The sequence below is a fragment of the Solanum lycopersicum genome, chromosome 7, assembly GCF_036512215.1.
Source record: "Solanum lycopersicum chromosome 7, SLM_r2.1".
Taxonomy (NCBI): Eukaryota; Viridiplantae; Streptophyta; class Magnoliopsida; order Solanales; family Solanaceae; genus Solanum; species Solanum lycopersicum.
Genome location: NC_090806.1, coordinates 60,524,145 through 60,635,520, shown reverse-complemented (window position 1 = coordinate 60,635,520; position 111,376 = coordinate 60,524,145). Strand labels below are relative to the sequence as shown.

Here is a 111,376-nt window from a genome sequence, read left to right as displayed (position 1 = left end):
GATACCAAATTATTAATTTAAATTAAATATTAATTATAATTTATTTTATTTGTAATTCATATTAACTATCTCTTTTTTTTTTTTGATATATAATAATTCATTTTCGATATATAATAACTCATTCAATATATTAATGTATAAAATTTATTTGTGTTTGTATAAAGTGAGAGAAAAGTGTATATACAAATAAAAATACATATTTTTATTTTATACGCTTATAATTAGATAAATATAAATCTTATTGTACAAATTATAACGTAGAAATGAATTTATACAAAATTGAAATATTTGTATAAAATTGAATGTATCTAGCATACAAATCAAAAGTTTCCTAACAAAGATAAAATTTCTTGGAGCATACAAATATAATTTTTACGCTTGCTATAAACAACTTTTTTTTTTTTATCGAGGGAGGTTCGTGTGAACCCCTCGGCGACATCTAGGCCTACCCCTGATTCGGGGCGCACGTCAAAACTACAATTTAATTTGAATAGTTCAATGCATGATTTATTTAGATATATAAATCCTAAATCTCTAGTTAAAACCGAAATAATTTATCACTATATAACAACTCATATTAATTAAAAATTCTTCTGTTTACTTATAACAGTAAGAAATTACAAAAATTATATATCTAGAGTATGGATTTGGAAAGAAAGATCAAAAATATATAATTACTAATTTACATGGTAAAAGAATAGTTCAAAACTTACCTTACAAATCTGTAGTCAAAACATAATTCGGTATAGAACTTTATATATTTAATATACAATAATATACATAAATTTGATATTTTAATTTTTTACAGAGACGTTTTCAAACTTGATATAAAGTAGTATACACATATACACAATGACATATGATATTATACATTTGTATACACACAAAAAAATAGACTTGCATGTGATCATTATTTCACTCCAACACAAGTAAAATAAATAATCATATATAGAAATTCAAAGATGAAGGGAGAATGAAATTCGTGAGAATATATATATATATATATATATATATAAATAAGAGAGAGAGAGAGAGAATGTGTGATTTGGGTGTGTAGAAAAAAGACAGGGAAATAGAGATATTAATGAGTTAGTGATGAAATTGATAAAGTTATTAAAAATAGAGAAAATTGTATATAATAGCAAACTAATAACCTCAAATAAATGGAGTAGCTAGAGTTTGATTTAATTGTGCTCCATAGCAAACATTGGCTAAAATTTGTCAGGCATCTCTCTCCTAAAAATCTCTCTCGCCACTCTCTGCTCGTCTCTCTCGCTTTATACACAGAAGTGTATAATTCTGTTTCTGTTTTGTAAAAAGCGAGAGAAAATTGTATATACACATGCAAAAACATATATCTTCGTGTTATACACTTAATTATACAATTTACAAACATTTTACTTCAATTCAATTGTAGACAAATGCAAATTTTATACAAATATTGCACAGAAAAAGGCCAACGAATTATACAATTGCAGTGAAATACAATTTTCTCTAGCTTTATACAACAGAAGTGTATATATTGTGTTTCTGTTTTTGTATAAAGCGGGAGAAAAACATATATCTTCTTGCTATACACTTATAATTATGTAATATACATACAATTGTGAATTATACAATTGCAGTGAAATACAATTTTCTCTAGCTTTATACAACAGAAGTGTATATATTGTGTTTCTGTTTTTGTATAAAGCGAGAGAAAAACATATATCTTCTTGCTATACGCTTATAATTATGTAATATACATACAATTGTGCATTATACAATTGCAGTGAAATAGGATAGCGAATTATACAATTGCAGCGAAATAGGCCAACGAATTATACAATTTAGGCCAGCGAATTATACACTTTATTTATTTTATTATAATAAAGTGGCAATTTAACCTATTTATTATTATTTTAATTGTGATAAGATATTTTAAAAAAAATAATTATTTTTTTAATGATAAATTTAGTTGAGTGATTTTATTGATATAAATGCTTAAGTTGAGTGATTTTATTGATATAAAGGTCTAAGTTAAGTGATTTTACTGATACAAGATAAAGTTGATTGATTTAACTAGATAAATTTTTAAAGTTCAGTGACCTTTCGAGATAATAACTCGGTTAATTGTTATATTGTAATAGTATTTCTTCTTATTGCACAATATTTCCACGTAGGACCTTCCTCTGAAAAAATAAAATAAAATGAAAAAATGATTAAAATGGTCCTTAATGTATTATAAAGGAGGATCAATGTGATCCTTTGACCTAAAACTAACAAATATATCAAAAAAATCAGGTTAACTTTAACGCCGGGTTCCACTTGCAAAAATAAACCGCGAAAACTTTCTCATCTCCTCATGAGTCATAACGCCAAAGGTGCCCTAATTTTCTCCATCTTCATGGTTTCATCATAGAATTATATATGCACTAAAAATACTTGCATTCTTCTATAATACCAAGGATGTTCATTAAAATAAGTGGTGAGAAAGAATCAACTCTATATTATGATAAGATTTTTGTTTTTAGATTTTATGATTTGCGTCTATTTTACTACTCTTTTTACTTTTTCTTTTATGATTTTCCATGTATCTTCTATGTAAAAGTATGGTCTTTTGTTAATTTTGAGTTTTTCTACAAAAGCATCGAGTGTTAGATAAGGGTCTAAAAACCTAAGCCTTTAATGTCGTATAAAATATTCACTAATGATCCCAAAAATATTATAGATAGGTGGTACTCATAATTTTTTTTTACAGATCGATGTTCGAGGCTGGATTTTTTAGTATTAAAATTAATCATATGGGCTGATGAAGCATTAACCAAGCAAGACATATGTTGGAGGAATGGTGGGCTATTTTGCTTATGTTGAAGCAAAAAATCTTAATTTAAAAGATTTGAAGCAGATGGTTGTTATATTAGGCTATATGAATGACTCGAAAATATTTTGGCATAAATTTGGAAAATTCGGTGATAGTTGGAGATTAGTATCTACTGAAGTAGAAGCTCTTTCAATTGAAAAATTAATCTCGAATGATAGAGTAGTTGAGTTGTATTTTAAACATTTGGACTCCTACATTAAAGTAGATTCAGGTGAGATTCCATGCTACATAAATTGCACATTAAATCAATAACATACAAAATGTGGTGACACATGCAATTCTGATGAGTTTGAAGATTCAGAAAATGAATTATCCGATGATAATGTCATCCTTGAAAGATATGGACAAAAAGAACAAAGCTTTGAGGATGGAAGAAAACTTATTAACGACGAAGTTCTGAGGAAATTGTCTAATGAAGATAAAGATTCAGATTGTGTGGAATCTGAAGATCAGAAGAGTTTGAATGGTGATTCTGATGATGAGTGCTTTCATTTTCCAAAGCATAACCCAAAAACTGAAGCAAAACAACCTACATTACCATTATAATATACATTTGTAAGCAGGGAGGAGTTCAAAAATATGGTATTAATTCAATAGGTTAAAGCTACGAAGAGTATTAGGTGGATCAAAAATGATGAAAAAAGAGTAAAAGCGAAGTGTAGAAATTCAAATTATAAATGGGTAATTATGGCATCGGTAATGCATCGAGACAAGACATTTCATATTAAAACTTATGATCCCAAGCATACCTACAAATGTTGAAACCATGCAACAAGACAATAACCTCTTCTTTCATTGCAAGAATGTATCTTGATGCTATCAGTCAAAACAAAGAGAGGAAGGTGTCTGACTTTAGAGACGGACTTAAAGCTCAAGTTACTTTAGGTCAAGCTAGAAAATCTAAAAAGAAGGCACTTACATTAATTAATGGAGATGTGAAAGAACAATTTTTCATCCTTTGGGACTATTGCCTTGAAATTGGAAGGTCAAATCCTGAAACTTCAATGTATATGAAGCTAACTCAAAACGAAATGTCAAACAAATCATATATATAGATTTCAAAGAATCTATGTTTGTTTTGTTGCTTGTAAGGAGGGGTTTAAGGTAGGATGTTGAAAATTATTGGGTGTGGATGGGTGTTGGTTGAAGGGTCAAATGTATGGATATAAGTTGTTGACTAGTTGGCTTGGATGCCAATAATAATATCTTTCAGTGGCCTATGCAGTTGTAGAAAAGGAAACTAGGGAGACATGGTCATGATTTTTGACTTACTTAATTGATGATTTGGAAATTAACGATCAAGTTGGTTGGACCTTTATGTCGGACAAACAAAAAAGGTCTCATTGAAGCATTTAATGAAGTTCTGTCATCCGTGAGTCATAGACTTTGCGTGAAACATCTTCATAATAATTTTAAGAGGCCTGATTTTAGTTGTTCTTCACTAAACTGTGCGCTTTGGGCTGCAACAAGTGCTTTAACTGTGAAATTTTTTAATGTTTGCATAAATGACATTGTTAAATTGAATGTCGAAACTGATGTATGGTTGAAAGAAAAGGAACCTACTGAATGGTCTAAATCACACTTTCTCCCAATACTAAGTGTGGTATTTTGTTGAATAATATGTGTGAATCGTTTAATAGTATGATACTTGATGCTTGAGACAAGCCAATCATCACTTTGCTGAAAAATTAAGATATCTTCTTATGGCTAGATTACAAGTTAACAGGGATAAAGCTGATAGATGGAATTCTGATGATATTTTCCCTCGAATCAAGAGTATTTTATACAAAAATGAAAAAGATTCTGTTGATTTTATGCCTAAAAAGTTGAATGAGTGAAACTTTGAAATTTTTGATGAAAGTGTGAGCGACATTTGGACCATTGCTGACAGAAAATGTAGCTGTAGAAAATGGACCATTACAAGAATCATTTGCAAGCATGTTATTTCAGTTTTGTGGCATAAAAATACGAGGCTATTAATTATGTGGATGACTGCTATAAGTTGAAAATATATAAGTGAATCTATGAACCAATTATTCTTCCAATAAATGGTTCACAGTTGTGGCCTAAATCATGCAAGATCCCTCCTTTGCCTCCATTTTTTCAAGACAAAATAAGTCAGGGAGAAAGCAAAAGTTGAGAAGGAAAGAACAAGATGAAGTAGGATCAAGTAGAACTAAGATGAAAAAGAAGCACATCAGTTAATTGTCATTGATGTCACAAGTCTGGCCATAATACAAGAACTTGCAAGTTTAACTATGTACAGCCAGAAGGAGGAGGAGTTGAGCCAGCTTGTTGGATGCCTTCTACTTCTTTTGCACCTGAAAAGTTGACGGTAAATATTTTTATACCTAAGTAAGTTAGTATGGAATCTTAAAGGAATCTGGGTTTTTTTTTCCCTTCTATAAGTTAGAAGAAATTTTTTTATCCCTGATGATAATGTTGCGTCGTCTGACATGAATATTTAATCTGGTATCTGTTTTATTTGGTTATACCTACTCTCTTTTTAGGTTTATATCTTGGGTTAATGGTGATTCTATATGTTTCGGATGGATAGTTATTTTGAAGTGACCATATTTTTGTTGATTATTTGATAGTTGATTGAAGTGAAGAAATTTTTGAGTTTTTGTCGCTAGCTGGTTGAAGTGAAGATATTTCGTTGGTTTCATGCTAGTATCTGGTTGAATTTAAGATATTACAAATTAACTTTAGTATTTTTTGTTGTTTTTATTCATATTTTTGAATCAACCCATGTAATGTGGTTTCTAAGTTGCGACGTTGAATCTAAAGTATCTATGTTCTTACTTATTGTCCCCTTATTTCAAATGCAAAAAAAAACCTTGATTGATATGAGAAAAATGTGATCATATATAAATTGAAATAATAATCTTGGAGTTAGACAAATGGTCCCAACCCTTGATAAGCACCAGAGCTACATAAATTATTTAGCAAGCAAACAGATCTTCAAAAGTTGCATCACTTCCCTGTTATCATAGACATTTCATTGGATGTATCTACTTTGAAGTAAATTTCTTAAAGCCTAGAGTCTATCAGAAATTATCTCTATCTTCACAAGGTAAGAATAAGATCTACATACATCATATTCATTCCAAACTTCACTAGACATGAGTGTGTTCATTAAAAGTGCACCAGATGTGCTAATAAAATGTTTCAATGCACCAAATTTTTTCATTGATTGTAAGCACATATATATGCTCAATTTACATTAGAATTCTCAGTGTTGATGCACCAGGTATTCTCAATAGAATATGACCAGATTCTACAATTACAAGGAATCAAATTTTTAATATAAAATCTGCACTTCAATTATAAGAGCTAAAGCATCATATTTTTTTAGAAAAGAAATTGTATATACAGATTACATACACTAAAGATTAAAGATCAACCTACAGAAACTGACTTGTAACATGATTCAAAAGATCAAATCGGAATTTAGACATCAAATTTAGAGTAGAGTCATACAAGATAATATACCAACACACATTCTCTCCATTTTTGACATTAATCAATTTGTTCTTCATTTTTTCACCTTTTCGTTCTCTTTTTTCAAGATCATTTCTAATTTAGAGATATCGATTCTGTCTCAATCTTCCTTTCAACTAATGTTATCGCACGGTGCTACTGTCCATTTTCAAATACTTTCAATATACTTTCAGTTTCACTCCGTTTCTTTACTAATTTCAAAATCAAAAACATTAATCGTGAATCAATTTCGTCACCTTCTAATAGAGCTTTGATTAGATCTTCTGTATTTATCTTAAAAAACAATTAATTTTTTAGACGACGACAATGAAAGACTTACATAATCTCTTTCTATTAAAAATCACTTATCATCTTTGAATTGAAGTAACAATTAGGGATTCATAGATGAACTAAAAAGAGAAAAACTTCATTTTTCTTGACATATTATAGTGAAATCTGTGTTAAATGAGAAGATGCAAGTTTACTTCAATGATTGAGGAGCAAAAGAATAATATCCACTAGCTCTTCTGAAACAGATCGAAAAAATGGAGAATGAAGGGGAAAGGGAAAACTTTGAGTGTTTTAAATTTTGCAAGTGGGATCCAATGTTAAAGTTAACCTGATTTTTTGATGTATTTGTTAGTTTTAGGTTAAAGGATCAAATTGATCCTCATTAAAGACCATTTATATTATGTGGAATATATTAACGATCAACATAAAGTAATCCTTATACATGAATGATCATTTTGATCATTTTCTTAAATAAAAGTATAGACATTGCTTAAAATTATAATTGACCTAAGCACACTTAAAATGGGCTAATTTATTTTAAGACTTTATCAAATGTACTAACCTATTGATATCTCTATTTCCTATCTTTTTCTCTACATATACACCTATCTTTTTACTTTATCACCATTTTTTAGTAGATAATCAAAAGGATATTCACGTATATATTTTAGTAGATAATCAAATGTTTTTTTTTACTTAATGAAAAATATACCATAAGTTATCGTTCGAAATAAAATAAATATATATTTAGGTTGAGGTGATATCACTTTTTTTAAAGAGAAAATTTCAAAAATAGCTAACATAATAAGGCTCTATAGTTATAGTTTTCATAATTGCGCTCTATAGCTATAGTTTCATTTGCTATGGAGGTTGCGTTTGATGTTTCGCTTGCAAATATACAAATAGGGTGTATACACAAATTTTGTATTTATACATTTTTAAATTTTTCAAAACCTGTTTATATATTCCGCTTGTAAATATAAAAATAAGGTAATTTATTGTTACTTTTTCATAATTCATACTATACAAATAGCTAGGACAATCATATACAAATTCTGAATCAATCAAAAACCGAATTATATCATTATAATTGTAAGATAACAATTATAGAGAGAAAAATAATAATACCATTCTTCACTTTATGCCTATTAATTATCATGCACTTAATACTCATAAAATAAACCTTTTTTTAATTATTATTATTATTATTATTATTATTATTATTATTATTATCAGTCATCCCTACTGATTATTTTTTATTTGTTTTAAAATATCCTTCCATTTGTTTGACTTATGACTAATGAGAATAGACATTTTTTGATTTTTCTCCACTTACGTAGTAACTTGTGTTAGTATAACCGCACCATTATAAAAAAAATTATTAATTTCTTTGTGCTTGTACAAGTCAAAGAAATTTTATTTGATTCATATGCACTAAGATGAGCCTACAAAAGCATATATTGATTACACAAAATATCTTATTCGGGATAAGGGACAAAATAATAGATACTATCGTCATTTTTTTAATTGTTGTAATTTTCTTTCTAGAGTTAAAAGAAAAAAAATTTAACTAATATTTTGCGATGTATTTTTTCATCACATTGATATGCAAAATATTATAATTTATAATACTTTTCTATAGTTTTTAAATATCTAAATTTTAGTTTAAAATATTGAATTAATATAATCTAATTTAATTTTAAAAATTAGTCAAATTAACTTTTGAAAGACACATTTTGACAACTAAAAGGAGATGGAGAGAGAAACATATTATGGAATAAATTTATTTCGCCAACCTATCGCAATATATATTTTATCCCTAACTTAATCGTGAAACGTTTCACCGTATCCAATATCAATCTATTCATAAGTGTATTACCAAGCACATTTAAATACAAAACAATAGAAAAAAAAACATAAAGTTTATTTAAGCACTTAAAATGCCAAAAACAAAATCAATAGATCAAATAATTTTTGTTTTCTTTAATTAGTTTAAAAATCAAATGTTATGTTATAATAGCATTATAGCAGCCCATTTGGACTAATTAAAGTCAACAAGGGCACCTCTAACTGGCTGTTGTAGGTTTGGCAGTGAGACATAACAATATTTTTGACATGTGAATTAAATAATATAAAACTATAGTTTATTTATATTATTTTCAAATTCCAACACCTTAATATAAATTATATTAAATGAGTATTTTAGCAGACATCTCCCTAGAGTGGTTGGTTCATCACTTACACATATTCGATGTTTTCTGTGTGAGACTAACTACACTCTTTTTTCCTCTTAAAAGTTTGATTATATTCAAAATTTATATATTATAAAATTTGTATTTTGAATTTATTAGATTTTTTTTTCAAATTAAAAATAGGAAAATCTCAATCATTCTGCTAAACTTTCTATAAGTTTGAGTTTACTTGAGCTCTTTTTCTTTCGATATTTAATTTTATATCAAAAATTGATTAGTTCTGAATTTACTGAAAAATTCTATATAAAGAATAAAATACTTTTTAATAAAAATAACTTCATATCTAAAGATATCTAAACTTTCGATAAGTTTGAGTTTACCTAAGCTTTTTTTCTCTCGATATTCAATTTTATATCAAAAATTGGTTAATTCTGAATTTATCGAAAAGTTTTATATAAAGAATAAAATACTTTTTAATAAAAATGACTTCATATTTAAAGATATAAATTCGAATTTACTTACTATAATAATTACTTCTCCCGTTTAAAAAAGAATGATCATATTTCTTTTTAGTCTGTTTAAAAAAAATGATCCCTTTCCTTTTTTGACAACACTTTAACTTTAACTTTCCACATGACATGTTTTAGACCACAAGATCTAAGGACATTTTGATAGATTTAACATAACTTTAATTTATACCATAAAAATTTTAAAAAAGTAATTTCTTTTTTTTAAAATTTCGTTTCAAGTTAAATTGGATCATCCTTATTAAAACGGAGAAAGTAATTAATATGAAACGAAAAGATTACCATTCGCTAACGTATTTTGTTAGGAGTATAATATTTTTTTTAGTCAATTATGGCAGAGTACCTTTCAAAGTTCACGTGCCACTGTAACATAATCTCTGTACTATGCACTTAAATTACACACACAAACTTAGAAAATATTTCTATCAGATTCCATCCCAAATAAAATTTAAGAAAAATATAAAATGAAAAAAAGGGAAAGAAATCTTCTATGTTGTTATAAAAGAGAAAAATATTATTATTGAAAAAACATTTTTTTTTTTGTTTTTTCTAGGAAATGAAATTTTTTAAGAAATAAATAAATAATATAATATGGGAAAAAAAATAAATTTTATAACTGACACTTCACCTTTAATACTTATTTTACATGTGTTCGCCTCTGCCGCCTCCTGTCACTAACCCAGGCCCACCAACCAATTCCCCAGAGTCTCAGTCGTTATCATTCATATTACCAAAGTAAAAATAATAAAAAAATGAAAAGAAAAAAAAAACTTTTTGAGTCTATAAAATTTTGTTAATATTCTTAAGAAATTTAATATATTGGAGATTAATTCCTCCTATAGTAAAATAGATTAATTATTAAAGAAATAGTGATTTTTTAAATTTTGATAATTTTAACGATCTCAAAATGACAACAATGAATCACATATACAGATACATTCAATTTTGTTTTGTAAAAAATGTATGCAAGAGAAGTGAAAAATTCGTATCAAAAAAAAGGAGAAAAAATCTCTCTATTTATAGTCAACAAAGGATAAATGATATAACTCTTTGAAAAAAAAAAGACAAGATTTCACAATTGTCACAATCCTTTAAAAATGCGTAACTATTTAGAAAAGACACAAGCTGTAATAAAGGTCATACATATTTTTAGCAAAATCACTATTCTTCAGAAAAGTCACAATCCTTTATTTCTTGTTTACACCTTCAAACTCAGTAATTTCTTAACTAAAATAACGTATATAATCAAGTTTTTAAAAATAAATGAACATGTACGAGCATTTTTCAAAATTTGATTATAATATTTATTATTTTAAAGATATTTTGATTAGTAACATGATCGAACTATAATTAACTACACGTTAAAGAAATAGTTTTATAAAATTAGAATTATACTAAAACAATATAACTAAACTAACTTTATATTAAAACCATAAATAAATTTTTTCCTAAAATTTAAACATATTGAAGGTTTTAATTTAATAAAAATTAATTAAAAAAATTATTATCAAATATAAAATAAATTTTGCCATCATTGTTATCCCACCAACCAAATAATCCCATAATATGAATTATCAAAATTCGTTTAATTGAAACAAGTTATCTTAAAATTAATTAGAATAGTAAATATTTTTTAAAAGTAAAATGAAATGGATAACCGTCTTTGTTAGGAACGTTATATCATAATATGAACATTTCGATGCAAAATTGAAATTTAATCGGACTCTAATATTAGTTATCGGACACCTAACAATAAAGCCGGTCTAGGAACAGAACAGACCGCCCGCTCACCGGGTCATCTATATATAGTCCTCTTCTTCTTCCCTGTAAAATGCACATTCAGCTTTCACTCACTTTGTTTGTGCTCTGCTCCATTGAAATCATCGAAATCTCTTTCAACTTCTGAGGTATTTCAATTCATAATCAGTCTCTACCGATCAGCATTTCTGTGTTTTCATCTCATTTTTATTTAATCTTGTATTTTATTTAACAAATTTATGTTAAATAATGCTAGAAATTTGAAATTCTTTTTTTTTTCTAGTTTGGATCTGCGAGCGAATCAGGTGAGGCGTATATAGTTCTATGTATTTACAGTATTTAGTGAATCATTTCATCATTTTCTAGATCGCATACTGTCACCCTTTTTGTTTCAATATTCATTTGCTTGATGAGCCTATTTTCAAGTCTCACTTATAGGGCGTGTTCCGTACGAAGGAATTTTCCATTAAAAATGTTTTTTAGGAAAATAGCTGGGTTTCTTAGTAAGTTGCTTGTGTAAAAAAATATATTTCTTGAAATAGTTTTATTTATGTAACGTAGACAAACATGTGAGGTGGGTTTAGGGTAGAGTTGTGGGATGGTGGGGAAAAAGATGAGTTGTGTAGAGGTCGGGGAGGACCCAATACAAGGTGACATGTTACTTGTGGAACTTTGTTTTTCTACTTTAATTTCGTTAGAGAAGTCATTTTCCTCGTTTATTATCTTCCAAAGGGAAAATTGAAAAATGTTTTCTTTCAGACCGATCACACCCTTGGTATCAAGGAATTAGAAAAAAAATATATTTTAAGACGAATTTCACATTTTTTGGCTTATAGTGCACTAGCTAATCTATGACTTGATGGTGCTGATTGATGTATGAAAATATCTTTGGGAAAGATAGTATAGTAGATGTGTTGTAGTTGAGGCTATGTTTTTCATTTGTCATGCTTTTTTCTTTGCTATGATTTGATATATAATATGAAATTTAGGTGATATTTGGGTCATACAATTTTTTTTCTATTGATGGTATTGTGATTCCTTTTGTTGATAGAAAGAGACCTGATTAGTTTTGGGTGAAACAGACATCCATTTTCATACATATTCACAATGGCTCCAGCAGCAGCAGATACCATCAAGCCTAGAGGTAACAACTTATGCTCTCTTAGTACCTAGCCTAGAATCTTTATTTGATGTGAAGATAGCCAGTTGATTGTTGATGCTTCGTGTATGAGCCAGCACTAAAATCTATGCAAATTTGATTTTCATGGTGACCATTTATTAGTAGCCAGGGGTGTTCTTTGGTCCCATGGCTATTCACATGGATGAACAATCTTCTATGCTTACACAAGAACTTAGTGTTTTGTCCATTTTTGTATTTGATTTTTTCATTAAAATTTTCAATCATTAAAAAGTAGTTTTCTATAGATAGTCATTAGGAAATAAACAGTTGCTTTCTATTTGGAGGATATTGTCTCTTTTACATAAAGAGGAAAAATAATCTGTTTTATCTGTCTCGTATTTTCCACATTCCTAACAAACTGAAAGTGTGAGCATTTCTATAAGTCAGTCTTACCATGAGACACTGTTGAATCTGACCTGGGTTTTTGCTAATATATGTGGATTTCATTAGGCAAGTCTTGATTTTGTATGGTCAGTTGGATATTTGTTCACGAAATGCAAAAGCTTCAAATGCACATTGCAAGGTTAACTTGTAGTTTCAGTTACTTAAAACATACCTTCTTTTTTTTAATAATCTCTAGTTGAAACCTTTAGAGTGGAATGCTCTTCTTACTGTTATTTTATGTAAAATGGAGAGTCCACAAACTGGTAGCACATTTTTCTACTTTTCAAAACCATAAATTTTCTGCTGATATTCCCGCTACAAAAGACTCAGACAGCCTACTGAGGCTCAGATGATTGATTGATATTGTCTACATTGTCAAAACAGTATTTCATCGAGTTCGGCGTCTCTCTTTCTTTTGATGTTCTTTTATCAGGTAAATTGGTGCATCATAGTTGTATTTTGTTTTTTCTAGATTTTGGTTTGCTATGTTGTGTAAAAGATTTTCCAAACTGTGTTTTCTGATAATTTCTCATTATTTGTGCTTTAATGTGAAATATGTTTGCATTGTTGGTGTTTGATAATTGCTCAGTATTTGTGCTTTAATGTGAACAGATGTTTGCATTGTTGGTGTTGCCCGTACTCCAATGGGGGGCTTCCTTGGTTCTCTTTCCTCGTTGCCAGCCACAAAACTTGGATCAATAGCCATTGAGGGTAGGACTCTAGCTATTTTCATAGTTATTTCATCATAGAAACCCAATTGACTGGCAATAATAATTTCTTTGAGTTTCAGTTAATCCCTTTGTTGGTTGAACTTTAGGTGCTCTTAAGAAAGCAAATGTTGATCCATCACTAGTAGAAGAAGTCTTCTTTGGAAATGTCCTCAGTGCAAACCTGGGACAGGCTCCTGCTAGGCAAGCTGCATTGGGTGCAGGACTACCCAATACGGTGGTTTGCACCACTGTGAACAAAGTTTGTGCATCTGGATTGAAAGGTATGCACCTTCCTGTTGTATTTATTTCCTGGAGACCTCTGTCCCCTTTAATAACTGTTATGAGAGTGAAAGAGGTATTTGTTTTTTTGACAATATATAATTTTATATGGCTTTGCAGCAACTATGCTTGCAGCTCAAAGTATTCAGTTGGGCATCAATGAGGTGGTTGTGGCTGGTGGAATGGAAAGCATGTCCAATGTTCCCAAATACATTGCAGAAGCAAGGTTTGCGTTCTTCAAAAGTTGAACCACTGTGATAGTACAATTTCTTTTAAGAAGCACCTCAGTCTCCCTTAGCAAAGAAGGATAGTGATACAAAATGATATGTTTTCGAGTCACACACTTTAGGAAGAGTGGTGCTGTTTTCTTACGACTTTCCCAAGGCACATTTTATAAATATGTCTACAACTTCGAACCTATCTTTTTGTGCTTCAACAGCATACATTTTATAAATATGTCTACAACTTCGAACCTATCTTAAGTTCTTCACATGCTTAATCAACAATTACAAAGCCAGCTCATATTCCTGTTAACCCGCTTTCATCACTTCTTATTATTCATGCTTGCACCTTGACCCATTTATGATCTGTTCCTCATCAGCCATACATTATTAGATCTCTCCCCGTTGAGTTTTATGATCTGTTCCCAGTCAGAAATAAATTTATAGATCTCTCCCCACTGAGTTTTATATGGTTAATGTATTGTTCGTAATACGGTAGACTTGTTGCGCTGGTCACTTCTATTTTTTTCCATTACAAAAGTTCTTATTAGTTAATATCGTTCTTCAATTCTGTTTTATCACTTCATTGATCAATGCCATAATCACAGGAAGGGATCTCGTCTTGGACATGATAGTCTGGTTGATGGAATGCTTAAAGATGGTTTGACTGATGTTTATAAGGATTGTGGTATGGGAGTTTGTGCAGAAACATGTGCTTCTAATCATAAAATTACAAGAGAGGAGCAGGTTTGTCTTTATATACATATTTGTTTTTCTATAATTTGCATCATGCTGCAAGATTGGCTCTGACTTTAATTCGATATACCAAAGATTTTTCTACTCTTGTTTTTTCTAATTTATACTTACACATCAATTCCACCTTATCTTTGTTTTTGGTTCTTTTGATGTTTGGTAATTGATACCACCATTTGTTGAAGCTTCTATGAGAAACAATAACTATTGTGGTACATGTGGTCTGCTCTTTCTAATGCTGTGTCATTATTTTTATGCAATGTTGAACCATTTTGATTTTCTATTCCCTGTTCCACTTGTTTGCCACACACACAACCAAAGTGGATCATCATTCTGTTTTCTCTTAGTTTTCAGCTATCCGCTAAGTAGATTTGCTGAAGTCTTTTATTTTCTGAAGCCTGAAGAAGTCAAGCACTTATATCTCTCTTATATTTGCAGGATGATTATGCAGTTCAAAGTTTCGAACGTGGAATTGCTGCTCAGGAAGCAGGTGCTTTCGCATGGGAGATTGTACCGGTAAAAGTTATTAGCACTTGGTCTCTAGATATTTCTTCATACTCAAATAAAGCAACTTCTTTGCAGTTCGTTTATTTTATGGTTCTAATGAATTCTGACAATGTTCAGGTTGAGGTGCCTGGAGGAAGAGGAAAGCCATCCATTATTGTTGACAAGGATGACGGTCTAGGAAAGGTGAGTACATTAATATGACATTTTATTAGTCAAAGAAAAACTAATACCATACATGTATGGGCTCCTCTACTTCTTCTCGTGAAGCGCTCTTGGAGAATTAATTTTGCCACTCTCAGACCTACTCCCCATAAGGGAAATAAAGTGGAATAGCTAGAAAATGAAGCTAAATGCAACTTCTAAATCACTGTAGTTTCTTATTGAAGGGGATGAAGCGAATATTCTGACCAGTTATTTTGACCTTCATATTTGTGCCTTCCAAGTACTAAAAGGATTAGATATATGAATTTACTTCTTTGGTACTTAAAAGATGTTATGATATAGGCACATGCATTTATACTGCCTACAGTCTCCTACCTTCATCACTCATAATTTCTGTGTTTTTCTTGCCAGTTTGATGGTGCAAAATTGAGAAAACTCCGACCAAGTTTTAAGGATAAAGATGGTACTGTTACTGCTGGTAACGCTTCTAGCATAAGGTTCGTGGATTTAATTTTCTACCATGTTCTGTTTTTCTTGTTCTCACATGTTTAACAATATTTTTGTTAACATAACCAATATTTCCTACTTCTAGAATCTTGGTTAACTACTCTGAAATTTACTTGCACTAACTCTCTCTCTTTAATTACTGCATCCCAAACAATGGCTGAAAAGATTTGTTGAATACAGTTACAATTATATCTTCACGTTTCTGGTTCATTTGTAAAAAGTAATTTCTTACACTTTGCGTCCATAGTGGGAGCTTAGTTAGTTAGGTCATCTACTATGCTGTTTAAGAACATCTTTCACCTGAAATGTGAATAGTTCAGTGAAACATGATAAGTACTGGCTGTTGAACCCTATTGAAAATTTGAAACTGGAAATCATAATATGATAACTTCAAGAGATTCTTCGTTTATCTTTTCCACTAAAATTTGTTGACAAGAGAAATCTTTCATTTTCAGTGATGGTGCTGCTGCATTGGTCTTAGTAAGTGGAGAGAAGGCTATAAAACTAGGATTAAATGTTATTGGAAAGATCTCAGGCTACGCGGATGCTGCTCAGGTACTTCATATCTATGAATTTGAGAATAGAGTTTAGGCACTCCTTGTGTAAGATTTTGGAGTACCAATGGTTATTACCTTTTTACTTTCCTTATCTGGTGGTTAAACTTACGCTCTTGATGTTCTCATCTAAATTTAATCTTGCAGGAACCTGAATTATTCACAACTGCACCTGCTCTAGCAATTCCCAAAGCTATCAAAAGTGCTAGCTTAGAGGCTTCTCAAATTGATTACTATGAAATAAATGAAGCCTTTGCTGTATGCACTCTTACCTACTTCTTTTAAACTAGCCTGTTTCATTTGTGTGAGCATCCTCCTTAACAGACCTTACTTGCAGGTGGTATCTCTTGCAAATCAAAAGCTGCTTGGTCTTAATCCAGTGAGTGCTGCATCTATCCTATATGCTTATTAAATCTTGAGATACAAAATTTGTTAATCTCTTTAACTTCGACACTCTCAGTCGGGATGTATTATCTAAGAAAACTGTTTTTGGATTATATGCTTTTATACGAAAATGGAACAAGGATAAGATCACATTAAGTCTTAACTTTTACTTGGTCTGGTGGTATTTTATATAGTGTGGAACAAGCACAGAATGATAGTAACCTTTTGTTTGTTCACTCAGGAAAAAGTTAATGTACACGGTGGGGCTGTATCTTTGGGGCATCCTCTTGGATGCAGTGGAGCTCGTATATTAGTTACACTTCTCGGGGTACGTGTCACTACTGCAACATTTTGGTGTTTTAAGTTCAAATGATTGTTTCTTTTAATGTCCTCTTTTCTTCTGACATGAATATTGAGAAATCTATTGTCCGTTGACGGTTGCTTCAAATCTATTTTCTCAATACAATGTTTGCAGGTGTTGAGACAGAAAAATGGCAAATATGGAGCTGCTGGTGTTTGCAATGGAGGAGGAGGTGCCTCCGCCCTTGTCCTAGAGCTTGTGTAATCCTTTTTTTTTGTTTTTGGTAAGTCCGAAGATTGGAAACTCATTGAGAATTTTGTCTACCAATGTGATATTGCCTGTATAGAATTCAGAGATGCTCTTGATAGATCATTTAACTGGACAACAATGGTAAATATTGGAACAGTATGTGAGGGTTGTTCAATGAGATGACCTCAAAAGATGATAATTCCATTAAAATTTCGTTTCGGACTGTACCTTTCATCCTAGTGTTGTATAAGCTCATATGATTCATCAACTGTAATGGAACACTGTACATTTCTTTACTTGGACTTATTAGATCATTTCTGGTTACCTTGGTGTATATATTTGTTTTTGTTTTGCAGGTTAGTGTTTCAGACTATTTATGATAGACAGTGCTTGCAACGGATTAGATCTAGCAGGGCGTCTTCAACCAGAGAGATGACTCTGTAACTTCTACTTCTTCGTTTTCTTTTTCTTCTTTCCTTTGTAATGTTAATTTAAGACGCTTTTTATTCTTCAAAAATAAATGAAAGGTTCTTCACGAAGTAAATGACCCTCGATTTCAAACATTTTCATGTGTCCAGAGGGCATAGGAGATTGAGTTAGTAACTTCGACATACTTCCCAGTGCACTAAAGGTAGCGACTGCAGGTTTTCCTGAATGATTCTTAATAAATTAAAAAAAAAACACTTCAGAGATATAGCCTTGTGTACTAAATCCACTTCAAATGGACAAATCCAATCTAGTCCCCATTTGTTTCCTAAGCCAATCTAGAGTTCTCCTTGGTCAATGACACAAGTATTTTAAGAAATATGGCACGTGAAAAGTCAGAATTTAGAAGTTCATAAAAAAAAACGCAGGAGATTTTTCTTTAATTAAAGCAGAGACAAGAGTTAGCTAAGATTTTTGAATTTGAACATGTTGTGCACTTGTATTCATATAGAGCTGATTTAACTTATTTGAGTCAGAAGTTTTCAAAGAAACTCAAATATGAACAAACCTCTACAAACTACTATATATACATAAAATTTAATTTTAATCATATACGAATAACGTAATTTTTCATCAATCAAAGAAAATTTCAAATAAACCATCTCTAAGTCTACCGCCCCTTCGACCAGGCCTTAAACAACTTATTTCAATGTTCAAATAAACAATATTGTAACGACCCTTTGTACACTATTTTGGAATCATCGATGAAAATAGCGGCTAGTGTATGGAAACATAGGTATAAAAACCATAATTTTAGCCAGCTAAGTATGAGATGTCCATAGAAAAACACAAGCATCATCATCATCATCATATATATATATAGTGTATGACACAGAATTACAGATTTAAATAACAAATTTCTATGTCATTGTTTTTTTTGAAGTTATAAATCAAAGTGTTAAATTACTCCAAGAAAGTGGTAACCAAAAAACAAGAGGATCCAGTTGTAAAGAGATCAATTAATTCCATAAAACTATTATGGCCTATGATCAACTTGTACTATATATATTTTGAGCCACACTATAATCACTAGCTTGGCCTAAACTATTGTTTTCCAGCTATGCAATCTTTCTGGGGTTTCCAACACAAATTTTTAGTTTTTGTACGTCACCAACCGAGTTTTAAAGTAACGACAAAATTATTTTTATATATTTGTAAGTGATGAATTCAAACTACATAGTAACTAGTGATGTATGTGTTAAAGAGTAAATTACCTATATTATACGATCTTCTAAAGTGAAATCCTTTCATGAACTCTGTATAAATACATATATTTTATATATTAAACTATCCTTTTTTTTTATTATGAAAATCTTAGAGAAATTCACGATCATTTTTTAGACGCATTTCTTTTTAAATTTTTTTATTTATATGACTCGAAATCGTTACATAAGATTTTAAGTGAGAGAAGACTCTAGCTATACTTTTTGCCACAATGTCATTCATATTAATGGTCTTCATTGTCTCATAATTTAATTTTGAAACGTGTATATATATATATATATATACAAATTTAGACAATACTTGTTGTCAATTAATTAAGTGAAAAGAACTTAAATAAGTAGGAGATTGTTGCCAAAAAGAACTTTTTAAACAAGTACCATTACACACATATATATATAGTCTTTCAAACATTATCTATGAATTATGTCAAATTAAGATAAGTGAAGTTTGCTTTTATCGTTCGAGCAACTCCCCTATTAATAAATTAATTAATGTTTGAGTCACAAATCAATAAATAAAGAGAAAAAGGATAAATATATTTTAAACTATCGTAAATCGTGTATAAATATCTTTCATCATATTTTTGGAAATTAGTGTTCTTTTCGTTCAAAAACTTGAACATATATGTCCTTCACTCTAACAGAAGACTAAACAGGGACACGTGGAGCAATTTTATCTGTCAATAAATATTGAATCGGTAGATAAAATTATGACACATGTATATATGTTAGTATAAAGAGTATGTATGCTCTAATTTTTTTACGACAGAGGCAAGTGTACCAAAAGTTTGACGGAGGGTATTTGCATACCATTTACGATAGTTTGGGGTATATTTATCATTTTTTCTATAAATAAATACATCAAATGCAATATGAGTTAGTAGATAATCTGAAATGTCGTAAATGATACAAATACCCTTCATCATATTTTTGAAACATTGATGTCCCTGCCGTTCAAAAACGATATATACCATTTATACTGACGAATAAATACCTGTCATAATCTTATCCATCGATTCGACATTTATTAAATATCGAATCAACAAATAAGATTATGTCACTTGTTTTTATTTAGTCTTTTGTTAGGGGGATGATGAATACTTTAGCCTTACACATAAAATTTAATCCACAACTGAATAAACATGAGTAAAAGTAGTTAGAATGAGAAACGTTTGTGCCAAATTCTTTAGGCATAATACATATATTGGACCCTAAACTTGGTTTCAAATTTTAACTTTAACCTCCAACTTTCATAATGCACAAATAGACATTTTAACTATTCAATTTTTATATAAATAAACACATGAATCCTACATGACATAATACACATGGTACACTACGTAGGACCAAAAAGACATCTAGAATATGTGTGTCTATTTGTTTAACTTTATACAGGTTTAAGTGTCTATTTATGCATATTCAAAATTAAAGAGCATAAATGTAATTTAAAATTAAGTTAAATGACATATTTAGTTATTATGTCAATTTTTTAAATTAAATTTGATTATGATAGAGAAAACTAAAAAAAAAAAAAAAAAACATAACCTGAAAGTGGGCCTACACTGAAAACAATGGGCCCACAGTGAAGCCAGCTGTACGTCTATCTATCTACCTTTTCGAGTCTGTTTCCCTTTTTTCATATTCTTCTTCCCTCTCTCTCTACCATTTCCGTTTCCATTTTGCAGAGACAGAAAGAAGAAAAAGGAGAGAATTTCTCTTTCCTTTTTTTTTTTTTTTATTTATACACCAAAAAAAGATTCACAAAAAATCAAGAAAAGGGTCATAAACAATTTTGTTTTTCGAAAGGTTTTTCTCTCTGTTTCTGTCTAAAAGAATTCATGGCGGTAAGATTCTTATTTTGTTTCTCTCTTTTAAATAATCTTCTTTGGTTTGTTTTGTTTTAGAGAAAAATACCCTTTTTTAAAGACTCAATTTTGAGCTTGTTTTTTGTTCCCCTGCAAAAAAGAAAAGGTTGGGGTGATGGGATAGATAAAAGGAAAAAATAAATATAGTAGTTCTTGATTATTTTGATTTTGGTTGATTTTTTCTTTTTTTTGGTATAATTTTCTTAAGGATTTCTATGTATTTTATGTCTGTTATATATGTTGATGAAAGAAAGTAGTCATTTCCAAGGTGATTTTTTTGTTTGTGGGGTGTGGGGTGATAGGTTTATTCCTTGGAACCTCATGTGAAAAGATCAATTTTTTTTGTTCTGAAAGTTAAATTCTTGAAACCAATAATGGAGTAGAAATTCAAATGGTATTATCTTAGGGATTAGAGGTGTACCCTTATTTGTTTTGGGGTTTAGTATATAGACAGTTAAAGAAAACCCCTTCTGTTATTGTGTGTGTATTAAAGTTTTGTTTTCTAAAAGTTAATTCTTGAAAACTAATAATGGAGTGGAAGCAAAGGGTACTATCTTATGGATTATAGGTGTTATTTTTTTTTGTCTGTGTGTTTTTGGGGGTCTTGAAGCCTCTTGTCCTTTATATTTGGTTTTTTAAAAGTTAAATGCTTGAAACTGATAATAGACTGGAAACTCAAATGGTATGGTCTTAGGGATGAGATGTGTACATGTTCAGCCTTACTGTTATCTTCCTATTTGGTTGTTATAGTTTCCTAGCAATCCTTCTTTCATTATATTCCTTTTGAGTCTAGGGTCTCTTGAAAACAACCTCTCTACCCAGCAAAGGTAGGGTGCGGTCTTTGTACATCTTATTCTCCACAGACTTCACTTGTGGGGTTACATTGGGTATGTTGTTGTTGTTCGAAAAATTTGGAGCGACATATTCTAGCATGTACCCAATGTACATGAGTGGTCTTGGAGTACATGAGTGGCCTGAGAGATTCTTTCTTTTGAACGCATTGTAGAAAGTAGAAATTAAGAGCATTGGAGGGAATGCACATTTATGTGGACTTTTAGGAGTTCACAGAAGTTGCATCAGATAATGATTTTGCACTTGCAAATCAAATTATAAAAGAGCATAGATGTTTTGGACTTCTCAAGTGCCATTTCTTTTGTCACATTCAGTGAGACTTTTCAATGATTTGTTCACACACATTATCCTTTTCATAATATTTGTATTTATTATTAACATTGCAATTCTCTCTGTTTTTAGTAGAAGTGTGATTTTTGAGTTCTTAGTTTTTTTAAGTATAGAGTATAAAACAATATGCTACTACTTTTTGCATTAATTCGCATGTGAATGGTAGCTTTCACCTGTTTGCTTCTACGAATTTACTTTATCATTTTGATATAAGCTTATTCCTACAGTAATTACTTTAGCAAGCTGAGGTGCCATCTGCTGTCAAAACTGATTTTGGTCCATTCCTAGTTTTCCTCACCTAAATGCATTTGTCTATATTGAATAGTTAACAAAACCCATGAGAAAATTATGTAGCACACCCAATTCTTTTGTAATGGTAGACCCAGGTGTACTGAAACTCATGTTCTGGTTCAGATTCCTAGTTCTTTTTTTTGGGGGTGGGGGAATTGGAAGATTTGTGTTAAACAGATCTTTGTGTGCCCTTCTGTATCTCCTTTCCGGTGGTCTTTTGTGCACTTGAGCACCTTATGTTCTTGCATCTTTTTACTACTCGACTTACTTTGTAATACTGAAGCATTTTTAGTACAAGCAATATCTTAAATGTTCCCTTTTAACAGTAAAATACCATTTCATGATCCTAAACTAATGTGTTTTTCCATTTTCCAATGTTTAATATGCATTTGTTTCTTTCCTGCACAAGTGTGATGATTTGCAGCCTTCTAAATTTGCCTTACAGTTGAATATCTCAAACAATCAGAATCTAGCCCACTGAATTTATTTTTGTGGGAGGGAGTTTTTTCTGCAATATGTGATAGTTATTTTTAATCTCTGCAGGAAAAAGGCCAGCCTCTTCCTAAGTTCGGCGAATGGGATGTCAATGACCCATCGTCAGCTGAAGGATTCACAGTGATCTTTAATAAAGCTCGAAATGAGAAGAAGACAGGTGGCAAGGTAGACTCACCACCAAAGGGTGACTCTGCATACAAAAATAAAGCAACGCTTGGAAAACCTCAATCAGTAAGTCGTGGCCCATATAATGGCTGTTAGTTCTTTTACTACTTGTATTATGCAGATTGTCATTTCTGTCTTAGATTTGATAGTTTGAGGAAAAAGGTACATGAAGCTCGTAAATGTACTAATTTATATTGTTCTAAAATGTTGTTTGAACTGATGTTCTAACCTCATCTCCCATAAGTAACTTCTAGAATCAAGAACATCTGTAGTGAAGCATCTAATATCATTTCCCAAAACAATAATAGATACTCCATCTCTCGTAATTTATAGGACAATGATCTGCTTTCCTTGGAGCCCCACCTTGTGGTCAGGGGGTTCGGAAACCCATGCAGCAGAAAATTATACTATTAACACCGGGTTAAAGTAATTTTGATGTATGTATAGTAGATATCGACCCCCCTTCAACTAGTTCGTGTGTCTACTTCTTCAGATTCCTAAGGAATGACTTCTTTCTATAAGTGGAAACTATTCAACTTTAACCCCTTCTCTCAATGAGATGATTTATAGTCACACAAGTATCTATTGCTTGTTTAGACCACATGTTTCAAAAGTTAATCCTTCTTTCTTAAATTTTGTGCCCAGTCAAACAGTTCTATGTGGCGGAGTGAGAAACATTTCGTCATAATATTTCATGTACTGTTTACAAGGATATTTCATATACTCTTGCACCCAATGGTGTGTCTTGGTGGTGAATGAAGTAGGTTGAGAACCATGAGGTTTCGGGTTCACAAATCCTAACCTGACACAAAAAGATACTAGGTGATTTCTTCGCATGTGTCCTAGCCTTGGTGGACAAAGTTACTTCGTACCCGTTATTGGTGGGAGGTGGTAGATATGCTGTGCAATTAGTTGAGGTATGGGCAAGCTGGCCCGGATTCTTGTTGGAAGTTACTACTAACCAACTGTAAACTATCTTCTGTCTTTTTACTACAACCTGAATCCTAATGTTATGCATATATCATCTTAGTTCTCTATCTATGATCAATGCATATGCTCAGTTTTACAAATTACAAGTAAATAACATATAAGTTGAGGACTTATTGAGGAATTTCTCATTAGTGAGTAAACAAGATCCTATTCCCATTGTACTTGTGGGTGAACCCAAAGGATCCCACATAATGCCCAAGAACAAAGAAAATATGTTGTTTCGTCGTCTGTTTTTCTGTACTATTACGTCTTTATTTATTCCTAACTTCCAGACTATGACTTTTCTGGTTGCACTGCGTTTCAGAAAAAATGGTTCTGCTGTATGCAGTCTACTGCTGCTGAATCATGAACTTCTCTTAGCTTCTACAACCTGAACTGGGAAATGATGTTAGTTTGGAACCAGACGCGACAAGTGTACTAGAACACTGGAGCTGTAGTCAAGATGTGACAAGTAATTTTTGCTGTTGTATTTTGGATTATTTACTCATAAAATGCTGGCTTTTGCTACCAAAAGATATTTATGATATATATATTTGTTTATTTTTTTTGACTGCATCATTGTTTCTATTATGTTGTACCTTCCCCATTTTCTTGCCAAGGTTAGGGATGGATTTTGTTAGTGTTGGTTCTTGATTGACAATACTTGAGCCAAGGGTCCTCCGAAGACAGCCTCTTTACCTCTATGAGGTAAAGGTATGGATGGTCTGCGTACACCCTACCCTCCCTCGATTCTACTTATGAGATTTCGTTTTTTTAGCCATAAGCCCAGAAGGTATGGAGTGAAAAAAGACAATATATGACGTTGATAATGACATTTGAACATCAATTCACATGAGATACACCTCAACTTATTTGTACATCATAGTAAGACACTTTTGTCTACCTTCCCATACCCCTCAATCGATGTTTGAATCCAAAATTTTGTTTGGCCGGACATGGACCGACCCAACCCAACCCAATTGAAAGGCTATGGCTCAAGTACTTAAATGAAACCCATGGAATTGGGTGGCCAAGATGACATATGTTAAGTTCAAATATAATTGTCTATTAGGTTAATTGTTATTCAACCAATTTTAACAAGTTTTCTTTAAGTGAATTTGGGTTACAATATGCTACCCAAATTTTCTTTTAACTTCATATGAATAAATTTGGGTTATGCCCAAGCTAGCCTCAATGAACATATGCTAGCTCAACCAACTCACATGAGTTGGATGAATTATATTTTTATCGACTTAACTTGACAACCGTAAATTCAATCTCTAGCATCGAAGAGCTCAAAGTTTTTGAGATGTATGTCGGATATCCTGTGATAACAAGAAAGCATATGCCAAAAAAATGTCCATGGAATCTCCCCTTTTATGATTGGACGAATGTCACATAAATTAGAACATCGAAAAGACATATTTTAAGTGTGAAAGAAGGTGCTAAAATTTTGCAACATTATTCCTTTGGTGTCCTTGCACAGAGAATAAGCATTGAAATATACTCCAAATAAGGCATACTACCTTTTCCTCTTTTGCTATAAAGGAGTTTCATATGATATATCTACACGAGTCATTTTATAAAAATTAAGCGATTTTCTTTTCATGAATATTTTGATGATATGATTTTTAGATGTATTTTTGCGAAAATTTTACAGAACCATTCGTAGGAGTTCTATAACACACGAAATAAAAAATCGCTATTTCTAGTTTTGGGCCTCATTTGAACTAAAAAATACCGATGTTTGCCCCTCCGAACCAATACACACCATTAAATCGGTTGCCACAAAAAAAATTGATCAAAAAGCCGCCAAACACGCATATCACCCAAAATTCATGGGCTATAGCACATAAAAATAGAAAAATTTCTATTTTTCGTTCCAAATCTCGTTTAAACTAGAAAAAATACCGACGTTTGCCCCTACTAACTAAACACGCTACTAAATAGGTTGTTGTGAACATACAATTTTTTTTTTGGCAAAACAACTGCTAGGCGCTTATATCCCCCAAAATTTATTGACTATAGCACAAGAAAAATGAAAAAAAAATTAATACCGAACTTTGCCCTTTGAACTAACATGCCATTAAATTGGTAGTCATGGATGCCCACAAAAAAAATTCTGAAAATACTTTAGGAGGATCTCCATAATGAGTTGGCAGAATTTTATGTATAGTCACATCATTTTTAGTGTATATTTTTGCATTTATAAGCTAATTTTTAAAATTACGTGACTCTCTTAATTTTTCATGTGTATTAAACTATAAAGTCATTTATTTATTTTTCTTTTCAAAGTAAGAGTTAGATGACTTAAATACTTATGATTATGAAAGAAAGGAGTTGATGTTTGTATGATCACAAAAGTAGTTTATCTTTTTTTTTGTTTAAATTATGATTTAGGTGGCTTTAAATGATAATGACATGTAATTTATCTATCTTCTTGGCATAATTTGGAGAAAAGAGAGATGATATGAAATACTCTCTAATTTCTATAGCTGGGAAAGTTATTTATCCTCTTTCTTTTAAAATTATGATTAGTAAGAGACTTAAATGATAATGACAAATAATTTTGTTATATAATTGTAAAGATAATGAGAAGTGACGTGAAAGTCTCTATGACTAAGAAAACAATATGTAATTTTAAAATATTGACTTAATTTTGATATGATAATAATATCACGATTTACTATATTAGTTTGATATGATAAGATTATAATAATTTTGAAAATTCAAAATGGCATGTCATATACTGTCTTGTCATAATCTTTTGTCTTTCTTATGTGGTGAAGGCTTCACCTGGTGTGTGGGAGGTCTTGGTTCAAGCTTCAACCCTTTGTGGCTTGAGGATTCCAAAACAATACTATAAAATATTAATATATTTTGCATTAAAAAATTTGATCAACTTTCAAAATTCTATAGTTACTACATGAAAGTATGGAAGTAACATAATAAATCCTAGTAATTAACTATTTAAAAAAAAAATTGTGACTGACAATTGAAATTCTATTAGTTCACATAAATTGAAACAACGGAATCACATATGCTATTTCAGAATGTAAAAATAGTATTAATTATAATAATTGACAACTTAAAATATATAAATGTTATATATAAAAATTAATTGACATTTTAGATTTTATCTATGCCATATAAATCAAGATAAAAAAAAAAAATTAACATATATCAGACCCATCTTAACACGAACTTGGCTGAAAGTTAAAGTAATTGACAGAAGGACACCACCGGAACTGAAGCCTGCAGCTTAATTTGACTCAACATGGAAAACTTACTAAATCCAGATATAGTAATAATTGACAATCTGAGAGCTCTTTTAATAATTTCAATTTTTTGGATGAAATAATCATATTTTTATCATTTACTTATATTTTCAATACAATCAAGAGACTTCTAAGGACTTACTACAATTATAACATGTTCTCGATTAGAATTTTCTATTGATTTGTTCGGCAACATGGAAAATGAAGAAACGTAGGGCAATTCTCCCTTGGCAAGGAAAGATTTATGCATGACATAGTTGTTCTTGCCAAAGGAGAATAACCTGCGATTCTTGCACTCCAATTAATCTCCAATACCTGAAATTTCCTCGAGATTCAAAATGAGTCATTTTTTTCTAGATATCTATCGTAAAAAAAAAGAAGCCGATAACTTTTATTCAACTTATGGCAAGAAAAAATATTGTGCAAAAAAGCATAGCTCTTCTTGCTTTTGTAATTTTCAATTGATCTTAACATTTCCCTTGATGATACTTCATATTTTTTCACTACCATTTATATATATAGTGACTTGATTGGAATAATTCATTTGGATATGCTGAAGAAAAGAAGGTCATGTATTGTGTTAAAAGGGCTTTACCTTCTCATGAGAGGCCAAATGGTTTCAATCACTTTATCCAAAAAAAAAAATTGTATTGAGTGTGCAAATTAATCTCAATCTGGTTAGCTAAAAATAAGATACGAAAAAACTACATATATATATATATATATATATATATAAAATTAGTTTCGAGAGGAGATTATTGAATATATAAACAAAGTTGATAGGGCGATAGTTACATGGAATCATGTTCAAAAGCTTTAAGAGATCGAACTCTTTTTCTCTTTTGTGATATTACGCTGGTATATGTATAAAAGAAATAATTGTATATGTGTCATATAAATTAGAACGTCGAGAAGGTATATGTCTTTTTTAAGTGTGAAAGAAGGTGCTATGATTATTCCTTACACGGAGCATATGCATTGAAATATATACTCCAATTAAAGTATTCATCATACTAGTTTTTCTCTTAAGAAGTTTCATTTAATGTATAAAAATATAGGATAAATGACAGAAATTCCACTTTAAGTTTTTTTTATTATCATTATGCCCTATTAATTTTATAAATTTCTAAAATCTCTCATTTTCACACATTAGATTAATGTATCAGCGCATCAAGTTAATGTATCTCGCGCATCAAATTGATGTATCATGTATAAAATGTACATCATATTAGTGTACCATGTATAAAATGTAATGTATCTTACTTAACGATTAATGTATCATCATTTAACGAATTTTTGTAATTATAAACTTATAAGGGACAAATGATAATTTTACCTTAAAAGTATGTAATTTCTATCCTTTGCCCTAAAATATATGTATCAAATCAATTGTTGAAGAGAGACTTCAGGCTCTGTGTGGATGCATTACTGGGCCAATCTTCTTTGGCAAATAGCCACACTTCACTACTACTTAATATTGGTGCAAGTTTGGTCACTAATGCCAAATGAAGATTTGCCCCATAATTTAGCCATACAATATTATAATTAATCACAGTCACTTCAGTGTTTGCAACAAAGGTATAAAAGAAAAACTTTTGTTTAATGTTTTCTCCAAAGGATGCCATTATATAAGCAATTAAGCACGTGGCGCGAGTAAGGATTAATCAGTTCAATATACTTTGTCAAAATATGATATTTATAATATAGAGAAAACTCGTTATCTCTTTATAATACAAATTGAATCCTGAGCATTCTTAATAAAATTTCTGATTTCGTCCTTTGTGATTTTACTAAGCTAACATTGGAAATGAGATAAACAGAAATAGGAGTAGTTTACTCAACCAAATTATAAGAGGATACCTAAGCAACTCACCAATGAATATAAAGGGAAGTATATCAGTCATGTAAATTTAAGTGAAATAAAAATAAAATAAAAATAATGGCACCAACCTGATTTGTAATTTTGGACATAAGAGAGGTGATGTTACACTATCTATTATGATTAGGAAAGTAATTTTTTTTTAAAAAAATAATTAATACTTAGGCGACTATAATGATAATGACAAGTAATCTATCTATTTATCTTTATAATTACGAAAGAAATAGAGGTGACTGTATGATTAGGAAAGTCATTTCTTACTTTTTTCTAAATTATTATTTAGGTGACTAAATGATTATGACAGATAATCTATTTATCTTTCTAAATAATTCGAGAGAAAAGAAAGGTTATGTGATACTCTTTAAGACCAGAAAAGTCATTTATCCGTTCTCTTTCAAACCTATATCTATTTGGTGATTTAAATAATAATGACATGTAATATATTTACATAATTTTTAAAATTAAAAAAAATTATCTTTTTCTTTCATTAATTTTCCCACGAGCTAGCTGTGGCTAAATTTATCAACGAGTTCCTGTCGATTTTATGTTGATCAATAATTTCCAACGGCATTTTCCACTTGAAAAAAAATACATCGAATTATCATATCAAATAAAAAAGTTAAAACGTTATTTTGGTATTATGATATTTGGTGTTGTACATTATTTATATTTTTTATTAAAAAAAAATGGTATTGTTTTAATACTAACAAATATAAAAACTAATATTAATACAAAAACTATGCTTACACATTTCAAAATTGCGGCCCTACTCTTTTTTGATTGAAGTATTTTTTTTTATTTGCTTGATTAATAAGAATTTTTTTTTGAATATATGCATTTTTACATGTGTAAAATGTCTGTATTAAAAAAAATTTGACAGAAGCAATCCATAAATTTGCTGGGACATTATTTATCGACTTGGTCCCTAAACATCCATTTGAGTAGCTGAGGCACTTAATGAAAAAGCCCACCAAAACGTGGATTGCGATGCAATGATAAGATTGCTCCACTCTTAACCAAACGTCTCCCCGAGTATGGAGAAAATTCTATTGGGAGCGCTATCCCAAATGGACACTGCAGTGTGCAATCTGCTAGAATTTTGTAATAAAGCTTCTTCATATTTACGAAGACATCAATTAGATGAAAACCAGATGGCTTTGATCATACAGAATTGCTACTATATCAATGGTACATCATTACAAAGAATATAGTGTAATTGATTCTGGCCCAAACATAAAACTTAGCATCTTCACTCATGAATATGGTTTAATCAATTGGGTGCTTATTATCGGCCTTTCGAGCTGTATAGTGTGCAGAGAGCAAAAGCAGCGATAAGAAAGCACTGGCTACAAATATTGCATCAAACCACCTGTGATAGAAATCAAATTGTATGTCTCCACCCAATACATCCGTGATGATTATCCTGTCAACATTAATCAGGTTAGAGTATAGTGTTTTTCTCGTTATCAGATCATGTATCAAAATCAACCAAGTTACTAGCTAGCTTAATAGCATTTTCCCATGTTTGCAAAATGGCAAGTTCCAGCATAAAAAAGTTCCTTTCTTGCCAACAACTCGTTAAGTGGAATAGCCCGTGAATAGTTTACAGAGCAAAACATTACAAAGCAAGTGATCTAGTGACAAATATTGAGAAAAGAGAGCGAGCTCATTAGTTGTAGCCATACCGATATTCAGTTGCCAGACTTTTTCTGATCAAAAGAATGGAGGAAAGGAAGTACATTCCCATGATTTCAGAGAGAAAAAGCACAACATTACTTGATGATCCACTTCCAACTCTGGAAACTGCGAAAAAGAACTGGACAGTACCAAAATGCTTCAAGTTAGCAGCAGGATAATCGAGTAAATAAGAAGTTGGATGCTCATCTTTCAAACAGTTAAAGAATGTCAACTAGTTTCCTTGCTTCTATCTGTGAGGGTACATGGGCAACAAATTTGGCGAGTTTAATCATCAAACTTTATCACCTACATTGATTTCACATATCTATGTTACCTTAAAGAATAAATTGTAACACAGTCAACAAGTTGAGCAGATGTTACCTAGATACATAAACCATAAATTCTGACATACATCAAACTTGAAGATGGGGCCATGAAGCATAAATTTACCTTCATCAAGTTAGTCAAGAAGCCCCTTACAGACACCACAATCAACACCCCAATGAACATTAGAGATATGTACTGCACAACAGAAAAATGATCAGATAACTCATGTCCAAAAAATGAGAGATGAAATACTAGCAGAAACAACAAACCAATAAGATATAGCCTCAGTATCAGCTCCTGAAGCTTACAATGTCACTCATAGATCAGTCACCCTCTATACAACCTAACATTGTTTTCTGTTATGTGAAATAATTAATTTACCTCGACTTGATGTTAATAACAACAGCATAATATTAAACATTATCCTCTTATCGATGAGGTCTATTTTAGATTCCATACTTTGTTTTAATTCTTAGAAACTTTTAATGTGCTTACTTATCCATTATCGCACCAAAAAGGGGGAAATTGCTAGTGTGTTATATTAGCTTCTCAGCTTTCACTTTTTCAAACACAACAATGTAGATCTAGTTTCCTTCAGTGGTTTTTCTACATATAAATACAAACCACCTTCTACAAGCACTTCCATTTTCTACCCACTTACTTCCAATATCATGCAAGTATTCTAGGCTCTAGCTTTTCAATTGAAACTCATTGCTGAGGTTCATCACCAAAATGTATTACCGGAAGCAATAGCTTCATTCAAATGATAGGCTAACCATTTAAGAAGCACCAATTACTTCCAAATTTCATGCAAGCGTTCTAGCAGCTAGCTTCTCAATCAAAACTCATTGTTGAACGTTCATCACCAAAATGTATTACAGGAAGCAATAGCTTCATTCAAATGATAGGCTAACCATTTAAGAAGCGCCATAACCATTGTAAAGATATGGCACCTGGGCCTAACTCAACCCCAAACACTAGCTCATGAGGGGAGGTTTGTCCAAGTCCATATAAGCAGACCAATTTCCCATCCCTCTACCGATGTGGACTTCTTAACACTCCCCTGCACATCCAAACCTCAACTGGAGTGTGAACACTTCTAAATGGGGGCCCAACATCGGTGAACAACAACTTGGGATGGGCCGGCTCTGATACCATGTAAAGATATGACACCGGGATCTAACTCAACCAGAAAAGCTAGCTCATGACGGGAGGTTTGTCCAAGTCCATATAAGGAGACCAATTTCTCATCCCTCTACCAATGTGGACTTTTTAACAACCATGAATACCGTGAGTAGATGAAATAATGCAGAGAGTAGATGAACCTGTGATAATAAGTTGACATCAATTCCTATGTCAAAGAACTGTAAAAATATGCTGATTGTCCTTGTTACAGGATCTACAGAACCAGCCTGTCAAAAACAGTATGCTTGTGTCAAACTTTATCCAATATATGCATGGTATGCAGGATTCAGCTATAAATTATGCAAAGAAAAGTGAACCATTAAGCATATGGAATTCTAATATAGAAGCGTACCTCCTTGAAAACAACGCTCTGAAGAGACTGCAAATATTAAATGGCCAATTAGCTATCTGGCTCAAATACTATTATATTAGAAGGCAGAACTTGGAAGGGGTGGAAGTAACAAAAAAGAAGACCTATGTACAGTGCAGTAAATCCTCAACATGAACAAACTTTGTAGTGTCCATGTCAAAGTATAAATTATGATATAGACATGAAAGACCATAAAAGTTTCTGCACCAGTGTCGATCAATATTAAACATCAAGCAATTTTCCTGCTAACACTGATGTTGGCATGTCATATGAAGAGGAAAATAGTAGACACCATGAGAGAGATGCTCAAATTTACCAAATTTAAGGTCTTTTTCATACCTTTATCATTTTATACACACAATAGACAGAACACACATAGCCCAAAAGATTCTGCAAATGACCCTTCCATGTTCGAGAATAAGCAGCAGCTTCCTGGTGTGATTGACAAATTGAGTCAGCTCAACACAAAGAAAGTAGTTTCAAACCAATTGAACTAAATAAATTCAAAGAAGTAATTACACTACAAGCTGAACTAGATGATGGACCACAACATTATACGAGCTTGCAGACAGCAGCAACATACCCAGTGAAATCCCACAAGTGGGGTCTGGGGAGAGCAGAGTGTACGCAAACCTTACCACTACCTCGTGGAGGTAGAGAGGCTGTTTCCAAAAGACCCTCGGCTCAAGAGCAGCAAATCCAAGACAACGAAAACAATGGAAAAACTATAAAATAAAGGAATATTATTCTGCTATCTTAAGGTAAAAACAATGAAAAAACTATACAATGGCAACATAAAGACTTGAATTCAGGGAAGCTGAACACACACATACACACACATAGAGGGACTACCTTGTTGAGTGGGAGACTAGCAAATACAGCAGACAGCCCAAACCCTTCAACTAGGAAATCTCAAACAACAGCCAAAGAAAACAAATTGCCCAGACCTATTTCGTTAAAGGGAATGTTTCTACACTCTTTCCAACAATTCAAACTAATATTAGTCTTTATTGGTATGGATCAAAAAAAATAAACTTGTTTGTTGGTCAATTCAAATTAATACTTAATATAACTTTATATACTACTTTTTTTTTCCTTTTGAGAAGGTAACTTGATTCTACTTCTCATCATTTCAAATATAGATGCTATTATACACAGCATAACTACTACAATTTTTCACACTCCAAACTGTAGCTTTAGCCTCCTACTAAACCAGAATGATAATTTTGTTCAGACTTCACTCTCTTAAAAAATCACATTGGTCATACTAGGCATTTATTAGCAAGATGGACGGGTAAAAAATAGTGCAACATAAAACAAAGTTCAATATGAACCTTAGCTTGGCGAAGCTCATAAATTTCCAAGAACAACTGCTTTGATAGCTCCTCTAAGGCCTGAACCTCGTTTTCCATGTTTCTAATATCTTCATGCATGAAGTGAAGTTAACACCAAAGAGAAGTGTGTCAGAGAATTGTTAGAAGTAATGCAAATATCATGTACAGAAATTAACTACAATCAGCACATGTAGGAGAAATAAAGAAAAGAAAAATCTTGTAAACAGAGGCTTCTATGCACTTGAATCAATAAATTTTCCACGAGAGACGTTCTACCATGCACTAACCTTGTTCCTTTTGGTCATCCTGAACGGATCGTACAACTGTTCCCACAATGCGCTTAAAGAAGGAACTGGATTTTGTTTTCTGCAGCAGAACCATAATAGAGAACACACTTCAAAATAAAATATATAAAGTAACTGCAAATGTTCAGAACCACAAAAGGACACCTTGCCTTTTCATTCTTTTATTATCGCTTGACAATAGCAGCTGATGCAAAAATTGAGCTATTGACTCGCGCAAACATCAGCTAAACCTTTCTTTAAATACAGGAAGTCGCAATACAACTCCAGCAAGAAATTAAGTTATGGTTTCTAAAGCAAAGTTAAAGAATTTTTCATCAATATATTTACAAAATTTTGCTATTGATCTAGAAAAGGGCATCAAAGAGATACTCAGGAAAGTGCTTCATGCATGAAATACTTACAAACTCTTACAACACCCACCACTGTAGCTAACTGCCCACTATTTCGAAGTGTGATTTCAATGTTATTAATGGCAATTCCCAAGGTCAAATGGGTTGAACCACTTAATGAATATGCAGTAGTACTATACCCAACTTTAGATAATTTTCAGGAACCACATAACTTCAAACGAGTATAGGATAAGGGAAATAAAGGCATAATAAAGGGTCTTAATAACATACCCCAAGAGCCCATTTAGAACTGATCTATCATCAATGACTTTGCACTGGTATGAAAAAGAAGAAAAGTACAGGCCACCTACAAACAATAATCTGTGTTTCTTTCCGTGCCTTTTGGTGTGTGTACACATAATGAAAGCATCCAAAAGCAAAAAACTTAAGTTGACCAATTAACCTCTTCTGAATCTTGGATCCTCTCCATTTCTCTCTGACAAAGAATAATTCTCTTTTTCTTTGCAATACAAGTTTCAATTGACTGCATCAGCTGCCTCTCCAGTCCTTTGATCTCTGATTCCTCTATTTCCCTTCAATATAGAAAGAGTCAGGATACCAAAAGACCAAAAATGATCACTTATAAATATAATATTGTTCTTTTTGCTATATGCTTCAGTTCAACATATATCTGACTAAATACTAGGGGCATTAACTTCAAATTGGGTAAAAACTAGGTTGTAGACAAAAGCAAAAGGTTATTAACCAAAGCTATCTTTGTTAGAAATAACACCAACTCCATTGAACTAAGGAGGTTTAAGAAAGGAATGTATAGTAGAATTCACAATCAGATCTAGTTCGTGCCATCTCCAAGAAGATATACTAGAAACCAACTGAGATAACACTCACATGCACCAACGTAAGGTGAATCTTATGCAATCATCTTACCTGATGAATAGAGATAGATAACTGTATGGCAAATTGACTGCTCCGAAACCAGAAAGGATAGCCATGACAGTCACACCAATCACACCAATCCTACTAACCAGCTGAGTTATGGTGAAAAATCCTGAAAAAAGAAAGTAGAAACATCACTACATGGCATGAGACTGGAAATACAAAGATGACAAGAGTCTCTGAGGAAAAATTACAAAAATACTTGGGCTAAATTATTTACTCATCCACTTTAAGTAACCTAAGTGGACCTCCCACATAGTCTAATGTGTCACTATAGGCCATCACTGTTAAACTCTGACATCCCCTCGTATGCCTATTAGTAGACATTCATCGCATGGAAATCATAACATGAGAGCACAAATTGCATAAACCAAGAATAGGGTTCGATCTCACTCGAATATTATGCTTTAAATGGAAATTCGACCTAATCCAAACCCAGAATGAGGTGGAAATTGTCCAAAAACATAGCTGAAGGCTACCACTGATACCTTGAACAAGTATGGGACTCTAATAATACCTTTAACCAATTATTCATTTTCATACTATATCATTTTTAATTATCTTAATTAATTTTTACAAATCATTACTACTTCATCCATCAGATAGAAATGCTTTAAGTTAGCAGGCAATCACTATGCCGGCTAAGATAGAGCTGAAAAGATTTTGAGTTTTTTTTCCTGTTCCGTAACAAAGATGTTCAAGAGAGAAACTATAATTAAAAGATGGAGGGGGAGAGTAGCTTTCTTTCTTCACACAAATATTTGAAATTAGAGTAAGAATACTAAGGAAAACTTCTGGTCCCTTGTAGTCATGTCATTACGATGTCTTATTCATAAAGGCATGGCCTAAAGAACATTATTTCAATATTCAAAAAATCAACAAAGAGGGTGGAAAACAAGATCCACCTGCAACAAAAGAAATACACAAACCTCTGTCAGGTGAAGGCATGGGAAAGTGAATGCCCAAGCGCCAAAAACCGTAGAGAAAAGCCAACAAGAATAAGATAGCACCCACTGCAGCCCGTTCCTTCCTCACGCCTGAAATACAGAATCAAGATTCAGAACATCTTTGAAGAGAGGTGATTGAGATGGTACAATCTAAGATTCATTAAGTGTAAGCAAATCGTTTTAATGGTTAAAAAGTATGCAACTTGTGTTCATGAGAGAGAGAATGCTGGAACAGCATTGGAGTACTAAAATCAAACTGCTCTATGGTTCCATTCAAAACTTTGTCCTAATTATACATGGTTATTATATTATTATTATTTGGGCTCTTACTGGAGATTTAGTCATTTAGGAGTAGTCAATTGATTTACAATGAAGTTGCATAAAAGGGCAATGATGTGCCATCAGTACAACAATATACAACAACAGTAAACAACAACTCATTCTCTCAATCAACGTAGGACACTCACTTAAATCCCCCTACCTCCTGCACACTCAAGGTTGGACAAGTGCGGACAACACAAAAACAAAATGGTGGCCCAACATTGGATATCCAAAAAAATTGGAATGTAGCATATTAAGAAAATGAACTTTGGGCCTAACTACACGGTAGAAGCTAACTTATAAGGTGAGAATTACCCTACACCATGGAGTTAATTCTATTGAAGTGCATAAAATGCTAAAATTCTAAGCTAGCCTTAGTAACCCATAACCAGATCAAGTCTTCACCCATTCCAAAATAAGCAGCTTTCTGAATTCATAGCTTATCAATTAATCCACATGGTAAAAAATTTTCCTTCTACTTCAAAAGCATGATACAAATTAGTACTTTCAACAAAGTACATCTAAGGTGATGAAGCAACTAGCAAGCATACAGAAGGACACTATCTACTTAATCTTTTTTAAAGTAACCACCATGAAACTTCCATGTGCATGAGAAAGTATAGCCAAGGTTGCAGGTACGAATTACGCTTAGACGGGGAAATCGGGCAAATAAAACCCATGTAGTGATTCTTGTAAATACTATCCTGATATTTCCACAAAGCACATCCATCTAAATTGTATATTAGATCAGCATGGGAGCAACTACATACTATCGTAGTAATAGGCTTAGCCCTTCTTCATTCCAAAGGGAAAGAAAAGATCACATTTTTGTGCCTAGAAGCATCTTGGGACTAAAATGGCAGCGCAAAAAGCAGCTTCGTCTGATTCTCATCAACAGCAGGAACAAAAAAATAAAAATAGAAGTATAGATAGGTTAAAAAGAACAGAAAAAAAAGAGGAAAAACCAGATTCAATAAAGGCGCATAAAGGTGAAAACTGAAGTTTTAATTGAGCATGATCATAATTAAAGCAACTTACCACTGTTGCAAAGCATCAGGTAGCAATGATAGTAGGGCAGCATGAAGACTAGTAACAGAATCAAACAAAATAAATCCACCTTCCAATTCACCCATCTTGCCCTACAGTTTACACAGAATATTTAATCAATTAAACAACTTATAAAGACCTAAAAGATAGCGCAAAGCTAGTAAAACTGACTGAAGATAGTGTTCCCTCCAAAAATAACCTACTGACTAATTCATATAAAACTTCTCTCTCTCGAACAATTCATACTAATATAAGAAATACTACTTCATATAAATAGTAAAATGGCATGACGTGTTTTCAACTAATTATTCCATTTTTCTTGACAAAACTATTACTTCAAACATTCTATGACCAAAGTGAATACAGTAATGTGGTTAAACATTTTATTCTTAAAATACAAGTCGGTCAAAACAGGTGATTATTTAATGAAATGAAGGGCGTATGATGTAATCTACTACATTCATACATGGAACTGTTTTCTAATAGGTCATACATGGAACTAGTATTGAGTACATAGTGTTTGCACAAAAATGTTATGTGTCACAAAAAAATGTCAATGTGATGATGCAAGCTTTAGAAAAACATTTGCTTCTCTTACATGTAAAACAATAAAGATCTTGAGTTGAAAAGAAACAGAGTGAGAGGGGTGAAAGACATATTTTCAGAAATAATAGTTTACTATAGGACTTTTTTCGAGTTGAATGTTCAATCATATAGCTTAAGAATATATTTTGAAACTTTATCTCCCACCTTCCAACACAACTGACCATCAACATTCATAGCTCACTCTAAATATAATAAGAGCCATAAGACCCTTTATCATCTATAAGTTAGGAGGGAGGGAAAAAAGAATCAAACAAATAAAAAGTAAGGAATAATTGAGACAATGAAACTTGAGAAAAGAACTGAACCAAATGGCAAAGGATCACAATATTCAGTTTCCAGCAGAGTAATAATCAATAGAGAGATTATGTTATATTTTACCCCTTCAGGGTGGCCCAGTGGTTTGGGCTTGGGACTTCCATATTGGAGGTTCCAATTGAAACCCCTTGCCAGCAAAAGCAAGGGGTTTGCCTTCTAGGTCGAGCTTGCCTAGCAGGTTACCTCTCCTATGTGGTTTGCGAGCCATTGCATAGGAGCGGGGATTTTATCCTGTGCGCTCCCAAAGGGTAGCAGCTACAGGTTTCCTTTTTATATATAAAAAAAAGATCATGTTACATTTTCCTGGCTGCAACTTGCTAACTAGAAATTGGACTTTTCTATATCTAAAACTTCCACTTGTTCTGCCTCTTCACTCTTTAGCTAAAGCTTTTTAAAGTTTTTCTCCTCATTAGGCTGTAATTCTTCAGAAAAAAAAAGTTTGTTTACATTCCTACATGTAGATTTAGACCCGCCAAAGTGAAGTATACAAAAGTAATGTGATGACTAGAAAACCATGTAATGCAGATGGCATCCTTATAGATGTTTAAAAGTACCTCAGAGAGGTAGGATAGGAATAACATAACTAACCATATCCTGTGTCTATTGATGAGTAGAACGTATCAAATGAGTAGAGAAAGAGTACAATAGTTCAGATATGTAAGAAAAAGGACATATTCAAACTTCTATGAACAATCATGATGTTAAACCTATATTCCATATGATGAAAAATTGAGAAAGCATGATACAACATTCATTAATTTAGTGACATCAAAAGGATGACAGAGAAACAATTGGGGTATATGTTTCAAAATTTTACAACAAAGACTACATTTTAGTAGGAAAATTTATAAAAGTCTATGGGAAAGGAAGATGGATTTTCACATAATATTCATTAATCTGGAGAAAGCATATGATAGAAAATCAATAGAAGTTCTTTAGTTAGTACTTGAAATAAACGAATCAATATCAAATACAAAGGATATACAGAAAAGTTTACCATAAAGTAGAGTTGTACACAAGGATTTACCTTGAACCATACCACTTAGTTACACGAGAGTTGATCAGTAGGTCTTCTTTAGTAAGTCTAAAGATTTCATCACTATACACCAAACTGGAGTCAAAAATGCTAGTGGTTCATATGGTTTGACTATGTTGAGTATTAACAAATAAGTTCCATGCACTACTTGCATATGGAAATATATTGATGAAAACAGCAATTGATTTAAATCCATCATTCCAATATGGTGGAGACTTGCATGCCAATGCTCTCACTGTGAGATTTATAGAAATGATAGTTTTAATACCCGTAATTTGCCTAAAATTACAAATTATTTACCAGTTCTGACAGGAAGCTAGTCCCAATTGAACAGAACAAATATAGTGGTTTTATATAACCAACTCAACTAGTTTGGGATTTAGCTCATTGATTGATCTATCGGGATGTAATTCCTCCATCCCAAGATCATCAGTTCATCTATTCCTACATCATAGATCCAACGAAGAATTTCCCTCTATCCCCTGCAAAGACTATCTCAAACTAGAAACAACATAATCCCCATTTAAGCTGAACCCATTCTAACCCATAATCACGCATTGTCAGCTCACCCACTTCCAATCAACCAAACAGAACAACACAAAGATCCTAATTTTTCATCCAATAAATGCTCTATTACCATCAGATACTAAAAAAAAAAATCATCAAAACCCAGTTCTCAACTAAAAAAATAAACTCTATACGAAGCATAAAATCCAACAATACTGCAAAAAAAAAAAAAGAAGTAAAACATACTCTTTGGAAAGAATTGGAATGATCTCGAAAAGAACAAGCTCAAATAGATTGCAGGATAAAGCGAAAACAACACTGAATATGATCTGAACCAGTACTCTCTTCTCTTCATACTCTTTGTACAATCTGCGATTCAAAAACCATAGCCCTGCCCAACCCAGTAAGCATAATGATCCCACTACGATTACTCCCTCGTATGTCGCTCTTCCCCAGCCCATTTGAACAACACTGCTCTGATTTGCTTTACTGGGTTTACATATAAATCTGTGTACTCTTTGTTTTCTTCAGTACAAAGCTATTAAACTCCACATTTCAGCATCAATTATATCTCAATATTCAAACAATAATTGAAGATTCACCATGAATTCACCCACTTCTCTCAAAAACATCAATCTATTGAGATTTGATTTTTGTTCAAATTTATTTGTGTGATACTGATACTGGAAATTATTTTATTTTTTTTGGCTTTTGGAATTAGTTTTTGCCTAAATTTATTTTATAACATTTGTGTTGGTTTAGCAAAACCTTCTTTTATTTATTTAATTTTTTTTAAATTGCTTATTTGAGTTATATTTTTTATTTTTCTAAAGAAAGTAGATTTTCAAATGTTCTGGAAAATCAAATTTAGATGAAGTTTTAAAATTTATTTGGTCGTTAAAATATAATTTAACTTCTCTTGTTATTAAAACATTGAAAACATGACTTATATTCCCAAATTGTAAAATTATCAAACATAGTCACTTGTTGATTTCAAATTATGCAAATGTTTCATTGATAACATTAATTATCATTATTATAAATCATAATCTTGTATATAGATAGTTTGACGTAAAATTATTATTTTTATGATGAATTAGGTAATGTGATATCCTATCAGAATGGCTAGCAACACAATTACTTAGATATTATAATTCGTTAAATATGAACGACTAAAAACGTTATGTATAACAGAAAGTCTCGCCTCATACGATAAAGAAATAATATTAGTAATTACTTTCTATTGAAATTATCACACATGACTATGCAAAGTCAGAAGATATATGCTGGATCCATTAATAAAATGTCCAACTAAAGAAATGATTGATAAATCACTGAAGGGAATAGGATTATGACCGAGAACAATTCTTCATAATGATAGCTCTACTTAATCAACTAGAGATTCCAATATTTAGGTTCAAATAAAGTTACAAATGTAAGTCGCTTTAACGAGAATTAGTATAAAGCTAGTTTTCTTTGCGCTTATAAACTTAGTCAGTGTTTATGATTCCAACGAACACAATGTTTATGATTCCAACGAACACAACAATGAGGATGAGGATCAAGAACGAATAGGGATTGAGTGCCAAAGAAAAGATGCACAAGCTAGTCTATCAGAAGGAGAAAGCGAGGGGGTGAGATTTTAGGTTTCATTATTTATGATTCAAACGAACACAACAATGAGGATCAAGAACGACTAGGGTTAATTGTGCGACATATGTTGCCAAAACATACATCAAAGATAGACAGCTTAAGAATATCAAATTTACCCAACATATTTGGGAAGGCTTTTGCCGAATTCTTCTTCACAAAAGTATACAAAATTCATGTGTAGCATTTCTACTTTATTACAAGAAGCTCAGTGAACATGACTTTTACCAGATTCAGCTTTTTAGGAGAGTTGAAAGTGAACTCCTTAAATATAAAAAGGCTAAAACTTCTAAGGTTATATAGATAAACATAGCTTCTTTTCCAACCTTCTAATGTTATAGACAAATGACAGCTTCTCTTCAGAGAATGTACATGTTGCAATGACCGAAATATGCACGAGCAATATACCATTATATACCAATTTTTACACATGTATGATCTGGTTGAACTGTTGTTGTGTCTGCAAAAGCATCATCTCTTCCACAGAGAACTTCTTATAGAGCAGCCGTTGATGACTCGTGAACTCTAGAAATAAATCTTTTAACTTCTTTGCTCTTTCATAAGCTTCTGATCCTGAATGGACCACCATCAGATCTTTGTCCATTACTAGACACATATCCTACATAAAGACAGGCCACCTCAGGTGGAGTTAGGAAGTTCAATGTTGACAAACTGCAAATTGGAGAAACCACCAGAATTCAAATGCATATGGACTTGGGCAAGATCAAAATTCAACAAAAATGATATTCCATATAAATAACCCAGGGACTTGACCAATAAGTTAAACTTGTTCATGCATGAATTTGATTCAGGATTTGGCAATTTATTCAACAGGTGCCAGTGTGACGTTGCTCTACTTCATTTGATCCAACTAATACCGAGACAAAGCATTTGGTCCGATGTTGAACCTATAACGTGTCTAAATTAGCACAATTTCCTCACAATGATGACCTATATTTCCTAATGTTTTTTCATTTGTAAAATGCTGCCACATCCAGGAAAGGCGGGTCTCCTTTGTGGCCTTACAACAGATTCAAATGTAACTATACAATTATAAGATCTTACCTGAGGTTCGTAGCTTCCTGACCACATCTTAATCATGCCGTGCCTTAAATTTCTTTCAGTTATAACCAATGGCCTGTGGAAGACAAATAAAAAACACATGATTCTCTAGCTAATTTAGAATCTAGACGAAGATGTATGCAGAAGAATGAAAATCTTGATGGTTTGCATTAAAAGCAGCAGGTTCTAGGTTCTACAGGTCTGGCACAAATTTGGAGAGAGGATACTTGAAGATCTTGAAATCCTAAATCACTAGTAAAAACAGTATTAGAAACCAAAGTGGCACCCAAACATGGTATGATGCTTCATTACCACGTAGATATTGTGGAATTGGAGTAAATCAATTTTAGAGACTGAGAATAAAGAAAATCAAAGAGTACATAAATTTCTCAACTGCTTCATAGAATCAGTACGGTGAAATGGGAAAATATTACCAGGACCAATAGTTCATCCATTTGGAGACATGGATTATAGTCACGTTGTCTATTATGTACATTAGATACCCTCTTCATTGGCAGCACATTGAGTCTATCACATTCTAGAACAACTTTGAAAGGTTTTGGGATCTTGAAATACATAAAGTACCAGGAATTCCAGACCCATGGCACAAGGAAGCAGCATTAAACAGGATTGAAGCAAAAGGAAGTTGTGTTCATACCTAGGTACGCTGCTCCTACGCTAATGTATTTTATTTAAGAAACTAATACTGCAGTATCTAAGATAACTAAAATTTCAACTTTATCTACAGATAAGTATGGACATGGTTATCATGAATGCATAATATTCAAGCAATCCTTAATAAACTACTGTTGTTAAGAGGTACCAGAGATGGAAGCAAATGAAACCATGCATTGATTCTAAAAGCATGTTCCAAGAACAGTCACAACTATTTCAAAATATGGTGGACGTGTCTTTTAGAGTTCAAGACTTCAAATACATAAAGATTGTCTTAAACCCGGCCACCTAGAATACATCTATTCTTTTAGGTTTTGGGTGATCGGATCCCCTCTCCCTCCAGGGGCAAAGGAGAGGTATGTATAATATATCAGCCATTATTGAGGTGACTATTTTAATACACCTAATATCAGCCAATCATCACTTAAACCAAAATCAATCAAGATATAGAGAAAGGTTTACATTTTACATACAAGTACACAGATGGCCTATAACAAGGGGTGCAGATAGTTGATATAACAATGGTGTGAAGTTCAAATCACAAGGCAGCAACATGCCATAATACAGTTGTTTTTGCAAAACAAAACGAATATTTAAGAAAAAAGAAGTCATACGATGACATATTGACAGCTTGAGAGAATTCTACATCATTGCCTGCTAACAGAAGGTACCACACCCAGAATATCCAGATGGCAAGACTATATTATCAAGGAAGCTCTCCTGAGCAGATCAGACAAAAAATATCTGTATGTCCTTGTCAAGTTTCATCTACACTAAACATACTGTATGTCCTTGTCAAGTTTCATCTACCTAAACACGATCATTTGTTGAAAAAAATTTGCTTCGAGCTCATAATCTGTCTAGAGGCAAGAAATGAAATTAGAATCTAGTCTCTAAGACCAACTACATAGCAGTATAGGTAGAGAAATATTATAATCTATCACAATTCACAGTCCTTGTTCAAATAGAAATAGTATAGAACAAAGGTATAGGGAAGACTCTAGAGTTTTAGGCCTTTAGCATCAGATGACAAACTATACATGCCAATGAAGATACTACAATGAGAAAGAGATAATAAAAGTTACGCACCAGCTTAAGAAACAACATTCTTGATTAAGAAACTGAATGCATGAGTCATACCTTCCAGTTGAGGACACAATAAGGTGGGCTGGATTATCCAAAAACTGGAGTATCTTCTGACGCTTATCTTCAGAATCTACCACAATAATACCTCTCGCATATGGCATGAACGGACATGGTAAAATGTATGCTTGTGATGGAACAGAAGTATGTTCATATATAAAATCCCTAAACGATGATGGCAATAAGTTTCTCTCAAAGTTCTCAATAAACATATAATGGGAACTTGGGCATTGCCCTCCAAGATCTTTGTCATCTTCCAAAAGCCTGCTATATTTACTGTTTGTTGCTGCAGTTCACAGGGAAGAAGTTAAGAAAAGCTGAAAGTTTTGCATCATAACAAGTGATGGAGTTTCAGAGCAAACCTCCTGTTGTCACAGCAACAATACTCTTGACATTATTTATTCCCTATGGAAACAAGGAAACAGATATGTTTAAGGTTCGTGCATCCTAACCCCAATTTATGAACATTTTACAATGAAAACTTGCCTCAGATGATGAAATCATAGACAAATTACTGCCCCCATTTACACAAGATGATCCTTCAGACGCAGAAACCTCATACCTCGAAGCAGCAATCAACATGCAAGATGATTTTCCAAGATTCCGGTTCACCAATTTCAAGAAGGAAGCTATTTTCGGACCAACTTGAGCAACACCTTTTAGAATACACATGCCTTCAATTCCGGTCTCGGTTAAATATCCTTTCTTTGGACCATGAAACCAGGATATAACAAATGTGCATAAACACTCTTCCTCTCCATTGCAAAATGAATGGTCCACATTGTGTATCTACCAAAGAGAGGAAGGGTCAAATTTGAAGCAATTCAGTAGTTTCTGCTGTCATTTGGCAAGTAACACATATAGTTCATCTTTCTGTTTTCTCAATTATTTTTCAGGCCAAGTAAGCAAAGAAAATTTAAGCCATCATTTATTGATAAAAAGGAGATTAACACACAATTGAACCAAAATATAAAAGAACAAAAAACATATGCCTCAAGAATATGATCCCTTGTCAAGTCCTGCTAATGAAATACAACCAAAGAGAAAGTGGGAACTTGTAGTTGCTGCTTAGCTTGGTTTTCTATTTCTCCAGTGTTAGATCGACACCGGAACATTGCTCAATTTAACAGAATAAGTTGTTAATGACAGTAACAACAAGTGACAGAGACACCATATTTACATGATTAGGTCAATTAGAATTTAGACCTATGTCCATGAGTGGGGAGGAGAAAATATACTTTACCAGAAGATGTATGACTGAGAGTACACAATCAAAGTTAATACTCTACTTACCCCTCACAGAAGTTCAAATTTTCTCCAGATAAAATGCATGTAGAAACACAACTTCAAGTTACATAAATCACAACTTTAGAAACTCAAACTTTCATGTTACAACTTCAAAATCTATGGCCAGACAGAGAGATATCACCCATTTTGAACAAATAAGCAAAACTTTCACGGAAAATGTTTGGTTGAAGAAGTGAATTTTCATCACCATAGCATTCTCACAACAGTTAAACTTATATACAAAAGTAAAACAGAAACAAGCAATTCCGGCGATACACAACTCACCGCTTCAATAACAGCGTCGTAGAACAGCATGTCCTCCCCGCCGAAAGCGTTACATCCAACACAGACAATCATCCCTTCCTTGAGACTACCACATTCGCTGTCCTGCATCTGAGGTGACACAGACCTAAACCTCTTAACCAGCTCATCAACCTCCTCCTTCGACTTGAAATCTCCAGCATGAAAAACCTCGTCATATTCCTGCGTATACCCCTCATACTTCACAGTCATTGTTTGGCCTTTCATTACGAGTCGTACACTATACCATGAGTCATCATCGCTCGCTCTGTACTCCAGATTGTACCTTTTCCGTTTGCGAGAATTCACCATTGCCGGAAAAAAAAACTTTTCCGATCTCCGATGAAAAAGGAGTATTTGAAATTTTGTGAAGTAATGGTTCTGCCAAATTCGTTTTTCATGTGAGAGTGCTTGCAGGAAGACGTGGCGTGTTTCCGTAAGCTTCCAGAAACGACGTAAACGAGGTTGAACGAAGTATTGCTCTTAAATTCTACATTGTTTGATACGGTGATTAATAGTATAATTTATTTTCGATAAAATATTAAATTTCATTAAAGAAAAAATAACAAATAATTTAAGAATTTTTTGTTCAAATTATTTTTAATCTACATTCAGTACTTAATATATATCCTTAGAAAATATCTTTCAAGTATTGAAAAATGAACAATTTTTCATTCTTCTACTTTAGCTTATCAGAAAATTAACAAATCCTACAAAAATTAAGCATTCTTTCGTAATTATTATTCTCCATACATCAAAAATACTACTAAACTGTATTTGCAAGTTTTCCTGCAAAAAGCTCTCCACGCCTACTCTTAGAAAGAACACTATTTTTCTTTAGTTAGATAGTTCTCCCGATCGTAAAATCAAGTTCGTCATTGTCTTACCTGCTTTCCTACAGCCTACTTAAGCCCGGAGGAGAATGCTTGCTATCAGCTTCTATTCGAAAGTGTTACTCATGTTAGTATATAAGCTTCAACCTTCTGGTAATCGCTTATCCCAAGTTAGGTGGGCTTAGATAAGAAATATAGACTAAGGTAAGGTCCGAGAGTAAGATGGCTTTTTTTCCAGCTCTTCTGACTATTCTTTCCGTGATAGCTAGGCAAAGTCCAGATTACATATCGTGAACTTTTTCGGTAATTGAGTTTAGCATTATGCAAGAATATTTAATATGAATTTTATTTTATTTTTTATATAATTTGATACTAAAAGTATTATTAATTGAATATGTTTTTTTTCTCGATTAAATATGCTAGAAGCGATGTTTGTTGAAGAATTTCACTTTTAATTATGTGAAATGAAAAATGCTTCAAAGATTCAAGTTAATTTAGGATAAAGAGAATAATTCTTAAATACTTGTGCGAGTGTAAATTATTTTATTATAAATAAAAAGAATCAAAATAAAATTATACAATTTTTTCTATAATTATTTAATGGGTTTATGATATTTTCTTAATATTAAAGGAAGGAATACACATCAATCATCAATTTTATTTAGTCATGATGACTAAATTACGAAAACTTTAACAAGGTGCAAAAATTGTCAATTTTATTTAGTCATGATGATCAACTTACGAAAAATTTAATACGTTATAAAAATTGTCAATTTTATTTAGTCATGATGACCAAATTACGCAAAAATTAATAAATTGCAAAAATTATCAATTTTATTTAGTCATGATGACCAAATCACGGAAAATTTAATAAGTTGAAAAAATTGTTCTATGTAGACCAAATTCATGCGTATGTATTTTAATGGTCATTTTACTTAAAGTGATTTATACAATAATGTATATCACATCATATTTATATTTATATTTATATTATATTATATTTATTTTTATTATTAAAAATGGAAAGTTCCAAATTAGGCTCTACATCAAATTAAATAAGGGAACTTTCATTCACATATGACCACTAAAAATAGTCTAATTATTTTTCGTAGTTATAGTTTGACAATTACAATTCATAGGTACGTGTTACAGGGAGGACAGAGGCGAGCGAGACTGGAGAGAGAGGTGAGAGAGAAGGGCAAAAAGTAGGAGAGAGGTGAATTGTATATATATATATTGGTTAGATAATTGTATATTATATACATATGTATTTGTATATATAGCAAGCGAGATTGAGAGAGAGAGAGAGGTGAGCGAGAATAGGAGAGGCGAGCAAGAGAGGACAGAGAGTGGAGAGAAGTGAATTGTATATGTATATTGGTTATATAATTATATATTATACATATGTATTTGTAAATATGACAAGCGAGATTGAGAGAGAGAGGTGATCGAGATTAGGAGAGGCGAGCGAGAGACGGCAGAGAGTGGAGAGAGGTGAATTGTATATGTATATTGATTAGATAATTGTATTTTATACATATGTATTTGTATAAAATGCAAGTTAAATTGGGAGAGAGAGGAGAGAGCCGAGTGAGAGAGGTCGGACAGAGGGAGAGGCGAGCGAGAGAGGTCGGAGAGTGGGAGAGACGTGAATTGTATATGAATATTGATTAAATAATTGTACATCATACATATGTATTTGTATTTTCTGTCGAATTATACATATACAAATGTGACTAATTAGGAAAAAAATACATGAATTAGTACATTTTAATAAATAATTACCGATTTTAGCGATACTTTTTATTTATTACCATTTATAGCAATATTATAAATCTGCACTATGTATTAGAAGTGAATTAAGTATGCAATATATATATGAATTATAATTATCTCTTTGACATATATTATATTTATTTGGTAAAAAAATTGACACATTGTACTATAAGTGTATTAAAATGTGAGAAAAATGTATTATCCATCATTAAAACTTGTATTATATTATATGTGAATAATATATTATTCTTTGTAATATGTATTAAACTTGTGTTATAAATTAATTAAAAGTGATCAAGTGAAAACAAAATGTTATTGCTATAAATGGTAAATATTTTTTTATTATAGTATATTTATGTAAGTTTCAAACCCGAAGTAAGCCCACATAATTAATGTATAATATTAGTCGTGAGTGGTAATTACAGCAAGCTATAGCTATGATGAGTAATTAAATAATATATGTTTGCTTAACTGCGTAACTTATAGGATCCTATTAATTATATTAAATTGACTATTTTACCCTTTTACTAAAATTGTACGAATACAATATTTTGTACAAAATTGTAACCATACGTTCTATTAAACATTACCATTCGTAATAAGTGCTTTCTATTAACCAATTTACAAGAATTATGTCTTCCTAACTCTAATCAAAATAGGTAGAATTTAAGGAGTAACAATTAATTATACTGCATTATAGATCAAATTCATCTATTATACAAAAATAAATGTGAAATTTAAATGGTCATTCTACTACTAAAAATGTCTTCTGTTAATTGAATAGTTTCATCTACATTGAATTGGGAGTACTTCTTCATTTGCAGTAGTTATTCTACATTCGATGCCAACTCTTTAATTCATATTTTTAACATTTATTTGTTTATTCCTTTGAGGCGGGAGCGGAGCCACGTAAGCTCTGTCCAATTGAACACCCTTTGTCGAAAATTACGCTATATATACATATAAAATTTTAATTTAATATTGGTATATATATAAAATTTGGATCCTCTGAAATAACTAAGGAGCAGCAGAGTTGGAAATAGATGGGCAATCCTACTCTTTTGCAGTAATTATTTTGACTTCTTGAATTTAATTAAGTAAATAGATGTGCATAATTTTAATATAAACATTTAGTAGCTTGATGGTCAATTGTGTCATGAAATTCTCCGAGAACCCAAATTTGAATCCTTTCCTTTATTATTATTTTTTCAATTAAAATTAAATTATTTGCTTAAATTTTAATACATTTTTAATATCAGCTTGCCAATTACATTATCGATTTACGTGCGACTGACAAAAGATTTTTTAATTTAGATGGACTGGTTGAACTTTCAAGAAAATTGACAGAGTCAAAGAAAAATTTAAGTTATCCACTTATATTTCGTTTAGTGAAATTTGTTTTGCTTTTGTTAGTTGCTACAACCATTGAAAGTGTTTTCTCAGCAATGAAGTATATTAAAAATGACTTGAGAAATCAAATCGATGATAGTTTTAAGACGTTTGTATAGTGTCTTATGTAGAAAAAAAATATTATTAAAAGTTTGAACGCCCTTAATGAAATTCCTGGCTACACTACAGTTTGAGGTTTCATAAAATATACTCCTTCCGTCCATTTTATATCACTTTTTTATTTTGCACTTGCATTAAGAAATGATGTAATTTTACCCTTTTATCCTTTTTTTTTAAATTCAAGTTTTCAATAAATGGATATGAATAAATTTATTTTGATTAATTAATTTAACCAATGAACATGGATCATTTATTTAGTAATTTACAAGGGTAAAAAAGAAACAATATGATAATTTTATACAGCGATTCTAGAAAATGACAAATATTATGAATCAACTATTTATAAAAATGAATGATATATAAAATGAGACGATGAGAGTAATAAATTTCTAAACACATTATAACCTTCTCAAGCTGTACTAGCAATCCCTCCTTAGTATTCTCGGATTCAACAAGTTCTATAAGCGGCATTGCACGTTTAGTGTGTCGTCTTACCCTTCAACATACCTCATCTTCACCCATCGCCACCCAACTTCTCATATTATTTGTCAAGATTATAACACATACTTTTAGAATAATATTTTTTTCTTATGTACCAAACACACAGGAAAAAAGAGAGTAAAAGATACACTTATTGGTGCTAAAAAGAAAGACACATGGCAACATCAAACCGGTCATAACAGTAAGCAAAAAAGTTTGGAGATTACAAATAATCTTGAAACTAATTAAGCTGGAAGGTAGAATAGCAAATTATACACTGAGAGCAGAGATTTTCAGGAAACTCCAACTTGTGTTGTAGAATTGATCATTGAGAAAGTGGCAAACTTTCTTGGAAAACAATTTCAAAAACCAGGAAGAGTCATTCTTTAAGTCATTTGAAAAGGTTCTTAAGTCCATCAAATAAATTCAGAGCCCTCAATTCTCCACTCCTTATGTCCCTCAATCTTCTCCTCAATATCTGGTATCATGTCACAAAAGCTCAGAATTAAAAAGATTGATTAATCACTTTGCAAGACTTTCATCTCCCTTGGTTCACTGCTTTCTTGGGTTTATAAAGGTTATATGATAGCATAAACAATAAATTGAATTACAGCAAGTTAGTATTTATGCAAAACACAAATATATGCCTATCCTACTATGTTTCATTAAAAGATGGCGTCATGAGATCATTAAGCTGTCGCAAATGAAGCAGAGACTGACAGTGCAATCAACTACATGTTATGGAGAGTTATTGGATATTTGGAATGTGAAACAGAGTCTGTACTTACATATTGGCTACGATAGAGTATCCTTCGCTCACTTGTACACAGGTCAACTGCTAGCTGTTTCAGAAACACTCTTCTGTTTAGTTGCTTTGGGTTTGTTACATCGAGATCCATTTCTCCACTTGCCTGTCACAAGAAGATTTGATAGTTAAAGCACCCAAGGGTGTGGCTGAAGTGAATTGTGAACCATGAGGTCTCAGGTTCATATCCTGGCATAGAAAAAAAGTACTAGGTGATTTCTTCCCATTGTCGTAAGCCTTGGTGGACAAAGTTATGATACCTGTTGTTGGTGAAATGTGATAATTGATAGGTATCCATGGAATTAGTCGAGGTGTATGAAAGTAGTCCCAGACACCATGGTAATTAAAAAAAAGTCTGATAGTATATTAGCTTAGGTATATGCAAGGGAACAAATTTATACATGCAGTAGATGCAGACAAAAAAGGTACACTTCTCTATATCATCTCTACAACCCATGTCACAGTGATTAGTGGAAACATTCCTGTATACAAGCCATAAACAAAAAAGTTGAGGATACACACAAGAATATGGTCCTCTACAGATGACACATCATATTCTATACAACAGGATTGCCTTAGCTACACCAAAAGCTAACTAGAAACAAAAACCTCCTCAACTATACAAAATCATTTTCAATCCCTTTAAGAGCTCTTTTGTTTCTTTTTCTCTAGGACCACATGATGGCTAAAGGAAGCAACAGCAGATGCCGGTATCCAGGTTGGTGTGATTATAGGACAGTAGTACTGAGAGAAGTAATTTACTACCTGAAGGAATTTGGAATACTTTGATATGCTAGATTCACAACTATCGAGAATAAATTGCAATGCATCTTCTTCTATTTCTGGATACTTGATATCTTTCTTTGATGTTGCCTTGTTTGATGCAGCAGCAGCCATCTGTAATAGACTTGGTTTCAGACTTTCTTTCCCAATTGAAGAATGTATTTCAAGTTTCCTAACTTGCAAAATTGAGATTTATCGCACCTCTTCAAACTGTCTGCTCATGCTAGGTGGACTGACCACTAGATAAGCAAAAGCCATCAACTCCAGTGGCCAACCAGTAACTTGTACTGGAAAACATTCTGATCTGTTCAAGGTCAACGAGAATTTGCAAGTTAGTGTTTTTTAAACATAAACAATAAAGACATAAAAATCTATGAACATCATTACTTTTTTCTTTTTTACTTATGACAACAAAACCATAGAGAGAAGGTTTTTACATTTTTTTTTCAGAAATGACTCAAATTAGAGAAATAATATATCCACAAGTATCTATTTCACTGTCATGTGGACCACCCCATATAACCAAAGTACTCACGCTGATAATCCATGCTTCTTTAGAGCTTCCACCTTCTCTTTGTAACATTTGTCAGATTTCTTAAGTGCCAATGACACCTCAACTGAGTCGCTTGGATTGGTCCCTTCTTTAGGAACAAATCCATATGAAAGCAAAAGTTCTCCATTAGATTTCCTTCCATATGATATAAAAACCTGTACAATCAAAGCTTAAATGTTATGTATGCAAGGCATTCTCTAGCATGATTATCCTAAACATCAAGTGGTTCTATGAGGAGCTTTCATCAATTACGTTATACTAATATAAAATTTTATGTTACATACTGGCGGGGTAAAAATAAATAAGGGTGTAACAACAACAACATCAGCGGTGGAGGTAACGGATACCCTGCCCTAAACATGGCTCAATTAGGATCAGGAGTAACTTTCCAAAAACTCATGTTTGGTACAATGACAGTATTCGACGACAAATTAACAGAAGTTCATGAGCTCAACTCAGGAGTAGTTGGAAAATCTCAAGGATTTTACATTTCTAGTTCAGAAGATGAAACTAGCCGGAACTATGGCATTTACAGTAATGTTTCATAGTGGAAGTTATAGTGATAGTTTGAGCTTCTTTGGGGTTCACAGAGTTAAGAGATTTTCAATCACATCTTACAATCATGGGTGGTACTGGAAAGTATGTAAATGCTAAGGGATTTGCTACTATCAAGACTTCTTCAGCTGCAAATCAACAAATAGATGGTGTGGAGACTCAGTTACATTTTACTGTTTATCTTGCTAATTAATTTGTCATGTGTTTGTTGTAATAGTAATTTATTGCTTTTGTATTATTTGTATGAGATGTTTTATCAGCAATGAGATTGATCAAGCTTGTACTTGTGATCGCATCAGCAGAGCTAGTGTTTATGTTATGTTTCAGTCAAAAATCGATAATTACGATGGTCATTTCGTCAGCATGTTTTAAAAATACTTCATGTTCAGTTATCATTTTATCATGCATTATCTTACATACTCAGTACAGACCCATTCACAGACTGATGGGATCCATAGACCAGAGCTCAAGATTGGAAAATTTCTTAGAAAGGTTCACGGAGCATTCTGAGGACCATAGAAGTTATCACGGGTTGTAGATTGGTCTGTATACAAGACGTCAAACCCCCATAATTCCCTATCTTTACAAGTAGTTGTACAGCCCCGTATAGAGTTCTGCGGACCGCAGAAGTGTCCGTGGAGTTGACCCTCATAACTCAGAATTTCCTTTCCATTTACGAGCACTGCCACGGACCGTGGAGTGATATATGGACCATGGAAGGCATCCATAGATGGCCTCCGTCAGTTTTAAATCATAGTTAATTCGGTCTTTTTCCACTCTTTTGATTTCTATACGATGTTGTTTGACCTATTCTAAGTGGGATTAAGAGCCTGTTTGGCTCAGCTTAAAAGCTGGTCAAACTGACTTAAAAGCTGGTTTTTGACTTATTTAACTGTTTGGCAATACTCAAAATAACTTATTTTAAGTTAAAAAAAACTTATTTTAAACCAAAAGTTAAAAACTGGGGTAGGAGTGCTTTTCTTTTTTCAGCTTATAAGCTGTTTTAAGTTGACCACAGTTTTACCTTTTTGCCCTTAATATTTTTATACAATCTCCAAATTACCGACATAACCCTAACATCTCTTTCTTCTATTTTTCCCTTTTCACATGTGGATGATAGACAATTACTATTACTAATGAATGAAAATAAAATAAATCTTACATCTTTCAAGTGATCTATTCAAATTATATATAAGTAATATGTAAAATAAGTTGCACATATAACTTAAATAAAAATTTATATTCCTCTTATAAATAATTTGTGATAATAAAGAAATATGTGAATGATAGATAATTATTATTACCTATGGATGAAACTAAAATAAAATCTTAAATCGTTCTTTAATCTATTCAAATTATATATCTTTAAAATCTATAATTACTTTATATTCCTCTTATAAATAATTTGTGATGAGAAAGAAATATGTGAATGATAGCAAAATATAATTATTTATGGCTGTAAAATATAAATTAATTAACTTTTTATTATGTTAACAGCTTTTAAGGGTATTTCAGACATTTTGATTTAAAAAGCTATTTATCAGCACTTATTTGCCAAACACATCAACAACTTTTTTTTAACTTCAGCACTTTTATCTTAACGCATAACTGCTTATTTTAAAAATAAGATTCAGCACTTTCAAAAATACTTTTTTAAAGCTGCTTTTATTAAACCCATCCAAACGGGCCCTAAGTGATTCCTAGTGACCCTAGCCTCCCATTCTCTCCTAACTCTCCCAAATCAAAGTTTCTTCTCTCTCAAGTTTTCTCCCAAAGTAAGAACCAGGGTTCCAAGCTTCAAGTCCCCACTGAAGGAATCAAGCCAAAGTTTCAAGTCTAGGTATGTGGGATTTCATCAATGAGTATCCCTTCAACCATTGAGTCCCAAGAGAACCCCAATTTCTCAAGTTTATGATTCCTACAAGTTAGAACTTTCTATAATCTTCGTGGGTTTTTCTTTGTAAATAAGTATTTCTTCATGATCAGTCCCCAACCACATACCTTCTGCCATTGTTTGATAATATAGGTTCTGATGCTCAGTATCCAGCTCGCTGTTAGTACTATCTCTAGTCAGCCGTATCGGTGAGTCCTCATCTCTCCGAGGACAACACTTACATTTTCATTCAATTATTACTTTAAGGTTCAAATATTTGGAGTTAGCTATGGGCTTGTCCTAGCAACTCACAGTAGTAGAGGATTTCAGACAGATAGTTTAGACTTCCACTTATATGTACTCAAATATTTTGTCTATTGAGTTGTTAGACTATTTCAGTTAGCTTCACGTTCAGTTATCCTTTATCGTGGATTTATGCTATTCTTAGTGTCATGCTATGAGGTTAGCTTGGGTCACTTGTGGCTCTAAGCACCGTGTTGCATCTAGGGGGTAGTCTCGGGGCGTGACAAAGGGTGTGCTAAAAAGATTTCAGTTCAGCTAGTTTAATCAAAATATTGTTAGTCTATGGTAATCTCTAAGACACAGGGCGGTAATTTTCTAATTTGAGTTCACTATTGACTTTTAAGGACGGGGAATAGTAATTTTGGGAATACATTAATTTAGCTAATCATTTTTGAAAAATCAGAATAATGTGTACCTGCTCACCTGGCAGATATGCCCTGTCTGTTGTAAAGACGATTCCTTGCGATGATTTATCATAGTCAAGAAATGTTTCCACCTTGAACAATTAAAATATCTGAAGAAATCAGAAACAGTTGTGTCAAATATGTCAAGTACAGACATTTTCAGAGAAGTGTTATTCACAACCTCACAATTATGATTCAACATATCTGCCCAAGGAACCAACGCAACTCTTCCATCCATAGAGGGTAACCTGACCTGTGGTTAACACACAAAGAAATTTAGGTAACACCGCATAGTTTCTCATGAAGTAGATCTTCTGCATCGAGCACAAGAGTGATGACACAATCTCTTTTTCTTTTTGGTATACCATTTCTCAAAAAACACCCCCATCATGATTTTTGCACTCAATTGTACAAGTTTTTTCAGTGATGCCTAAACATGAATGACAGCACAAATCACAGGGCAAGCAAATTTTGTGACTACCATGTATGTAACTCACCAAACGTGAGAAGAGAATTCCAAATGACCAGTTGAAAGTCTCTATGTTGAATATCTGCATTAACATGCAGCAGATTGTTTTAATAAATATTATGACACTGAATAAACAAAAAATAGCAATAGGCTGTGTAAAGTCTCCACTTTCTAGTTAATTGTATAAAAATAATGCATCTCTCAACTTCTCCAGACAACCAAAGTACTTGCAGGATGTACATTCTTTCCACAACACGTCCAATCAGTTCTAGGAAGTGCTGATCTTGGTGAATATAAGAAGCAGTCTGATGATCTATATTGTGCAGAATTCATTTATAAACCTCTTATTTCAAGATGGAAGTATGATGGTTTATTGTGAAACAAGCAGTCAGTTGAAAAGAAGCTTGACCATTTGATTGCTCCACTTGGTCCAAGAATATGGTTCTTGATACAGAATCAAATCAACATTACCACACGACTATGTAGTCATCCAATTTGAAGCCAAAAGTAGATTATATAAAATAAACTCCAGGAAATGTGAAAACTTATCACTTTACATAGACAATTGTTACCCCCAAGAAACAAAAAAATATGACAGAGATGAATTCTGTCCGCACTCAAATATTAGCTGTCCATTATATTTATGTACCTCTTCAGGAAATAAATCAGGATGCTTGGAAAATATTCTGAGCCTTAAGTCATTGTACCTGCATCAAAGATCATGAAACAAATAATAGTTAGCAAGACAAGTAGACAACGTTGAAAAGCAAATGAACACAACTTCTCTCGATGAAACTAAATGAACTATACAACCTTACTTTTCTTCAGCTTTTGACAAGTTCAGGTGTAATCTTTGTGGTATCCGACTAATCATGTTTAACATTCAATTATTTTGGATGTTCACTTTTGGTCCCGTAGCGACAGATTCTTGCAAATCCAATGAACAAATATACTATTATACAATGTGACTGTAGCATCATATGCTAAATGTGTGGTATTTTTGGTACTTTTTCTTTGTGTCATGAAGATTGTAGTTTATTTGGCATGTTGTTCATTCGTCTGACCTCAATTGATTATCTTCCTCCTCATTAAAACAGCCCACCCTTACTGAAGCATGCAATGGCCATATACTAAATAATCAAGTCCATGTGCTTTTGCAGGAATGTGTTAATGGAGAGACCAATGAGACATTACAAATAATCAGGGTAATGTGTTCCTAATCAGGTGTCTGTCACGTGGGGGTGGAGCCAGTAGGGGATGAACCCCCTTCAGCGGACATTGTTAAATTATGTTTATACATTGTTCGGAAAAAATAAAAAATTAATGCATATAGTAAATGTTAAATCTCCTTTGGCTTCTTCGCGTGTTTATTCTTAATAGTTTGAACCTCCTTAGTGAAAAAATCTTGTCTCCGCCATCAATGTCGCGAGAACCGAAGCTAATAATAGAGTGACCAAAAGTTTTTTTTCCGAAAAAGAAGTAGGCTTAAGAGTGTGTTTCTCATGTTTGGTTGGGACAAAAGTTTTGGAAAATGTTTTCCAAATCAACTCATTTTCCTCAAAATTAAATGACTTCCCTTCAAAAATTAAGGAAAACATTTTCCAAAACTCTCCAATTTTAACTTACATTTTTTGGGAAAAACAACAATTTTTTTTTTAAAAATTCAATTTTAAAATTTTATTTTTTTTACCCGATCCCTGACCCCCCCCCACCACCGCCCCCCCCCAACCCCCCAAAAAATTGATTTTTTTTTAAAAAATACTATTAAGTTCAATTTTTTATTTTTTCACTCCTACCCCCTCACCCACCCCACCCCCACCCCCCACCATCACCCCAAATAAAAATTGTTTTTAAAAAATATTTTCAATTTCATAAATTATTTTCTACTCTAGTAAAAATAAAAGATGTCTTTTTAAAAACATTTTTCATTCATAAATCAAACACTAAAATCATTTCCGGAAAATATTTTCTACTCATCAACCAAACATGAGAAAATAAGTCCAAAATCTACTTGTTTTCCAAGAAATTTTTTTCCATGGATAACATTTTCCTTCATACCAAACACACCCGAAAACTAGTTCAAATTATGACATCTGAGAAATTGAGTAAAGAAGCCTTACGTTCCAATGACGTTATTTATCCTTTCAACCGCCCGCTGTCTTATTTGTGATGCTTCCAAGTACCTATCTAACTCCGATTGAGTCCTGAAAAGACATGGAGAAGCTGTAGGGGGACTTATTGAGCATGTGCCATTTACGTTGTAAAGGAAGAAGTCTCAAGTTTTATCAAGATTTGGAGGACACCAAAATCAGTGGAAGAGGCTTACCAGTATAAGAGAGAGTAAGGCTGCCTAGGCAAGGCAGATATGTAGTTGCTCCATCTTGAAGACTTCATGAGGCTTGCCTCACTTATTAAATATGTAGCAATAAAAGGCCAATCTGGTACATTATATTGTTTTAAAACATCACCAGCATCTGAATTGCTCCATTTCTGGCATCTCCAGCACATATCAAGATAAAGAAAAAAAACTTCTGTTGGTACCAAAATCTGTATTTGTATATTTTGTTTTAATTAAGACCCAAATCCATATTAGATTACAAAACTAAGAATCAAGATATGTCCCTCCCATCTGATTTGCCTGATTGGGAAGCTGATTATTGATCCAACCTGGAGAGCTCGTGTCTTCTCTCAAAAACAAACAATGTTGGAAATGTAAGTTTAAGTATCTAAACATCAACCATTTTTAAACACATGCAACACTGTTTCCCTTTGTTCATTTTTCCTCTTCACTGAACCAACCACAACTAAAGAAGGAGAAACAAAACACCCTCATCTTGCAGTTACTTATATTACTATAGAACCTACAGTTGCACATGTATAGGCTTAGTATATAAACCAGAAACTCTAAAAGATTTTAATATAACTATTTCTTCCATTACCTCTAGTTAGATAATTATTTAAGTAACAGTTAAGTTCCATTTGTAACCATTTTGTCTCTGAGCTGCACTAATAGTATATGTCTAAGAATACAAACAAGGTAAAATAATTCAGTGCTATGTTAAGTATAAGAAGTATCTGTTGTAGAAAGGAATTCAACTTTATTTGTTAAGAGATGCGATATGCATGTGCGGCTAGTATAACCTTTTGGAAGAAAAAAATTTGGAGTAAATGATAGATCCCATCTAGTTATTGAACTCCTTCTAGGTGGAGAGGGCTACAGTGACAGTGTGTGCGCTGGCACGTGTACACATGCATGCATGTATGTGTGATGTCGGTATCTTGTGCACATGCATAAGTCGATATATGTCGTAGCTGGAATGTGAACATGTTCTCAAGGTTTTTATACTACGCAACATACCACACAACCATCTCCTACAAGATAGGGGCTATAAACTATATAATTCAGAGTTGAGGCAACAATCAGTGGAAACATTAGCGTATTAGCAAATGATGACCGTGGAAATCAAGGTTTAAAATATATTTCCACTTCCTAACAGTCCAACTTAGATACCTAGCATGAGATACATTAAGATGTCAAGAAATTAGGTCGAAGCATATCAACGTCCTGTTTCTAGACTAATTGACCTTCACCTATATAGCTTCTATAGCAGGCAGGTAATGAAATTTAATTTCATGTGCATGTTTTTTCCTCATCCTTTCGTATTACCCATAAGTACTTCATCTGTCGGAGCAAATTACATTTAAAGCCTGTAAACATGCTCCTTTTGTTGTTCACTGAAACTAGTCAATGAAGAGGATCATTTCAATTGTTAGATTGTCGCATTTCACTTTACATGCTCAAGGCTTTCACCTCAGTTGGTTACTCAGGCTTCTAGACCGTAATTAGGATGTGATAAGCAGCACCAGAACATTAGTGAAATTCCCTCCTTAAATTTCTCCCTGAACTTACAATTTGGGATATGAATTATACAGTTATTTCAAAAAGTACAACTATGCGAGCATATTCAATCCCAGCAAACTGCATAACTAATCAGTACAATACTACTACACTTTATTCTATACTGACCCTAACAAATTGACAAAATTGCTGAATCGGCAGCAATGACAAGTGATGATAAAATTTACCGAATCAGCAGTGATGACAAGTGAAGGAGGAACAAAAAGCAGCCTTTCCCCTTTCCTAATATTGTTGTTAGCAACAAGTCCTCTTTCTCCAACATTCACTCTTTGTAAGTCCAATTTTTGAGCAGGAAGCCCTGATTCCGTCAACCATTTCTGCAAATTGGACGCATTTTCTATAGAATCAGTCTCGCAACCCCATGGAATGTTCTGAGTCTTTGTGGATTTGTTAGTTTCAGTTGTAGAAATTGAAGAACAACGGATACTGATGTTGCGTCTGTTTCTTCTACACAATCTAAAATGGGAATTAGTGGTTCCGTCTAGTTTATGGAAGAAAGGAGGAAGAAGAACTGGTTGGAGAATTTTAGTAACTTCCGCCATTGATAGATAAGTAGAAGAGTTGAGTGGAGCTTTTTCTTTGCCTTATCTATATATAACAGAATTTATTTGAATTTCTTATTAAATTATAATAAATTAATACTTCAAATTTTAGCATTCAATGTTAGCTATAGTTTGCTAATAACAACTCGTAGATACATATTATAAGAAGGAGAGTGGCGAGCGAGAATGAGAGAGGGAGGAGTGAAGCGAGCGAGAGACTGAGATAAATTTGAATTGTATATGTATATCTGATAGATAATTGCATATTATATATATATGTATTTGTATATTATGGCGAGCGACAAAGGACAATAATTCATATAATTCACAGTTATGTTTGTATATTTCACGTGTTTTTGTATAATTAGGTAATATAAAGTCTATATTTATACAAATATAACAAAATTCGAAATAACGAATTGATACAAATATAAACGTTAAACAATTATATACAAATTACATTATATAAATTACTATGCAAAATTTAAAAACTATACGTTTTTACAAACTTTAAAAAGTTATACACAAAAAAGATTAAATGTATATGATGATAAAACCGAAAAATGAAACGAAATCATTTTCATACTACAAATTTTATACAAATTATATACCTGCTAAACGACGTCGTTTCTGGGATGAGATATTGTCCATTATCTTGGTCCTTTATTGCTGGATTTTGCTACATTTTTCTTGTAATCTCAACATGTTAGCTAATTCCAGCCTCATCTCTTCAAATTTCTCTACTTTACTATTTCTTAGAAATCAGAAAGTTGCTACTAGAATTTCATTAGCAAACTGTGACAAAATCAAGAAAAATCCACCCAAGACTCAATTTTTAAAAAACTCAATCTCACGATTTGGGGTAAAGGGTAGTCTTCTTTATGTATGTCATAGTTCGTTAAATCTTCAAAATCAACAAGACCCATCTATGGAAAAAGATTTAGCTGGTTCTACAGAGGAGAATGAGCTTGGTGGTGGAAGTAATAATGGAGACCAATGGGATTGGACGACGTCGTTTGTACTGTTTGGCTTGTGGTCTGGACTCATGTACTATGTTTTCTTCCTTGCTCCTAACCAGACCCCGGTACCATATCGTATTTTGCTTCTGAATATTCTCTTTTTATAATTTCTTTAGTTTTTTTGGCATTGTCTAGTTCCATTTTCAGTATTGTTCTGCTACTATCTTAGCTTACATAGTTGTGTTTTCTAATGTTTTACTTGAGACAAGGGTCTATTGGAACTATCATCCCTACTTTCACAAGGTAGGGATAAATAAAGCTATGAACACACCATCCTCCCCAGACCTTATTTTTGGGATTATACTGAATGAATGTGTTATTATTGTTGTTGTTCAAAGCATTTAAGAGGCAATTGCAAGCAAATAGTTCTTGAGTGTGCTCACAAGTGATTGAAATAACAAATTATGACAGAAACGCTTGTACGCCTTTAAGAACATGATGCTTATTTGCTTCTCTCTTTGAAACTCTCCACTTTGTATTGTGTTTATTCTTAGTCCTTGTGATTGCAGTTGACAGACGTGTATTTCTTAAAAAAGCTCCTTAATTTGAAAGGAGATGATGGATTCCGTATGAATGAAGTGCTAGTGGGACTTTGGTATATCATGGGTTTATGGCCATTAGTTTACAGTATGCTGCTCCTTCCTACTGCTAGAAGGTAACTTCTTGGCCACCCTTGCTTCAAGTCATTTTTCTGGCTTAAGCCACAGAATATGACAAGTCACCTCACATTCTCCTCCGAGGAGACTAAAGATCTACAACAGTTGTATAGTTCTTAATTTTTCTAGTTTGGCTCTATTTATAATTTGACATTAAGTTGCTTGGAATGATCAAGTGCTTATGTGCAATTCAAACATTCTAGAATAATACCTCGTTCAAAATTGTCCAAATTTTCTTGTTTGAACTGACAAAAGATTCAGTTATCTGATATTGAACCTTTGTTTCTGCAGTTCAAAAGGCGGCATTCCTGTTTGGCCTTTTCTTGTACTTTCATGCTTTGGTGGTGCATATGTTCTCATTCCTTATTTTGCTCTCTGGAAACCACCACCTCCACCTGTTGAAGAAACTGAGCTTCAAAGGTTACCTTTGAATTTGCTTGAATCTAAGCTAACAGCAGGGGTAAGGAATTCTTTCATTTGACAACTACGTAACTTCTCTATGTCCTTATAACTGGGATGGAGGGATATGTCTGAAATAGAGTAAGAATATCCAACCCTCGATGCGTCTCATGCCAAAGAATATGGGACTTAAATTTTGTTATATATAAGAATGTTAAGAATCTTCTTACAACCAAATCACATCGGAAGTAAGAACAAAAAGGCAAGTGAAATCTGGCAGCCTAAATGGTACTGTATTGTATGCTTTATACTCAAGAGCAGAAGGTTACGAACTTCAGAAAATGGATCTGAAGTGTTTTAAAATTGATGGTTGATGTATTTTTATCTCTCCTAACTAATGATACTTCAGATCACAATGGCTGCAGGGCTAGGGATAATATTTTATGCAGGTTTATCGAGTGGAGATGTCTGGAAGGAATTTTACCAATACTTCAGAGAAAGCAGATTCGTAAGTTTCTCCTTCAATGTGTACATACATATGATGCAACATTCTTTATCATGTTACTATAGATTTAGTAATTGTATCGATTTGGTATTGTTGGTCTTTGGAGTAATGATCAGATTATAGTGCTACCCTCAATTTCCTGCATAAACTGGTAAAGCTTGTGACATTTAAAAGAGCAATCAGTTAACTGGTCCAGAAGGCGGTTATCACACTCTACGAGAATTGCTTCAACATTTCACCAGATGTGAAAGAAATCAGTTCAGTAAAAAGTTCAACTTATACTAGAGTTCTGCTTGTTGATTTAAAATCTAAAGTTACTATTTTTTCACTCGATTTTTCTTTTCTGTGGGGATGAGGAGTGGTTGGAAAGATTGATTATAGTTCTAAGAAATATAAATCTCCCACTATTTAACAAAGGAAGTTGAATTTGGAGTCTTATCAGAAAGTGGATGGATCTTTTAGTGAGGCTTTCCCTTGTTCTCTGTCTAGTAGGTTGGTGATTCTTGTTCAAGTTTTTCACTGGAATAAAAGCAAAGATAATTGGAATGGGGAAGGATACCGTTGCAGGCAGTTAACACTGGTTAGTCGTAGGGGAGCCATTAATGCATTGGTGTGTCGATTGCTCCTTTAAGCTACTCGTGGCCCTTTTATAACTAGTGTAGACCCTATGTTAATCTTCATCTGGCTAAAAGTTGATTCGAGAATATAACTAACCCCTACTATGGCAAAAACATTTATTAGAATCTACAACTGTTTGTGTCAATTGTGCATACCTTGTATTAGACCTACATAAACCTGACATATACTTGATTTATCTGCAGGTCCATGCGACGTCGATTGATTTCAGTTTACTATCGGCATTTGCACCCTTCTGGATTTACAATGATATGACTGCTCGAAAGTGGTAAGCTCATGCTCATAGAAATGTAATTCCCAACCCTATGCAAAAAAAATTAATGAATAACACAGTTATATCTCACAAGGTATGACAAAGGATCTTGGCTTCTTCCGCTGTCGGTGATCCCTTTTTTGGGTCCAGCACTATACCTTCTCCTACGCCCATCTCTTCCAACAGTACCAGCCTTATCAAGCCCAACTTCGACTGAGGAAAAATGATACAGATTTCTTACACAAGGATTCTACTAGCATGGTACATTGAGCAAATATTACAGACTGGTGAAAACTCTGCTGTCTGTAATGTACAGTAAAGAGCACAAACAACAACAAACTGTTTTTTCAGGTTATCACCTGCTCTGTAGAGCATAGATCAGCAGTTGAAATGAAGACCATTTATGGTGGAAATTACTAACTTGTTGCTCGTCTTTTCTTCTTAATTCTATTATACTGCTATTGCTTTATATTAATTTTCACACGATGCATATAATTTCCAATTTCAAGTATACTATAATTTCATCTATAGTTGACAATTTTCACAACCCTCGTAATGGGCAAGTGTAATAACTAGAGATTCTTTCATATATCTTTATGTATACTTGGTGATTTGTGTATTAGTAATTATCATTGGTACTTTAGCTTCCTCATTTTCAGAATATCCCCACGTAATATACATTGTTCCAGGGACAAGTATTGTTGGGATATGAACAAGGAAAAGCAAGTCTAGGCGCACATTTTGTGATCTATTTGTTTAACCGATAAAACTTAACTAGAGAGGGAAAAAGAGTAATTAAGAAGTTACTCATCAAAATGATTTTAGATGGTGCTACATTAAGAAATTAATAGAGAGAAAAAGCAATCAAATAACTTTATTTACCTGTCTGAGAAATGATTAACAAACAAAGACACTGACTGTATACCTCCATATGTGAAGCTCAATAAGATGAATAACTGAAGCTGGCGAGGCGAGAACAAAATCTATTATACCTCGCTGCTTAACCAGGACAACCATATGGAAAGATGCATACAACTGCTTTAACATTGACGCAACAGCAAAAGGAGACGTGTAATTGAACTTCAACAGGACAACTTGAGATGATTAACTGGCAAGAGGCACATAAAGCTGCTAAATGAAGTGTTACTCGGCAAGGAAGTATGATTCACTGATATAACTTTTCTAACTCATTCTTGTATCGAGCCTTCAGAGGTTCCCGTTTCAATTTCAGAGCAGCAGTTACCAATCCAGACTCAGGAGTCCAAGACTCTGGTATTAACTTGATCTTGGCAGGAAGCTCAAACTTGTCCAATCTAGCAGCTTTTGCTACCTGAAAATCAGCCGTGTATATTACCAAAACTTTTCAACATTCTAGGAAAATAATATTGGCACACGAGAACAGAGGTACACTAGTTGTCGGGAGAAAAATATGATTTCATTAATTGATCAGCAGAGGAGGCTCCAATGAGAGACCTTAACTTCTTAAATGGTGTACAGCCTTGAATATTCTCTAGGAACAAGAAGGATAATTGTTCTATCAACGAGTTAAAACTTCATCTCAACCAAACAAGGGTAAGATAGTAGAAGGGTGGGTGAGGGGATATGACTGGGGAAACGAGGTCATCAACCTTATATTGAGCCTCCTGCCCTTTTCCAGCACTAAAATGGAAAAATGGAAAAAGAACACAGAAAAATTAAACCACCTTCTAACTGATTTGTCCAGCAGCAGACCATCTAAGATATAAGCATTTAACAAGCACTAGAGTTTTATTCTAAAATTCTTACACTATCCAAATACTCCAGAAAGTCAAAGGGAAACAAAATCATGAAGAAAGTTAATAGGATGGATAACTAATCTATGCAGAGAAATAAAAGCAAACAAACAGAGACTAAAAGAAAACTCAGCTAAAAGGAAAAGAACAAAAATTAAAGGGTTAATGCATAACCAAGTTCTTTGAATTTGCCCGAATATTCCACTTGGACACTCAAACTAATACAAGTTCTAATTGAACACCTCATTTCCTAGTAAAATGTTTCAATTTGATAATTTTGGTTTAAATTTTGAAATTATGTTTGTGTGTCATTTACCTCAATAATCCGTAAAACCCCAGACATTTCCTACTGGAGGTTGATGCGTATAATTAAAGGATATGACATATATTGTGTGGTTAACTTGACTACCTAATAGACAAATGAAAGCACATATAAAAGTTTTTTCAAATTCTGAACCGGAAGTGTCTAATTGGGACATTTTATTAGGAGTTGAGGTGTTTAATTGGAACATAACTAGTTCAACTGTCTAAACGGATTATCATGCAACTTTACTTTAAGAGGCTGACAATGTATTAAGCCAAAATAAACCTTTCAACAAAATTCAAGATTAATAAAAGCAAATGTGGTGTTAATGGCTGTTAGCCAGGTCAAATTGGTGTGTGAAGTGATCATGTCACGAGATTGTGGTGGATAAAAGCAACTTCTAGAAGTTAATGGCACTGCATATGGAGTCGACCACAGTGCTGCCAATAAGTGCAGCGTTGTTTGTGTATGAGAGGAAGTCGTGCAGCTAAATGGAATAGAGGTTTTAAGATGATGAGAAGAGGCATCCATACAGCTGCAACAAGACAGTCAAGGTCATTACTCGCCTACCCAGAAGAACAAAATGAAAGTCAAGTAGCTAAGAAGAGCCTTGGGCTGGGGAAGGATATGAAACAGTCCACCAGAAGGCAATTTATCATAGAGGGGAAGGCAAGGTGGACAACTGTGACAGGCTCCATGACTTTGGGGTTGATTACAGGAAGATAGTATGCAATTGAGAGGAGCTAAAGGTCGGTTGGTATTTTTCTTTCAGTTAAAAATTCTTTTCATTTTTTTCGCTTTTCTATGTTCTTGCTATTGACTTTTGCTTATTTTCTTGGATTTTCTTCCAGTTCTGCTATTCTTTTTAGCATTTACGCTCATTTGTAAAAAGGGATGCCCTGTGCACAAGGCATCCGACGTCAAAATTTTTGGTCTTTTGTGTTTCCTGTTAAATTAAGCAATTGATTTACATTACTATTCACCCCCTTTTGTCATGGAGGGATTGGGAAAGGCCTTCTATATTACACCAAAACTTGGAGGAGGAAATGTTTTCATGTTTATCTTTTACTATTTTTAACTTTGCTCAACTATGCCATCATCTTCCTTTACCCACAGTCACGGTAGCATTCATTTATCCTCTGTACCACAACCTTTAGAATAAAAGCAAGGCCACTAGTTTTGCCAAATTAATACATGGACATGATTATAAATTAATAACACTTGCTGAAAAGAAACAAACCTTTGAAAGTGATTGCTTGATCTCATTGACTGATTCTACTTTGTCACACAGTTCGGAAAAATCTTTGTGCTGGATGCCATTTTCTTGGGCCCATTTCTCAAGCACCGGGCGTGAAGGGACAACTAAAGCTACACAATAATTATGGAAGGGGTCTGCGTACACCATGATGCTCTCCACGTAATTGCTTGATAGAAGTGCTGCCTCAACCTGTGCATTGAGCATCAATTTACCAAGTTATTTCCCAAAGTCAAGCCTAAGTATGAAAAATAGATAGGATAAAACAGGAAGAAAATAAAAAATCATATAAGAGCCCAAAATAACAGAAAAAGAAAAGCCCCTGTAATATGATATAAAAATGTTTATCACCACTTTGTAAGGGCTTCATGACCAAAACAAAAGTGACCAAATTTCTAAATCGAGGTGAATCTACAAGGTGTAGTTCATACTTTTTCTTAAGTGGTTATACTAGCAAATGGTCAATCTACTAGGATTAGTTATACTGCTAGGTAAAACATCAGATTCCAGGTAAGAAAGAAATTGTGATACCTTTCCAAGTGAGATATACTCCCCGTGCTGAAGCTTAACAATATCCTTCTTTCTATCAATAATTTCAATGCACCCATCAGGATGAAACCTTCCAATGTCACCAGTGTAGAACCAGCGCATGCCTGTCTCATCAACCTATCAGAGATAATAGCAGAATAAATTATTGTCAATATACAAAATTCCTCGTTTTGCAAGAGCTAAAGCTCATAAGACAGCACTACCTTATAAACCTCATTAGTTTTTTCCTCATTGTTGAAGTAACCAGCAGTTATGCTGCATCCACCAACAACTACTTCTCCCCGAGGCATAGGCTTATCAACTATTCTGTAACCTCCTTCTTCCCAAGTAATAAGCTGCATGGTTTGACACAAGGCTTTGAGTAAGAACCCGCATTCACTACCACAAAACCATGAAACTCAGGATTTAGCAAGTTAACCAGTGTCAAAGAAGAAAAGAAAGAAACAGGAACAGCCACTATCATTTCCTCTTGTTGTACTGTTTAATTGAACCTAGGTGAAGTCTCCAGATAAGAAAATATGCAGTCTGTCTACATTTGAAATTTGACAATTATTTAAAGGAAAAACTCCAGAGGAACTCATGAAAATAATAACTGATCTCATAAACTGTAACGGTGAAAGGACAAAAATTCAACATCAGATCAAATAGGCATTGAAGTATATGCCTTTAAACAGTCTAACAAGTCAAGATATTATTTGATTTTTGTATAAGAATATGCCTGAATCCCAAATAAGTTGGGGTCCGTGCCTTTGTAGAACAGTAACCAAAAATATCAAAGTAATGGTTGAGAAGTTAGGTTGATGGATTTTAAATCTAATTTAATTGTGAAGTTTGTGAAAGTAGTATCAATAACATTTATTAGTGAAATCCGATCAGTGGTTTTGGACAGTTCAAAATAAGAAGACTGTCATATACATTAGAACAGGACAACAAATAGTAAATAGATAATTTATTCAGTATCATGTGAGTTAGTCGTACGTCTCAGGAAAGATGGCAGTATGTTGAAGGCACTGAAGGTAGCCGAGGAAAATGATCTGAAGGCAATGAAATTAATTCATTTCAAAATTTCCGATAAAGGGACTGGGGAAAAGGATTTTGGAGTAAGTGGTTGAAAGGACGGCTCTATGCAGAGTTGACAATTGGGACCACTAAAGTGGAAGATGTGTGGTGGTGCATACTGCCCTGGTGGAGAGATTTATAGAAACATGAATAATTTGGTGTATGAGAGGCTGCAACTGAAATGTCCTATTTAGTTTCTCTGATTTTCCCCTATTGTCTTGCCTTTTCCTTGTTGGGATTTGATGTTCCTCAGAGAAACCATAAGTTGTGAAAGAAGAAAATTTAAAAAGGAGGTTGATAAACAGAATATTTTCCTGCACATCTTTGATACATTAACTTCACTGCATGGATTATCTGCAGTCCCGTGTTTATTGTTTATCCTTTCCTCAGACCATTGATAACTTCTAAATTTAGAATAAATGGATATGTACGTTGCCCAAAACCTTGACAAAGATTGATGAAATTATCCTCACATTCTCATGGCATACAACAGAAGATGATTAATAAACAGAAATATCTTCCTGCACATCTCTGATCCATTAACTTTAGTGCATGGATTATTTGCAGTTACGTGTTTAATTTTTCTCTTTTCCACAGACAACAGATAACTTCTTGATTTAGAATTGAAGGACGTGAACATTGCCCAAAACCTTGACAAAGATTGATGAAATTATCCTCACATTCCCATGGCATACAACAGAAGATGATATTAGCAAGATCAAAAGTACAGTTTCTACAAAAACCTTGGGAAATCATAGTATTGTCGAAAATATAAAGGGAATGGAAAGGTAGAAACTGACAGACAAAGTTGATGTGAAATATTCAACTTTTGTAAAGACTTCCCAAGTTTATATCTATTCAGAACAACTAGCTAATATAGTTTCATAAATGAATTATCGCAGTTGATATAAACACTTTATCCAAACCAGGCTATCCATTTCTCAAATGTTACCTTTTGTTACCACAAAGTGACCATACCTTTATGTAGCAACAAGGAAGAGGTGGACCAACACGCCCGACAGAAGGATCATCCCACTCAGAAAAAGCAGCTCCAGCAAATGTCTCTGTCAAACCATACCCTTGACCAATTGGAGCTCTACAGCAAGTTGTCACAAAAATATTTACATCAAATATTGTATTTGTCAAATTTGAAGCTTAACCATAAGCAGGCCATACTAGGAGCAGATATTGAAAAAAAAAGAAACCAAATTTATCTTCATTAGGAATAAACAGATTGGATAAAGACCATCAACAGGAGTGAGAAGAATTACCCCATACAAATGTTGATAAATCTTTGAGTATCCCCTGATAGAGGAGCACCACCGCAAAGCATGAAACGGATATCTCCTCCAAGCACAGCCCTCACCTTTTTGAATATAATGATATCCCACAATTGTTTCTCTAGACCCCAAGCTCCAAACCAGCTACCTTCCATAGCAGCCAATCGACGGTTAAAGGCGATGTGGAAAAGTTTCTTGGCAGAACCTGCCTTCTCCTCAACCTAGCGTCACGAAAGATATAAACAACAGTTAGTCCCATTGAATCTTTTGGAGTCTTGTTCTCAAACTAAGTATGCTCTTCCCATTGGGATCTTAAAACTGAAATGTCTGTGGAACCTTCTTCATAACACCATCCCGAACACGATCTAGAATGGCTGGAACTGCAGCCATTAAAGTAGGTTTTAAAACTGTAGCATCTCCCTTGGTCCCCTTCATGACTTTGTTAGATGTGTCCGTCAATGTGAGGGCTGAGCCATAACCAATACAAGCACCTGCAGTCAGCATTACAGTCTGCAAAACCACAATCACTTAGAACTAGAATAATCATTCGCTAGGTAAAATACGAATGAAACAAATAAAAGTTACTCTCCTAAGTTGTTACCTCAGCAGCCAACTCAAAAACGTGAGCTAAAGGAAGGTAAGCCAAATAGACATCACTGGTTCCAAGTTTTGGAATCACAGTCATCACAGCAGCTGCAGTGGCTACAATGTTGCCATGAGTTATCATAACACCCTATAGAACATAGACAAAAGAAATTAATGACGAGTTAGAGCAGTACTCCTATCCCAATAGATATATAGGAATAAATACACAATTATTCAGTTGGTTTAAACCAAAAGAACAAGCATCACTGAAGGATACGCTGTGTGTTTAAGTGGCACTATGCCAAAGCTGAAATGCTCATTTTTCTTTCTTTTTGTATCTTGGAATGACATCTCATGCTGGATAACTTTTTTGAATTTACAAATTATCAATGCTCTGATAACCAAATCTTAATGCATTCGACAATTCCAAGTGGCATCAGCTTCAGGTAGCATAACCCTTAATAACCAAGAAGTGTGGGCCACTTGGGAAGCTATAGTATATGAGAAATACCATGGTTATAATTTTATATTGGATTCCAGTACATCAAGAGAAATCGATCAATAGAAAGTAGGGTTCAAACCTTAGGCAAGCCTGTACTGCCACTTGTATACATGATCACAGCAATATCTTCTTTGACAGGCAATCTTGCCTGAATAGGACTATTTCTACCCAGCTTTTCAACTTCTGAGAAAGACGACACCCTCCAGCTGTCAATATTTGTGGAATCTGTTGCCGTCTCGTCATCCTCGAAATAGATGACATTCTTGATGGTTTTCAGGCTCGAACTAACAGAAGCCACTTTTTTCAGTTGCTTGGCATCACATATTAATGTAGATACTTGAGTCTGTCAATGGTCAAGAGTGAATTAATTCATTGCATCATATGATGTCTCAAATAGCAAAGAAAAAATGCATACATAAGAGCAAATACTAAAACTGACTCACCTCATTGAGTGAATAGATAAGTGCATCATCACCCAAAGAAGCATAAATGGTAACAACGGTAATATTCTGCCGGAAACATCCCTGAATACAATAATTTCATCATGCTAACTGTTGTATCTCACAATAATTAGCAACACAGATTAAGGAACTGTTTTAGTATATAGCTTGAATACCTGAAAGGCAATGAGCCACTCCGCACGAGATTCTGCGAAGATAGCAGCACGAGTGTCCACATCATGACCCAAACTAATAAGACCAGAGGCAAAGTTGCAAGTGCGATCAAATACTTGTCCATAAGACTCCCACTGATACTCCCCCAAGTGAAGTTTCTCAAACTTCCTTCCATCACTTGCAGTAACAAAGTCCCTGCTAACTAGCTTTCTAGATCCAAGACAGCGATAAGAGGAATGTTTTTTACAAGACTGCTCAAATAGAGCTGCTACAGTTGTAGCCCCTTCCCAGGGAACTTCAACTAATCTGGCTGATTTAGCATTGCGCATTGCAAGACCTGGCTCACCGCCAACTTGAACCGGAACACCTCTTTGTTTTGCCTTCTTCTTCCCCATAAGTAATATGGAGAGGAATGTTGGTATAATAATGGCAATAAAAAATGCACCAGCAATCCCAGATGACCCATAATTTTTGGAAATATAATCATAGCTGGCCAGTCTCTTCAGTATACTCATATATGGATTACTTCCCTCGGAATCTTCCATCTTATATATCGCACAATTTTATGTTTCTGCAATGACCTATTAAAAAGAACAAGCAGATACCTAACGTATTATACATAGATCAGTAACATTGACTTTAATCTGAATACAACGGTACATCATAGGATATGTAAACACGGCATCCAGCCAACAAAAGAGCAAAATGGCCTGCCCCTGGACCTAAGCTCAGAAATGGAATTTATATGACATCCTTTGCCCTAGAGTATACATCAAAGGAATGGCCAAAGACTTGAACACGTAGATGCTAGAAAAAAGTCGCATATTATATAATCAGCAGGAGTACTAGAAATGCAAAAATGTAGATTCACAAATTCAGGGAACTCCAAAAATATTGGCCCAAAACTTAGTGTCACTACACAGAATCCTCACCCTCTAACTCATTAATCTTAACCCTCTGGATGTCATTAGCTACAAATCATGTACATGCTACACTTTTCAGTTTCTAGGAAACAACAAAGACAGGTTTGAAGATGAGAAGTCCAAACACCATTGCCTGCCTGAATTCAACCACCCAGTACACTGAATAGTCCCTCAAACTTCTGCACTATCCCTGAATATTTCACCATTAAGAATCCCAAAAATACTACGTAGTCAAACGAAAAATAAATCACAGGGGAATATTGAAGTTTTCTCAATTCTAACCCAGTAACATGAAGAACAAAACACCTGAACATGGTAGCATTATACACAGAAAAATATGAAGATCTTTTTTTACTTTACTAGATCATGTAACAGTTCAATACAAAGAAAAATTGTCTAATACTGTACTCCATAAGCAAGACTAGCCGACATGATAATCTCTAGAATATCCATGTATACAACTTAAATCCACTCAAACAAAAAAGGAACAAGAAACAGATCATTACTTGTGAAATTAAACATCTCAAAAGCTCCAGGTGCAGACATCAATTCACTAAAATGAGCATAATCACTAAATTGCAAAGCTCAAAATCAGCATATTAGAAAACAAATACAAATACAAAGAAATCGTCTAATACTGTAAAAAAAAAACTTTACACAGTCCGTGTATAAAACTTAAATCCAATCACACATATACAAAAAAGGCACAAGAAACAAATTATCACTACTTGTGAAAATAAGCAGTTCAAAAGTTGCAGACGCAGAAATCAATACACTAAAACGATCATAATCACCAAATTGCAGAGCTCAAAATCAGTATATTATTGGAAAACGGAATACACATACATACGTGCGATCTAGATCAAAGCTATCAATTCATCGTTGAAGATACTGAAATTGAAATTGACGGAGAGATTACCTTTGCCTTAAGGGAAGGTTATCGATGAAGAATGTTCACTTTCCCGCTCTGTAATGGTGCTGGGAAAGTTTACGAGTAACTTTACAGAAAAAGATAAAAAAAAATTCAGCATTGAATTTTATATATGCTGTAGATTGCAACTTGAAGAAACTGTTTCCAGTATTTGCTGTATAAGGCCCCCATAAGTTTTCTCTACTTACAAATTCAACCCCATAACAATGAATATTGTTCAACCATTTTGGATGTACTATTTAATTTTTTTGACTCTCTCATTACGTCAAATTATATCACATTTTTTCAAACCTAAAGAGTATTTATTTGTGACGAAATGCATGAATCATGTTGGAAAATAGAAACATTTGATAAACATGAACACAAACGAAATCTTGAATTGCGTATAGAAAGAAAACGAACCATTTCTATTTTCGGAGCTGAGGTATATGAAGAATGATTTTTTAGTCAAATAAAATATATTTTAGTAAGTGGAAACACTTTTTTTAAAATAATTATGATAATAAGTGTCATTACGAGTTTATTTTTTTAGAAAAAACCACAATTTTTTATTAGAATGTGAAGCTGTCAATAGTTATTCTCTGATGATTGACTTTAGTCATTCTTTTCATCTCGCTTGTTGCTCACTAAAATTCAAAAACGTTTTGCTCTACACAGTTTTAAATTCGCCGCGCCCTATATTCTTCCCGATTCATTGCCTTACTTATTTTTAGATAATCCCAAAAGATGATAGTTTTTTTATCTATCATTTTGTAACAATATAACTTTAAATTTTCTAAATATAAGATAACCACGTAATCATAATTATGATTTATTTTAGATTAGCACAAGTTTTTAATCATTTTGAAATTGTATATACTTAATCAAGCATCTTCACATATATCGAGACAAAAAAATAATTAATTTAATATAAAATTTTAATTTTAAATTTGTGTCAAAATAAAATAAATTACAATTCAATTGATAGCTGAAAGAGGAAAGTGTAATTAGGGAAAGTATGTGGTGTAATGTTCATTTAAGGATAGTTAGAGGGCAATTAGCGCAAAAGTTTTTGCTTTCGTAAAGCAAATCTTTGACAAGAAAACATAGTGCTTTTATTTTAGAAGAATAATTCTTTCATAAACTATTAGTATAAATTATATTTTTTAAAAAAATAAAAGAGAATCTTTGAATAAAGTGAGAGAGGCTTTGAATTTAATAGAGTTAAATTAGAAATTCATGTCAATTTATTACTATTAATTATTAATAAAAATAATTATAAAAATAAAGGAGAACCTTTGATTAAAGTGAGAAAGTAACGTGAGAGAACCTCAAATTTAATGAAGTAAACTTGGAAATTGTGTCAATTTAACTGATATTTATATTTCAAAATACTTATTCCTATTAGTAATACTCGTCATTTTAAAAATTCAAAACAAAATTTATTACTATCTTTCATTTTATTTTTAATAATAATAATTTTCTTTAATTAAAAACAAATTAATTATAACTCATAAATATTAAATATTCTATCTTATAATATAAATAAGAAAACATAACTAAAAATCCTCCTTATTAATATCATTAATCCGAAGACATGTAAAAGAAAATGCAACAAACATTTTTAGACAAAATACCTATAAACTCAGAGGCAAAGCTATAATTATAGATTTATGTCTTTAGACAATTGAAAAGTTAAAAATTAAATTGTTGGTTAATATACTATTTTCTTCTTACTGAATTTAATTAAATCCGTACTATTTGAACTGACTTAAAAAATGAGTAACTTTTAAGTTAAAAATAAAAAGTCAAATTTAAAATGACTTTTAAGTTATTTTTTATGTTATTATTTTTTATATTTATTAGTTATTTTTAAAAATAATTGAATTTATTTTGAGCAAATAAGTTGGTGCACATGGCCCTTCATTATGTCATTTTGGCACACACCTCTATTGTCTGTTATAGGAATTAATATAAGCGCAGTTTGAATTTGTCATTTTAGGTTCCTCATCTAGAAGATAAGCTTCTCTCTCTTTGAATTATTCGTCTCCTTTGAAAAAACGAAAAAATTAGACACAAGTATCTAGTGCTAATACGAATTTAATATCTATTTTTTTTTGTTTTATTTTAAATTATATGAATAAAATTTAAATAATTAATAAAATTTTAATTTTTAAATTGTTATATAATTTATATTCGTGATGAATTAAAAATTAATAAAATATATAGATAGGCATTTATTTTTATTTTTATTTTTAATCGAGTACTTCAATCTCAAAATGATTCTTTTCTTAATGAGTTTTTCATTTACAATTTCTAATTTTAAAGAAAAAAATTTAAAAGCAAAAGAATGATATCAACAAATTATCTTCAATTAATTTCTTGAAAGAATGTATCAACAATTAATTATTTTTTAAAAAAATAATAAAAATTCATTAACTCATGCACATCATAATTAGCAGAACTAAATTGGTAAATTTATTTTGTCAATCATTGTTTTTTTAATAGAAAAGAATTAAAATTATCTTTGAACTATTTAAAATAGCTCACGTATACTCTTAGTTTATGTTATCAAAATCAAAGGTGAAACCAGAATTTTAGGCTTATGGGTTCTAAATTATAAAAAGGACAATGATTTTAACCTAAAGATGAATACATATGCAAGTATTTAATTCACTAAAAAAAAGACTATTTGAATCTTAAAAATCACAACTTATGTTAAGGAGATGTTAGTCCTATTTGAAAACATTATCTTAAATATTCTTATTGTAAAACATAATTTAATAACATGAAGATCTGAGTAATTTAATTTAAAAAAATTAAAATATCATTTATAAAATGTAAATAATTTTTAATGTAAAATTCTCAACACTTTTACCATAATCTTCAATATTTTTATAAGTGGGATTAAAATTATTAAATTCACCATTAAAATTTTAGCACCTAAAACATATATTTTATCACATTTATTATCACCTAGATTTGAAAAGCAAACAACATTTATTTTAACATAATCAATTATCAATTTGCGGAATAAACGAGAATTAAAAATTAAAATTCTAATTTTGAATAAATAATTATATAGGATAAAGCAAACAAATAAGGAAAAAAATGAAAAAAGAAGTGACACGAGTACAAAATACATATCAGAGGGCAGAGATCGGATAACAATTAAATCAAAAATAAAAGTTAAAACCTAACATTTGAAAATAAATTTTGCTGAAAAGTTTTTAATTCAGAGTAGGACACAAGTGATAACCACTATTTTTTTATTTTTTCTTTTAATGAATTTTCTTATTTGTATAAAATATTTTAATCATTAAGATAGAACTATTTTTCCATTTTTTCTTTTAAGGGATTTCTTATTTGTATAAAATATTTTAATCTTTAAGATAGAAAAATTAATTTAAAAAACAAAGTGTCCTGTGCCCACATCAAGGTTCGAACCCACGGCAAAAGGAAATTGTTGGGTGCACAAGAACCACTAGGCCATCCGCTGCAATTTGATTGTGAGTTTGCAGGAAATATATCTATTTTTTATTTCATATTTCAACATGAGGGCGAAAAAGTCAATTGTTTGGTTCGAACTCCCTTTTGATACAGTAGCTCCGCCCCTAATTAAAACTACCCTTGTTGGACCACAAAGACCTTAAAATGATATTTTTACCATATGTGCTGACATGACCTTCCAGTAGGCAGTCCAACATGGCAAATATTTTATTCATGTCATGCAAGTAAGGTAAAAAAGTGCACTTTCTATTAACTTTTATTTGTCATGTCGTGCTTTTTGAAAGCTATTTTGGCTATTTCTTAAAGGAAAAGGGTCAAAAATATCTCAACTTTGATTTATTGTTTAAAAAAATAATGGAGGAAATGGTGACCAATGGAATTGGACGACGTCGTTTGTATTGTTTGGTTTGTGGTCTGGACTCATGTACTATGTTTTCTTCTTTGCTCCTAACCAGACCCCGGTAACATATCATAATTTTGCTTCTGAATATTCTCTTTTTATGGTTTCTTCCAGCTTAAAGTCATCTTCTTTAGTTTTTTGGCATTGTCTAGTTCCATTTTCAGTATTGTTATGCTACTATCTTAGTTTACGTAGTTATTTTTTCTAATGTTTTATTTGAGCCGATGGTCTATTGGAACTATTATCCCTACTTTCACAAGGTAGGAATAAAGCTATGAACACACTATCCTCCCCAGACCTCATTTTTGGGATTATACTGAATGAATGTGTTATTATGGATTGTGGTTCAAAGCATTTAAGAGGCAATTGCAAGCAAATAGTTCTTGAGTGTGCTCACAAGTGATTGAAATAACAAATTATGACAGAAACGCTTGTACGCCTTTAAGAACATGATGCTTATTTGCTTCTCTCTTTGAAACTCTCCACTTTGTATTGTGTTTATTCTTAGTCCTTGTGATTGCAGTTGACAGACTTGTATTTCTTAAAAAAGCTCCTTAATTTGAACGGAGATGATGGATTCCGTATGAATGAAGTGCTAGTGGGACTTTAGTATATCATGGGTTTATGGCCATTAGTTTACAGTATGCTGCTCCTTCCTACCGCTAGAAGGTAACTTCTTGGCCACCCTTGCTTCAAGTCATTTTTCTGGCTTGTCATCAATACTAAGCCACAGAATGCCCAAGCGCCAAAAATCGTAGAGAAAAGCCAACAAGAATAAGACAGCACCCACTGCAGCCCGTTCCTTCCTCACGCCTGAAATACAGAATCAAGATTCAGAACATCTTTGAAGAGACGTGATTGAGATGGTACAATCTAAGATTCATTAAGTGTAAGCAAATCGTTTTAATGGTTAAAAAGTATGCAACTTGTGTTCATGAGAGAGAGAATGCTGGAACAGCATTGGAGTACTAAAATCAAACTGCTCTATGGTTCCATTCAAAACTTTGTCCTAATTATACATGGTTATTATATTATTATTATTTGGGCTCTTACTGGAGATTTAGTCATTTAGGAGTAGTCAATTGATTTACAATGAAGTTGCATAAAAGGGCAATGATGTGCCATCAGTACAACAATATACAACAACAGTAAACAACAACTCATTCTCTCAATCAATGTAGGACACTCACTTAAATCCCCCTCCCTCCTGCACACTCAAGGTTGGACAAGTGCGGACAACAAAAAAACAAAATGGTGGCCCAACATTGGATATCCAAAAATTGGAAAGTAGCATATTAAGAAAATGAACTTTGGGTCTAACTCAACGGTACAAGCTAACTTATAAGGTGAGAATTACCCTACACCACGAAGTTAATTCTATTGAAGTGCATAAAATGCTAAAATTGTAAGCTAGCCTTAGTAACCCATAACCAGATCAAGTCTTCACCCATTCCAAAATAAGCAGCTTTCTGAATTCATAGCTCATAAATTAATCCACATGGTAAAAAAAATTTCCTTCTACTTCAAAAGCATGATACAAATTAGTACTTTCAACAAAGTACATATAAGGTGATGAAGCAACTAGCAAGCATACAGAAGGACACTATCTACTTAATCTTTTTTAAAGTAACCACCATGAAACTTCCATGTGCATGAGAAAGTATAGCCAAGGTTGCAGGTAAGAATTACGCTTAGACGGGGAAATTGGGCAAATAAAACCCATGTAGTGATTCTTGTAAATACTATCCTGATATTTCCACAAAGCACATCCATCTAAATTGTATATTAGATCAGCATGGGAGCAACTGCATACTATCCTAGTAATAGGCTTAGACCTTCTTCATTCCAAAGGGAAAGAAAAGATCACATTTTTGTGCCTAGAAGCATCTTGGGACTAAAATGGCAGCACAGAAAGCAGCTTCGTCTGATTCTCATCAACAGCAAGAACAAAAAAATAAAAATAGAAGTATAGATAGGTTAAAAAGAACAGAAAAAAAGAGGAAAAACCAGATTCAATAAAGGCGCATAAAGGTGAAAACTGAAGTTTTAATTGAGCATGATCATAATTAAAGCAACTTACCACTGTTGCAAAGCATCAGGTAGCAATGATAGTAGGGCAGCATGAAGACTAGTAACAGAATCAAACAAAATAAATCCACCTTCCAATTCATCTATCTTGCCCTACAATTTACAGAAAATGGTTAATCAATTATACAACTTATAAAGACCTAAAAGATAGCACAAAGCTAGTAAAACTGACTTAAGATAGTGTTCCCTCCAAAAATAACCTACTGACTAACTCATATAAAACTTCTCTCTCTCAAACAATTCATACTAATATAAGAAATACTACTTCATATAAATAGTAAAATGGCATGACGTGTTTTCAACTAATTATTCCATTTTTCTTGACAAAACTATTACTTCAAACATTCTATGACCAAAGTGAATACAGTAATGTGGTTAAACATTTTATTCTTAAAATACATGTCCGTCAAAACAGGTGATCATTCAATGAAATGAAGGGCGTATGATGTAATCTACTACATTCATACATGGAACTGTTTTCTAATAGGTCATACATGGAACTAGTATTGAGGACATAGCGTTTGCACAAAAATGTTATGTGTCACCAAAAAAAATGTCAATGTGATAATTCAAGCTTTAGAAAAACATTTGCTACTCTTACATGTAAAACAATAAAGATCTTGAGTTGAAAACAAACAATGCGAGAGGGGTGAAAGACATGATTTTTAGAAATAATAGTTTACTATAGGACTTTTTTCGAGTTGAATGTTCTACCATATAGCTTAAGAATATATTTCGAAACTTTATCTCCCACCTTCCAACACAACTGACCATCAACATTCATAGCTCACATTCGTCTCTTGTTACTGGGGCACCATACAATCTATCTTGACTTTGTAGAAGAGTGTTGAAGTCTCCCCATACAAGCCAAGGTTTATTGCATTGAGTCGTTACTTTTAAAAGTTTATTCTACAGGTAGGGATGTGTTAGACTTGGGGTGAACACTAAGATATTTTCAATTCTTTGGTGTAGTAAACTTGCTTGTATGTTTTACAATCTATAAATCAACTGAGTAGCTTATAAGTTACAATTGTGTTTGCATGCAGTATGATGACTCAAAGTCGCAAGATATGATTGAGCGAAAAATAATGAATGCGCCTGCTGGTCAAGGAACAGTTAGGATGCTTACCCGCGAGGAATGGGAATCAGTTCAGGAAGTGCGACCAAGAACTCCGTTTGAATCTAAACTAGCTCGTCCAAATGCAAAGCTTAGGACAGGGGAGCCTTTGAAGATGGTAAATGCATACTTCTTTAACCTTTCATTTATCTGGTGATAGGTATTTTTCCTGCTAACATTCTAGAGAACAAACAAAATGGGTTAGAAAGCTTCCTATAGATGTAAGACATTCAGGCTACTAGTGGGAATGCTTTTTAGCAGAATATCAATAATGACAAATGATGTTGTAGGGTCTAGAGGTTTATCGGTATGGTCACATTGTTTGCCTGTTGGTCTAGAACTAGGCATGCCAACCTTAGTGCAAAATTAAGGTGGTGTTAGATAGCTAGTCAAGTTTCTATACTAGTGATATTTTACTTTTCGAATGGGTTAGATGCAAGATCTTTTGTTTTTCACCTAAAGTAAGTGTATATTGTATTAATTATCGGAAAGTAGTTAATACATATTTTCTCTTCTCTTAATTCCTCACATGCTATCAGAATCTTGTATGATCTTAGTAGAATCTAAAACCCTCATTCCGATGGGCATTACTCTTATTTACCGTGCCCGTTTCGTAATATCATGGCTAATGTCAGTGATTATTGTGATTGCACCGGGCCTAATCTTGGTGATCGTTACGTAGCATCGAGCGTGTTTCTAGAAACCTTTTCAGTGACACCTCACATTTTTTTCCGTGGCTTTTTTGGTGGAGCTGCACATCTTTCCAGCAACACCACACGCCTTTTTGGTGACCGTTCCTGCAGTTACCTGCATTTATTTTCTTCAGGAGTTATTCTGGCAGCACGAGTGTTTGTCCACTATTCCTGCAACTACAATGACGATCTCCTGGCAGTCAAAACTAATCTTTTCCCATGACTTTTTGGGTGATGTACAACAAATTTAATCCATTTCTCTTTTTTTCATTAGCTGCAAACCTATCATTTAAGTTATTGTTTCAAGAAAATGAAATCTTATGAGATCTAGCACTTTTTGGTATAAGTTGGTCCATGCCCCTTTAATATCAGAGATGCCTACACTAGTTGGAGCTCTATGGAAGTTAGAAAATCTATCGGAAAAATCTAGATCATGATTCATGACCCCAACTTGTATTTTTTGGGTTATTTGGAATGAAAGAAACAGTAGATATTTTGATGGAGTTTTAATTCCAATTTGTAAGCTTAAGGCTAGTCCTTTGGTTAACTTTTTTAGTTGGGCCAACATTTCCCCTGTAAATAACTTAGATTATTACCTGGATTTTGTCAGCTCTTTAGCTTTGTAAGGGGTCGTTTGGTGGGAAGGATAATATCAAATAGTCTTGGGATTAAATTATAGTATCACTTAATTTGTTGTTTAGTTGGCAAGTCCGAAATAACTTATTCCGGGATTAAAAATTAGTACCCGGATAAGTTATCCCTCCCTTTGGGTGGTATAGTAATCCCAGATAAAATAAGTAAATGACAAAAATGTCTCTTTCAATCCTTTTATTACATCACTTTGCAATAAACCAAACTCTCAATAAAAAATAATCCCATTATAACTTGAATTCAAACCAAACGACCCCTAAGTTCTTTGTTCTTACTGAGCTGACAGATCCCCCACCTTTTGTATCCTTACTTCTACTAGATGCCTTAATGAAATCTCACTTCATAAAAAATAAAAAAATAAAATCAAATCTTGTGACTCGTTGGAGTGTAATCCACTCATTGGAGTCAAGGGAAGATAGAGTTTGCGCAGACCTTATCCCTACCTAAGAGGTAGTGTGGTTGCATCCAATAGACCCTTGGCTCAATGAACAACCGTCCAAGCAATCCAAAAAAAGAAGTAATGGAAGTACAAATAGTAGCAGAATCAAAGGACAAGAAATTATAGAAGCAATATATGACTACTAACTAGTATGGACGGATATTTAGACGACACACTCTATTATAAGATTCTTGTTTCACTTTATGTTTTAATCCGATAGTCGCCCCTATATTCCTGTTAGTTGTATACCTTCCATTTATCATTTGCACTACCTTGCAGGATCCTATCAGTATTTCTCCTCCATCTCCTTCAGCAAACAGCTTACTCTTGACTAGTCATAGTCGTTACTGACGCAACATTTTCAATGGTTCATGCCTGCACCAAATCCTTAATTTATCGCGGTATTTGCTCCCTCCCGATATTTCCTAGTGGCTTCTCAATTTTACTCCAACCCATCTAGACCTTATCCGTGTTTGTCGTAACCCCATTATTCCTTTCTGTTTCCCTATTATCTGCTTCTACCAGTGAATTTAGAGGTGAAGCCCTTTGTCACTGTTATTGTGAATATGGACTTACATTGATATTTATGACAAGGTGAAAATCTGAAACCACGTTAGTGCTTTTGGTCTCTTGCTAATTGTAATAGAGCTATCATACGGTTTTAGCATAGATAAATCCGAGGGATCCAGATAAAATTTTAACTAAATCCTCAAGTTCTCGTGTAGTTTCTAGTTGGTACGAGGAGAGGTAGAGTTAGATCGAAGATGTATTGGGGACAGGTGATTAGACAGAACATGACACGGCTTCAGGTTACCAAAGACATGACCTTAGGTAGGAGGGTGTGGAGGCAGTGGTGTACGAAGAATTTTTCTAAGTGTCACCATTTAAGGGACAAGAATGGCTCAAGAGGAAAATCAATGAAGCTTTTGCTTTAGACCTCTTGAAATTTGAGGCCCCATAGATAGTGAACTTTATGAAATAACATTTTAGTGAAAATTAGTGATAATTGAAATTAACGGAAACGATAATTGATAAAAATTCTCATATTTTCATAAAGAAGGATTGATTATCAACAAATTTGTGTCAAAAATGGCTAAACATGTGTAAAAAATGTACTTTGTGCTATTCAACGAATAAGAAGCCTAAAGATAATTACTTTGACAAATATTATTTCAAAATTGGGTAATTTTCAACAATCATCCACACGTAGTATCATGCATTTAACATGAAATCAAGCACAGTCAAGTTTGAACTTATTCAAAATTGAACTTCTTGGTATTTGACATCCCATTTCCTTCGAAAGAGGAAAAAACAAAAATTGGAGTTGTTGGTATTTGCATTGCATTACTTGGGTGCCAAGGGCATGTCTTAGTGTCAACAAAGTAGTTGACAACCATGAGGTCTCAAGTTTAAATCCTAGTAGAGGCAAAAATAACACTAGGTGGTTTCTTCACATTTGTCCAACCCTTGGTGGATAGAATTACCCGTCACTTGTGTTCCTGAGATCATCGTGTTTTAGTTATCTTATAAAGTGGTAATGTACCATTTATGCTTTCTTGTTCCCTCAATAATCTTCCTGGTTCAGCTGCATGAATGACTATGTTGTTTCATTTGATTGCAGGAAGATGTCAAGGATTGGACAATAGATGTTATAACTGACGCACTAACACGAGCTGAAGAATGTGCTATACGAGGATCGAACTAAGCTTTTAAGTCGATAACAATTGCTTCTTATGTGCTCTTCAATTACAACGTACTATCAAAAGTGGAGAAATGTTGTTTTTCTCACTATCCACCAATGTCCAAATTTATGCTTACCAGTATTTACTGTGAATTAAAGTGTGTGTATATATACTTTAATTCACAAACATAATATTTTCATTGAAATTAGAGGCTGTATGGACTGAATTTTTTTCAATAAAAGAAAGAGAATTTTTATGGTAAACTTTCTTCTTGTTTTGTCAGTCTTTAATTTGTACTAAAATGATAGTATTAAAGAATATGATCAATAATGATTTGAAAAATGAGCAAGTTTCGAAGACTAACGTCATTCGTTTTCACTATTTTTGAGTATTCAATAAAGGAAGAATAATTACGTCGTGTAATATTGGTAAATAGCCATTTTTGATACTTGGTATTAAATATTAATCACTATTTTTAATCTTGTTAGCACTACCATTTAGCCAACTCTTTTGACATGAAAGTCTATCTGAAAAAAATTATCCTCAATCAATCGATGCTAATTTTTAAAGTTTTGATATATGAAACTCCAGCTCGCTATTCTAAAATCAAAATTTCCAAACTATAACTTTGATAAACTTCATCATTTTGTGTTCCACTTTAGTAAGAGTCATTTTTCTAAAGATTTTATTTTTTATATATTTTTGTATATGTTTCATTGGATGGATTTGTTTTATAAAAGTAAAAACAAAAGTGGAGTTCCTTGCGAATTATTATCAAAAAAATGGCTGTAAATATTTGTAAAATATCATTTTTAGTCAAAATCATATAAAACTTAAATTCTAAAAAGAAAATAAAATAAAAGATAAAAGTATATTTTCGTATAAGAATATAAAAATGATGTGACCAATTATATATCACATAATGTGATTAATTTTTCTAACGTGGATATGCGTGTATGGAACACACAATAACACAAGTGCTTAAAACTCTTGTTTTAAATGAATTCAAATATGTAATTGAAACTTCGTGTAGTGGAATGGTCTAGTTAATCGACCATTAAAAAAAATAGGTAAATAAATTAACAAGCTTAACTATCAAAAAAATGTTAGGAACAAAATACAAAAATCTCTCAAATCATTCCGTTTATTTTTTTAAAACGTGTGTATTCAATATTACTACTAGTAGTCGTACTTGTAAATATATACGAATAATATTTAATATTTTTTAATATATACATATACTTCTTCACACATTAAAATTTATCTAAAGAAGGGTCTTACATTTTTTAACCAAGAGATCTCAAAATCGAATTTCTTCGGATATGAGATAGTATTTATTAGGAAGTGTATAAGTAAAGATTTAGTCGAACTTCAATTTAAATATCGGACACTGAAACAAAAAATAAAACATAATGTTTATGCTTACCAATTATAGTGTCTAATTAATAGATTATGTAAATTAGTTGGTTTTCAAATACACACATTTTACTGGTAAGCAGATGAGAGATTGGGAGTACCATACTCTCTCCTTATGTAGCTAAGTTAACTCACACTTGCAGCCTCTACACAACCGTTGAGCAAATATCCTTTTCCACTCTTCTTTAGCTCTCCTCTCTCTCTGTTCCATGTTTCTTTTTCTGCTGATGGAGGAGCTCTACTGTCATCTCAGTTGACGACCAAGACTTCATTTTTATTAACTTTCTGTATTTGGGTTGCAAGCTATTCTGGATCTGTTCTTGACCCTTTTCGTTTTTGCTGATTTTAGTGGCTAGGAGGGTATATATTCGAGGTAAACAAATCTGGGTCGACGTGTTCTTGAAGTTTCATCTCATGGTTTGACTGATTATTTTTGCTCCAGTGAGTCATTTGGTGAGTACCCATCTATCAGTTTTTGGTTTCTCCCACTGTGTCTTTTGATTTTTATAAGAGTTGATGGTGATTTCTGTTCTAATCTTTTGGATCTAATTTCTCTTTTGTTAGTTTGGATTTGCATGTTTGTGTTGATGTTCAATGAGATCTCATTTGTGACTGTAAAGTGATTCGTTTAACTCAAATCCTTCTAATAGAGTGTAAAGGGTGTATTGCTTTCTTGATTTTGCTTCTGATGGGGATGTAGGGTACTATTACTGGTTAATTAGCAATATGTGTCTGTCTTACAGTGAGTCTTCAGTTTACAAATGGAGGAATGTTTACCAGATGTAGAAATTGAGGCTTCTGTGGCTTTGTCTGCAAGAGTTAGATTTTTTGATTCAGTACTCTTGAATCAGTAGGACTGACTTGCTGTCTCTCCAGATCTTTGCAGGATGATAAAGAACTCAATTTTGAATTGTTTTTATATCTTTTTGTGGTTAGGAATGGGAATTTGATCATCTCGTGTTCGTGGTTGTATGAACAAGATTGATGTTAAAGGTTGCGCTTTTGGGTTTTGAATTGGGTTCTATTGTATTTGACTATGTTATCTTACAGTCTTACAATTGCAGATTCCAGTAAAATATCGAAAATCAACACATGTAAGAGTGTTTCTATTTGAGACTTCCTTTTGGACATGAAATTGTACCTCTTATCCCCAATCAACCTGTCTGTAAGCGGTTTTGGCTTGTTACTACAAAAATGCTTGAAAGACAAGTTGCTGCAACCGTGCAAGCAAATTCATGCATTAATGTTAACATCACACACTGACATGAATGCTTTGTCATTGAATTCCAAGCTCATCGGTGCCTACGCAAGTTGCGGGGATCTAGGTTCTGCTGAGCTTGTGTTCCAAAGAACAACAAACCTGAATATTTTTGCATTTAATTGGATGATTTCAGCTTTAGCATTCCATGGCTACCCTGAGAAATCCATTGGGTACTTCTCTCTTCTTCAACAATCAAGAACTATTCCGAACAAGTACACATTTGCTTTAGTGTTAAAAGTATGTGTTGGTCTAATGGATCTGAACAAAGGAAAGGAAGTGCAGAGTATGATATATAGAATGGGATTTGAGTCAGAGCTATCGGTTGCCAATTCCTTGATTAATATGTATGGCAAATGTGGCAGTACGGAATATGCTCGTTTAGTTTTTAATGTAATGGTCGAGAGAGATATTGTATCTTGGACATCAATGATATATTCATATGCTAACGTGGGGAAAATTGAAGAATCCTTTATTTTGTTTGAAAAAATGAGGTTAGAAGGCATAAAGCCTAATGATTTTACATGGAATGTAATGATCGCTGGATATGCTAGGAGAGGAGACTGTGACACAGCTTTTATGTTACTCTCAAAAATGAGTGAAGAGGGGTTGACTCCAGATTTGGTTACCTGGAATGCAATGGTCTCAGGGTATGTTCAGAGCCACAGATCAACTGAAGCTCTAGCATTATTGCAGGAAATGTTGGATGCTGGAGTGAAGCCTAATGAAATCACGCTCACTGGGCTTCTGCCAGTCTGTGGGTTGATTGACTCTGCATATACAGGGAAAGAAATCCATGGCTTAGCATATAGATTAGAGCTTTTTGCTAATGTCTTTGTCGCTAGTGCTCTCATTGACATGTACAGTCGATGTGGGAGTGTAGAAGATGCTTGGAATGTTTTCAGTTCTGTTCCTTTGAAGAATGTTGCATCATGGAATGCTATGATAAGTTGTTATGGGAAGCATGGCAGAATAGAACATGCAATCAAACTTTTCGAGAAGATGCAGTATGAAGGAGTGCTGCCTAATGAAGTAACCTTAACTTCTCTTCTTTCTGCATGTAGTCATGGTGGTTTAGTTGAGAAGGGTTTGAAGATCTTTTGGTCCATGGAGGAGTCTTATGGCATTAGAGCAAGGAAAGAGCATTATGCTTGTGTTATTGATCTTTTGTGTCGTGTCGGGAGGCTGGAGGAGGCTTACAATATAGTCAAAGATATGGCAATAGAAGTTACAGATTCAATTGTTGGTGCTTTCTTCAGTGGCTGTAAGGTCTATGCAAGGAGAGATCTTGCTGAAAAGATGGCTAAGGATATATTACAGATGGACCTGAAGAAGCCTGAAGGTCTTGTAGCCCTTTCAAACATTTATGCTGCTGAGGGAGAGTGGGATAATGTTGAGAATGTGAGGAACATGATGAAGGACAAAGGATTCAATAAGATGCCTGGTTCCAGTTGGTTGTAGAGGAGCATGATACACAGAAATAGATCTAGGAATGTGACGCAACATTTGCTTTTAAACAATTAGATAATGGTAAGAACGTATAAGATATACTTGCGTTGCTTTTTGCAATAGTGTTGAAAAATGATTCATCAAGGTTTCACTTCCTTTTCAAAAGAACCTATGTTTCAGGAATGAGGAAACATGATATAAATATACTTCCGCCCTTAACCAAATGATCTGAGTTCAATGCTTTGTGCCTTTACACTTGATAAGTTGGAAATGTTGTTCATCTTGATGGTAGCTTCAGCTACATTAAGTGCAAATCTGTGAATTCTTCATCCATGCCCAAATAAAATAGAGAACCTTTGTTTTTAAAAAAACAAGTAGATTCTTACTTGAATTTCTTCCTTATTTTGTGCTCCTTGGCTCAAAAAAGAAGTATACTGTCACTTTGAAGTGGCCTTTTAGTTTGGTCACTCTTAAGTTATGATATTACGCTATGAAGTCCAATTTTGGGGATTGAGGTTTAGTTTGATCGATTGACTCTGTCAAGTCCATAACTCAATAAGTTAGTATTTTACTGGTTGTTAGGTTTGGTTGTATTCTTTGTTCTCTCTCTTTCTTTTCTTGGATGCAATCTTGTCCCCAGAACTAGCTGTACATTGTATTGTAGAAGTAGCTTATACTGCTGAAGTGTGATCATCTCATCTATAAGCTAAGCTAAAAGTTATGTTGTTTGAGAAGGCATACTTTTAATTATTTAATTATCTCAATACGCCCCCTTACTTGTGATTCTTTTTATTGGGGTAAATACCTGAAAATTCCTTACACTGTGCGACTATCTCACAGTTGGTAGTGCTGACACTATTTTTTACAGCCTGTACTGCTGAAATTCCATATTGTCTGGATTAGGTTTCTTTGTTCCAAAGATGAGCTGGTAAGAAAAGAGTGTTCCCAATACACTAACCTAGTTGATTCATGTCTCCTGATGTTTAGCAGGCAAATGGGTCGAGGTAGAGGAAAGGGTAAGAAATTGACTGATGATCCAGGAAGTGATGAGGAAGAAAAGATCCCTCCACAGAAGAGGAGAGGAAGGCCAACAAAATCACTCAAAGATGACATTGATGAAGAAGCAGTTGAGATGATTGAAGAGGAGGATGATTCTGAGCTTGGAATTCAAAACTTGGAGATCAATGGGAACAAGAGGAGACGGAATACTCGGGTGAAAGAAAAGCATGATTCAGTAAAAGAGGAAAATGGTAATGGAACAACTGATGAATCCAATACTGCTTCCCGTCATAGGCGGAAAAACAAGCCTCGCCGTGCTGCAGAAGCTGGTGTTGAGTGCAACTGACCACCACTTTGTTTCTGTTACACTGTAAATCCCCCTCTCGTTTTGGTACTTGCATACATTGACCTTGTGGTCATAAAGACTAGTAATTTTGTACCATTTCTTCTTGAGATCCCTCCAAGCTAAATCTCTCTCATGATGAGAATGTGTTTTCCTATCAGCAAGTTTGTTTCGGAATCAAAAACTCCAGCAAGTCTTAGGATGATTGATATCAACCAATGTATGGGGAAAAAAAAAACGCTTAGGTAAAAAGCTTGATTGGAACTGTAGTGAGGAGATTTCAATTTTATGACTTCTACATGTGGAATTTTATTTAGAAAAACCTCCCTACAACATTCTTAGATGAACAAGTAGATTGATTTAATACTTCTCCTTGTCTGTCATCTGGACATATATTTTCCTTTTTATGTTTATGAAGATCGCAATAGAATGAACTTGTGAACCAGTAAGAAATAAAAAAAAGGTAATATAAAAATGTTCCAGAGAAAAAGGCCTGCGTTTTATTCACTGTACATGGTAAGCTAAAGTACATTAACAACATACCCAACATAATTCAAATATTGATCTTACATCAGGAAAAGAGACTACATTCATTTCTTCAGCATATCCTCCTTCCATTTCTCTGCTGATCTTCTCCACTTCATAAATTGCACTCTTAAAAGAAATTTCACACACATACAAGTTTGCAAACCATAGACGGTAGAATTTTCATAACGTAAAATCCTGTCATTGAACTCCTTACAATTTTTCTACTACTTTTTGACTGGATATTAACAAAATATAAGAAGAAAGCTTAAATTCAAGTCATATCGTTATGTCTAGCTTAGGTACAGCTTGTTTTGGGAGATATAACTTTATGATGGCATGAGCACTATATATTAAAAACCACAACTTCGAAAAAAAATTGACATCCACAAGAATAAAGATTCAAGATATCTTCTTTGTTTTTTCAAAACTCCAATAGAGCGTAACTGCAAATGGGTGGCAAGTCTGAGTGTGGAAGGGGTTATACCTTTAACAACCCGTTTCTTAAGCAGGACATCGTTGATAATATTACTTCTAATATAAAGGTTAATACAACACTATTCTCCTTCTTTTCCATTTAAACATACTTGATACTCTTAATAAGCCCCAGATTGAATTTGGGACTTTAAAAGGTAAGAGTATTAGCAAAACAAATCAACACAATAGAAGTGTACATGTTCACATTTTAATGATAATACAAAGAACATAAGCTGAATTTCGGGTACATATTCAACACAAATTACGATATCAACTACAGCCGTTTACGAGATTAAAGGCACTAATAACATGAGAGATAATAAACAAAATAGATCTTGATTACCAAAACAAAATATTTTAAGTGACAGTAAAGATAGAGAAAATAGAAAAAGAAAGAAAGTACTATAGGACTGTTGTTCCTGCACAAACAAGTAAGCACCACTTCAACTTTCAATAAGATAGGATGCAAGCACCCTAAGCTATGAATGATCAAAATGAGACATGCACATCCATCCAAAACTAAGCTTGATTCAATTGCTTTTCGTTTTTTTAACTTATAAGCCAAAAGTCTAAAGTAAGAAACTCTAACTTGTGGCTTTTCATATATTTTTAGCATTTTAGCTTAAACCAAGTGCTTAAAAAAACCAGGTTGCTTGGACTCTCCGAAATTCTTGCCACACCCATTCAGATTCTACAAAATGCACTACTTTTAGAGTATCTGACCCGTACATGTAGTCATTTTTGAAGGGTCCGTGCAACATAGTTTATAAACACTTCTTAATTTACTTAAGAAACTTGAGAGCTAGCTTAAGAGCACTTTAAAAAATCAACATAAACAGGTTCTAAAACAAAGTAATCGTCAGACCAACAATCTACTGTTTTAGGTAATTGGCTTCATCAAATTCTTCGAGGGATCTGGCTCAGCACATATTTCTGATAAACTTAAAGTGGCACAAAGGAAAACAACCCAAAATATCCACAACTATGATTGTGCATGACCAAGCTAAGCTCACTAAAACACACAAATTGATCACTAGACACCAGCAAACACCATAGATCTCTTAAAAGTAAAAAGCTCATAAATTTAAGATAGAGTGATACCTGTGAAGTAGAGTACTTACTAAGCATAGAACAATACGAGCCTGCTACATATGTATCTATGAAACCAAACTTACAAGACACACAAAAGAACTCTGAAAGAAGGTTCTAGCTAATCCATAGTTCATAAACAGAGAAAATTATAAACTAAGACAAAGCCGAAGCTAATATCTATCTGGTCACACAGTCGTAATTAGAAGTAGCAAACTAGGCCTCTCCAAATCTTCTAGGTGGTGTCCTCTTGCTAGTGATCCAAGATATCTACTCGACCTTGCCTGAGGATGCAGTAACCAAGATACCTGAATGCAACTCCTATAAAGCTTAGGAAAATCTACCTGGAGTAAGGATGGTAACGGCCACTGCCACTATACCCTCCCCTACTTCCATATAAACCTCCTGATCCACCATAACCAGCACCACTGCCAGATTCGTAAGCAGCACCAGGGCCAGATTCATAACCAGCACCAGGGCCAGCTCCCCCATAACCACCATAACCACCTCCACGGCCATATGCTCCTAGCCCACTGCTACTGTATCCCCCACCATAACCACCAGCATACGAGCCAAAACGACTGGAATAACCAAGAGAGGGGTCTCCACGGTAACCACCACCAAATTCACTACTGCCAAAGTCTCCATATCTACCACTGTATCCATAGTCACCATACCTAGATCCAAATGACCTATAAGGAGCAGGGCCAAAACCTCCACTGTCATAACCGCTATATGAATCAGCAAATCCTCCATAACTATCACCAAATCCACGCCCCCTAGAATTACTACCATATGCAGGAGCAGAAGCTGGGTTTGAGGGTTTCTTTGGTTCTGCCTTCTTGATCTCAACCTACAACAAAGAAGCAAGTTAACCTAGAAGTTCCACCTGCATAATAGCCTGACAGCTGAGCACTAAAGATGCATACTCAATGGAGAAACCTACAAACTTATACTCCTCGCATTAAATTAAACTACCACATATGCAGCAGCTCCTTAAGGCATATAGCTATATGTTAAAAGGAGAAGACTAGGCTGGGGATGCTATGAAAGCGCAGGCTATGAAAGCGCAGGATCCAGCTCCTTAAGGCATATAGCTATATGTTAAAAGGAGAAAACTAGGCTGGGGGATGCTATGAAAGCGCAGGATCCACTATGTACGCACGACAGTCATGTCCCAGAACATTTGAGATCATGAAGAAATATCCTACAAAATTTACCTGAGTACCCATCATGTCCATCCTATTTCCCTCAGCCAGCAAATTATCAACTACTTCTTCATTGTCAAACACAATAAATCCAAAGCCTCTAGAACGCTTAGACACGTGATCTCGTATGATCTCATACTCTGTTACTTTCCCAAACTTGGAGAAAAAGTTCTTGAATTCATCTGACAATAAATGTACAAGAGACAACAGTGACAACAGTTTAAATACTTCAAGCTTAAAAAATACTACTGCAACTGCCAGACAATAGAACTAGTCAGTATCAGTATAGAACAAAATGGCACAATGTTACCTTCAGTCATGGTAGTTGGAATGCCACCAACAAATATCTTCCTTGTTTTAAAATCCTTTGAATCAGCAGACCCTTTCGGGATGGTTCTTTTAATCTCAACCTGGAAAAAGAAAATACCAAAATTTTGCAAGTCAAAGAAAATACCACAAGTTTGCAAGTCACAATATTTCAAGAACTTATAATAAGATGATTTTCAGCTGAAGCTAAAGAAAACATGTAATACTCGGAACTCTAATAAATTAATGAGACCCACCAATCGAGCTCACAGTCTCACAAACATATGACTAACTAAAGTATGTGCGCATACAGCAAGGAATCAATAATGTTCCAATTCAATTCAAATAAACTGACCAGGAAAAATCAATACCACAATTTGCAGGTGCTTATAACAAATATGATTTTCAGCTAAAGCTTACAAAATCAGTAAAACTTGGAAGTCTGATAAAAAAATACAACCTCCTCAACCAAGCTCATGAACTCACAACTCACCAGCATATGTACCATACTTCTACATATTGCAAGTAGTCAACAAAATTCACCATAGTTGTCTAATATTTCAACTCAAATTCGAGTACAATTGAACATCAAGAAAGAGCTATATAAAGCCATATAAATTGAAGCTAAACTACTCACTTGTTTGTCATTGATAATATGGTTTTCAGCAATAACAGTGTCTACAACTGTTGGATCCGCAAAAGTGATGAACCCAAAACCTCTGGGTCTACCTGTTTGCCTATCTTTCATAATCACCGAGTCTATTATCTCCCCGTACTTCTCAAAGTACTTCACAAATTGTTCTACACAATTTTCATTAACACCCTCGTCAGCAAATCAAAACCCCACTAGCAAGAAACAGTTAATACATCAAAACAAGTTTTCAAAAACACTAACCTCGCGTCGTCTCTTTCGCTACACCTCCAATAAAGATTTTTCTGTTCAACAAAAAACAAAACAACAAAAATCCCAAATCAATATACATCAAACTTCGTATGTAAAACAATAATTTGGGCAATTCACCTACATCTTTTCATAAACAGTTCATTGTTTATCCAACAAAAAGAGAAAGGAAAAAAAAAATAAACGAACCCCGGACTAGCGCCATCGCCGTAATCGTTCTTCCTGGAACCCATGGCTATAAGATTAGGTGTTGCGGATTTGTCAGATCTGAGAGACTGTAAACGGAAAAGCTAGGGTTTGTGGCTGTGTATTAGGATCAGTTGGAACAAAAATTAAAGTTAGGGGCTTTATGGTGCATTATATACAAAGGCTAGGGAGCTTCTAGAAACTTTCTTGCTTCCGATTTTTGTTTAGGTTTCCGATGTTAGAATCCGATTAATTTGAATTCTTATATTGGGTTTATTCTTTTGACTTTTGATAGAATTTATTAATGACAATTCGATATCTCTTTTTATTTTGCGTGATTAGTTTGGAATTGAAACTTTTGATTAATGAAGAAGAAGGCACATTCAGTGCATTACATATTTTAGCGGGTTCATGTAATTTTTATTGTGGTGTCAATAACTCTTTATTTAAAAGAATGATTGAACTAAGAGTCTGTTTGAATTGATTTTAAAAAGTGATTTTTAAGTCAAAACAAAAAAAGAGAGATCTTCTTTTAATTTTTGACTTATTTTAAACGTCATTTTTTACTTTAACAAATATTTCCTAGTTAGTTTATGTCATTTTTTACTTATTTTGAGTTATTGTTTAAGTTTACCAAACATTTTCGCAAGTCAAAAACTGATGTAAAAGTAGGTTTGTTCAACTTTTAAGACAATTCAAACGCCCTTTCAATCGATTTTTACATTTTTAAAAAAAATAAATAAATATAATATATATCATATATTTTGGCCTTGAGGTGAATTTTGTTTAAATTTGATTTAATATCAATTCAACGTTGACAACAAAAACACTCGACACTAATTTATTTTTATGATTATATATACGTTATTAAGTTTTAGCATACCAACAAAATTCATGTTCAATTCATAGTATTTATTGTAGACTACTTGAAATCTATATTAAGAATTACGTGAAATAAAATACTTACTTAATACAATAGTGATCACTGATCATATACCATCAGAACAAACTTTGTTAACAAAGGATACTAAAATAGGCAAACTTATTTGATCAACAAGCTCAACTAAAGATTTCAATTTAAATCTGATACAATTTTACTAGCCTTTTCATAATAACACCTAGTACATCATGTGATTATAGTTAAAAGGGTTTCAAATGCCCTTAAATTACGTGAACAGAACAAAAATGTCATATATTTATAGTTTGACTCAAAATTGTCTTTACAGTCAATAATCTGGTTCAAAAATGTCATAGAGTCGATCAGAGACGGATCTAGGATTTAGAGTCACTAGGTCCCAAGCAGAGGCAGACCCACATGATTTGATAAGGGTGCACGTCCATCTGTTAACTTCAAAAAAATCACGTGTAAATTTGTATATCTATCATGAGAAACTGATATAAAGTAAGATATAATCAACAATGCACCCATAAGAAGCGTAGGGCCTTGTTTAGGTTGTACAAGCTAGAGGGATCACTCACGAAAATATGGTTCAGTCTTATATTTCATTATTTTTATTTTAAGTCTAGCTCATAAATTATATTTGAGTCATTAGTTATCAATCAAATATTACATTATTCGTTAATTGTAGTAAAAGTTTCATTAACTACCTAAATTAAGATCGTATTGATGCATCAAAATCTTCAAATTTTAGATTCGTCTCAATGCTTAGTAGACTCATCAATTTTAAAATCAGATGAAATTATTCGTCTTGTGGCTGAATGAGAGAAGAAGATTGGGCGACTGACGGAAGCCTGAAGATTTAAATAATGACAATTTTTTGTTGTTCAAATGTTTAAAGGAAGAGTCAGGATTTTCAACGATAAAGAAATTTATATATATATATATATATATATATATATATATATATATATATATATATATATATATATATATATAATAATATAAAAGAAAAGTCAAAGATTTCAATTATATTAGTTAAAAAAAATAATTATTAATTAATTAATACTTAATAATAAGTTAATAACTAAAAAAAGAGAATGTGCCTAGTTAAAAAGAAAAATTAAAACAAAAAAAAGGTTGCAGGTAAGACTGGTCAACGGACCGGAATGAACCGATACCGGACTGGACCGGAACCCGTTGACCGATATGTTGATCGGTACCGGGATGAATCGGACCGGAATTACTGGGATGATTCATCGGTTCCGTCCCGTTCCACTATATACCGGGATGGAAGCGGAACGGACCGGGATGAAACGAGACGGAATTAACGGGACGATATATTTTTTGGAATTACGAAAATATAATTTTTTTATTTATTTTTTAAGTATAAATTAATAGTTTTTAAATTTTTACTATAATTTTTACTTAAGTTTATTTTAAAGATATTTAATTAATTTTTTTGTTGTTGTTAAGTTTGCAAGTAAAGTCTAATAAAGTTTTCAAAATTTAAATCTTTTGAAGTTTATACTTTATAAGTTATTACTTATATTCATTAATATTTATTTTATAAGTTATATTTATAACTTGTATCTTGTAAATATTAAATAAATAAAATTTGTAATTTTAAAAAAATTAAATTAAATATAAATTATATAAAATATAAAAAAATTAATATATATTAAATAAACCGGAATGAACCGGGATGAACCGGTACCGGTACACCGGTACGAAATCACGGTTTCGTCCCGTTCCATGTACCGGTTCAGACTATCCCGTCCCGTCCCTTAGGCAACCGAAACGGGACGAACCGGAACGAACCGGAATGGTACCGGTACGTCCCGTTCCGTTGACCAGTCTTAGTTGCAGGTATCGATCCCGCAAACTACAGCCCACAAAAGTAGATGGGCAACCACTGTGCCAAAGTATATTCTATTCTTTAGGTGACACATTTATTATTTATACATATATTGTATATAAATACTTATATATAAATAAAGTTTTTATCGAAGTTCGTAAGTGGCATGACATTCCGCAGAACCTTAATAGATCCGTCCATGCAGTCGATACTTTGGTCCAGAGATGTCCCTATAGTTTGCTTCTGGTGTTTCTAATAATTGCATATTAGCACTTTTTTTTGCTCTTCCTTTCTCTATACATAGTCTTTTTATTATTATTTTCTACGCATTTATATTAATCATATATTTTTCTCTCTCTCCTTTTCTTCTATGAGTCTTTCTTCTTCTTCTTTTTTTCTTCTTTTTTTGTAGTTTCTTGTACCAACAGATATTTGTTCTTTTTTTCTTTCTTTTTTTCTTAAACTAGTTAACATATCCGCGCTTTGCGCGGACATTATTAGATTTATTGTCACGACCCAAATCCGGACCGTGACTGGCACCCACACTTACCCCCCTATTTGAGCGAACCAACCAATCTAAACCTTAACATTTCAATATAATATCAATAGAAAGTAATGCGGAAGACTTAAACTCATTAAATAAAACCAATTCATTAACTTCTAAAATTCAACATCTATCATTCCCCAAAATCTGGAAGTCATCATCACAAGAACATCTATGATCAAATTTCTAAACTAAGAGTATTCTAAAAGCTAAAACAAGTAAAAGCTAGTCCATGCCGGAACTTCAAGGCATCAAGACATGAAGAGGAAGATCCAGTCCAAGCTAGAAGCATTAGCTCACCCTGATATCCGGAGTAATGAAAACATAAAAGTAGGGGTCAGTATAAAACACGGGTACTGAGTAGATATCATCGGCCAACTCAAAATAGAAAACAATATATACCAAGTAATATCATAAAATCAACTATGATACTCAACATGTAGCAACAGCAAGTACTATATCATTAACAATTACCGTCAAGTTCACACATGAGGACTCAAGCCTCAATACCATACTCATTTGGGAATTATGTTCATTAGATTGAGTATATTAACATCTTTCAAGATTCATTATCTTTATTCCTCTTGTGTCGGTACGTGACACTCCGCTCCCTCATATTCATTAATCCTCTTGTGTCGGTACGTGACACTCCGATCCCCTAAATCTACGTGTCGGTTCGTGACACCCGATCCCCTAATTCTACGTGTCGGTTCGTGACACCCGATCCCCTAAATCTACGTGTCGGTTCGTGACACCCGATCCCCTAAATCTACGTGTCGGTTCGTGACACCCGATCCCCTAAATCTACGTGTCGGTTCGTGATACCCGATCCCCTAAATCTACGTATCGGTTCGTGACACCCGATCCCCTAATTCTACGTGTCGGTTCGTGACACTCGATCCCCTAATCTCATTCTATCAACTCATCAAGCCTTCTCCCTTACCAAGGCATCATCAATCTCATTAAAAAGTTCATCAAGCCTTCTCCCTTACCAAGGCATCATCATTAAAAAGAGATTAGGTTTTTATCAAGATTTGGGATTCAATAACTTCATCATGCTTAATATAATCACAATTATATAATCACGTTCATGCATGCATACAATTAAGCACATAGCAGAGTTTACAATACTATCAATACATATCATTCTCTATTAAGAGTTTACTATGAAAGCATGAAAACCATAACCTACCTCCACCGAAGACTAGTGATCAAGCAAGCAAATTCCCAAAGCTTTGTTCTTCTTTCTTCCTCGTTCGACTCTCCCTCTCTCTCTTGTTCCTTCTATTTTCTTTATTCAAACCCTCTTTCTTTTACCCTAATTAGTATATAATTAAGAATAAAAGATGACAATAATAACCCACTAATTAACTTAAGGTTACCTCTTTTAACCCCCAAGTAATTAGACTTATTAACATTAACCCTCTAACTTTATAATTAAAGTAGGAATAGTCCAAAACGTCCCTTAAAACGTGTAAAGAAATCCGACCCAGACTGGGATTTCACAGTCTGTGACGGCCCGTCGCGCCTGCGACGGTCCGTCCTGCTGCCCGTCACAGAGTTCAGAGACTCAATTTCTCTGAAGAGTCTGTGACGGTCCGTCCTGCCATTCCGTCACGAAGTTCAGAGAGTCGATTTTCAGTACCCAATTTCAAATTTTCTAAATGTTTTGAAACGAGACCCTGCGACGGTCCGTCGTGCCCATGACGGTCCGTCGTGGGGTCCGTCGCCTCAGCCTGTTTTTCCAGAAATAAAATTTGTTGCTCAAAACGACTAAACAGGTCGTTACAATAGATACCAATTTACCCATCGTTCGTCCCCGAACGATCGCAAGAAGGAAAACAAGGGCGAAAAGGAGTACCTGAATCTGTAAACAGATGTGGGTATCTTTCTCGCATATCTGCCTCCTTCTCCCAAGTGGCTTCTTCAACGGGTCGATTCTTCCATTGAACTTTGATGGATGCAATCTCCCTTGATCTCAACTTGCGAATTTCTCTATCTAGAATGGCAACAGGCTCCTCCTCATAAGTCAAATTTTCATCAAGCAAGACTGAATCCCAACGAATAATATAGTTTCCATCCCCATGGTATCTTTTCAACATCGACACATGGAATACTGGATGTACTCCGGACAGCCCTGGAGGCAAGGCTAACTCATAAGCCACCTCCCCTACTCGCTTAAGTACTTCAAAGGGACCAATGTACCTTGGGCTTAGCTTTCCTCTTTTACCAAACCGCATCACCCCTTTCATTGGCGAAACTTTCAACAAGACTTGTTCACCCTCCATGAACTCTAAGTCTCTAACCTTTCGATCTGCATATTCTTTTTGCCTACTTTGCGCCGCTAGAAGCTTTTCTTGAATAGATTTCACTTTCTCTATCGAATCCCGCAAAAGATCAGTACCCCAAGGTCTAACCTCGAATGCATCAAACCAACCAATGGGGGACCTACATCTCCTACCATACAATGCTTCAAATGGAGCCATATCAATGCTTGAGTGATAGCTATTATTATATGAAAACTCCGCTAAGGGTAAGAAATTATCCCAATGGCCACCAAACTCTATCACACATGCGCGAAGCATATCCTCCAACACTTGAATCGTTCTCTCAGACTGACCATCGGTCTGAGGATGGAACGCAGTACTAAGGTCCAACCTAGTACCCAATTCCTCATGCAATGTTTTCCAAAATTTAGAAGTAAACTGCGTACCTCTATCTGATATGATGGATAGTGGAACCCCATGCAACCGAACGAATTCTGAGATATAGATCTTGGCTAACTTCTCGGCATTGTAAGTCACCTTAACCGGAATAAAATGAGCAGACTTAGTTAACCTATCAACAATCACCCAAATAGAGTCGTACTTACCCATCGTCTTTGGAAGACCAACCACGAAGTCCATTGCGATTCTCTCCCATTTCCATTCCGGAATGGGCATCCTCTGAAGTGTTCCTCCGGGCCTTTGGTGTTCATACTTTACTTGTTGACAGTTTGGACATTTGGCAATAAAATCTACAATATCACGCTTCATTCTACTCCACCAAAAGTGTTGCTTTAGGTCACGGTACATCTTGGTTGCACCCGGATGTATTGAATACCTTGAACTATGAGCCTCTGTCAGAATGGTGTTGATCAAATCATCGACGCGGGGTACACATACCCTTCCCTTAATCCTCAAAACACCTTCCTCACCGATTTGTGCTTCCTTAGCCTCTCCTCGCAACACTTTATCTCGGATCCGGATCAATTTTTCATCATTAAACTGTCTTCCCTTAATCTTGTCAAGGAAGGAAGATCTTGCCTCCACACAAGCTAAAAATACTCCTTTCTCATTTATTTCTAATCTCATCAAGTCGTTAGCCAGAGTCTGAACCTCTCTAGCCAATGGACGTCTAGAAACTTGCAAGTGAGCTAGACTTCCCATGCTCCCTGCCTTTCTACTTAAGGCATCTGCCACAACATTAGCCTTTCCTGGATGATACAAAATAGTGATGTCGTAGTCCTTCAGTAGTTCCATCCATCTCCTCTGTCTCAAGTTCAAATCTTTCTGAGTAAAGACATACTGTAGGCTACGATGATCCGTATAGACCTCGCACTTAACCCCATATAAATAGTGTCTCCATTGCTTTAATGCAAACACTACCGCGGCCAATTCCAAATCATGAGTTGGATAGTTACGTTCATGCACTTTTAATTTGTCTTGAAGCATAAGCAATCACATTCTTCTCTTGCATTAGCACTGCACCCAAACCCGAATAGGATGCATCACAATAGACAATGAAATTCTTACCTTCCACTGGCAAGGTGAGAATGGGTGCGGTAGTCAACAAAGTCTTGAGCTTCTGAAAGCTTTCTTCACACTCATCCGACCATACAAATGGAACATTTTGCTTAGTCAAGTTCGTCAGTTGGGAAGCAATAGAAGATAATCCCTTGACAAATCGACGGTAGTAGCTAGCTAACCCAACAAAGCTCCTTATTTCTGACACATTAGTAGGTCTTACCCAATTCTTCACTGTCTCAATCTTAGAAGGGTCCACCATCACTCCCTCCTTAGAGACCACGTGTCCCAAGAAGGACACTGAATCTAGCCAAAACTCACACTTGGAGAATTTGGCATAAAGTTTCTTCTTCCTCAATAACTCTAACACCATTCTCAAATGCTCTTCATGTTCCTTCTTGCTCTTTGAGTATACCAATATATCATCAATGAATACGATCACAAAGAGATCCAGATATGGCTTAAAAATCCCGTTCATCAAGCTCATGAACGCAGCAGGGGCATTCGTAAGACCAAAGGACATCACTACAAATTCGTAATGCCCATACCTGGTTCTAAAAGCAGTCTTTGACACATCCGTTGCCCATATTTTCAATTGATGATAACCGGATCTCAAGTCAATCTTAGAGAAGACACAAGAACCTTGTAACTGATCGAACAAGTCATCAATGCGAGGAAGAGGATACTTGTTCTTAATAGTTACCTTGTTCAATTGCCGGTAGTCTATGAACATCCGAAAACTCCCATCCTTCTTCTTCACAAACAAAACTGGAGCACCCCAAGGAGATGCACTTGGTCTAATGAAGCCTTTGCTCAACAACTCTTGAAGTTGTGCTTTTAACTCTCTTAACTCCGCGGGAGCCATTCTATAGGGGGTAGAGAAATGGGGCGAGTACCCGGTTCAAGATCAATACAGAAGTCAATATCCCTATCCGGTGGCATACCAGGAAGATCTGCAGGGAACACATCCAGAAACTCACGGACCACTGAAACCGACTCAATCGAAGGTACTTGGGTAGTGTCATCCTTGAGATGTGCCAAGAAAGCTAAACACCCTTTACTAACCATTTTCTTAGCACGAAGAAAGGAGATGATACGCACCGGATTGGAAGTGTAGTCACCTTCCCACACTAACGGATCTGTCCCAGGCTTGGCTAACGTCACCGTTTTAGCATTACAATCCAAGATCGCAAATTGCAGAGAAAGCCAAGTCATACCCTAAAATCATCCATTTCTAAGATAACCAAATCTACATAAGTGTTGCTCCCCACAAAGTTCACCAAACAAGACCTATATACCTTTTCAACTACCACAGACTCACCCACTGGAGTAGAAACACGAATAGGTATATCAAGTAATTCACAATGTAAATTTAGACCATTAGCAAATGAGGAAGATACATAAGAAAATGTGGATCCAGGATCAAACAATACAAAAGCCATGCAATCACAAACCAGAAGATTACTTGTGATGACAGCATCAGATGCCTCCGCTTCAAACCGCCCAGGGAAAGCGTAACAACGGGCCCTATCGTTTGTCTGTCCATTGCCCCTACCATGTTGTGATGTAGTGGCTCCAGTTTGCCCATCACCTCGACCATTTTGGTGACCACCATTACCTCGACCACCACGTCCTCCAGAATAACGGCCTCTACCATGACCACCTCTACCTCTAGCTATTGGGGGTCTATAACTCTGTTTGGGACAATTCCTCCTAATATGTCCAGTCTCCCCACATCCATAACACTCTCTAGAGTCAAGCATGGGTCTCTCAGAGAAGTGTTGACCGGTCTGAGGTGGACCCCCAACTACAGTCTGTAGTGAAGACTGAATGGGTCGAACTGAGTAACCTCCGGAACCCTGTCCTCTAGAGTAAGAACCATTAAACTCACCTCCCTTTCGAAACCTCTTTGATGTCGATGTCATGGTGAATTCATCTGGCTTCACTCCTTCCACCTCTACCACGAAATCTACCACTTCTTGGAAGGATTTTGCCGTAGCCGCTACCTGTAAGGCTGAAATTCGCAACTCTGACCTCAACCCCTTCACAAAACGACGAATCCGCTCTTATGGACTGAAACAAAGTTGGGTGGCATATCTGGATAGTGCACGAAACTTAGCCTCATATGCATTGACCGACATCCTACCTTACTCTAGGCTCAAGAACTCATCCCTTTTCTTATCCCTCAATGTCCGAGGGATATACTTCTCCATAAACAAGCTAAAGAATGACGCCCAAGTCATAGGTGGTGCCTCTGTTGGTTGACACTCAACATGTGACCGCCACCACATTTTGGCGTTCCCTTGAAACTGATAACTCACGAACTCAACACCAAACCGTTCTACAATACCCATCTTGTGTAGTAGCTCATGACAGTCAACCAGAAAATCGTAGGCATCCTCAGATTCAGCACCCTTGAAGACTGGAGGTTTCAATTTCAAGAACTTACTGAAAAGTTCATGCTGATCATTTGTCATTATAGGCCCAGTAGTCAGACGTGGAAACGTGCCTATGTCCAATGAAGCATCCATACGAGGAGCCATAGTGGTTGTATGTTGTACCTCTAAAACCAGAGGTGTTGGTGCAGAAAACACTGGAGGTGCTTGACCTTGATCAGACAACCCACTAAGATAAGCGAGAACCTGATTGATCATCTCTGGGGTAGGTTGGGGTGGCAATCCCTCATTCTGCACTTGTTCATTTTCCCCATCCTCCCCTTCTCTTATTACTTCTTCAGTCGGTGGAGGAGTCACCGCCCTAGTATCAGATGGGCTAGGTGCTCGTCCTCTTCCCCTAGAGGACGTCCTCCCACGACCTCTACCACGGCCTCTTGCCGCTGCTCTTCCTCGAGCTACAGCCCCAATGGATGGCTCAGACGCACCCTGTCCCGCTGGTGCTGGTGTTGGTGTTGGCGTAGTCGTTGCTCTAGTTCTAACCATCTGCGAAACAGAGTGAAGATGGTCAGATACCAATTTGTAACACCTAGATACCAATTGGACCCAAGTAATAGCACGAAAGAAAGAATGAAAGAATGGAATTTTTCCAAAGTCTTATAGCCCCTCAAAGAAAAGTAAAGGCGTCCCCCTACCGTTCCTTAAGGCTCTACCAGGCTCGTTCTTGTGTGATGAGACCAACGAACCTAATGCTCTGATACCAAGTTTGTCACGACCCAAATTCGGGCCGTGACTGGCACCCACACTTACCCCCCTATGTGAGCGAACCAACCAATCTAAACTTTAACATTTCAATATAATATCAATAGAAAGTAATGCGGAAGACTTAAACTCATTAAATAAAACCAATTCATTAACTTCTAAAATTCAACATCTATCATTCCCCAAAATCTGGAAGTCATCATCACAAGAACATCTATAATCAAATTTCTAAACTAAGAGTATTCTAAAAGCTAAAACAAGTAAAAGCTAGTCCATGCCGGAATTTCAAGGCATCAAGACATGAAGAGGAAGATCCAGTCCAAGCTAGAAGCATTAGCTCACCCTGATATCCGGAGTAATGAAGACTGGCTAGAGTTACTGTTGAGTCGAAGATGACGGCACGTTTGCTGCACTCCACAAATAAACAAGAAGAAAACATAAAAGTAGGGGTCAGTACAAAACACGGGTACTGAGTAGATATCATCGGCCAACTCAAAATAGAAAACAATATATACCAAGTAATATCATAAAATCAACTATGATACTCAACATGTAGCAACAGCAAGTACTATATCATTAACAATTACCGTCAAGTTCACACATGAGGACTCAAGCCTCAATACCATACTCATTTGGGAATTATGTTCATTAGATTGAGTATATTAACATCTTTCAAGATTCATTATCTTTATTCCTCTTGTGTCGGTACGTGACACTCCGCTCCCTCATATTCATTAATCCTCTTGTGTCGGTACGTGACACTCCGATCCCCTAAATCTACGTGTCGGTTCGTGACACCCGATCCCCTAATTCTACGTGTCGGTTCGTGACACCCGATCCCCTAAATCTACGTGTCGGTTCGTGACACCCGATCTCCTAAATCTACGTGTCGGTTCGTGACACCCGATCCCCTAAATATACGTGTCGGTTCGTGACACCCGATCCCCTAAATCTACGTATCGGTTCGTGACACCCGATCCCCTAATTCTACGTGTCGGTTCGTGACACTCGATCCCCTAATCTCATTCTATCAACTCATCAAGCCTTCTCCCTTACCAAGGCATCATCAATCTCATTAAAAAGTTCATCAAGCCTTCTCCCTTACCAAGGCATCATCATTAAAAAGAGATTAGGTTTTTATCAAGATTTGGGATTCAATAACTTCATCATGCTTAATATAATCACAATTATATAATCACGTTCATGCATGCATACAATTAAGCACATAGCAGGGTTTACAATACTATCAATACATATCATTCTCTATTAAGAGTTTACTATGAAAGCATGAAAACCATAACCTACCTCCACCGAAGACTAGTGATCAAGCAAGCAAATTCCCAAAGCTTTGTTCTTCTTTCTTCCTCGTTCGACTCTCCCTCTCTCTCTTGTTCCTTCTATTTTCTTTATTCAAACCCTCTTTCTTTTACCCTAATTAGTATATAATTAAGAATAAAAGATGACAATAATAACCCACTAATTAACTTAAGGTTATCTCTTTTAACCCCCAAGTAATTAGACTTATTAACATTAACCCTCTAACTTTATAATTAAAGTAGGAATAGTCCAAAACGTCCCTTAAAACGTGTAAAGAAATCCGACCCAGACTGGGATTTCGCAGTCTGTGACGGCCCGTCGCGCCTGCGACGGTCCGTCCTGCTGCCCGTCACAGAGTTCAGAGACTCAATTTCTCTGAAGAGTCTGTGACGGTCCGTCACACCTGTGACGGTCCGTCCTGCCATTCCGTCACGAAGTTCAGAGAGTCGATTTTCAGTACCCAATTTCAGATTTTCTAAATGTTTTGAAACGAGACCCTGCGACGGTCCGTCGTGCCCATGACGGTCCGTCGTGGGGTCCGTCGCCTCAGCTTGTTTTTCCGGAAATAAAATCTGTTGCTCAAAACGACTAAACAGGTCGTTACATTTATGAATAAATTTTTTTTGTTTAAATATATCGAGTCAAATATTATTATCATTAAACCCAATAAATAATATTTTTCAACTTGTTGTTCACTATGGATACTTTTCGTATTTTAAATATAGTTGATTTCATATAATCAATTTTGTATGTTATCTTTAGAAACATGTAAAGAAAGAAAAATAATTCCATGAAATTTTTTTTTTTGTTTATGCGGCTGTAGTAAATTCTAAATTATATTTTAGGAGGGAGTTAAATTATACAATGTTCATATAAAAAATATTAATGAAAAAGTTACTCTAAATAAATGGATAACCGATAATTTAATAAATTAAAAAACATATCATATATGATTCCTAGAGTGGAAATATACAACTAATTTCAAGTCATGCTTATCATATTATTTTATCTAAAATAATTACATTTTTTAGAATCTATTGCTTGTAAAATAATAAAAGGTTGACTTTTATATTGGTGAAAATCATCTTCGGTATACTGAGAAATCATGTCAACACTACATAAGCAATTCAATAGGAGTATCATATTTTCATTATTCAACTAACAATATACTCTACTTAATTTTTTTAATTTAACATGAATCTAATATGAAAAGCAAACATTCAATATTTTTTAAAAAATAGCAACATAATAATTATTATTACAGAACGAAAAAAAGCAACTGTTGTAATATACCAAACTGTTAATAAACACTTATAAATTTATAATATATAAAAAAATACTAATAAAATACAAAAACTCTATAGAAAATCTCTTTAAAATTGTTACTTGTAGCAACTAAGTAAGATATGAAAAACTATATAACTTGCACATTAATTACTTTAGGGGGTTATCCACATGAAAGGTTTTGAAGTCATGAATATTATTAATTAACAATTAACAATTAAAAATAAAAGTTACATATATAAAAAAATGTTAATTATGCAAAATAATACTATTAAGTAATTATTTGAAGAGGAAATTTTGAAAATATATTTTACAATATCACACTAGTGAAGAAAAATAAAAAACATGCTAAATAATTTAGAGAAAAGATAAATGTGATCGGAGGTGATAGAAATGTACCACATCATCTTATTTATTTCTACATTCTAACTTTATATGTAAATAGATATATTGGTTGTAAGTAAATAATAAAGAGAAAATAACTTAAAATATTTTTTTAAAATTGTTATTCTAAAATTATAATCAGAAGAAGGTCAAAAAAAAAAAGTGGAAAATCAATCTATTAGGATTGGAAATTAGATATGAGTTATGGATGATTATTATTTACTCCTACTAAAATAGTATGTGAAAAGTTTTTATTGTAAATGTTTCTCTATTAATAAAAGTTATTTTTAATTAATTAAGTAAATTACTTTTACAAAAATTAATTAATTTAAATAAGAAAAAAAGTCAATAAAGAGAAGATAAATGTCACATCACTTTTTTTTATGTTTCTCATTTTCAATAATTAAGAGAAGTTAAATAAATTACACTTTTTAGTTTTAATATAATTATGTGACTAAGGGAAAAAAATTTCTTCATTCTTTTCATTAAATAATTTATTTATTCATTAAATTTTTTAAAAGTACTAAAAGATTATTAATTTATTTTTTGTTTAGTCTATGACTATTTTTAATATGATAAACTACATCATATATTTTTTAGGGACATCAATATACAATAACTATAAGAAATGTATCATGTGCAATATTATATTTTTCAACTGTGACAAAAATTAAAATATTAATTAGAGCTTGACAAAAAAATTACATAAAAATAAAACTATATAACTTTTCATCTTCATTCATTCACATAATAATAATAATAATAATAATAATAATAATAATAATAATAATAATAATTATAATAATAATAATAACAATAATAATAATAATAATAATAAGAAGAAGAAGAAGAAGAAGAAGAAAAAGAGCAAAGTAAAATGAAGAAAATAATGTTAATTGAGCTTTCTAATGTGTTAATTAGTAGAGTTTCATAATTTAATTTTTGTTGAATAACATGAAATTATATATCTAACTAAAAAATATAATCAAAACAATACATGAATGAATTAATCTTCAAAATATTTGGAAATCATTCAAACTTTTTTACTAATATGATCATCTTCTTGATGAAATCTTGAAATAATTATGATTCCTTCTTCATTTTCATAAACTTGTACCAAACTAATGCAAACATCAATTTGATGAATCTTGAAGAATATATCTATGATCTTTATCAATATGAAGATCATATGGTGAACTTATTAGGTACATGATTGATGAAAAAGATGAAGAAAAAAATGTAAAAGAGGAAAAAACTATACTAATAAAAAGAAAGAATGAGAAAATGAGAATGATCATAGAACATAGATAGTTGTTATTTATAGTTTGTGTAAACCATAAGAATAATTAAAAATAAGTTGAAAAGACATATTATTTAAGTAGGGAATGTAAATAGATGGAGATTTTGTTGTAACTTATTAGGTATAATTAGAATAATAAATATGAATGAATTTTTTAATTAATAAACAAATTATTTAATGAAAATAAATGAAAAAAAATATTAAAAAAAAATTGAAATGGAGGTCATAGAGAGGTGCCACATCAGCTCCTCTGTGATCCTCATTTATATATATATATATATATTGATTTTATTGTGTGTTTGTCTCAATTATACATCTTTGCTCTCTCTTTTCCTAGCCTTTTTTTTTTGTATTTAGTTTTGTATATTTATATGAAATTGTATATTCTCTTTCTCTTTCCATCTCTTTATGTTGCCCTTTTTCTTATATTCTGTATTGTGTGATAATATATATTTTCTCCCTTACAAGTTTATTTTTTTCCTTTCGCTCATTTGATGCATATTTTCAATACATGAATAAATGAATCCAAGTGATACAAAAGAGAACGATTACAAATTATACAAGAATGAATGAATATAAGTAGTACAAAAAATTGATTATACACAAATGATACAAGCGCAAATGAATGCAAAAGATATATACAGAAGGGAGAGAGGTGGAATCATTATACAACCTAAATGCACTCATAAATACAACAAATACATTCTTAATTTATCTAAAATACGTAATACAAAGAAAGGTAAAAATACAAAAAGAAAAGGAGGTGAAAATACAAAATACAATGAGGAAGAAATTGAGAATAATTATTCTTTTGCAATATTCAGCTTCCAAAAACTTAGTGAGAAGAGAATTTTGGAACGATAAGACACATTCACTGCGGTATATATTTTAGTAGTTTAATTTAATTTTTATTACTGCATCAATGATATTTTATTAAAAATAATGATTGAACTAAATCAATTTTTATATTTTTAGAAACAAAATTTAAGGTTAAATTTATAAATATGCAATAATTAAGATAATTATTTTTATAGAAATATCCAAAAATTATTGAACAGAGTGCATATATATACATTTTTTAATACAAGAATAAATGAATACAAGTGATACACAGAGTGTTGAGTTGACATAGAGAATGTATTTCAAGAGGGAGTGGACTACCTTTTTTTTAAAAAAATGAAAAGGGGTCTAAAATAATCTTAAAATATTTGAAATGGTAATAAACTACCCTGTATCCATCTATTGGCTCCAAAATAACTTTTTCATTCACATATTGGCTCCAAAATACCCTTCTCATTCACCTTTGGGTTCAAAATTGACCACACGTTTAACGATTTTAATTTAAACTATTTAAATATCTTTTTAATAGATGACGCTCAACTATTTGTTATAATTTAACTTATTAATATACTTTATAAATCAATTTACTACCTACCCATTACTAAGTAAGTCACACCCAATTAACTGTCAATGAGTGTTTCTAAAAGATTGAGTCGAAAATGTCTATAGAAGTAGATTATCATAAGATCCAGTCCTCAATCAAAATATATTATAATTCAAGTGTTTAACTAA

At 33.4% G+C, this 111,376-nt stretch overlaps 11 protein-coding genes and 1 long non-coding RNA gene across 21 annotated transcripts; 6 read left to right on the top strand and 6 right to left on the bottom strand.

Moving 5' to 3' along the window:
• Positions 1–11,146: 11,146 nt before the first annotated feature.
• On the top strand, positions 11,147–17,849 carry ACAT3 (acetyl-CoA C-acetyltranferase 3). Of its 5 annotated transcripts, none has more exons than XM_010325605.4 (16): positions 11,147–11,263; positions 11,398–11,419; positions 12,166–12,258; positions 13,291–13,389; positions 13,496–13,669; positions 13,788–13,893; positions 14,497–14,635; positions 15,080–15,157; positions 15,266–15,331; positions 15,722–15,807; positions 16,273–16,372; positions 16,519–16,629; positions 16,709–16,750; positions 16,997–17,083; positions 17,231–17,339; positions 17,662–17,849. In XM_010325605.4, the coding sequence occupies exons 3-15, from the start codon at positions 12,222–12,224 to the stop codon at positions 17,318–17,320; spliced, it is 1,215 nt and encodes a 404-aa protein (XP_010323907.1). In that variant the 5' UTR covers positions 11,147–11,263; positions 11,398–11,419; positions 12,166–12,221; the 3' UTR covers positions 17,321–17,339; positions 17,662–17,849. The 5 variants fall into 5 exon arrangements, with proteins under 5 accessions (XP_010323907.1, XP_010323908.1, NP_001352959.1 ...); XM_010325606.4 differs by having other exon boundaries at positions 11,149–11,263; positions 12,197–12,258; NM_001366030.1 differs by lacking the exon at positions 11,398–11,419 and having other exon boundaries at positions 11,190–11,263; positions 12,197–12,258; positions 17,662–17,844.
• A 2,764-nt stretch (positions 17,850–20,613) lies between these two features.
• Positions 20,614–24,552, top strand: LOC101263133 (protein NOI4). Its single transcript, XM_004243535.5, has 3 exons — positions 20,614–20,858; positions 22,896–23,078; positions 24,307–24,552. The coding sequence occupies exons 1-3, from the start codon at positions 20,853–20,855 to the stop codon at positions 24,349–24,351; spliced, it is 234 nt and encodes a 77-aa protein (XP_004243583.1). The 5' UTR covers positions 20,614–20,852; the 3' UTR covers positions 24,352–24,552.
• A 5,683-nt stretch (positions 24,553–30,235) lies between these two features.
• LOC101263432 (GPCR-type G protein 1) lies at positions 30,236–41,156 on the bottom strand. 2 transcript variants are annotated; one of them, XR_011210773.1, is made up of 13 exons: positions 40,648–41,153; positions 37,929–38,029; positions 36,552–36,659; positions 35,614–35,734; positions 35,129–35,258; positions 34,319–34,397; positions 34,032–34,120; positions 33,037–33,129; positions 32,680–32,706; positions 32,468–32,554; positions 31,266–31,337; positions 30,824–31,121; positions 30,236–30,561 (listed from the first exon to the last, which is right to left on the bottom strand). XR_011210773.1 is itself a non-coding variant. In XM_004243536.5 (13 exons), the coding sequence occupies exons 1-13, from the start codon at positions 40,860–40,862 to the stop codon at positions 30,405–30,407; spliced, it is 1,410 nt and encodes a 469-aa protein (XP_004243584.1). In that variant the 5' UTR covers positions 40,863–41,156; the 3' UTR covers positions 30,236–30,404. The 2 variants fall into 2 exon arrangements, 1 of the variants encoding a protein (XP_004243584.1); XM_004243536.5 differs by having other exon boundaries at positions 30,824–30,954; positions 40,648–41,156.
• Positions 34,486–35,034, bottom strand: LOC138337239 (uncharacterized). The gene is made up of 2 exons (XR_011210774.1): positions 34,957–35,034; positions 34,486–34,624 (listed from the first exon to the last, which is right to left on the bottom strand). It is a non-coding gene; the product is annotated as an uncharacterized lncRNA (long non-coding RNA).
• Positions 41,157–42,151: 995 nt separating the features above from the next.
• Positions 42,152–47,024, bottom strand: LOC101263729 (uncharacterized). Its single transcript, XM_004243537.5, has 6 exons — positions 46,504–47,024; positions 45,418–45,720; positions 45,294–45,336; positions 44,929–45,217; positions 43,117–43,189; positions 42,152–42,670 (listed from the first exon to the last, which is right to left on the bottom strand). Exons 1-6 carry the CDS (start codon positions 46,828–46,830, stop codon positions 42,476–42,478), a joined length of 1,230 nt encoding a protein of 409 aa, XP_004243585.1. The 5' UTR covers positions 46,831–47,024; the 3' UTR covers positions 42,152–42,475.
• A 4,179-nt stretch (positions 47,025–51,203) lies between these two features.
• LOC101264031 (ribulose-1,5 bisphosphate carboxylase/oxygenase large subunit N-methyltransferase, chloroplastic) lies at positions 51,204–61,451 on the bottom strand. 2 transcript variants are annotated; one of them, XM_004243538.5, is made up of 12 exons: positions 60,948–61,451; positions 59,188–59,351; positions 58,982–59,065; positions 57,511–57,568; positions 56,890–56,943; positions 56,574–56,645; positions 56,404–56,484; positions 53,240–53,412; positions 52,906–53,008; positions 52,687–52,818; positions 51,905–52,027; positions 51,204–51,594 (listed from the first exon to the last, which is right to left on the bottom strand). In XM_004243538.5, the coding sequence occupies exons 1-12, from the start codon at positions 61,320–61,322 to the stop codon at positions 51,508–51,510; spliced, it is 1,506 nt and encodes a 501-aa protein (XP_004243586.1). In that variant the 5' UTR covers positions 61,323–61,451; the 3' UTR covers positions 51,204–51,507. The 2 variants fall into 2 exon arrangements, with proteins under 2 accessions (XP_004243586.1, XP_025887810.1); XM_026032025.2 differs by having other exon boundaries at positions 59,188–59,358; positions 60,948–61,341.
• A 545-nt stretch (positions 61,452–61,996) lies between these two features.
• LOC101264343 (uncharacterized) lies at positions 61,997–65,412 on the top strand. Its single transcript, XM_004243539.5, has 6 exons — positions 61,997–62,406; positions 62,851–62,996; positions 63,289–63,457; positions 63,806–63,904; positions 64,723–64,805; positions 64,885–65,412. Exons 1-6 carry the CDS (start codon positions 62,026–62,028, stop codon positions 65,015–65,017), a joined length of 1,011 nt encoding a protein of 336 aa, XP_004243587.1. The 5' UTR covers positions 61,997–62,025; the 3' UTR covers positions 65,018–65,412.
• A 170-nt stretch (positions 65,413–65,582) lies between these two features.
• Positions 65,583–74,685, bottom strand: LOC101264646 (long chain acyl-CoA synthetase 8-like). Of its 2 annotated transcripts, none has more exons than XM_004243540.5 (12): positions 74,553–74,685; positions 72,713–73,291; positions 72,540–72,620; positions 72,176–72,439; positions 71,611–71,742; positions 71,346–71,519; positions 71,001–71,230; positions 70,708–70,825; positions 68,874–69,005; positions 68,653–68,787; positions 68,107–68,313; positions 65,583–66,120 (listed from the first exon to the last, which is right to left on the bottom strand). In XM_004243540.5, exons 2-12 carry the CDS (start codon positions 73,253–73,255, stop codon positions 65,956–65,958), a joined length of 2,181 nt encoding a protein of 726 aa, XP_004243588.1. In that variant the 5' UTR covers positions 73,256–73,291; positions 74,553–74,685; the 3' UTR covers positions 65,583–65,955. The 2 variants fall into 2 exon arrangements, with proteins under 2 accessions (XP_004243588.1, XP_010323912.1); XM_010325610.4 differs by having other exon boundaries at positions 72,713–73,315; positions 74,553–74,664.
• Positions 74,686–81,566: 6,881 nt separating this feature from the next.
• On the top strand, positions 81,567–85,187 carry LOC104648420 (uncharacterized). The gene is made up of 2 exons (XM_019214771.3): positions 81,567–81,776; positions 85,062–85,187. Exons 1-2 carry the CDS (start codon positions 81,582–81,584, stop codon positions 85,143–85,145), a joined length of 279 nt encoding a protein of 92 aa, XP_019070316.1. The 5' UTR covers positions 81,567–81,581; the 3' UTR covers positions 85,146–85,187.
• A 1,436-nt stretch (positions 85,188–86,623) lies between these two features.
• LOC101265658 (pentatricopeptide repeat-containing protein At5g59600) lies at positions 86,624–90,953 on the top strand. Of its 3 annotated transcripts, none has more exons than XM_026032023.2 (4): positions 86,707–86,991; positions 87,415–87,531; positions 87,603–89,326; positions 90,233–90,953. In XM_026032023.2, the coding sequence occupies exon 3, from the start codon at positions 87,668–87,670 to the stop codon at positions 89,255–89,257; it is 1,590 nt and encodes a 529-aa protein (XP_025887808.1). In that variant the 5' UTR covers positions 86,707–86,991; positions 87,415–87,531; positions 87,603–87,667; the 3' UTR covers positions 89,258–89,326; positions 90,233–90,953. The 3 variants fall into 3 exon arrangements, with proteins under 3 accessions (XP_010323914.1, XP_025887808.1, XP_069143102.1); XM_069287001.1 differs by having other exon boundaries at positions 90,236–90,744; XM_010325612.4 differs by having other exon boundaries at positions 86,624–86,991; positions 87,415–89,326; positions 90,236–90,744.
• Positions 90,240–90,590, top strand: LOC101264948 (uncharacterized). Its single transcript, XM_019214735.2, has one exon. The coding sequence runs from the start codon at positions 90,240–90,242 to the stop codon at positions 90,588–90,590; it is 351 nt and encodes a 116-aa protein (XP_019070280.2).
• Positions 90,954–92,648: 1,695 nt separating the features above from the next.
• LOC101265253 (heterogeneous nuclear ribonucleoprotein 1) lies at positions 92,649–95,694 on the bottom strand. Its single transcript, XM_004243542.5, has 6 exons — positions 95,283–95,694; positions 95,088–95,128; positions 94,830–94,993; positions 94,197–94,296; positions 93,899–94,068; positions 92,649–93,531 (listed from the first exon to the last, which is right to left on the bottom strand). Exons 1-6 carry the CDS (start codon positions 95,324–95,326, stop codon positions 93,019–93,021), a joined length of 1,032 nt encoding a protein of 343 aa, XP_004243590.1. The 5' UTR covers positions 95,327–95,694; the 3' UTR covers positions 92,649–93,018.
• Positions 95,695–111,376: the final 15,682 nt, after the last annotated feature.

Coding starts and splice junctions, on each gene's coding strand:
- ACAT3 (XM_010325605.4), top strand. CDS start 12,222: ATGGCTCCAGCAGCAGCAGATACCATCAAGCCTAGAG. Junction 13,894..14,496: donor AAATACATTGCAGAAGCAAG/GTTTGCGTTCTT, acceptor CCATAATCACAG/GAAGGGATCTCGTCTTGGAC. Junction 14,636..15,079: donor AAATTACAAGAGAGGAGCAG/GTTTGTCTTTAT, acceptor TTATATTTGCAG/GATGATTATGCAGTTCAAAG.
- LOC101263133 (XM_004243535.5), top strand. Junction 23,079..24,306: donor CGCTTGGAAAACCTCAATCA/GTAAGTCGTGGC, acceptor ACTGCGTTTCAG/AAAAAATGGTTCTGCTGTAT.
- LOC101263432 (XM_004243536.5), bottom strand. CDS start 40,862: ATGGGCTGGGGAAGAGCGACATACGAGGGAGTAATCGTAGTGGGATCA. Junction 32,707..33,036: donor GTGTGTATAAAATGATAAAG/GTATGAAAAAGA, acceptor TAATATTTGCAG/TCTCTTCAGAGCGTTGTTTT. Junction 32,555..32,679: donor AGAGCGTTGTTTTCAAGGAG/GTACGCTTCTAT, acceptor TGTTTTTGACAG/GCTGGTTCTGTAGATCCTGT.
- LOC101263729 (XM_004243537.5), bottom strand. CDS start 46,830: ATGGTGAATTCTCGCAAACGGAAAAGGTACAATCTGGAGTACAGAGCG. Junction 45,337..45,417: donor CTATGATTTCATCATCTGAG/GCAAGTTTTCAT, acceptor TTGTTTCCATAG/GGAATAAATAATGTCAAGAG. Junction 43,190..44,928: donor ATTGTGTCCTCAACTGGAAG/GTATGACTCATG, acceptor TGTCTTCCACAG/GCCATTGGTTATAACTGAAA.
- LOC101264031 (XM_004243538.5), bottom strand. CDS start 61,322: ATGGCGGAAGTTACTAAAATTCTCCAACCAGTTCTTCTTCCTCCTTTC. Junction 56,646..56,889: donor GAATTCTCTTCTCACGTTTG/GTGAGTTACATA, acceptor TGTTAACCACAG/GTCAGGTTACCCTCTATGGA. Junction 52,819..52,905: donor TGAGCAGACAGTTTGAAGAG/GTGCGATAAATC, acceptor AGTCTATTACAG/ATGGCTGCTGCTGCATCAAA.
- LOC101264343 (XM_004243539.5), top strand. CDS start 62,026: ATGTTAGCTAATTCCAGCCTCATCTCTTCAAATTTCTCTACTTTACTA. Junction 62,407..62,850: donor TTGCTCCTAACCAGACCCCG/GTACCATATCGT, acceptor TTGTGATTGCAG/TTGACAGACGTGTATTTCTT. Junction 63,458..63,805: donor AATCTAAGCTAACAGCAGGG/GTAAGGAATTCT, acceptor ATGATACTTCAG/ATCACAATGGCTGCAGGGCT.
- LOC101264646 (XM_004243540.5), bottom strand. CDS start 73,255: ATGGAAGATTCCGAGGGAAGTAATCCATATATGAGTATACTGAAGAGA. Junction 69,006..70,707: donor TTCCTTGTTGCTACATAAAG/GTATGGTCACTT, acceptor CAAACCATGCAG/CTTATTACTTGGGAAGAAGG. Junction 68,788..68,873: donor AAACTAATGAGGTTTATAAG/GTAGTGCTGTCT, acceptor TATCTCTGATAG/GTTGATGAGACAGGCATGCG.
- LOC104648420 (XM_019214771.3), top strand. CDS start 81,582: ATGCAGTATGATGACTCAAAGTCGCAAGATATGATTGAGCGAAAAATA. Junction 81,777..85,061: donor CAGGGGAGCCTTTGAAGATG/GTAAATGCATAC, acceptor ATTTGATTGCAG/GAAGATGTCAAGGATTGGAC.
- LOC101265658 (XM_026032023.2), top strand. CDS start 87,668: ATGAAATTGTACCTCTTATCCCCAATCAACCTGTCTGTAAGCGGTTTT.
- LOC101264948 (XM_019214735.2), top strand. CDS start 90,240: ATGGGTCGAGGTAGAGGAAAGGGTAAGAAATTGACTGATGATCCAGGA.
- LOC101265253 (XM_004243542.5), bottom strand. CDS start 95,326: ATGGGTTCCAGGAAGAACGATTACGGCGATGGCGCTAGTCCGGG. Junction 95,129..95,282: donor GGCGATGGCGCTAGTCCGGG/GTTCGTTTATTT, acceptor TTTGTTGAACAG/AAAAATCTTTATTGGAGGTG. Junction 93,532..93,898: donor TGGACATGATGGGTACTCAG/GTAAATTTTGTA, acceptor TCTTTGTTGTAG/GTTGAGATCAAGAAGGCAGA.